The sequence below is a fragment of the Pezoporus flaviventris genome, unplaced genomic scaffold (genome assembly GCF_033815535.1).
Source record: "Pezoporus flaviventris isolate CSIRO_AGI_PZ_B2104156 unplaced genomic scaffold, CSIRO_AGI_Pfla_v1 ptg000083l, whole genome shotgun sequence".
NCBI classification, from domain to species: Eukaryota; Metazoa; Chordata; class Aves; order Psittaciformes; family Psittacidae; genus Pezoporus; species Pezoporus flaviventris.
In genome coordinates this window covers 9024969-9143218 of record NW_026892631.1, presented here as the reverse complement: position 1 = coordinate 9143218, position 118250 = coordinate 9024969, and the positions used below count along the sequence as shown (strand labels likewise).

Here is a 118250-nt window from a genome sequence, read left to right as displayed (position 1 = left end):
CACTGCTGTGGGATGGATAGACTGAAGAGCCGAGGTACCTCACTTCTTACTGCTGTGGAGGACTTGGGGTCAGTTGTTGCTATCTGCTGGTCCCTGGTGTATGAAACTGGGCTCCAGCACTTCCCATCATGAGTAACGTGCTGTGTAGTTATCTAGGAGAAGGGGCTCTACTCGTGTCGCATGAGTGGCTGAAGCAACGGGAGCAAGAAGAGGGGATGGCACTTCAGCAACGTGGTGGTTGAGGGTCACTTTAGGTATGGTGCAGGCGTTCAGCTTTGAAGAGAGCTGTAGGAGGAGGTGGGCTCTTTTCCTCTTGTTGATTGCATTTGGCTTTTAGATAAGGCTCTCACTGGGTCTGTCCTACCTGCTGTACTAGGATGTGTGGGACTGCATCCTTGCTGGTGAGGCCATTGCCTTTGTTCGGAGATAACTCACTAGTTCTGTGCTCCTGACCTGACCCCATGTCCCCAGCTGGGCCCCACGTAGGCTGCTCTGCAGGTGTTCCTGGAAATCAGATGTCTGCTTTGTCTGTTCAGAAAGCACAGCAGCGCTTCACAAAGTCTTGTTGGCTTCCAAGAAGTCTCACTGAATTTCAGAGTGGTTGAGATTGGAAGGGGCCTCTGGAGCCACCCGATTCCTTGCCCAAGTAGGGTCACCTAGAGCTCCTTGCATATCCCTGTGACTTCTGAATATCCCAAGGATGGAGCTTCTCCACAGCCTCACAGTGAAAAAGCATTTCCTGGTGTTCAAATGTACCCTCCTGTGTCTCAGTTTGTGCCCTTTGCCTCTTGTCCTGACACTGGGCACACTGAGAAGTGCTTCTTTACACCCTCTGTGTCCTCAGAGCCCTCCAACGTCTGTCTGGACAAGACCATGATCCTGGCTGGACCCACTTTGAGCTGGCGGTTGGACTAGAGCCCTCCAGAGACCCTTCCAACCCTTCATTTTCCTCTGATGCTATAGGAGAGCATAAGGACTGTACCTTAAGGTACAGAGACCAATTGGGAGACCAAGGTACGGCTCACCCCACAGCTGCAGCGCCGAGTGAAAGAACACAATTGTGGGCAATTTTTGCCCAGGTTCCTCTCTAGTCAGAGCGTGCTTCTTTTGATAAGGAGTCTTTAACTTTGATTACTGCAAACACTCCAGTCAAAGGCACTCAGCAGGTAGCTATGGCAACCCCTGAGATAAGTGGTCTAAAATACACCAGGTAAAATAATGAGGGGATAATAATACGGGTTTAGTTCAAATAAACTATTAAGTGTGACTAATGGTTTTACATTAAAAAAATATTCATACACCGTATTTCTGGGCTATAAATTAGTCATGGTTCGAGGCCCATTGTTCATCCCACTGCTGCAGGTGGTCTCCAAAGAATACTGTTACTATTAATGCCTCCTGCATTTTGTTAACCCAGCACTCGGCAGGAGAAAAGAAGAAGTCTTGTAGCTCCACAAAATGAAACTGTTAAAGGGAGAAGAGAGGGAAAATTACCCAAGCAGAGAGAGCTGTAGCCCCTCACAGAGGCCGACCTAACTAAATGAATGTGACTCAGTACTTCCCTCCCCAGACTGTCTGTTTTTGGACCCAAATCAAACCTAGTCATTAGCAGGCAGGTGATAAGTGCTGTGCATACTCAGCAAGAGACAGTCGTTACCTAAGGAAAGCTTATGAGGACGTAAATAGTCTAATGTATTTTCTTAAGTTGTGGCAAGGAGTAGGACAGATGGAATTCTCTTTTGGGGTTCTGAGGAGCTGGTCTTCTGCTATTGCTTCTCCAGCAGGATGCTATCCCACTAGCAAGAACTGAAGCTTGCTGGAGCTACTCTTCTGTTCCATAGGAGATCATAGAATCAACCGGGTTGGAAAAGACCTTCAAGATCATCAGGTCCAGCCATTCCCAGCACTACCAAGGCCACCACTAACTCGTGTCACTGAGGGCCTCATCTACACGGTTTGTGAACGCTTCCAGGGACGGTGATTCCAGCATTGCCCTGGGCAGCCTGTTCTAATGCCTGACTGCCCTTTGGGGAAGGAATTGTTCCCAGTATCCAGCCTAAACCTCCCCTGGTGCAGCTTGAGGCCGTTTTCTCTTTGTCCCATCCCTTGTTCCTTGGGAGCAGAGCCCAGCCCCCTCCTGGCTCCATCCTCCTTTGAGCAGCTGTAGAGAACAACATCTTGATTTTCAGAATATAAAACAGGAGACCATATTCCCTCTTAACCTCCTTGTCTCCATATTGGTTTCCAGTCTTCATCCAGTCCTGAGCACAGCCAGTCCCTTCTCATCTTTCCTTTTGGTTGTGGTCACACAGAAGCAAATAGAGCTATCCTAACATCAGGAAAGAATTCATCCTTCAGACCTGGCAACCACCCCAAGGATTCTGGATCATATATCCTGCAGCAGTACTTACAGCTTATTTAGTTGGTTCACCTTGAAGCATCTAATACATAAAAGATTATTAAGTCATTTTTGTCCAAAGTACTGCCATTATGAAGTGGGCATAGTAAACAAAAATGGTCCATATCCCTTCTTTTGTTATCCACTGTCATTTCTAGGTAGTTACAGTAAACCCTGAAGATCACAAGCAAAGCAGCTTTATTAAGTTATCTTTTCTTACCACCAACGAAAAATGACATTTGGTTGTATTTTTGATCAATGGAGAGGATCATGTGAGGAAAAACACAGTCCATAGGGTTGCTTTTCAAAATGGACTTTGTAATTGACTTTTATATTTTAGACTCTTTCTGACCAATACAAGTTCTTCCTCCAGGAGCTTTAGGTATCTCTGCTTGGTTTTGTCAGGTGTTGCCTCTGGAAGAAGTAAGCTTTGTATCACAGCAACAGCATCTGAAATAGTGCAGTGTGCAGGGTTTAATCAGCCCTTACCCAGGGTAAGATTGTTCAGGTAGGGAAGGCAGGAGAAGGAGCAGAAGGTGGAAGCTCTTTGTCCTCCTCAAGCAGTGGGTCAGGGCAGATAGGGGCAGGTACGCTTCCAGCCCTCTGCATGACCCAGCAGTGTTTCTCCCCCCTGTTCATATTGTTCCCTACTGTCATTTTGAGATGAGCAAAGTAGGGTGCTTTCTTAGGCCTGGGGTGAACTGGGAGTCGGTGTTCTGCATCTTTCTGTTAATGTGGCCTTCAGCCTACCTTTGCTCACCGAGTGTCACCCCTCTGGGCTTGGCACACACGGCCTGGATGTCAGGATGATCCAGCCCCTGGGGTCCTTGGTGGTTACTGCCTTCTTTTCCCCTTTTTTTTCTTGTGATTTCCCTTTGCTGCCTCCATGCTGCCCCTTGGACTGCAGTGAGGCTTTCTCCGTCTCTCCTTTCACAAGCTGGGACTCTACAGCTCAGCGAGTGGGCAGCGTGCCCTAAGTCATCTGTTGTACTTAAAACCTATCCTAATTCAAGCGAAAGCTCCCTATGTCCCAGCTCGCTTTAAGAAAGGGCGAGGGAATGCTTTGTTCAAGTCAAAGACCCAGAAGAGGCCACTTCTCAATCCTTCTGCAAGACGCCAATGAATAGGCTGCCTCAGAAAATGCATTCGGGGCTCCAGGAGTAAGCGCTTGAATTCTGGGCTGGAGACACACATAAGAATGAGACTGATTCTCTGCTTCCAGTGCAAATTCCTTCGTAATTGAGCTGCTATTAGCAACTCCGGGGCGGTGCACTGTGTGCTGTTATGGACCAATAATAGACGTCGAGGATGATTGGAGGCAATCAGCCTTCAGCCTAGAGTTTTACAACGCCCCAGATGTGTGAAATGTTAGGCCACTGAAGTCTTCCCTTCTCAGACTTATAAATACTCCATGCTCCAGAAAGCAAGCCAGCTGCTCGCTGATGGGGAACAGGCAAAAGACCTGTGGTCATGGTGTTGTGTATGGCCTGGACCACTGAACCAGAAGGGTCGTCCTGATTGCTCAGGTCCATAGAGTCCTGCTGGGGTTAGTTGTACCAATTTGAGTGGTAGTGAATGGTACCAGTTAAATGGGGCATGGTAGATGTGGCAATGGTCTGGCAGCAGCAAGGAGGTTTTGTGTGTCCAAGCTGTGTCATTTCTGCTCAAGCAGGGCATGGGCTGTTACAGAGGTGATGCTTGTGGCCAGTCTGGGCCCCCATGTAAAGGCATTTTCCAAACTAAGTTTGAGGGCTGGGTACCACTGAGCCTTGTTGTGCAGGAGTTTGCTTGATTTCAAGGCAGGGGCTTGTAACTAGATGAACTCTAAGATCCCTTAAAACCTGAACCCTTATGTGATTTTATGATCCTCCAAAAGCCCAAATGTGTTCCATTGTCTAGCAGGCATTGTGCCTTTTGACTTTGAACCCATCTAGCAAACGGGAGACATGATGGATGCTAATATAAAAACGATTCAGCTGATGGAGGGAGCAGAATGGGGATGCATTTGATGTTTCTCAAGTAAGAAATCACTAGGGGAAGAGGGAGCAAACTGTGCTTGAAAATAGATGCTAAGGTGTTTAAAGCCAGAGGAGAAACTCAAATCAAGGCATTCTCCATTTTGGAAGTGAAATGAAGACAAATATCTAGTACTTTAATAAAGAGGAGTCTATTAGCCATAGCCTCTGCTTACCAAGGACAGTCAGTTGTGCTGTAGCAGTGCGAGATGGATAACTTTGCAGTCTCTACCTGAATTGGTGTTGCAGTGTTGTTAGCCCTAAGAAACTCCTTCCCTGGCAGTGCTCTGCTTCATCCAGGAAGGGGCTGGCATCTCTGTTGCTTTACGCTTTCTTTTGTACTCCTATCTGAAACCAGGTTTCAAGTGAGACTGTGGGGATATTGAAACGTGCAGGGGTTCAATTCATGCCTAGGAGCTACGTGAGACCATGAAGGAAGATGTGCTGTGAAACCCCTTCTCGGCTCAGTGCTGGGGTTTTCTTGTCACATTTAGAAGTGTAGGGATTTCTGTGTGGAAAAATAGCTGCTAATATAGAGCCATTAATGCTAATAAGAGTCTGGTTAATTAAGAAGGCTCCCAAATCCGATCTTAGGCACTGTAGGATGGCTGTGACTGGGAGTTGTAAAGTAAAAGCTTTGAGAGTGTTGCTGTTTTTCTCCCCCTGTAGGAAGGGAGATTCTGATTTGTTTGGAAGAGGGATCTGGTTGGAAGGCACCAAAGAGTGTCTTCAACTGAAGAACAGGAAAGGAGGAAAATGAAATGTGCTCGTGTCTTTAAGACATAAATCAAAGCACAAATCTGAGCCCGTTATGGATCTGCAATAAATGTGGTGATAAATCAGAGGCAGCTGATAATGTAAGAGTAATGCATGTTTGCAGTACAATCACCACATTATATTAAAAGGTAAGTGTCCATTTACAAAGCAATGACGAAGCAGTTCTGGATGCCTTGAAGTTCACCTTGTAAAACTGCTGGGTGAAAGGAAAAGATCCCTGTGTTGGATCCAAAGGGAATGCCAGAGACACTGGAATACGTGGAAGAAGGCAAACTGCCTTTGCTTGCCCAGCAAGGCTGGCCAGAGGAATGGGCAATTGGAGCTGATCTCCCAGACTTGCAGTTCCAAATCTGTCTTCAAAATGAGGGATCCTACCAAGCAAGAAGGACAATGGTTTGCTTGCAGTGCTGCCAGACTGAAACTGGGCTTAAAAGTGCTGCAAACCCCTCATAAAGCACTTGGTAAATATAAACATCAGTTGTGACTGGGATGAGATGAAATGAAAGCAGTAACTAACAGCCAGGATTAACAACCACAGATCTTGTGTGGCTCTATAAACCCTGGCTAGGCAGTGAAGCAAGGAACGGGGCTGTGTAATTACAGCCATCAAAGTGCAAGTGTTCTCGCCACATCAGAGCAGAAGAGCCAAATGAATACTGCAGAGCTTGGGAAGCTGTGAATTCATCTCAGTTCTGTAAATTTCCATCCTATGAACTGTATCCTTAGCTGGTATCCTTGCTTCCATAGCTTAGATCCAGGGTGCGCAGTGGAGTTCGGGGCACTTGCATCCAAGACAATGATTGCTGCCAAGATGAAAGCAGGAGTAACGGCATTATTCATGGATGTTAAGGCTGGTTGGGGTCATTATGAACCAGTATGCTGTCCTTCTATAATAATTCAAGCCTTGAAGCCTCACCCAGCAATTTCTTTAGCTAGTCCATGGCTGCTGATGCAGTTAGGATGTGCATCCTATAGCCAGCTGGCTGTAGACCTCTGGTGATGGGGATTCTACCACATCCTGAGTGACTGATTTCCCTCCCTGTTAGGTATGTTCAGCTTTCAGTGTTGAACTGTATTTTGCTTCTTTTAGAAACGGAAGGATTCATACTTCTCCATAGCTTCTATAACCCACACTGAATTAATTTAATACCGGCAGGAGCTTTGGAATACATTTTTCTTTATAAGGCATCTTCCAGAGCTCCAATAGGCACTTTTTTTCCACTCTTTTGGAGCATTCTTTCCTCTTTAACCTTCATCTGGAAAAATAGATACCGGATCTGTTACAGTCCAAAAGCACGGCTTTGTTCTTATCCGGTATTCCCTGTGGCTGGACAAGAAACGTGATGTTTCTGTAGTAGGAATGATTGTTATTTTTCGTTCTTAAATTTGAATATATTTCTTCTTTAGTAAAAAATTCATCGAGGGCAGCCAGAGATTTTGCTCAAGACTGTAATTCTGTGGAGACAGAAGCATTTTTGATGAGCTCTTTGCTCTCCTCTGTCTCCCTTCTGTTTCTGTCATGGTTTGCATGAGAAAAATGAAGTATCTGGGTTTTGCCTGTCTTGATCCATTCGTTTTGCTGTCTGTGTTTTAGGTGTGCTGGTGTATTACCAATCAGAGTACATAGCCCATTAGCAACCTTGACAACACTAAGTAATGACCTTGGGTTTTTCTGGAGCAGATGGAGATTGAATTGCTGCATGTGATCAGAGCACTAGTTATTCCTGCCTCATTCCTTTATGTTCTGGGACCTCACTTGGTGGTTAACAGCACCTAAGAGAGATGTTCTGATGAAATAGAAGTCTCACATCTGGATTTTATTCTCCCTTGTCTTCTCTGGTCACCAGGAGTGTTTGGCCTTGTATTGGGTGTCATATTATGGCCTGATGATGGGCACAGAGTTGGTGTAGGACCAGAGAGCATCTCCAGTGTCATTGTATCCACTTCATGTTGAGCTCCATGTTATGTTCATCAGTCACCTTGGAAGGCTATTCCAGAACACCTTGCTCTTAAGGTTATTCAGAAGCAAGTGGTTCAATAATTGAAACGTGGATGAAGCCATCTCTTTGTGGCAAGCCTGATCTCCTCTGCCTTCTTTTCTTAGGTGTTCAAGATCTACTACAAATCAGTTTCTGCAGGGAAGCTTTGCCTTAGCTTCACTCGGAAAAATTTCCTTGTTGAAGGAAAGAAACTCTGTAAATAACCCTCCAGCTCGGGCACCCTGGACAAGTGCCTTATGGCATTTTTCCCTTAGAATTTCATTTGCTCTGCTGGTTTAAAGTGCAGCATTCACACAGAGCTCGGGAGCCTCTGTGCTGTCCTTCATCCCTGCCTTTGCCATGATCAAACGAGCCCTTACGGTGCACAACGAGACTCCTCTGCATTGTTAATAACAGTTCAGACCTACAGAGCTCCTGCTTGTTTCTGGCAGGGGACATCGCTCTGCAATGGCTCAGGAGCAATTGTAACCCTGTGTGCTTGTAGGCGAGCATCAGATTTATACGTACTGCAGGTCTGCACACCTCAAAACCACCACCAAAGGCAGAAATGCGTTTTTCAGGTGGTGTTAATGTGGCTGTTGCAGGGGAAAAAGTCTGCAGTGCAGTCGCTTGGAGCTGTACCTGATGTTCAGACTGTTAGAGACACTTCATTAGCGCTCTGCTGCCTTCAGCTTCTATGAGCAGCCCATGAATCACTTTCAAACTGTAAATTTGGGCTGACTCTCAGGCTGGGTGACTGACAAATGTCCGAGGAACGTTTGTGGGGTGTCTTCACAAGCGCTCGTGCTCAATCTCAGTACGTGAAGGATGCAGGCTTTTTGATGTGTGCATTTATTCATGTTTGTAAATGCGATCTGCTTGCAAGAGAAGTGTACGTTAAAAGGCTATAGGAATCCAGAGGTATTTATCATGTTTTCAGGCTGTTTCTCTTTGAGATGTTGGAAAAGCCATCCCAGCCTGCAGGAGAGTCTGCTGTTACTGCCTATTAAGTATACTAAAGCATGCAGTGGTTGAAGATTTCCATGCGTGATAGATTTCACAGGCATTGTTAGGGATGAATTAAGTACAGAAGAATAATTTTCCTCTTGTTTTTCACCTTTTAAAATGCAATGTTTCCTTCCAACATGGCCCTACAGATTTTTTTCTAATGTGAATATTGTTGGCTAGATTTAAAACTAAGCAGGAAATGAGTGAAACAGAATCATAGAATCATAGAATAGTTAGGGTTGGAAAAGACCTTAAGATCATCTAGTTCTAACCCCCCTGCCGTGGGCAGGGACAGAATTTCCACTGTAAGCACTGTGATGAGTTTTTAATCAGAATTCTGGAAGTAGGGGACAACATGGAGTTCCAGTGTTGTGAGCAGTACCTTTTGGGTTTCTGAGGGAAGAGCTGTGCCATGGGTTTTGGCAATGCAAGGGCTCGGTGTCTGCTGGAAAACATGGCCTGCATAAGTAATGCTGGCTGCAGTGTAGGGGCTGGAGGAGGAGATGAGGCAAAGCTATGGATGGGCAAACAGGCATCTGATGAGGAAGGGACAGGGAAGGAAGCTTCCTGAAGAGCCTTAGCCCTGGTTGTGCTGTTAAAAAACCTGCCTTAACGTGGGCATGTTGGTCTTGGTAGTGAGGTTCCTCTTCTCTTTCACCTCTTCCATTGTCCAGCCCTATGACAGGGAGGTTTATTCTCAAATACCTGAAGAAGCAACCCCTTGTCTATGTAATGCTCCTTTTTCCTTTCACTTGTGCTGGTGTTATTTCAGCCTCCTTTGGGCTGCTCCAAGTCATTTTGGTTGCTGGGGCCGGTTTGCAGCAGCAGTTGCTTGTGCTGCCGGAGAGCTCGTTCAGCTTTACTGCATGTGTATTGCATCTGTTGAATTCAAAAGGAAAACTGTAATGTTACTGCCATAGGGAGAGCAGCTGGAATGACACAGAGCCCGTGACTTTGGTGAGAGGAGCTCCAGCCATGCATGGGTGATGCTCTTAAAAATCACCCTGTTCTTTCAAATGTGCTGACAACCAGCTTCCCTACCCATAAAGTGCCCCACTTCTGTAAAGAGGAGCAGAGGTGATAATTTCCCTTATGTCATCTTCACTGGCAGAGCAAAGGTCCAGGAGCAGAGTGTTGTGTCCATGAAGTCTACCCAGTGGAGTAGAAGATCCACCTCACATGGGGACCCCAAAGGCTTATTCTCTGCAGCAGCTGGGAATGGAGAAGGCTGTTCCCTAGGTAGAGCCATGCATGTGGGAAGAGGGATGTCTCCTCACAGCTGAGGTTTCATCTAGCAGAAAGGGGCCACGACATCCCGAACAAGCAAAGCAGGCAGGCTCTGTGTTGGCAGATGACCCAAGCAGGCGCCATCCTGCCTGCCTTGCAGTTTGTTCTGCTACGTTCAGCAAGAGGGTCCTGTTTCACTCTCCTCAAGGCCTTGAGTCAGGGAAAACCCTTCCAGAAGGGCGCAGAGGCATGAAGAGTGTGTCAGAGAAGTGAGGCTGAAAAGCTGGGCAGCAGAATGGAGTGCCATAAGGGGCACTTAACAACTGGCAGAGTCTACGCTTCTGATGCTGTTGTGTGCTCTGCAGTTTCCTACCTGTGTTTTTAGCCAGGAACTGCATCTCTCTCCTAGTGAAGTTGCTGTTTTCCTTCTCTTTCCTTACCGTATTTCTTCTTTTATCCTAGTCCATTTTCTTTTCCTTCGAAAAGCAACAAAAGCAAAGAAACAACCAAATCTTCAAGGCAATTCAGCGTGGCAGGCTCAAGGTAGCGCGGCTAAACTCACCTTGGCAAGCTCCACTCGGTTAAAGAACACATTTGGCAGCTTCTTGCTGCTTTTCTTAAGGAAAGTCTGCCCTTTTTGGTTTGTTAAGCACCTAAAATGCTGGCTGAGATTACAGCGCTGTCTTTTAATGATCCCAATAGAGGCTGATGCTACTTTTTTGAGGCTTTTACTGCCTGTCCTGTAATTGGTAGCAGACGATTGACGTGCAAGTGTCTCATTTGGGGAAAATTGCAAATTTGCATGGTTACGATGCTGCACATTACAGAGAGGTTATTCCCAGCCCTGCTGAGGCTTGAATACCACCGAGACACTGCAAGGGTGCAGACCAGCCCTACCTGCAGTGAGGGCTCATACAGGAGAGGCTGGGTCTGGTCTGCAGACTCCATACGGTCACAGGGCTGTGGGTGGACAGGGCCTTTGCTCACCATCTTGGCTGCACGTCAGGAGGAAAGAGGAGTCCTTGAAGCTGAAGGGCAGTGCTCCGAAGAAATAAGGATGCATAGGGTGAGGGCCCGCCACGAAGCTCTCAGCAGCTCAAGCTGGTTGAGCCACTTTGCTAATGCACTCCTCTCCCTTTTCCCCAGCCCCAAGGTAGTTTAGGTAACGTTTTTCCTCACTGTCTTTGACTTTTCCGTGCTTTCTTGATCTCCTGGTACACCAGGACTGGTCTCCTCATCACAGCATGAAGTCACATGTGGTCTGTTGGCGGGCAAGGATTGTGTCTCTTTGCCAAATCCTCATGCTGGGAGGTCACATTCAGTCCTTTGGCCATTGAAACCCCTGTTTTGGGGTACAATCCCTGTTTCATGTGTTTCTTCTTGCTAGGCACATGACTTTGCTTATGCAAGCTGACTCTGGGTAAGTGATTCCTGCTCCCTCAGGGACCAAGATGTCTTGGTACGGCTGCCTCATCCTTACCACTCTCTATTGAGCTGCTGGCATTCGCATCACTTTCCAACTTCATCTGCATCAACCTCAAAGCCATGCAGAAAGCAGCAAACCATTCTGGGCACAGACCTGCTCCTCATGCCACCCCACTAGAGCTATTCCTGTTTCATGCTGGTTTCTGCTGGTTGCTGCTGGATGTCTGTCAGGTAGGCAGTTCTTAACCTGTTTAGTTCTTGCTTTATTGATGCTACATGGTGCACATCCTTTAAAACCTAATGCTATTTGATACTAAGTCAAAAGCCCTCTGAAGATTTAAGCCTATTACCTCTGGACAGTTCCCTTTATCAACCAGATTTGTAATCTCATCACAGAGGGAAATCAGGTTTGTTTGACAAGCCCTATTTTCCATAAACCCTGGTGGATTTGCCTTGTTGCATTCCCTTCTTTACTTCTTCAGAGAATGGGTCCTATATGGAGATTTCCACAACACTGTCTTGAACTGATGCTATGTATCCCTTTCACTCTGCTTGTGTTTTTGCAGCGTAGGCAAGACATTACTGCCCATGGAGGCTGTGGTGCTGGGAAGATGGGAGAAGTAGTTTCTCAGAAACCAGGCTGTAGCTGTGCCTTAGATCAGGGGAACAAGGGATCCCATGGGAAGCAGTTTGAAGGGCAAAGTAGCTTAGGTAGGAGAAGTGATAGGTCCTGAGGGACAGCACCGTCTAGGTGCAAGAATAGCCATCCTGATATTAAGGACCCACAGGACACCTCCCAGGGGAAGCACGAGCTGACCTGTTTCATGCTCACTAAAAAGTGGACAGGAACCAAACTGAAACCAGTTGCTTTGTGAGAAGTGCAAATGCAGAGATGTGCTTTTAAAGCACTGAGCACCCCGGGGCTTTGGGCTTGGCTGGGGATGAAGGGTGGTTACTGCAGTTTAGGCAATGATGTGACTACTGATAATAGTATGTATATACTGCAGTATAGACTATAATGTGACTACTCTTCAGTTTATCACTGTCCTTAGTCTCCTGGGGCTGGTGAACCAGAAAGGCCTAGACTTTCATAGGAACCACGGTGTTAAATACAGCTTCTTGACACCTTCACCTTTTTCACCTGCCAAGCCCAACACATTAGCAGTGACACTGGGAAGCCAGCCTTAAGGAGTCCTCCTTCTAAGAGCTGTCAATAAAGATTACCTTCTGTAATCTGCTCCCTGCCTGCCTGCTGGGTGATAGAGACAGCGCAGGGACAGTCACAGAGTGTTCAAAAGTAATACCCCATCAGTGCAGACTGGCCGCCTGCCTGACACCAGGCAGCTTTGGTAAGCATTACAGGGAGGCTTGGTGAGCTTACATACCCCTCTGTTACTGGGCAGATGTCTTTAAACTTACTTGTGACCATGTCTCTCTTTCCCAGCTTCCCTTGGAAATCCCTTGTTAACCTGACCTATTCCAATGTCCTATTTTGTCCACTTTGTGATGTTCTCCTTTGGATTACTCCCCAAGCTACGTAAAACAGGGCTGAGCAGGGAGGTTGCCTTCCTGCTGTACTGGCAGTGCTTAAAGAGATGAAGTGGGCTGATGAGCCTGAATGAGGCAGCTCAGATGCTGATGCTAGGCACTGGGGCTTCAGTGGAGCAGCCTCTCATCCCCCTTATTGTCCCTGACTGCAGCTTCCTGCGAGCAGATGTAGTGCCTGCAGGGCAGGTAGGTATGGTCATCTTTCAAACAGGGGAGGGGAAAAGATGCTACGGGGGAAATACACTCAGGAGGCTGACCAGGGATGGCCATCTCCCATGGAAGAATGTTATACTCTGAGGGTTTTGTGTTGGTTTTGCCTTTCCTTTTTTTTTTATTTTTTATAAAAGTAGGTAATTTCCCCCCCATTTTATTTAACAGAATGGTCTTGTGTGCTATAACGCTTTCTCATGGCCGGTGGCCTGCCCGAATTTCCAGATACACAGTTTAGGGAAGGAGAAACGCTCACGGTAGAGGAGACACCAGAGGGCAACATCGTGCAGCAGTGCTGTGCAGGAGATGGGCTGGTTTCACGCTGGAGTCAAACGCTTCTGCTCTTCAGCTTCGCACCCAGCTTGATCCGGTGGGCTGGCTCATTCCTGAGCACTGAGGTCCTTTCTAAACCCTTTTGAGAGGCCCAGTGACCCTACAGAGGTGGAGACACATTAAACAGAGAGGGTCTGTCTTGTACAAGCGCTCTCAGCCGTGCCACGTTGGGGGGATGAGAGGAGTTTTTCTCCTGAATCCCGTGTGCTTTTCCTGGGCTCCAGCATACCCCAGGGTTTAGCAAGTTTCTTCCTTGTTTGCTATGAGCCAACTCCTGAGAAGTCTTGTCAAGAACCAGATGTTGAGCTTGAGCATCTTCATTTGTCATGGCTCAAGCTGCTGCGAGAGCGTTGCAGCACCGGAGATGAGCTGAGGCTGGCAGTCCACCCGCCCCACTCATGCAGGGTCACCTAGAGCAGGTAGCTCAGGGCTATGTTGAGCTGGGTTTTGAATATCTCCAAGGATGGAGGCATGGGATGGATGGATGACAGCCTCGCTGGGCAAACTCTTCTAGTGTTTGATCACGCTCACAGTAAAAAAAGCCTTATGTTTAGACATAGGCCTTGGTGAGGAGTGATGGGCGGCTTATCCTGCATCAGTCAGAGGCAACCGGATGGGGTGCGATGGAGGTCAGTACAGCATCCTCCCTCCCCACTGTGACTTATTCAGCAAAGAGGAAAGGAAGGACCATAATGGTCCCTCCTTGCATTTCTACCTATGTCGAGCAACAGCCCCAGCTGTTGTCTAGGTCGCAGTGAACACAAAGAGGTGGTTCTTCATGAACCATGTAGTTAAACTCCTTGCTGCTGGACGAGGTAGAACTTACATGGTGTACAATGACAGCTTTTCCGGTTAAAAAAATCCTTCCACACCTGGGAATTGTGAACCCCATTCTCCCACCTGATTTGGGAGAGCTGCCCACCTCTCACTGCTCAACAGCCTGGAGCAACAGCTCTTTTTTCTCCTCCAAGCTCGGCAGCTCATACAACTGAAAACAGAAAGCGGGCTCATATTAAAACGTGAACATTTTAATTCATGCATCTAATTGATATTATGCTGTAATTAAATTATATTCCCATGGTGCGTATAGCATCAGGTTTGTAGTAATACAAATAATTAGTAATTAACTCTAATCAGATCAGTTAGCAAATGGCAGATTCCAGATGAATAAGCTGGCCAACAGCGTGTGTGGTGAGGAAAGCCAAGGAAAGAAGAATCAAAACTCGTTTGTGGTGATGGATAAGGGGAAATAACTGGCAACCGATTTGCAAGAGAACGCAATCTTAAAAGATCCTCAAGGCAATGATTGTCACCCTGGGGCTCAGCTCTTGGAAGATGCTCCATTTAGACCTGTTGCACTCTGCCCTGAGTCCCTCCCATGCCTCCTACCATGCTTTGGTGCTGAAGTAAATCAAGGGCCTGTGCAGCATCATGGACAGACTGCCTTCAGCCATAGGAACCTTCCTAAGCTGGCTCCCAGCTAACAATGCCTTGACGATGACCACTGATGGTGGCACCTCAGGGCCTTCCTCAGCCTGCCAGGAGCAATTTGAGAATGGGCTCCTAACCAGTTGCTCCCACTAATCTCCAGGTAATTGCAGTGCTGCAGAGCTGCAGAAATAGGTGGAATAGGGAAGCCCAAGCATATCTGGTGGGAAGAACAGTCTGAAAATGCACCTGGGCATGGGACTCAGTGAGGACTGAGCGCTAGCACAGGTCTTGGGAGACCACAGTAAGCATCTTGATGGTGCTGCAGATGCACAGAGCCTAACTTGAGCACACTGCAGTATGCCTCCAGCCAGGAAAGAATCACAGCCTTCCAACACATAGCTCACAGCTTTAATCTCTTGCTCTGAACTGTCCTCTGGAGGCGCTGGTTTCTGCTAGCTACTGCAGGTGAAAGCAGAGGCTAACCCTCCTGGGCTGAACCTTGTTGTCAGAAATCCCTTTCCCTGAACGAGTCTATCAGGAAGGAGTTTGATGTTCTGCTGCAGAACGTCCAAGAGTTACAGGCATGATCTTCGTCTCAGCTCTAAGGGTGCTGAACTAGCTCCTGAGCAACACGGAGTCTTAGCAAATAGTTGTAAGTGATGGAGTTTAGAGTCTGGTGGGATCGCAAAAGCAGGAAGAATGCTGCTGCCTGTTGACCTAGCAGAGCAGATCAGTTGAAGGTGTCATGTCTAACCTTCAGAAGGAGATTGATGTCAGGACTGGATAGAAGCCAGGGCTGCACAGAGGGAGCGTGTGTCTTGGTGTCTGTAGTGTCTCTTCTGAGAGCACCAGTGTGGAGCTGCTTTGCTGTGTTTTGCCATGAGGCTCCAGCTCTACCCGGCACCAGCCCCACCAGCCAGCACTGAAGTCTTGTTTCTGAGCTTCTGTTTTCGCTCCAGATGTGTGGGAGCATCCTCTGGGAGGGGAGACCATGGGATGAGGAGAGTACATGAGGAGACCTGTGTAACAGTCTGCTGGAGCATCTTACCCTTCAGCTCCAGGGTCATGATCTTCGCTGCAGAAGAGGAGGAGTATGTACTTCCAAGGATTCATTACTCAGTGCAGAGGGCTTAGGAGAGCTGTTCTTCATAGGACCAGGGGGAATTTCTCTATAGACCAATGACGTATAAAAATCTGGGCATAGACTTCCTATGTGAAAGGCAATATTGCAATCTAAACGTCTCTTCCTGCATTGAAATACAGCAAAATATCGCAGTCTGGCAGTCCCCTCAAATAACAGTTCGAAGAAAGGATTTGTAACAATTTCAGTCTGGATCTGTCAAACCGAGTTCCAGTTACAAGAGAATTCAAGTTGTGCTCTTGCCAGCCCGGCTGCAGTTTGATCAGCATCAAATATTTAAGAGACATATAATTTCAAAAGAGAGCAGTCTCCCTCGGAAAGGTCAGTGGGAAATATTCTGCCGTTGGGAAAGGGTTTTGCTTTTTTACTTTCTCAATTGCAGCACGCCCTTGAAGCCAACATCTTCCTGCAGCCAAGCTCTCCTTTTGATTAAATGGCATTTTTCTGATGGAAAACGTTCTAAGCACACATAAAATGATTAGAAAATGTAACCGGCTCTAATTGCTGCTGTGTGCCAAGAGTGAGCCAAAAGGTCCCTTTCTTGGATGGAGGCAGGAAAAGGGAGGGTTTTTTCTTTGATGAGTCAAGAAGTCACTGGCTGCTTGACAGTTATTGGTGAATGTTCAAAGCAAGGCTCCAGAAATGGGCAGATGAACTAATTAATCACATGAAATAATAGAGGAAGGTGAGGACAGGTCATGGCGGGTGGAGTCATCTCAGCTCCTTTCCAAAATCCTATGAAAAGATGATGAAGAAATGGGAGGAAGAGGTATATTTGTGTGTAGCATTTAAGGTGGGAGCAATGGTCTATGGGCCCATATAACATGGCAGGTAGGCAGTGGTTTACCGAGGTGTTTGCCAACCCTCCAGTATGGGAAGTAGCCTGGCAATGATGTATATATGTGCATTGTTCTACCCGAACATGTAAAAGTGCATTAAGCAGTTTGCTGAACCATGTTCATGTCTGTCTCCTTTCCTGGTTAGAGAGGATCTCCACAGCTTTGATGTGATGAGGGCAGCTGGCATAATGAGAGTTTGCAGTGCCTCAGTCTGCTGCCAGGCTCAATGCAGTCATTGTTCCCAAAGCTCATAACTTTCAGATAGGACTTTTCCCTGCAGCTTCTACTTGTGGACTCTTCCCAGAAGTGCCACTGTTTGGTGTTCATCTTAAAGGTTCTTTTCCTCTTGCATGCAAGCAAGCATCTGGCCTTCATGAGATGCTTTGGGCTACTCATTTAATGGCTCAGTTTTGTGGGTTGCTCTTGGCAGTGCAGCAGTTGTACCCATGCTCTTCCTGGTCTCCAAGATGGTTTGCTTCCTTGATGAGGCTGTTATTCTGTTACAGCTCTTAAGTTGTTCTTAAGTAACTGAAGCAATTTAGTGATAATACAAGCTGTTGATTCATGAACCTGGTTTTGAAAGAAAAATCTATATTATTTCACCTATATCTTGGCTCATTTGAGCATTCATTTATTCTTGTGATCAGTCTTGCCTCTTGAGTATGGCTCAGATGAGTAGAAAACAACAAATACGCCAGGACTAGGTAGGTGTTCTTAAAATATAATGGATTAACTAATTCTACATCAGAATTAAGACATTGGGCCCCAGTACTAAATGTGAGTCAATCACAGTCCCTTGGGTGCTCAAATTGGCCTTCAGTCTGGGGGGAATTCAAAGAGAAGAGCTGCAAATTCTTATAGGTGGTCAGACCACATGCTGTTTTTGCTTGGCTTTACACAAAGAAAATGTTATTTCTGAGGATCATGCAGCAGGTCTGTGAGAGATAAGAAGTTGGGGGAGCAGGCAATACATTGGAGGGCAGAGATGCCTCTCGAAGGGCCCTGGACAGGCTGCAGAAATGGATTGCTATGGACATTGCAAAGGTCATTCACTGAAAACAAATGTGGTATCCTGCCTCTGGGACATAATGACCCAGTCTTGGGAAGTGTGTGAGGGAATTAACTAGGAATCAGTAGGTGCCCCTGCAGCACAGTAGGCTAATGGGCTGTATCAGCAGAGTGCAGAGTGAGTAGAGTGATTAGGGTGATTATAGCGCTTATAGTCCTTTCTTCTTGGGACTGATGAGATCTCACCCAGTTTGGGACTCCCCAGCATAAGAGGCAGAGGAAGGAACTAGAGTTAAGTCCAGTGGAAGATACTGAGCTGGCTGGGGGCTGAAGCAGAGGGCACCGAGCAAGAGGCCAGAGTGAAGACCTTCAGAAGTCCCTGCAAACCTTATGTATTCTATGGTCCTACATGCAGACCACCGTCCCTAATTCCTAGCGATTGCAGATCTCTAAAGAGGATGGTTTCAAAGGTTGGTAGATGACTGAGATGAACTGCCAGTCCCTGGAGGGCAGTATAGAATCTATTAAGGCTTATCGTAGAAGAAATCCATGGCCAATTCGGGTGAAGACCTGCTGTCCTAGGGGCTGGGTCCCTTCTTCTGCAAAACAGTGGGCAGCGTGCTGCTAAGGATGTGGCAGTACCGCTTCCATACACAACCATCAGCTTGCCTCCACCCAATGCTAACAAAAGACGCATTGACAAAGGTGACAGGGATTAAAACCCTGGCAAACAGCTGACTCCAAAGCAGAGAGCAGGGAAGCAGCAAAGCGTAGCTCTCGTGATCTGTTACCCATTTCATACATCATTATTGATCACTATTGTTCTGTTTGTTTTGTGTTGAAATCCACAGCAGCATTCTCCTTAATGGAGAACAAGTCAGTTGATTCCTCTTAGTCTTTCTGTACTGTATTTCACATATTCATGTATGTGTATATACGCACACAGACACCTGTATATGTATGCATATGTATTTATGCACGTTTCTGTACGTATATGGCACTAAAAAATGACATGATTCTGAAAGAGAGGGAACACCTCTGAGTTTTCTGGAAGGACAAATTGAATTCGAGAGGTATGGGAATACTTAACCTTGTGTTGGGAAGGGAAAGCTGCTGTAACCCACCTGGTGCATCACTTCTGATGCTTCACCTTTGCACAAGCACAGCCTGCTACTGGTCAGGCAAGCCAGTAGAGAGGGGGAGTTTTGACCCCAGCAAGATAGTGTGATGGTAGATTGGATGGGGTAAATTACAGATTCTCTCCTGTTTCCCACCTCATAAAGTCAGTCTCCCACAACTCTTTGCCACCCCCCTGCTTCCTTCCCCAGACAGCCACTGCCCTGAAATGGCTACAGCAGTCTGCATAAGTACACTTGGACATGTCCAAGGAAGGAAATGTGATGGCATGAAGTGGAGTAGCTCCTACCTTCTGACCATTGTAGGCAAGCAGGGTCACCAGAGCTGCCTCATGATCAGCAAACCGAAGACATATGATGTCCTCACCGTATCACCATAGACTGCAACACTGTTGGCACCTCCTGCTTTCATTCCTTTGACACAGCAGTGATCCTTGTGTCTGTAACACTGACTCCTGCCCATGATGTCTGAAGTAAAACCCAATGTTCTGTGCTGCACAAGGGAAGTGGAACCATGGGCTGCAGTGACCAGGCTGCCTGAGGAACCACCCCACAGCATCTTTTGTGCTGGCCTGATACAGAAAGCAGAGGATGCTTTTAGGCTGCTTAGGATGCTTTTCAAGGCCTGGATTAGTTTAGCTGGGAAAAGTGGCACTGTTCTTGTTGTCCATCATCTCTGCCCCTTGTTTTGGATTTGAAGTTGTCTGAGCCCAGGACTAGGCTATTTGGACCGCATCTGGCCCTGAGGAAACCTGGAATGTAACAAGGTCTCCTAGGTGCAGCCCTTCTGCTAATGTTCATCTTCTGTTGCTAACAGCCAAGTGTAGTGAGCTCTGAGACTGATGAAACCTGTTCTCCTGCAGACCCTGTGCGTATTATGGGCTGTCGTGCACGCTGACCGAAGCTCCACTGCTGGCTGGGGCTTTCAGCAGCCTAAGTGTGTGTTTTCTGATGTCTACTGCCCAGTGTCCTCGCTCTTTGTGCCCTTCCTCTGGGCACAGCGATTGGGTACAACTCTGCTGTTGCACTGCTCCTTACTGTGAGGTTTACAGGCACTTAGTTGTATTAAATATGTCCACTCCCTCTGCCAAGTTCCATCAAAAGTGGTTACTGAATGAACAAGTCCCTCGGGTTAGAAACACCCTCCAGCCATCACTGTACGCAGTGATGCAGGAGGAAATGAAGAGGAGATTATAAAGGAGTTGATGGTTGTTGGCTGCCTGTGGAGCTCCCCACATGGCATTCCCCAAGTCTTGGAGGGAGGGTGCATGGCAGCCAGCCCAGAGAAAGGGGTTGCACTGCCACGGGCAGGCAGGCTGGTGTCTGCCCGCATCTCTTCCAGCCTTGGGTTACAGTGATGCTCCCAAGCAGCCTCGCTATGCCCTCTCCCTGCCTCAGCAGGGAGCTCATGCAAGCTAGCCAGATGGTGGGTGTTGTGTGGAGCATGGGAGACATTCATTTCAGGCTGAGAGAGATAAAAAATGCTCAAGGCTAGGAAGATTCCCAAATGAAGGCACTGAGAATCAGTGGAGGTATCAGAGGGTTATGAAATCCCGTCAGATAGCAGATGTAATGTGTAATTAGTCTCTAACCCAGCACATTATTTGCTGAGCATCTCTCTGTTCTCCCGAGCTCTGAGGCGTTCACAAAGAGGGTTTTTTCTTTCCCCATCAGTGAGTCTCCAGAACTCCTCATGTATCTTTTGAGGTTAATCCACAATGGCATCCTACATCCCATGATTAAGCTGGAGCCTTCCGACCCTGGACTTCACAGTTCGGTATTTCTCCTCATAGTAGATCTTAGCTCTCACTACAGTTTGTCATTGGTAAAGATACCAGTGCCGCTTCTTTGACATTTCCTGATTGAGGAGTCTCAGGTCTCCTGGGTGAGACCTGTTTAGAAAGTCTCACTTCAGGAAGGGAGGGAAGTAATGAGGCAGCTGTAGCCTTTGAGAGACTGACTGACTTTTGGACTTGATGATCTTAAAGGTCTTTTCCAACCTAGTTTATTCTCTCTATTCTCTCTGTGAAGCCGGTAAACTAAACAGGATCGCCCTGTGTGCAAACACAGGAGGGCAGAGCACTCTGCTACCCCAAAAGTGATGCTCGTTAAAAATAAAGTATCCTTTAGGCATGGAGAGAGCATACAAGCAGCAATGGCTTCTGAATAACAGGTAGGTTTAAGGGGTAAGTTCAAGCTGGAATGACAGGTACACCAACTCAGTTTCAAAAAGCTGCTTGAAAAAGGAAAGCACCCAAAGGCATTTTCTTGGTGTCCATCTGTAGAGAAGGAAGCTTTCAAGGGTCTATCTTTAACTGTCAGTACTTCCTCCTGACTTCTTCTAATTCACTGTTCACAGTAGATGTAGTATCCCTGTCTCTCCTCCCTGGTTACACATCCCTTTCTTTCCCAAAGGAGGAGTTACAGAGAAGAACCATCAGCAACAAGCAGCCAACAATGAATAATGGGTGTTTTAGCTCAATAATTTCTTACAGCATTTCATAACCACTCTTGAACGGTATGGCTTTAAACAGCAGGACTAATTGCTATAGCAATTTATGGAGATCTCTCTATCTGACTGTGATTTCCTAGTTCATACAGGTACGTACACCATGGCATTACTCAGAAATGTCAATGTCATCCGGGTAAGGCAGATGTCAGATTTGCCTGAACACATGGCACATTTATTCTAGGAATCATAGAATCCCAGACTGGTTTGGGTTGGAAGGGACCTTAAAGCTCATCCAGTTCCAACCCCTGCCACGGGCAGGGACACCTTCCACTAGAGCAGGTTGCTCCAAGCCCCTGTGTCCAACCTGGCCTTGAACACTGCTAGGGATGGGGCAGCCACAGCTTCTCTGGGCACCCTGTGCCAGGATCTCAGCACCCTCACAGGGAAGAACTCCTGCCTGATGTCACATCTCAGTCTCCCTAGATGACTAGCAGTAAGTACATTGCTAGTCTCCAGGCTTAGTCTGAAGCCAAACATATCAATGCAAAAGTACTGCCAGTGACTGCAACAGGTCTTTGGGTCCAGGTACAGTATGGGATGCTCCATACGGATACTTCTCCGTGTAGCTGAACTTGGGGTACTGAGGTAAGTTTCATTCAAGCCTAATGCTTCACATCCATCCAAAGAAAAGTGTCACACGGAGCATCAGCAGCTGTGTACCATGTATTTTAATAAACTGTATAACTAGCAGAAAAATAGTTTTGGATGTGTGTGTCCTCCTCCCCCCTTAAAATTAAAAGAAAAAAGTCAAATCAAACCCAAAATGATGCCAACCCCAAAACAGGAGAAAAATCCTGCCCCAGAGCAAAGCTGACACACAATACAGAGTTGGAAAATAAAGGTCTTTGAGACATTCTTGGGTAAAGAAATGTTTGTAAAACACAAGGCAGTGAACCATAAAATGCTTATTGTTTTGATCAGCTTCTGTCTCTGTATATATGTATATGGAGATACACATACATTTATGCTGATACACCCTTGGTGGGATGAAATAGTACATCTGTAAGGCAAAAAAGAAATAAATAAAAGGTTGATTGTGGGGAAGAACATAATGGTGTCATTTCAGTCAGTGGAGTAAGGACAGTGCTCGGTTTCCTTACAGCGTACCACTGCGCCGCTTATCGAGGGACAACCTTGTCTCTCCATGGCTATGCTGTGTCCCTGGTCCACGGACGAGCTGTGAGCTTGTGATCTGAGTGGTCTCCTTCCCTGCTCCGCGTGCGAGCAGGACCCCAGAAATGTATGAAGCGTTCCTTCCCCTGGTTAATTCCCATGCTTTACCGTAATTTATTAGTATTTCAGTTTGCATTTCCCCCCTGCCCACCCACCCCCCCTCCCAGGTTTCTTGCACTGCTACGCAGGTCTCCATGGTAAGACAGAGCAACCCAGGTGAGCAATATGCCACAGGAATGTGCCGTTATCACGATAGGACCGGATGGAGGAATTCGTTTTACAATGGATCTCATGCTACTTCGACTTCACCCTCAGTCTGCGGAGCCAAGTCATGCAGCAACCTCAGCTGCTCTGCACTGGGTGGGCCTGTGGGTCACATCTTAATCCAAAAACAAGGAAAGGAAAGAAAAGAATACTTTTTTTTTATTTCCTTTTCTCCTTCCATGGAAACCTACCCACACAGGAAGAGTAGGCAATGCCATTCTACGCTGAGGTCTCTGCTTCACTCTTAGGCAAGTAAGTCCTGCGTTCAAAACAAAAGAGAACATATTCTTCTTCCTGTTGTTACACTGCCGGCCACCGTCCAGGCTTTCCCAGCTCTCAGTGCAGTGCTTAACAAGCAAACTAAGCACAAGCTCATGCTGGCTGCAAAGTTCAGGTCCCCAAAAAGGTATTGAGAGAACAGCTCAGTTTGCCAGCTGCTTGTAAACACCGTATTGCAAAGAAGGAAAAGGCAAACACCCCTCTCCACACCTCCCCCAACTTCCTTTTCCTTTTTCCTTTTTTTTCTTTCTTTTCCTTTTCTTTCTCTCTTTCCTTCTGTTTTCTCTTGTATGGGGGGGGGGGTCATGAAGAGAAGCAAGACTTGTGCATCACAGACTGCGGAACTATCCCCCCAGCCAGCTTCCCACCCTACAATAATGCACAAGCCCACGTTATCCTGTACCTGCCCCCAGAAGGTGTTTGTCTCTTCATCTTTGTGGAAAGTCATGCAGTCTGATCTGCTGGGGGGGTTCTGCAGTGCAGGTGCCGGGTGGCTGGTTCTCCCCCTTTCCTGAGGCTCATAAATGATTGTTTTTGGACAAATAGGCAATAAGAGCCACGGCCACCCCAACGTAGATGCCAGTTCCGATTGTGATGGACAGGACAGCCAGGAAGAGCGCTCGCCGGGAGCTGGAGCTTGCATGGTGGAAGTCCCCCTTGGCTACTGCTTTGTTTGTCTGCAAGATACACAACAACAACAAGGCAACGTATTTACTTGTTTCCCCTGGAAATGAAGATGTGATGCTCATTTCTTGGCTGAAACGTGGTCCTGGGATATGACAGTGAACTGGTTGGAGATCAGGGACTTGTTTAGTTGAATGAGCTAGGAAACCAGAGCTAGTAGACACTCTTTTAGCCTTAATTCAGATGAACACTTACTCATACAAGCAGGGCAGTTCCCTTGATTATCAGAGGGTTGACACACAAGCTTAGAAAAGAGGAGTTTCCATTTTGATGGTGTTTTTTGAAGTGGCTTTTGCATCTCTTGCCAGTAGCTCAGAAGACAAATCCAAAGCTCTGGCAATCATATCACAACTTCTATGTAGCTTTGAGTACCCAAGCAGGTGCCTTGAATTCAATCTGATCAGCTGGAGTTCCCAATGTAGTTTGTCAGGCTTTTTGGCTTGAGCACAACAAACCTCATAGAGTTACTGTATCTGTTAGTACAGCTGTCAATGAACACAGAAAGAGTCACTTCCTCACTGATGGATGTCTCCTGTGATGATCCCACAGTCACACGGACATCAACAGGATGGCCCCTGCACAAAACTACATCTGGAGTTTGAGAAGTATTCAAATACTGGTTCTTCTAACACATCCCGCCTTATGCCTCCAAGACAAAAGCAACCCCCCTGATCAAAACAGGAAAAGGCAAGCTAAAATTGGACAAGACTGATCCACCCATTGCCAAGACCACTTAATGCCATTTCAGGGGGTCTCAGCCTCGCAATATGATGAAAGGAGGATGTCCTTTTTATAGACAAGGGTATGATATCAGCGGGATCACTCAGCAGGCAGTAACAGATCTGTCACTTACCAGAAATGTCTTGTAGAAGCATATGAGCCCTGTAAGTTCTGAGACAGTCCTTGTTCCCTTGCAACAATGAGTGAGGAATTCATAATGCTTTAATTGTATTTCCCAACAAATGCTCAATGTCCTGGGACGTTTTCTGCTTCACTGTCACCTATTGCTCTATTTATGTCTTTTATTTTGCTATCTTGCTACTTAGAGCAATTTACAGCAGCCAAATGACAAGCTTTCCCGCTGAAAAAAAGGCTTCTGGCCTTCCTATCAATGACTTTATTAGGAGAACCGTCTCTTCTCATTCATCAACCTCATTTTTTAAGCATAATGCCTTATAAATGTTTCAGGCAGAAACCATGTCAAGCAATATGTATTGAGAGAGAGACTAGGCTGCAGGCAGGGGGAAAATGATCATGTCAAAACAGCAACATCTAAACACCTCCCAGGTGTTTATACACCTACTGCCGTGTCCTCTAGTTTAGCTGGGTACTCACTTTGCAAAGGATGACCGGTTAGTGACCATGGATTTCATGAGCTTCTTGTCTGGGACCTCCAAATACTCAAAAAAGAGCCCTTCCCACAAAAACCCCAGGAGCTTTAGGCATCATGGATGTACTTGTTAGGGTGGCTTAAGAGTTATGCCAAGGAAAACAAAGAAAGCTTTATAATGACTTGGTCATTCAGCTCTCCAAGCATCTGCTAGCCATTGCAGCATCAAGAACAGGCTTGAGCAGAGAGGCTGCTATACACTGAAGTTAGGCTGGATTTGTCAGATGAAGGTAAATGCACATGAAGCTATTTGGGCTTTTGGATAGAGTGTGGTAAACAGTTTCACACCTCAAAATGGAGGGAAAGTTTGAAAATGTTGGAGCATTTCAATTTGACATTTCTGAAATGTCACGTTACGCGATGAAAAATTGGGCAACATTTTGGGTTGACCTCTTGGAAATGAAACTTTGTGCCGTTTCAAAACAGCATTTTTTCACTGAAAAACAGATGGAAACTCAAAGGGAAAAGGAACCATTAACCAAAATGTCAAATAATCTGAAAAGTTGGCAGTATGCCTTGATTGGATTCAATAAAAGAGGTCAGATCTTCCCAAAATGACGAGTGACCCAAAGGGATTCAGAAGGCTGATTTGTCAAGCACTAATAGACCATTTTTTTCTATAGTATCTTCAACCTAGTGACGTACCTGCTCACAGAGAACAGCTTTTATTCTTGATGAGCTCTCTGATGACATTTGTGAAAGGATTAGACCTATAGTGAGTATCTTCTGCTGGCGGAACAGGCCCAGGCTTTCACTGAAGTCCTAGTTTCCAGCAAAGTACCTAATCTGAATGTGGGGCTTTTCCCTTTAACCCGATGCATGTTTTGTCACATTTGGCAAAATCAAATCTCTCCTACATCCAATTCTGGATGTAGAGTGCATTGGTACGGGCACATGAGAAGGACAATCTTATATTCCTCCTTTATTCCTTTCAGAAAGGTTTCCATTGTGATGGAGAAATCATCCACGCAGAAGCCCCCTCCATCAGTGTCAGACTCGTCTGGAAGGACTTGCTTATCACTAAGAAAATGCTTTGTTGCTATCCCCTAATTAGCAAAACCTTCCCCTTCCTGCCCAGAGTCGCTGTATGCAAATTGCAGCATTTCTGCAGGTTTAAGCTAAACAGATCTGGAAAACAGTTGCTACACAAAATGCAACCGAGGCCAGTTTTAATAGGTTAACATCTGGCAACGAATAAGCGCTTTTTTTCTTGCCTTGTTTGGGCTTTTTTAAACAGGGATCAGGTCTTTGGTACCCCTGTGCACGTTGAAGAAATCCCTCGGTTTTGGCAACCCCCATGACAAGGGGTTGGAACTGGATGATCTTTAAGGTCCCTTCCAACCCAAACCAAATCATTCTGTGATTCTATTATCCAGCCCATTCGATGCCTGACACAGAGAAGTGACATTCTGGGGCTTCCATGCCAGGAATACCTGTGCTGTAGCAAAACCCCATGTGGGATATGAGAACAAGAAATGTCTTGTGTGCTCATCTGGCATCCGTATCGAGCCTGGAAATGGATTTCTGGGAGTTCCTCTTCACAGGCTCAGCTCTGGGATCACTAAAGCAGTACTGGCTTTTTATTACTTCTTTGCCCTGATGAGCAAAGCTGAATCCTATGTGGTATTAACTAGTCCATCATGATTGATGCAGCTGGGACTGGTGGAAGAATGAAGGTCCAAATGCCTTCCTAACAAAGGACTTGATTCACTACAGCCTCTTCAAGCTAAGCGCCTTAAATTAACTATTAAGGAATACAAACAGCTATTCTAACAGCCTTAAAAGTGGCTGCAGAAGTAAGCACTTTTCCTAATCAAAATGATGTTATCTCTGGAGTTTTACAGTACTTCCATTCATTCGCTGCTTCCTTTCTCTGGCAAGACTGTGGCTGGCAGCCAGATGATTGATGAACCAATTTAATACAGTCTTTGGGCAGCAGCAGGACCAACAGGTTTGATAAACAGATCAGGGGACAAGTGCAAGACATGGGATGAATTATGAGTGGGGGTTAATTCATCGGATAGCACCAGACAAGTTCCCCCCCTGCACAGCCAGAAGATGAGACACTTCTTGCAGAGTGCTTGGCTCCCAAACCCCCTGCCCCTTGGTTTTCCCTTGGTCTGTGTCCTCTGGATGCCCAGATATGACTTTCTGATCAATTTGCTAGATACTGGCACAGGTTGTGATTAACCTGGGTACTCCAAAGGTAAAAACAGGGGCTTGAGAAAATACCAGCCCTCAATCAATCCTCTCTTTAGAGACTTTGGAAGTCAGCCAGGAAAGTGAGGAGGGGCAGGGGAAGGAGGAGTAAGGAGGTCTGGAAGGTTTGTCTTGCTTTGTATAACTAACAAAACGAATGTCTTCTTGTTTAGAAACACTTTCAAGGTACTTCCCTGGAGTTTCCACTTGAGCTTCTGCAAAACATATTCATCATGTCCCTGGGCTGCATGTTTTATGGGCTGAGAGAAGATGAATACTGCACCTCCATAACTGCAAGGCCAAAAAATGCTGCTGCATCCCACAGTGACTCATATATCACACTCACAAAATACTTTCTGGTACACTGTATCTGGAAACAAGAAACACATTGATCACAATTATTAATCCTGCCTCATCGCCCTGAAGTGGGAGAGCAGAGTGGCTCCACGTAGGAGGAGAATGGGGTATCCTGACCCCTTTGGTGAGGTGACGGGAGGACTTCTTTTCATTTCATGGTGAAGGAATGGCCGGCAAGGAGCAGGGATGCACAGGCTCCACGAAGACACTGGCTGGACCGTGGGTCTTAATTCTACAAGTGGCATGCAGAAATTGCCACAGAATGAGGAGTAACTCGTACAGAAAACACTTCTGGTCCCGTATCCTCTCCTGTCTTCTACTCAAAAGCGCTGGCAACTGCTTTTAATTTGCCTGGCTTGTGCTGATCTCAAATTTCTGGGCAGTATCTTCCACTTTCAGGTTCACATCACTTCATTTTCACTGACGGTGAGAAAAAGACTCCAGAGACTTTGCTAAAGATACAGATGGGAAAGGGTGAAGTCAGGATCTGCCTCTGGACCATGAATGACAGCAAAGAGTCCGCAGTGGAAAACATGGGGCTGGCAGACACCCAGCACAGGGGTTGGGATATAGCAGGAGAGCTTCAGGAAAGAACCAGGGGACTAGGAAGCCTCATCAAACATGTCGACAGACTGAACTGGTGAATTAAATAGACAACAAATGGTTCTTTGCTGTGTCAGGCATTTGCAAATCACATTATGCCCATAGTATAACAGAAGCTTCAGCCTGTGGCAACTGGCCTTTCAGATACCAAAGAGCTCCTCTAGAGGTTTCCATCATTTCTGCTGGAAAGTTGGTCCTGGAAATGGACATGAGTCTCAAGCAGACATTCTCTGCCTGGAACTTGCTGTGGAAACAGTGGGGAGCAGGCATCACAGTGAAGTGCAGGCACTTCAAAACAAACACAAACCTCTTAGGCTCAATGCTGGACCTAATCTCTACTGCTTACGCTTCTTTTCCTCTTCAAAGGAAGGCATCCCACCCAGCCTAACCTAGCCTTCAGACTGCAGTGTCCAAAATCAATTGCTGGATCACCTTCAGGAAATTCCCATCCACACTCTAGTGGTGATAGGTAGATGCTAGATAACTTGCTCAGGATTGATGTCTTTCAGTAAGGTGTCAGTCCCATCCTGAGCATTTAGAAGATAGAAAGCACAAGAGCTTAACCATACCCTGCTCTCTGATTATATGGTAACACTGAGATCTAGTTGGGATGGCTGATAAGGACAGTGAGGCAGTAAATGCTTAGCCCATGTGGAACTTCCTCTGGGGCAATGCTGAGATCTGTGAGTACTTGGGAAGGAGTGAGAAAAGGATGATCCAGGGATGTCACCAGGGTTTCATTAACACATGGAGAGGGGATAAACTGGCATACGCAGCTGCTGCTGCTTTGCTCGAGGCTTCTGCCAGATGTCCTAAGTGCTCTGCTGCATCTCAGAGTGACAAAACAAAATCCAGTGTGAAAACCTCCCCCTCAAGGCTTCCTTTCAACAATGGATCCTCATTCTAGTAAACAGGCTTGTGGCCAGAGCATAGCACTGTGCAATGTGAGTGCATCGCAGCGGATGCTGCTTCCATCATCAGCCCCTCTGACCTGCCTCAGCCCCTTCTTTACCATGACTGGTAAGTAAAGGCAGAGAAACAACAACAGGCTCATCACAGTGGAGGTAGGAACAGCTACCAGTGTGAAGGCAATGAGAAGGGACAGGCTGGTGACCACCCTGTGTCTGGAGTAGCCTCTTGCTTTGCACTGGAAGTCCATGTATAGTCTAACCAGACCTTTCTCCACCCAGCCCTCCACGTGGTATTTCCTTCTCTGTGAGCATCACCACTTCGCCCTGCAGCAGCACATGAACTTCCAGCCTTGACAAAACCCTGCCAAGCTCCTGGGTAGGAGGCAGGTGAAGACAAGTGGCCTGACTAACAGAATCCCTACTGCCACCAAATCAAACGATGCTGCGTTGGTGGGAGGGGATATAGCGGGGACAACATTTATCCCTGGAAACCTATGAAAGGCTCAGGGGAAGAAAGTGTGAGTGGGGAGAAGAGGAAGTAAACAGAGACCAGCATGAGTTTGCCTCTTCCGCATTATCAACTCTCATAACATCTGGGCTTCAGCCGCTGCATCATTTTGGTGTCAATGTTTTCTGCTGGAATTTGAAATCCAATGGAGGCGAAGACGTGACTCAGCCCCAGGCTGGTGCTGCCTGCGGCGTCTGATTGTGCATTCAAGCGCAGATAAAACTATAAATGTCCGAGTGAGATTTCGACACTTGGAAAAACAAGAGCATAATAATGAGAACAGCAGGCATAAAAGGCCTGAATGAGCAAAATGTTTTTAGACAAGCTCCACAGCAACAGCAGTTTGTTTGATTGCACTTGAGAGGATGAGACCTCAGCCCGCGGTACGACGGCAGCTCTGTTTTCCGGGCATATACAAGAATTTAGGATGTTTATGGTAGAGAAGATAATTTCCTCCCCCCTTCCTCTTTGCTTCTAGTCCTCAGCAGATGTTGCCACTTTGTGATGGAAGAGGAGAAAACTTGAGACAGGTGGCATGTGATGAAGCCCGTTCTACACACACTGACTTACATATGCCCCGACACACTTGTGCATGGGTTCATGTCCTCACACATACGTATGACCCAAAGGAGAAATTCTATTAGAGTCTGTATTTCTGAGTTCACCACTGACATTTTACCCATGAACATGTCATGGATATTATTTGGGAACAACATCATGGAAGTATTACAGAAGTCTATGCTTACTCTGCTCTTCAAATCCTCTTCCTATCTGCTTATGCCACCGCTGGACACAGGTTATTGGGTTGGAATATTCATCTAGTCCTAGGATGACTCAGCATTGCTGGTTCATAATGCAGGGTGATGTGCTCAGTTAATCCATTATGCTAATACGCCATTCCTGTATTTATTTAACAAAGGACTGTGGATTTTGCTAACATTATTTAGTGTAAGAACTAAAGTCACCACATTCTGGGCAACCCCCCCCCCCCCGTTTATTCCCAATTGAAGTACACAAAAAGCACTGTGAAATCCTTCAGCTTTCTGCTAATGTTTCTGTTCCCATTCTTATCAGAAAATTCTGAGCTGGTAACAAGTACGGGAATAAGACAGAGGGCTTTTGCCTTTCTGATAGACCACTTCTTTCAAACCAGAATCTACTCATTTGCTTTCCATGTATCTTCTTTCCTCCGTTTTTTAAGATGTCACCACTGCTTTTACAATAGGTCCTATATTTACATGGCAAAAAGATATGGACCAAAGTCCCATGAAAAAACACGACTGAGACATTCCAGAAGATAGAAACTCAGCAGGAAGGTTTTAAAAGCTCTAGAGGACAACAAGAAGGAGATCTTATACTTTTTAAACAACTCAAACTGAATCCAAGATGGACTGAGCATGGGAAGTGACGTTTCTTTCAGACCAAGGGCAAAATAGAGTGTAAAAAACTATGCTGAACGCAAATCTGTGCTACCAGATTATTTTTAAATAATGGAGGTTAATTTAAGGAGTTTATAGAGACAGTTTTGAAATATTTCATGTTGCTTTCGAGCTTCTCTTTGTGTTTCGGTTTGGTTTTTATCTCTATATAGGCAATAACTCCACCTTTCAGATTAAAAACTTTGCTCCAAATGAAGAAGGGATTAGTTTTGTTCTGCTTGGAAAGGTATTGATTTGGGGTTTCAGATGGTTTTTGAAAGCCTCCTGAGAGAAGAAATGTCTCAAAACAACCTTTTTTTCTGAAACCATGCTATATATGTATTTATATATGTATCTATGTATCTGCACACACAGCCTTGACAAACCAGCTAAAGGTTGGTGCATAAATCCTCATCTGGCTCCAGTATTGCTCATTATGCATTCAATTTTTAATCGCTTTTCAATAATTGACATGGTGCCTCCTCAGAAATACGACCCCTTCTGAGGAAGGCTCCTCTTGTTGGGGTTGGGATGGCCCCAAGCCAACAAACTCCTGTGGAGCAGTCACCTTCCTGAGAAGGGATGGTCTATGGGGCATTTTGTGCCTGCTGCTGGGTGGTACCTTAGAAAGCACCTAGACTAAAAGGGAGAGATCGAGGAAATTATTCCTGGCTAGGCTGCTTGTACTGTTGGGGAGAGCTGGAAGCTGCATTAAACGGTGCGATCACCGCAGTACGAAGATGATGTTCCCCATCCTCCTTGCTTAGCCCCAGAACCGTGCTTGGATGGGGAAAGAATGAAAAAAGAGAACAAAAAACTGTGCTGTGAGACAGGCATCCTACCCAGACACCCACCAGCATCTACTCATGCCAGGATACACCTCTGCACAGGCTGAAGAAACCAGAGGCATGCTCATCTCTTGATTCAGCTCCGTTCTCCGTAGAGGAGGACTCAACAAGATCTCATTTTTCACTATGGGGAAAGTTCATCAGCTGACCTGGAACAATTGATATGTATTTGTCACCGTTGCTGTTGGCATGGAGATGGAAGGTCTAACCTTGTATTAAGCTGTCAACACCCTGAAATGACTGCTCTGTCTTTCCTATGACTCAGCGTCTGCAAGACAAGAACTCCATGTTCTCCAGCAATAACACATCACATCACCGTGCTGTCATGCCAGCAGATGCTAGCCCCTAATCTCTCATGTACAAAAGTCCTCCCTCCTACCACTGCAGTACTCCCAGGCTCCTGTGATTCAGTGGTGCGGGGCTTGATGTGTGGGGATTCCATCCCAGGGCTTTATCTCAGCCTTGCTCTTGCCCTGTAGACTTCTTACCCTTGGATCTCATGTTACTCGTTTCTGCTCCCCTTATTGCCCCTCTGCTCCTGGTTCACCCTCTCTTTCTTCTACCCAAAACCAGCAACCCTGCTTTTGTGTTATGCGGATGTTATCTCCACACCAGCACGAACAGAGCTCTCTGCAGAGCTGGGCTGTGGGTGTATAGAAGACATCCAGGCAGCAGCACTACCTTGCCAGGGGTGGGCAGCTGGAAGGAGCCCAGCAGCAGCCAGAGTGAGCTGGAAAGGCTTTGCTCATCCTCCTGCTGCCCAGTGAACAGGGTACAGAGTTGGTGATGGATCAGGGTAGCTCTCCAGGAAAGCTGTTGCTGAGGAGTAAGTCACCTGCCTGAGCACTAAACAAAGCCTCTCCCAGTCCAGTCTGTCTGCTGGCATCATAGAAAGACCAGAGAGACCTTGTACCTGCAGTGCCTTAAGCAGCACAGTGAGGGACCCCGCCAGTTCTTGCAGCACAGAGCTGTTGGTTTCACCTTCACAATAGCAAGAACATCCTTCTAATGTGCCTTCATGGTGCCCGAGTCAGCTCTTACTCTTGCCCTCAGGAAGAAACTAAATTGGCTTGAGATGTGTATCCTCGAGGATTGCCTAGCTTTGCTACTCTTTCTTCCTCCAGCATCCTACTAATGCTTGCAGTAACTACCTTATAATATTGTCTTGCTGCAGGTTTGCTCCCCAAATCGCCTATTGCCATACTAAGAGAAAGGAGCAGGATGGAGTAGAGCTGCAGCAGTTCTTACACTGGCATCTTGGGACCATTTTATTTTTGATTCATGGGAGCCCCAGTCAGAATATTTGCTGCTTTGATGATAACTGGTGGAAGGAAGAGGCCATCCCAAAGGACTCTTCTCCCTTTAACAAACTGCTCCACAGGGGTAGGGCTCTTCCTCACTGGAAACCCATTAGCAAACAAACATAAGTCCTCATTGTCCAACAGGGAGGGCAGAGATTGCTAATAAGAATCCTTCTTAGTGGCTCTGAGGGGTCATTAACAACCTGGCCAAGTTTTTTTACTCTCAAATTATTCCAAAGCGTACAAATGAGAGCATGACGGTTGCTTCTTTTCTTTTCCTCTCCTTTATTCTGTTGCATATATATAACAAACATCTTGCTCCCCGTGATTTAATTGGCCTTGCTGTGTCTGCTGAAAGCAGTGAGAGACGGAAATCAAAGCTCCTCTCTCCAGCCAGTTGGCTTGTCTAGCAGCAGGAGGGTCAAACCTGAACAGTGGCTGCTGCAGAGGCCAGGTCCCTGTCAGCAGGAGGGAGGAGTGTCCCCCCCTGTCTGCACATCCTGCGGGAGGTGGGGAAGGCACAAACACATTCACGGTAGGAAGATGCAACCTGTATGGCACACTCTTTTCTATGAAGAGGGATAAAAGCCTCTGTAGGATGCGCTGGTTGAGCAGAGGACTCCCTCTGTGAAATGCAAACCTCAGGAGTCAGAGCAGGGTCCCTTTGATCTCAAAGGAATTTTTCTTCTTGCTCTCCAGTCCCTTCCCTTTAAATACTGTGAGCAGAGTGTGCTATCCTGGACATAGGATCACAGACTCATAGAATGGTTTGGGTTGGAAGGGACCTCAAAGCTCATCCAGCTCCAATCCCCTGCCACGGGCAGGGACACCTTCCACTAGACCAGGTTGCTCCAAGCCCCTGTGTCCAACCTGGCCTTGAACACTGCCAGGGATGGGGCAGCCACAGCTTCTCTGGGCACCCTGTGCCAGGGCCTCAGCACCCTCACAGGGAAGAATCCTGCATCTGGCAGGATGGCAGCTGCTATGGAGAAAATCACTTTCACATATAAGTCCCTTTAATTTGGCCATCTTGCGTCCAGGACTAGTCCATCACAGTGAGAATGCTATAAACCTGTCCTGCATCACGGGCTGAGCTAATGGGCTCACCTCAGCCTAAGGCAGCCTAGGAGGAACCAGCATGCCCTGGGACCTGACACCTCATGGACCTCTTTATCTTGAATTGGTTGTGCCAGGGTTTTCCCAAGAGCTCAGCCAGCTGGGGTCAGAGAGAAGGGGCAGGCGATGCCAAACTGTTGTTAAAACCTGCCCTGGGTAAGAGCAGAGGAGTGACAGAGATCTGGTCTGTGCCTGGGGACCAAGTCCTCGGACTTGGCAAGGGCAGAGGAGGAGTAGCAGTCCCACCTGAGTTATGCAACAACGGTTTTACACCAAATGATGTAGGAGAAAACGGACCACGTCCAGAGGTGGTAGCAAGTGAGCAGGGTGGAAGTCCAGATGTGGAGATACAAACCCTGTGGATGCTTAAACATCTTCCACCATGTGACGGTGGAGCTATAAAAGGAGGGTCATGCCAGTGAAGCACGAAGCCTGCCCTGGTCTGGTATCTCTGTTGCATTTGTCCATCAGAAGTTTTCAGCAGGAAGTAATTTGTGTGGGGAGGGATTTGATAATGAATTATTCCAGAGCTTGCCTGCTCTCTTCCCCCTTTTCTCTCTTTCAACCTTCTACCCCACTGGGCTAATACGTGCCTCATGACTGAAATGTACCATGAAAATATCCCACTAAAATATTCATGAACAACTGTTTTCATTATTTGCTCAGGGCTAAATGAGTCTATGGTAGCTATGCAGCCAGAGGTCTAAGGCAGCCGTCTGCTTTGGTGACCAGCACTCCCCCCTCCCGCCTCCTTCTGTTCCCCGTGTGTCTCTCTCTTGCTTTGTCTAAGCTGTAAGCCCTTGAGGACAGGCTTATGCCTCTCTCTTATCGTTTCCAAGGTGTTAGCTTTGATCTGTAGAGCACCTAGCACAATAGGGATCCTTGTCCTGGACAAGCGCTGGTGGCAGTAAAGCATACACAGACATTAGCACACATACACATCCTCGTGACACTATGTCAATTGTCCACACTTTTCTCCTCCACTAGAAAACAGCACGAGGCCAAGCAAATGTGGTTTCCCTGCACAGTGGAGCTGGATACAGGAGCACAGCGTTGTGCTTTGAGGCACATCTTTGCTGAGGAAGGGAACCTGGTCTCTCTCCCAGCAGACCTCCCCACTCGAGTTCTGCGGTACCTTTAACTCAACGTAGCTATTGGAGCTGCCGAGCTATCCATGGGAGGCCATGAACAACATTTATGTTGTTTCTTCTCCTGGGAGGGCAATATGCTCTCCTGGTGGGAAAGGCAGACCTGGAGGTTCACTTCAGTGGAGTGCAAAGGACTGGAGGAAGCGCTTTCCATGCTCCTGGAAGTGCAGACAGGAAGCTTAGCTCCAGCCAGGGCCATGGGTGTAGTGATGGGCATGACCGATCAAGGTTCCTACAGTAATGTCTTCTGCTGGCAGCAAAGGTACATCACAAAGCTGTTCACTGGGTGATGAGTGCAGCTTTCACTCCACATGTGTACCAAAGCAGGGCAGCTGCTTTCTGGCCCATCTAGGTGGGCACTTCTCTGACTGTCACCACTGTGTGAACTGAGAACCAACTGAGAAACAGGCAGTGACACGGCTCCACAGAAAGAAAAACACCAGTACTACAAACAAAAGAAGCGGTGTCACAGCCTAGAATGAGTCCCCTTTCAAATGAGCCCTTCACTAGGGAGAAGGAATAGATGTATTATTTGCAAGGATGTGGCTTGGGGCAAGGCACCAGGTCACGACAGCAATCTCAAGCATGTTTCAGTTGCCATTGCTGCTGTTGCAGCAATTGGGCTGAGTCACTTCAGTGCTCTTTAAAAACCATCTTACCTTTAACTTCACGTGATAGAGAACTAAGGTTCAGGCCCTTGTCCACTGTAGGGAAAGTAATGAAAGGATGTCTATAGCAATTTGAGGTTACCTTACCCTCTCCTTTCAGATTCCCAGTGCTTTTGAAGATCCTTAAATTATTTCCATGGCCTTTCCAAAACATTGGAGTGCTAGTGCCAGGGCACATCTTCCAGCTTCACACTGGAGAATCATGGTTTAATCTGGCTGGAGTGGCAGAGGAGAGCTGGCTGAGCTCACATAGGAAATGGTAAGCTTCTTGAAGCTGTTTGTGTGTGAATTCCTACAGTCCAGGATTATATGTGGATGAGAATGCCTTTGGTCTTCAGCAGTAATGCTAATTTCTTCCTTCTTCAGTTCAGCTGCTCCTTTCTAACACTGGATTTCCTATTTCAGCAACTGCAAAGGCAGACTGATTCAATTACAAGAGTAATTCAAGAGTAGTGCTCAATTTTCCCCTTTTACTGAAGAAGTGCTTTCCTTTTATAGTAGCAAGGGCAATGCAAAGCTTATCCATAATTGAGCCTTGGTGAAAAGGCTATTCCAACAGGGTATCAACCTCTTCATGTCAAAAGGACATTCACCTAAAGAACAGCATCTCTCACGCCCAACTTCTTTCTTCACTTCCATTAACATTGTACTGTGATTTACTGTTGTGTTCACAATTGCCAATGAAAACACTGAAGTTTTCAATGTTTCCAAAGAACAGAGATGACTGGGGGAATATGGGGAGCTGGCTGGGATGCGAGGTACCTAACGTGTTTGCATGAACACCTCCTACTGAGTCCCAGGGAGCCCTTTTCCTGTGCTGTACAGGCAGATGAGATGCAATGTGCTTGTGGCATTGCCAAGGATGAGAAGCAACGTGGAGTGATGCCTATTGCAAAGCGTAGAAGCCGAAATACATCTCAGGAGCCTATGTGCCATGAGGTCCTGTTAGCACTTACTTAGAAAACAAATACATATTTAAAAGGGAATGTAACAGCTACAGAAAATTGCCAAACCATTCTATGATTGCTGAAACAATTGAAATCGAAGCAAACAAAGGTGTGAGGGCATGTGCAAACCCAAAAGAGGTAGGTGACAGTAGGGACCTTTGTGGCTCAGGGTCCCCTCCAGTGGCTTCCCTGTCCCTCTTGCACTAGGCACTCTGCAAACCAGAATGATTCTCCTTCCTTGGAGCACTTCCTATCAATAGCCATCAGCTTAATTATGCTACAAGGAAGCCAGAAAGGAGTTCACTCCCGAACTTCCAAGGGCAGGAGCTATTTGGAAGAAAGCCCTGGGGTTATCCAGATCTGATGCAAAGCTTGGTTTCTTTGGGATGCAAATGCAGGAGACCAGTAGCACACCCAGTGGCAGGTGGAAGGTGAACCAGGCTTAGTGAGACAATTACAGCTAATTTTCAAGCGATGTGCACTGAAATGTGCCATGAATAAAACATCCATGCTCACATCCCTCATCAGTGCAAGTCTGTGTGCTTATAATGTCATTTCAGTTAAACAGGGAAAACTTCTATAAGAAAAGCAGCTCCCCTCTCAGTGCTGCCATCCTAAAGCTGAGTGGCAAAACCCCATTTTCCCCATGTTGATGGATGGGGATAGACTCAGAAAAAGCATTTTCACTATAGTTTATTGAAACATATTGAACTGCCAGTATATGGCCTCTAATACCAGGTATTTAAATACACGTGGTGGTTTAATCCCAGTCAACAGCTCAGCTGAATATTTGCAAAATGACTGTTAACTGCCCACTGGGCAGCAGAAGGATGCTACAAGAGCACAGGTGAGCAAGCAGGAAAGCTCTTGGAAGGGTTCCCGGGGTCTAAGGACACATATTCAATGCTCCTGCTATTAAAAATAATGCTAAATTACCTCAGTAATGCCATCGTTTTTGGTGCCATGGGATTGCTGAGGAATATAAAGTGGCATTTTTGGAAGATGCATGCCTCCTCCTCTCTCAGCAAGTCAGGCTTTCCATCAGCTTCTGAGAGCAAGGCTCAAAAGTCATGCTTCACCAGCACAGCCTGCCCATGGGGAGCAAGCCTGAGGATCCAGGACATTTGTCTGTAAACCAGAATCATGCGGAAGTCCTCCAAGAAAATTCAGGGATGCATAGGCTAGGAATCAAGGCTGACATCCTGACGCAGGAAATCAGAGTATCTTCTTTATTGCCAGGAGTTCTACTTCTGAAATCAGATGGATGAGTTAACGTGGCGGGTGGGTGGCGGTTACTGCATTGGATGATGGGCTTGAACCTGCGTCTGTGTATATTTTATAGTGCCCAGAGAAGCTGTGGCTGCCCCATCCCCAGCAGTGTTCAAGGCCAGGTTGGACAGGGCTTGGAGCAACCTGCTCCAGTGGAAGGTGTCCCTGCCCTTGGCAGGGGGTTGGAATCCAGTCTGGGATTCTATGATAATACATGATGTAAATAAAGTCACCGCAAATCAGATGCCATCCTCAAAAGAGTTCAAAATCCCTTGGATCAAGTTACGAGTGAGGACCATCCTTGTTTTTAGGGAAGAAATTACAGCTTTCCTGCCCCTGTCAGCTGATCTCTATGGAGCGGAGGAGGCATTCGTGTTTTGCAAATGGGCCCGGGCTATTTGCATGGAGCTGCTGCAGCTCCTCTCGCTGTTGTTAAGCTTCCTTTGAAACTTTCCGAATCGGTTTTTTTACACCCGCCCACCAGGAGAATGACACACTCCCAACAGCAACACGCTCCTGCTGGGAACACACACAGGGAGCAGCCGCATCTGAGACACCAGCTCTTCCCCACACCTTCCCCTTCCTGCAAGGACACCAGCGAGCATCGTCAGGGCTCTTGCCTCAAAGGGCAGCATCTATCCTCTGCATCGGTCACAGCAGAGTGCAGTGAACACAGGGAGGGGAAGGCAAGATCTCAGGTCACACAGCATAAGCAAGAATAGCCTTGGGTCCTTTAGTCCCAGCCTTAAATTGTGCCTGATGTCTGAGCATAAATGAGTGGAAATTGCCCGAGGAAGCTGTGGCTGCCCCATCCCTGGCAGTGTTCAAGGCCAGGCTGGATGGGGCTTGAAGCAAGCTGGTCTAGTGGAAGGTGTCCCTGCCTGTGGCAGGGAGTTGGAAATTGATGAGCTTTATGGTCCCTTCCAACCCAGACCAGTCTGTGAGTCTATGATCTGAATCCTTGGAAATCTCATCTCTAATGCTGCCAGGTTTGGAGGAGAGACTGCTCTTCGAGACACAAAAATGCTGGAGATCAGAGCTTACTCCATCAGCAGCACTGCTCTGCCTCAGCAAGCCTGAGCCAGGAAAAAATAAGAGCTTGTTTAACAGGAAAGAAGAGACACAACAAGTGAGGCAAGGCTCCCCTACACCTGGTCTCCAGCAGAGGGAAACAACTGATGCCCTGGGAAGCACAAAAAGGCAAGACAAGGACATCATGCTATTTTGCCTAACCCCCCCCTCTAGTCTTCAAGGCAGGTTGCCATGGAACAGGAGTGATGCAAAGATCTCAGATCCCTTTGTTGCTTTGTTCAGTTCTTTTTGCTGTGAAGATCTCAGCAGAGCCATCAGCCTGGCTCATGTAGTCACTATAAATAAACATAGCTGCCTACTGTAATATCAAGCAATGTTCCAGATAGGGGTGCTGCCAGAGCAGCTGCTTGCTGCCTGATCTGGGTGAAGAGGACGTGCACGTCGAGAGGGGGATGTGCAGAATGCAGGATTCGCAGAAGAGGGGGATGAAAATCGCTGTGGCTGCTTGTGGAGCACTCACTGAAAGTGCTCCTCTTGGAAGCAGGGAAGTTGCAATGGAGGAAATAGCTGTCAGCCCCAAGAGCCCAGAAATACCGACCCCTGAGGGGGAATTTGTCATAGCCCTTTCTTCAACAGTAAACTTGCAAGGCAGAAGCGTAGATTTACAGAAGCAAACAGCAGGGCCTGGCTGGGAGTTTTCTCTCTCTCCATGTGTTTTAAGTCTGTTTGCCTGTAGATGGAATTTGACAGCACGTTGACTGCTCTCCGTGAAGGTTTTCCTGGGGATGTGTAAAATAGCACTGAGGAAAGGAAGACACTTCAGTTCCAATGCTCTGCTGCAGTGCTGCTCCAGGGCAACTGCACTTTGCCTGCCCATTGTCTCTCCTTTACCTGAGGACCAGCGTCCTCACTGGGACTGCATCTCCACCATGATGCACCATGGACAGGAAGCACCAGGGTGCTCCTGCAGGGAGTCCTACCAACACTCAATAGCACGAATATAAAGGAGAACAAGTCTGTGTGGAAACACAGACTTTTAACTGCAAACGTGGGTTTTCTTTTGTTTTGCTGTGCCTAGCGCATTCTCACCGAAGCAGGGTGTTTTTTTTTTGTCATTAAACTCTTATTTTGTAGGGAGCTAAAAAAAGAAAGCAAACACTTCTTTTGGACTAGCTAGCAAAACCGCTTTAGATGGCCATAAATATATCGGCACAGCTTGCTGGTGTGAATCGATAACTGTTCTTAGTCATTCACTATGGGTTTACTGAATATTAAGAAACCCACATAACAGTTTTCCTCCTGCTAGAGGAAACTACCTTTTATTTTCAGGATCTAGGGGGTTAATACAATAAAGCACCAAATGAGTAAATGTTACTCCAAAAATACACAGTCTTGAACTCAGCAATCCTGCAAAAGCAGCTAGCTCACCATCCAGGAAAGCCACTGAAATAGTACAGTATGTACTGTTTCTAGATGATGCCAGAAAAAGCAAATGTAAGCAAGTTACAATCGTAACAGAGCTCTCCTGTCAGTTTGGTGAGATTACCTTCACCAAGCAAGGGACACAAAACCTGGAGGAGGAAGTGAGTATCATGCAAAGATGAACACCAAACCCAAAAGCGAGGTCTGACAGTGTAATGGCACAAAAGCAACTCACAGATACCAAGAAGAATTCAGAAGGAGCCAGCCTGGAGTCTTGCTCTGTTTCGTGACTCAGAAACAGAGCATAGAAGTTGAAAACTAAACCTTAAGAGTCTTCAATACACTTTGTAATGGGAAATGGAGAACTGTTGCCTCTTAAGGCAGGGTGTCCAGATTGAGTTTTAAGCATCAGACCCATGAAACTTCATGAGACTTCATGAAAAGCATCCAAAGTTCAAAACTGGAATTTTATCCAAAGGCAGATTTTTGAAGTCTGGAAAATGCTCTCAGGATGAGAAATGACTTTTTTTTTGCTCCAGGGGATGGAAAAACTAATGGTGGAAGGAAACTGATACCAGGTCTTCCCTGCAACCTCTACCCTGCTCCTTGAAGAAATGAGCTGCTTTTCAGTCCCATCTACCTTGAAAGCGTGCTGGCATTATGCTTTCAAACAAAGGTGAGTGACAATCTTGACAGGAGAGCAAGTAGTCACCTGCTCCAAGACTGGGAAATAGGCTAATACGGGAAAGGCACCAGCTATCAAGTAGCCAGTAAACTAGTTCCAGACTGAGATTGCTGCTGTGTAACATTAAACACTACTGTGACTGACACTGATTACAGAGCGGAGAGCAGAGGCATGTTAATAAGTCAGTTCCAGTGTATATCCAGCTGGCATAAGAGAGGATTTTAGCAAAACCAATTATAAGCTTGTAGAAATCTTAAGCTCTGCTTATAAAAGCCATCCCTGACCATTCATCTGCACTGGTCTCTGCTGAGGTCAAGTGGTAGTGCATTTCCCTTCTTTAATCTCTAGAAAGCTTTTCCTAAACCTGAACCCAGACCATCTTCACTGCAACGTAGGACTGAGGGCTTTAGCCATCCTGGAGTGGATGTGGAGAAGAGTTAATTCCCTCCTTGTTTGCACTTGCCTTTCACATACTTGAAGTGCTCCTGCATTTCTCCCTGTTCAACTCTTCTACAGGCTTTTCCTCTGCTCTGCTCTACAGCAGCAAGGAGTCCTAGCTGGTATTCAGGCACTGATAGCACTGGCACACACTGAAAACATAGGCAAGAGCAAGAAGGAAGGGCTGGCACAGGCAGGGATAATAATATGTATTATGCTGAATTTTATGTCAGGACCAGAAGGCTCTTTATTACATGATTTTATTCTTTACAGCTCCCAACACAGCAGCAAATGCATATAGTAGACTGTAAACCTCTGCAATGTAATCTATGTAAATCACAAATATAAAGCTATGTAATGTTCCCTTGTGGTGATCCAACATCAGCATCATCAGCACCAACAAAGCCAAGGGGGACCCATTAATGCTTTCACTGGCGTGCCTTTGTTATCAGAGATAAAAGAAAGGATTCCTCCCTTGCTTGGGTTGCACCCCCAACACAAGTGGCCGCTGCTGGCTAGGGCACCAGTAGATCATTTTGTCACAGAGATGCTGGCGTGAAAGCTGACCCACAGGACTGTATGAATACAGCCCTGAAAGTCATCCCAGATAATTCCTCTTTCTCCTGCTGGAGGTATCTGGGAGCTGGAGGCTGAACTAAACCCTGGAGAGTGGGAATCCCAAATGCGTGAGTGGGAGCCCCAGATGCTTGCATAATGGCCAGCCAGCTGTGGCTGCCCCATCCCTGGCAGTGTTCAAGGCCAGGTTGGATGGGGCTTGGAGCAACCTGGTCTAGTGAAAGGTGTCCCTGCCTGTGGCAGGGGGATGGAACTGGATGAGCTTTAAGGCCCCTTCCAACCCAAACCAGTCTGGGATTCTATGACAGGGATCTTCTGAGGATGTGGCATAGTTAGTGGAAGGGACCTGGGGTATCCCTGGTGTCATGGTTTAAGCCCAGCTGGTAACTCAGTACCACGCAGCCGTTCACTCACTCTCCTTTTCTCTCCTGGTTCCCAGAGGCATGGGGAGGAGAATCGAAAGAATGCAACTCCCACGGGTTGAGATAAGAACAGCCCGGTAACTAAGGTATAACACAAACCACTGCTGCTACCACCAATAATAATAATGATAAGGGAAATAACAAGGGAAGACAATATAACCGCTCTCCACCCGCCAACCGATACCCAGCCCGACCGTGATCTCACCCTTCCAGGTAACTGCCCCCAGTTTATATAGTGGGCATGAGGTGCTGTGGTATGGAATACCTCTTTGGTCAGCTTGGGTCAGGTGTCCTGTCTCTGCTTCCTCCCAGCTTCCCCTCCTCCCTGGCAGAGCACAAGGCTCAGAAAGTCCTTGGTCAGAGTAAACATTACTGAGCAGCAACTAAAAACATCGGTGTTATCAGCGCTGTTCCTAGGCTGAAAGTCAAAAACACAGCAAGGCACCAGCTACTGAGAAGGAGAAAAATGACTGCCACTGCTGAACCCAGGGCATCTGGACACATCCATTCTCTGTATAAGGAGACTTACTCAAGAAATTTTAGAATGTGAACAAAGGAAGTGCCAAGACAAGTGTTACCTTTGTCTTGAGGGAAAAAGAACCCATGACAAAATGGGTTTAATGATCCCAGAGGACTTGCCTTTATTCCTAGGTGGGGTTTTGCACAAGAAGTGAGTTCCCTGCTCCTAATCTGTACACAAACTGCCCAGTGCTGCTGTGTCAAAGCCACCATAGAGCAGCAGCTGGTGGAGTTCAACACTGCACAACTGGCTTCCCCTCTGAGGTTTTGAAGGGACCCTAAACTGGCATTCAGCCCATTTCTTGCCCATTTTCTCACCTGCGGCTTGAAAGGAGGTGAGGAAGAGGCAAAACAGAGGTACATTCACCACTGCATGGGAATGCTTGCAATCCAGGACACGGGTGGCATGCTTCTGATGTTTGTGCCGCTTGCAGCTCCTGCAGGGAAGCTGCCCACATAGAGCTCTTTGCCTCTGAGGAACCAGATTCACTTGCTGTGAAAGATGCTGCTTGGAGATGTTTCACTAGAGGAAAACTGGCTTCTGAACCAATCAGGAGCCCTGGCTGCTGAAATGATCAGTGGCACATAATTTCCTGTTAAGAGGCATTTGCCTCCTGAGGGCCATGTTAATGGAGTCTGACTGGGTGTTGATTTGGTTATCCTTTGCTACTAGGTATACAGATAGCATCTTGCTCAGGCAGGCAGGCTGCATGCTAATGATCCTTCCTCAACAGGGGCTCAGAGGCACCGAGCTCTCAGAGATCCTTGCCACAGAATGTGAATCAGAGCAGTCAGGGCATCCCTGCAGGGGTGGCTCAGCGGGAGGGTGGCTTCCAAAGTCACTCCTGCTACAGGGGGAAGGCTTAGCCCATGTCCACATGCTGCTGAGGCCACTGCAAAAGGAATTCTGGAAGCTTCTGGAAGCTGAGGAGTGAACTCATCAAGTGTCCCAAGAGCAGGATAGATGCACATTATAGAATCATAGAACCATAGAACCAACAAGGTTGGAAAAGCTCTTCAAGATCATTCAGTCCAACCGTTCCCCAGCACTGCCAAGGCCACCACTAAACTATGTCACTGGGAGCCTTGTCTACATGGTTTGTGAACACTTCCACCACTGCTCTGGGCAGCCTGTTCCAATGCCTGACTGCCCTTTGGGGAAGAAATTGTTCCTAATACCCAGTCTAAACCTCCCCTGGTGCAGTTTGAGGCTGTTTCCCCTTGTCCTATCACTTGTTCCTTGCGAGCAGAGACCAGCCACCTCCTGGCTCCATCCATCTTTCGGACGGTTGTAGAGATGTTACAGATCTTCACATGTTATCCTGTGGATGACCATTTCCAGTGAATCCTCATGATGTTAGAGAACACATTTGGCCAGAAAACAAGCAAGTTGAAAAGGCAACTGCCCAAATGGATGTGCTGGCATTTGCTGATGCAAAGCTGTATTGACAGCTCCTGTAAAAATGCTCTCAGGACAGCAGCCAGAGGATCTAGGCTTGCACTCAGTAGTGACAGCAGGTATGTCAGAGCAGCAGTAATGAGTGAATAAGGAGGAGACGGAGTATGGCTGGTTTGTGTGTGATTTCAGCTCTTAACTGCTGAATAAACATCCCACCTACCTGTACTGCTCTTGGGAGCCCCAGATGTGAGCTGGTACCCTGTAGCCCTGAAGGATGGGCTCTACCCCAGGGAAAGGCACTGATTTGACATGCCTTTGTCAGGGGATGTCAGGGTCCAGGTATGCCAGGTCCTGTACAAAGGTGTGGTTACAGACCCTTTCTCCTCTGATTTCAAGGCCTGCCTCTCATACTCTGGATTCCCAGCAGACTGCTTTTCTTTCTAGCAGCCATATTTTTGGCTGTTCAGCCCAAGGTGTTTCCAGTCACAGATGCTCCCCATCAGGCGTTCTCTAGGGCAATACTGCTCCCAGTGACTTCAACCACTGGTGCATGAAAACCAGCAGCTCTGCAAAGTAATCCACTAAATCTAAAAGGAAGTCACCCAAAGTGACACATGTCAAAGCAGCTGTGGGAAGTGATGTGAGCAACAGGAAAGCGGGGTTATTGGTAGGGGTGGAAACATGCTCCTTCCCTATGGAAAACTTTCAGCCCTACTTGACAGTGCATGGCGCTGCTTTCATTCACGTTGACTTCATGATCCCTGCTCTCAGACCCAGCTGATAAACACAGATGTCTAAAGAATATCTCAGTACTCTCCATTCTCTAAGAGAACATTGTGTCTGCCTCTAACATGGTTTTCTTGTTTACCGTTCTAAATAACAACCCAGTGGTTGCAGACTGATGGGCAAGATGAGCTTAAAGGTCTTTGCCGTGCCTAGCGTCTATGATCTTGTGAGTCATTTCAGTCAGAAAAAGAGGAGGCAAAACATTTGAATGGAGCTAAAAAGACATGACATCATGACTCTGATTCCCTTCTTTGGAATTAGCAATAAACTGAATTATTCTCAGCCACTTACCATTAACAAAAAATCTTTAACTTGCTTCCTCCAAAATATATTTCCCTTCCCTCCTAAATTAATTCAAGAGAGAAAAGCAAGAGGCTTTCTCTTGTATATACTCAAAGCACAGCAGTTTGCTCTTTGAGCAAGTGATAGAATTTGAGGCATCACAAACGAATCAGCAACGTCTCAGCTGTATGCACAGGCAAACACCAACAAAAATACTTAACAGCAGCTTCTAGCAGCACTTTTTGTTCTGGCTGCTTAGTTGAACATCCTGTCCTGCTGGTCTGGCTAAAAGGCCCTGGTGAGATCCTCTTGGCATGGCTGTTGATGCCTTTGAAAGTACTGCACTTGCTGGTTCATTTCATTTTAAGGTGAGAAGTCAGGATTTTTCTCAGTGGACTGCATGGCACAGTGAAAATCACAGCAACACATAACATCACATGTAGTGGTATTCACCTGCAAAGGGGCCTGAGCTGGTTCAAGGACTCCCTATCATTCCCAAGCAGTACACGGGGTTTGAGACAAGACACAGCAGCAGATGATGGCAGCCAGCTCTGAGCTTCAGTTACATCTATAAAGGCTTGCTTAATAGTACAGGGATACTGAAGTATAATTCATGCTCTCTTGAAAGACCACCCCTTCCCTTCAAACCCCTTCAAATCCCATCTCTGTTCAGCAGAAGAAACACCAGGCAAGGTATCTAGCTGCCACCACTTACAGTACCACCATTGCCTTCAATCTCCCTGTTCTCTCCTTGTTAATGACACAGTCACACAGTGAAAAAGCAGTCGTTCCCATCAACGCATGCAGTGGTACAGAGCTGCATCCCTGCAGGAGCAGGGAAAGCATGCATCCTCCTGACTGCTACAGTAAGTAGGTATCCAGACTGGACGCCTAAGAGGGCATGCAGCTCACATGTTGGCCAGAGATTACAAACAGTGGCATTTCTATCTTTTACCCTTGATCCTCAGCATAGCAATTGCTAGGAAAAATGATCTTTGCTTTGCCAACAGATGCAAGCACATATGGTGAAGACTCCAGGTTGGTGAGGTACAGGCTGGTAGATTAAAAGAGGAGCTGAACATACTGAAGGGTGATTTAATGCCGACAGTAGTGTCACTGCTCTGTGCTCATACTGGAGATAGCAGATGATGCACATTCTGCCAAAGAGATTTCACAGAGGTTCTGATTTTCCTTTGCACAGAGCTATGACAGCAATCTCTCAGCTTAATTAGCTATTGCCGAAATATGTCACACTTGGTAGGAGGTAAATGATTTTGGCCTTATCAAATAATTTGCGAACATGCTGTTTCCTTTGTGGTCACAAAAACATCACTGCCGCAAATCCACGAGGGAGCTGCTCTGGATTGGGGCGGCGGGGGAATTTTGTGATAAGAGCAGGGCTCTGTAACAAAGCAGCAAATGCAAGGAAACGGGAATCTCTGCTCTAGGTTTCACTGTGGCATTGCTTACCGTGAGATTGTTCAGGTTTGGCTGGCTTCCCAAAATGAGCGGAAGCAGCTATTTCCCCCGAATCACTTGAGGCAAATAGCAAGTCAATGTAATCTTCACACATAGCCTGTTTCAGAGGTGAAACAGAAGCTCCAACTGGAGCTGCAAGTCTGAGCTGCAGTAGTTCAGATTCCAACTGCTTTGACCCTTTTCCTCCTAGAGACACCTTGAATTTATAGGTATGATGGCAAACCATGGCATCTTTTACATCTAATATGACTGATGGATACGCCTACGTAAGGGCTGCAGGGTAAGGCCACCAAATTAGGAGGCAGAAATGCAGCAGTGTGAGCTCCTTCATAGATGAAGTAAGGAGGCAGGCAGCAAGGTCCGAAATGGGAGCATAAAGAAACAGTTGGGAGGCCAACCTAAGGACAGCCTTCAGTGTGAACAAGAAGTACTCCATAGCTCCCTGTAAGCCTGTCAGCATCAGCAAGCTTGGCCTGTGTAGAGGACATGGCTGTTCTCTTCCTCCCCACTGTTTGCCCCCTTGGCTCTTTGAGGAGCTAGTTTGGACTTTTGGTCGTTGCACTCCCACAAAGGGCCCTTTTGAAGGCATGGATTGCCTTTGCTGTGCGGAAACCTTCCTGAATCCATACCAAACACCACATCAGCGACCACATCTTTCCTCCCTGTTTTCTAGGGTGCCCTCTCTGACGTGCCAAGTGATCAGAGAACACAAATCTCATCTTCCGTGTGTTTGCTTTTGACTCTTTTTGCCTATGAAGTAGCTAATGAATACAAGGGTGCTTCTTCAATACTGGTGAACAACCCAGCAGCTTAGATCCCACTGGGTTTCAATGCAACCTGCATCGTTCTGCTTCTCTGGGGTTTAAAGATAAGCAGCAAGGTCTGTGGCATCAATGGATGTGCTGGTCTCAGCACTGCAAAAGGCACAGTTCCATCAACGTGCCCTGCAATGTGTGCTCCTCACAGGGCTGCTCCCCTGAGAAAAACGTCTTTTTGTGTGCAACAATCCCAAAAGTCAGATTTATTTCCCCTCTGGCAAAGCTGCGCTCTGCTGTCCCCATTTCAGCTCTCACAGCACTGTAATTCATATGGCTCCCACCCACCGCCCCAGCAGCATTCCCGATGGCACAGGAGGAAAGTGAGCTCAACCTGCAGACTGGCAGTGGTGTAACTGCACCCAGCAGGACACTGTTTTCTCTTTCAAGGCAATTGAAGCAGAGCATGCCAATATTTTTGTGCTTCCTGCAGGACAGATTACTCCCTTCTACACATTCTCTGGTATCAGGGAAGATCTTTTCTAGTGTAAGAACATTGATACTAAGTTTGCATTACAGGGATGGGCTGCCTGAAGTACGCTGCTTTAATTAAAACAGTATAACTTCTGCTTGCAATTAATCCCTAATGGGTTTTGAAGATTGGATCGTTCATTTATCCTGGGCCCCAGTAAATGGGAAATTTCCAATTCGAGGAGTGTGGACCCAAGGGGCAGAGAGAGCAATGCTAAACCCTTCAGATCCTGATTGCAGGGATAACAAAGCAGGGAACAGTGATGCTGTGCAGTGCCCGGAGGGTCTTTACCATGGTCCCCTTCCAAACCCACCCTTAAAACCTTCCCAATGCTCATAACCTTTCCAAGATGCCTTTCTGCTCCTGAGACCCCAGCTTGCCCAGTGAAGGGAAGCCACTGTTATGCCCCATATAAACCCAGTTTGTATGGGTGAGTTGGTCTCATGTTGACACAGGCATACAGGAGCCGTGAATCAAGACATTCATCCCATGTCACAGCGAAAAGCTGCTCCTTGAGCTTACCTTGAATTCTGCTTAAATGACACTTCATTCTTCCCTGTTCTCAGTATTTCTTCTAAGTAACAAATGCACAGAGAACACAAACCTCCATTTGCAGCTCATGAGCAAAAAACTGGGTAAAGAATGTTTCCAGTTCCCCAGGTTGAACCCAACACCCTGAAATACTTAAAGATTTCTTGCTGTTAATAAAGAAATGAAGGGGAACTAATGCTGTTCATTCCTTTTCCAGGCAGAGTGCATATATGGGCTAGAAACCTCTATGATGATCTGGTTTCTAATCAGCAGATATATAAAGTGAATATTATGGTGTTGTTTTTATTATACAACACAGAAGTTATTAGAAATGAGGGAGAGGCTCATGAGGCATCGCTTCTATGACACAGAATCAGAATACTTGATGGTTTGAAAGAAGGTAGATGGGGGAGAAATGCTAAAGTGTTGGCAGAGCAAAGTGAGATACAGTAAGAATAAAAGCCTCTGTCCATGGGATTTAAATACTCATTTTCATTGTGGGGATACCAAAAATCCTGGGAAACAAGCAATTTGTGCTCACAACTACTTAGGAATAGCCACTGAAAGTCACAGGACAAGGTGGTCTTCACCTATTTAGCAAAGGAAAGCTCTCAAAAGTGAGACATCCTGAAGACACATCAGGAAAGGCTCAGGTGAGTGCAGCTTAAGCTGAGCCAACCTCTCACAGGTACGGTTCAAACTGAGACTGGGTGGATGCACCAAAGCTTCAGCAAAGACAATCCGGACGGTCCTTGGACTAATGCTGTGGCAAGGTCCCATGAGGTCACTGAAGTTCTTGTTTTACAATAGCTTCTGTGTAAGTGAGGGCTCCTAATTAATTGTTTAATTAGTTGTAGTCAGTAGAAACCTGCTTAGAACCACACCATCTGTGTGACAAGGTCAAGGAATGAGGACACATTCAGCACAATTACTGAGCGTCCTGTCTTGAATGGAATCCAGAAATCCCAGGCTGGGATAATTACTATTTAAATTAGTTCAAAGGCCCACATGTCTCTGGATACCAAATCCCATTTCCTGCATTATCACACCTGGGAGGATTTGGAACTTACTCTGCCTGCCATTATCAGCCCAAGAACCACCTTCACCTTTTGTAGCATGTCCTTGCTATAGCGAAGGGAAGTGCTGGGAGCAGCTACTAGGCTCTGAACCATGGACAGGGAGTTCTCTATCAACTTTTGGTCCCTGTTGTGAAGGGAGCACCTTTCACATCAAAAAAATCCCAGTACAAATCCCTGCCAGAGGAAGCTTCCTGATCAGACCTGGGAAGAAAGGATTTGGTCTTTCCTGCTCTGACCATCCCATTTCTACACCTCTTTCTAGAGACAATAGCCATAAAAGAGAGGTCCTTCCTGGTGATACACCTCATCATGGTGGGGCAGACACTAACATCTTTGGGACTGCTGTCTGGGAGTTCTAGGTAATAGCTGGTTTGAACAGCATCCTTTCTCCTGGACTTCATGATGGAGAAGCACTCACGCCAAGGAAGGCAGGATGAGGAATGGGGTCAAGCAGGGCTTGCCAATTCCATCTCTTCTGCCTGATGCTGTGACCCCTCTTCTTTCATCTCTGGCTTTGCCCATACCCGTGGAGGAAGCTGAGTCCCTGTGCGGACGTGCATGGACTTGCATTCACCCAAGCAACCCTGATTCCTTCGCACTTCTTGGAAATAAGACAAGAAACGACAAAATGTGGGTATGTCACTGACGACTTCTTGCTCATCATGCCCCATAATGAGTGTATCTTAATACTAAACTGGCACTGGGGATAGTCGCAATGTGAAAAAACTGGTGTTTCCCCCCCCAAGCACATGAAATACTACATTGGTTTTATTACCAACAATACATCATGTCTCTTGATGGGTGCATTTTAATGTCCTGCCTACCTCTGTGGATACAGCTGGAGGCAAAGCATCAGCAAATGCTGCTGTTTAGATTAGGAAACAGTGTTTCGGAACAATGCAGTAATATTAGATAATTAATTAACCTTTCACTTCTTAAAGAAAGATTTCAGCATTTAAGGCTGGAAACAGGGTTCTGCAGAGACTGGTGAGAGGTAGAGTCAAGACTGTTACAGATCTTGGCCAGAGCTATCAAAAGAGAGCACTGATGTATCTGTGTGCCCCTACAGCCCCAAACAGTGGCTGCCTCAGGGAAGCTGCTCCTCCTGGGCTCAATATTTTGCCCATGGTCATGGGAAGAAAGTGCAATCTCTCCATCTACTTTAATGGGACAGAATTATTTCTCATTGGCCTTGCTGGCTCCAAAGCTTTTTGGCTGGCACAGAGCTTAACTTAACAGAGGCCCCGTGGACACTGCCACTAGCAACAGAAGCTTGTCTTTCATGATGCTACCTTCCAGGGTCCCGTGGTAAGACTGCTTTGTCTGTTTTAGTGCTCACTTGAAGAAATGGTTACAGTCAGTGGGGAAGTCTGTAGGCTCACTGCTGGGACAGCCATTTGCCCTGGAGGAAAACCTCAGTGCATGACCACTGGAGAGGTGCATGCTCCTCAGGCACAAGAGCTGAAAGCAGGGAGTGTCCTCCCGTCCTATCTCAGATATTTTATGAGCTTATACAACAGCTGGGTCCCCTTACAAGGTTCCAGTACCTTCCGCTACCTAAAGGGGACAACAAGAAAGATGGAAAGGGCTTTTGACAAGGGTCTGAAAGGACAGGACAAGGGGAATGGCTTTAACCTGACAGAGGGGAGACTGAGATGAGACATTAGGAAGAAATTCTTCCCTGTGAGGGTGCTGAGGCCCTGGCACAGGGTGCCCAGAGAAGCTGTGGCTGCCCCATCCCTGGCAGTGCTCAAGGCCAGGTTGGACACAGGGGCTTGGAGCAACCTGGTCCAGTGGAAGGTGTCCCTGTCTGTGCCAGGGGTTGGGACTGGGTGAGCTTTAAGGTTCCTCCCAACTCAAAACACTTTGTGATTTTATGATTGTATTGTTCTGCCTTGCAGTGGGTCCTTGCTGAGGATCTTTGGATACAATGGATAATCCCATGTTTATTCTAGGCTGAAAAGCAGTCATTACCAGTGAACATACAGTGCCCAGTTTTAGACACAAACCACACAGATGCAGGTAGGTCTCAGTCCCTTCCTTTTCAGCTGATTCTTGTCATTCATCCCAAAATGAATACATGAAACCTTTTACTCTTTCCTCCTGCTGGGAAGTCAGACAATTCAATGAGGAGTTACAGTTGTCCCGCAGGCACTTTTGCATGCCTACATCACTATACTCAAGTCTTCACTTCAAAGCGTTTTCTGCAGCCCATTTGAAAGAGATATGTAGATTATAATCAGAAATGATCAGTTCAGTTTGCTGTGCATCCAAACCAAGTAGTAATTCAGCATCCCTCGCCAGAACAGCTGCTGAGAGATAGCAAGCTGTATATTCAAGATTACAATATAGCCCTGGGCCTCTGGTACATGATGTTAATCTCTTGGAGGAAGAAAAAAATACCCTAGTCTTCTGCAGACTGATGAAAGGTTAACCTTCAGCCTTTGCTGTTGAAAACATCCATTCACTTACTACTGCATACATTAAACTTCACATGTGGTTGCCTCCTTTTGCTTGCTTTAGTTTTGTAAGGGTGCGTGCTACCGTGCCAGATGAAAGGAAGCTCTATTTATGAACAGCACCCAAAGAACACTCCAGATGTACACTCTGTTCTCCTTGCCACAGGAGAATTCAAGGGAGATCATTTACCACCTTGGATGTGAAGAGCGTCGTAATGCCACCAGGCTCCTGAGGCAGCATCTAAAGCTTTTTGGCTTTTCTCACAACTGAAGCAGACCCTGGGATGGCCAGAATGGGGGAACCATGTTCCATTCCCTTACCTGCAATGGGTCGCTGACTTTCTCATGCCTCTTTCAGCAGGGTGACCTACTAGGGAGCTTCAAAATCGTGTCCCCTGCTTCTGCCTCTGGGCTGGGATCATCATCACTGGGTGATTTTGTGAGTACTACGGACACACCAAGCTTATGGCAGGCGTGCGTGCAACCTGTTGAAGTGGTATTATTCTGCACTGAAACAATCCTTGCTGTCTCATGAGCCTGTGAAATAGTGAGCCAATAGATGAGCAACAAAAAGTAACAGCAGGGCGAAAAGAGGATGCCAGGAAGGAATAATGTTTTGTACACTTGGAGAATGACTGTATCGATACGTGTCTGGGCTCTGGCTGGCTCAGCCTGAATGTCAGGCACAGAACAGTTCATGCGCAAAGCTATCGTGCAGGATGTTCTTGCTAATAAAAGCGACCCCTTACCTCCTCAAACATTTTGAGTTGGTCTCTTTTCTGTCCCAAAATTTCCTGATAATTAAACACCTGCATAATGAATTTAACTCTCCAGGGAATGTTATTTGCCAGCTACCTTTCCAATTATTTAAAATTAGCTTAAGGGCTAAAGCAATCAGGCCATTCATTAATCTAATCCCTATTTGTAGCTGTAGTTCGTGATTTGGAAATGTGACCATGAGATCAAAAGGACAAAGAGGAATGAAGAGAAATCTGTGCAAGACACTTATAATGATCCCTGGCTCAAGACCTCACCTACACAATACTGAAATTAGCAGCTGCTGAAACCCAGCTCACTGCACATGGACATTGTCTTGTGTGCACAAAGACCTCTCTTCTCAGGAGACATCTGCCCTGAAGGGAAAATTGGTGTTAGCAAAGTTCACTCACACTCAAACCAGTGGCTGGGAGCCAGCTCCCACCTGGAAAGCAGAGAATTAGAGGTGCTGGCAGTTATTAAACCCCACTTCATAGAGTCAGTCACAGACTGGTTTGGGTTGGAACGGCCCTTAAAGCTCATCCAGTTCCAACCCACTGCCACGGGCAGGGACACCTTCCACTAGAGCAGGTTGCCCCAAGCCCCTGTGTCCTTGAACACTGCCAGGGATGGGGCAGCCACAGCTTCTCTGGGCACCCTGTGCCAGGGCCTCAGCACCCTCACAGGGAAGAATTTCTTCCTAATATCTCATCTCAGTCTCCCCTCTGTCAGGTCAAAGCCATTCCCCTTTGTCCTGTCACTACCACTTCAGATTTAGTGTCACCATCAGCATCTGAAGCAGACCCTGGGGAATTAAAGGGCCACAAGACATCCTCTGCCACTTCATCCAGGACTCGGATTTCCCTTCCCTCTGAAAGGAGCATAAGTTGCAAACCCTGAATGTACTGAACCATGTGATGAGCTTTTTGCAAAGCCAAGAGATGTCACCCAAAGGTCCCTAACCAGAGGCCACAGACATCCATTTCAGAGCTGCTCTTCCAAGAACAAGAAACCCAGCACTCTCACACAGCAACATATGTTCCCGGCTATCTCAGCAGGTAGTTTCTCTCCTTGTCACGGTTGAGAACAGCAGCCACGTTATTTTATGCTGGCACAGGCTGTAATGTTCAGTATTCACTATCATCCTCTTCCTGGCCAATTTGCTATCTCTGCAATGCCCTATGGGCTCTCTGGCCTGGGGCATTATCCTCTGAGCATTTGCCTTTCACTCTGTACCTTCACAGAGACACTTGGTGTCACTTGGTGCCAGCCCCCCACAAAGTTGTCCTGCTTAGGACAGGGGCTATCATACCAATTCATTTACTCCCCATAGCTGTAACCACCGCCCTCATGAACATGCCCACGTGTGAGCCACAGTGGCAGAGAAAGCCCCTTGCAGCGTTCATGCAATACTACATTTAATCCTTCTTAACAGGGGAGCCTCAAACCTGCCTTTCTTTGCACAAGACCTACCTGGAGGAGTAAGCTGGTCCTACCCTTCCCACGCTGTGCTCATACCACGCTGTGCTCCTAAATTAACTGTGGCCATCACAGCCTCTCTCCCACTCTCAGTCTCTCCATCCAGCACTGCATATTTCCCTCTCTTGATGCCCTCCTTGGGAAGTGTGAGTGACCCTCAGTCTCACTGCTGAGCTTAGCTACTGGAGCGATCCACGATGCACTGATGTGTGTGTGCATATATATATGTGTCTAGATAGTTAGATAGATAGATAGATAGACATTCTCACTAGTGGACCTCCATCCTGCTTAGACAGAGAGGAGCATGATGGGGCTGCTGGTACCATCTGCATTTGTTGAGTGCTCCGAGTGTCTTTCTGTGGTTTGCATGGCCAGCCATGTACCCATGTAAATACATGGTGCATATGTGTGCTTTGTGTGTGTGCCTGCAGGGAATGTAGCTGCAGCCTTGCTGCTGGTTGGACCTGCAGGCGTGGAGCAGCAGCAGCTTCATCCCGCCTTGGGCTGCTGTATTTTCCTATAACAGCCTCTACTTCTATGTCTAATGAACATGCATGGTCAGGGTAGCACCAGTTGTGTCTAGGATGCCTGGGCCACGTGTAGGTGGCCCCTGCCACAGTCTTTGAGTGGACAAAGCAGACAAGGGATAAAAGCCATCAGCTGGAAGTGAACAGCACAGGCAAAACCCATCCAACTGAGGCTCGAGTATAGATGCAAGTCGAAGTACAAGAAATGTCTGTCTGAAGTGCCATATGTAAGTATAAGACAGCTGTCTTGTGGCAGCTAAAATTATGGTGTCATTCGATGATCCTGAAGTGCTTCTCCTTGCAAGCACTGTGTTTCAGCAGGAGCGCACACATATGCACTCATACAGAGACAGTTTGCAAGCAGAACTGTATGAGCAGTTTGCAAGCAATGTTCACCCCACGTTTCCTCATTGAAAACCTTGTTCTCAATGGTTTCAATCTCTTGCTAAACTTCAGGCCTGCAATCTAACATGCTAGACACAGCTATTCCTGTGTTTGCAAACGTGGCTGGAAGAACTCAGCTCTTTCTTAAGGTGATCACTCAGGAAAAGTACCAGAGCATACAGCTCGTCCCCGTGAAAAGCTAAGTCCTGTGACACGAGGGTCTGAGAGCCATATAGGCACCTAGGGGCAAAGTCATGTCAGTGTGGACTGGCTCAGTATTGCTTATGGGACCTGGCCTTTTGTGTGAGCCCCTGGCTTAGCTCCCTCCTCAGTAAGACAGATTGGCAAAGCCAGATCTTCCAACACAAATGAGTGGAGGGAGAGCGATTCCCATCAGCTGAAGAGCTGGCATGTTGAGAAATCACATAATTCTATGAGTCGGAAGAGTCTTTAAAGATCATCTAGTTCCAACCCCCTTGCTATAATAAACACTAACTACAGAATCTACGTTCACCAGCTATTAGGACTGAAGCAGGTTCAGAACAGCCCGAAAGTCATGGTGTCTGCCATCTACCTTACAACTACATGAGGGACGCAGCCTGGTGAGTGGTGGCCCTTGCAGGGCTGGGGTTCTCATGCAAGGGCAGTGGCCATACTGTCACCCCTTGGCCACCACAGCAAGACACTAGCACAGAGCTCTGCTGGGAGGATTTCTGCCACAAAAGTCCTTAGCAGCTCCATATGAGCAGGAGCTCATTCTGACTTATTTTGACTCATTCCTGACCCAAAAGGATTTAATTGTCTGGAGGTTTTATTCATCACTTTTACAGCTCAAGGGCTGCAAAGCTTCGTCAGAAGGGTGCCTGCATGTGCCTGCACTCACAAGCACACACAAAGCTGAAGAACTCAGAGATCTGCTTTTCAAGGGATCAGTATAGCCAGCTCAAAGCTCTGCATGACTGGCAGCAGAGACAGGGCTGGGTAGCCCCTGAACATCTCCAGTACCCTACATCCAAGCTGTGTGACCCAAAGTGACAGCCCAGCTTCAACTCAGGGATTATGTGATTGGCATCCTGGTCCAAGACATCAAAAAAAGAAAAGGACTTTTTCATGTTATACTTAAGGAGGTTAAAGCTCATCTTCTTTTGACAGCAGGCTCTTTTGTACAAGCGCTACTTAATCCAACAAAGGATGCGGTGCTGAAAAATCAACAACCTCTCTGGAAAATGCAAAAGCCCACTGTCTGTTTTGCTAGCATCACTTCAGCAATGCAAGTGTACGCTCCCTGCAAGTGTACAGTTCAGCCTTTTACTGCACTTAAAACAAGTAAAGAAAAATACTCCAGGCTTTTGGGTTTGCCTGTGCCTTTTCATCTTGGGTACAAAGGGATGCAGCGTCACCGGTACAAGCAAAGGCTCATGGCTGTGGGTGTCAACTTCTTTATAAGCTATGATACTCTGTTTCCTGATGGAGAAAAGTGGGGCAGAGAGGAAAAACAAAACAAGGTGGGCTGGTAAAGCATGGAAAGGTCTTAGCAGTGCCAGCAGGCAGTCTGGTTGAGTGTGGCACATCACACTGCCATCCATGGTTTTCCCTATTGAGATGGGGACTATGAGACACATTCCTAATGAATAATAGAAAGCACTTGGCTGTTATTTCCCTGTCCTTTTCAGTAGTGGCTAGATGTCAAAATCTGATGAAGAAATGCAAAGAAAGAGAAACACACTCATGTATGCGGAGCACATAATCTCTGGTCTCTGATAAAGGTTAAGCTCATCCTGTCTCCTCCCTCACAGCGAGGGGACAAACATTATTTCTCTCTTCTCCCCAGTGACCACTGACACATGTCAAAATACAGCTTTTTCAAAGCTCTCTCTGAAAACTGTAGAGAAAGGCTCCAAATGTTCCATAAGTTATCATGAAGAAACACAGGCTCCTCCTCTGCCTGGTCATCTATGCCTCACATCAGGATGGAAACCAAAGAAAATCCTCGTACCACTTTCTTTAAAACCAATCCAAGCAATGGCATTTGGAGTTGTGCCTACTCCAGCAACCCAGGGGATGTGGCAATAATTACAGAGCTATGCATCCTTCAATCACGGTATGAGGGAGGTAATTGTGGTATGGAGTAAGTGCAGCAGACTGGGAAGTGCTTGCTCTCGTGTTCTTGGACTCTGATTTGCCCCTGGCAAATCTCACATGCAGCTGGGGAGGAAAGTGGGTTTGGAGGCTATCTGAGCACCTACCTATGCTGAGAAGTGTCCACTGGGATTTTTCAGGTGTATTCCTATGCCAGCCAGACACAACTCCATGGAGATTGCACGGAATGATAGAATCCCAGGCTGGTTTGGGTTGGAAGGGACCTTAAAGCTCACCCAGTTCCAATCCCCTGCAACGGGCAGGGACACCTTCCACTAGACCAGGTTGCTCCAAGCCCTGTGTCCAACCTGGCCTTGAGCACTGCCAGGGGTGGGGCAGCCACAGCTTCTCTGGGCACCCTGTGCCAGGGCCTCAGCACCCTCACAGGGAAGAATTTCTTCCTAATGCTTCACGTAAATCTCCCCTCTGTCAGGTTAACAAAGTTAAAGAAATGAAACTTGGGATCAGAAACTCAAGAGACGATGCCCTGCTTGTGAAAATTGGATATCCCAATGGAGAGGAACTGGTTTTGCTTTCACAGAGTGCATTTCTGAACCCACTGCTCCTCCCTGCTTGCTCAGCTGATGCACATCTTCATTTCCACCATGCACGCAGACTCTGCCCAGCTGCATCTTAGCATCCTAGAATCAGCTGGGTTGGAAAAGACCTTTACAATCACCAAGTCCAGCCCTTCCCCCAGCATTGCCAAGTCCACCACTAACCCATGTCACTGAGGGCTGTAGAATTTGGTGTCATTTTTTTCCCACTGGGAAATGTCAATTTGTTGGGGTTTTGCAGAAGAGCCAGTTTCAGTGAAGGCTTGTGGATTCTCAGGGTTGTGATGGAAATGCTGGAGGGGAGGCAGGCAGGGAAGGACAGACTGATGTGCCCATGGTGGACTGGGATGAGCAGGGACTTGACCACCTTTCTGCAAAAGATTTGGGAAATGATTTCTCAGCTCATTCAGCTGTTGTGGACAGAGCTAAGAGGAAAGACCGGAGCAAAGGAGAACTCAGGGGTGGTAGCACTATCATCATCATCATCATCCCCCTCTAAAAGGGGAAAGGTGAAAAGATTTCTACAGCCAACCCAAAGCAGTAATCAGAAATCAAAATTCCTCAGAAACAATCCTTCCTCCTGGCTGGATTTAGCCACAGCCTGTCCTGATGCATCCAAGGGGTTAACTAACAAAGGTTAATTTATTATCTCTCAACCTAGTAAGAGCAAAGCACTTTGCTGACTGCTCCTAGCTTTAGGCAGCCACATTCAGTTCTCCACCAGGCCCTTGTAACCCTGATGATTCTGTGATCATGCTAAAACAAACACAACCCAAGTTTCCATTTTCCAGTGCCTATATCCTCCAGCACAATACCATTATCTTTCCCTGCCTACACATGGCCTTTTCCACCTTCCCTATGCTTCTGTTTCGTGGATTCACGCTGGCCCCTGGAATCAGTTCACAGTTAATGTGGATGCCCTGTCCTCCATACACAGGTTCTCAGCACGATTACTTTCTCAGCCACACTGCTGTGAGGTACTTAATTACATTGTTCATTTTGCATTTATTGGACTGTGCCGTGCTTCCCCTGCATTACTTAAAGAGACCCCCAGGCTTCCTGAAGGAAAGCTACCACAGGACACGAAGGAGCACGCTGTTCTCTCCAGCACAGGGCAAACGCACTGCTAAAAGTGTATTCTAATAGTGTATTCTAACAGTGACAGCTCTCAGCCCTTCCTTGGCTACAGCACTGCTGAAAACCCCTGCCTAGTCCACGTGTGTGAGGAGACACGGCCATGATGGTTTACTTTCCACTGTCATCGTCATCAGACAAATCCCTTGACCAAAGCTTGAGGAATCAACAGCACTCAAACAAGGAAACCTGTTATATTCCACTGGACAAACTTTAGTTGTCTCAGAAGTGTCCACGTTCAATGCAGACACTTCATTGAAAACAAGAAAGAGTGGTGCTGTGCCTTTGATACTGGAGACTAGTATTCTTCATATCTGAAGTGCTGGCTCTTGTCTGACAAAGAGCCAACGCTAGTAGATGTTTGGAGGAGACAGGTTAGAAAGACAGGAGAAAGGGTGAACGATTTCAGTGCTGTGGAGTACAGACTGTAGTTGGCAATAGACATTTCAATCACCAGGAGATAGAAATATAAGTGAATGCTCCCTTGCAGTCACTGATGGGACTTCCAGTGTGACTCCTTTTCTGTCACATTACATTAACTGCCATGCTGGGAAACTCAATAATTACTCTGCAGGCACTTCTGAAGACACACTTGTCAGAACAAATGATGGGGCAAGACTTGATGGCTAGTTAGGCACTGGCTGGAAACCTGCAAGCCCATCTCATGAAGGAACCAAACCAAACCACTGTCACTTCTCTGGGAAAAATATTCCCATATTAAACTTGGACAAGAAGAACAGGCTGAGCCATTTTACAGGGGGAAAGGAAATGGTTCCTGGAAAGTAAATTAGCTTCTGCAGAACAGAAATTACATTTCTGCTCCTGGAAGGATATTACCTGGTTTGCTTTTCCAGATGAGAAGTTCGGGAGCCGATAGATCAGTTTCCCCAATAGGAAATCCGAGTGTTTGAGACAGCAAAGGTGTTTTCCACTCAAAAGTCATGTCCACAGAAAATCCATAGCTAGAGACCATACAACCTGACATGGAACCTGCCCATCATCAGCTAAACCCTAAAATATTTTGTAGATTCCTCCCTCAGCAAAGTATCTCACAAGACAACCACCATTATCAGAGAGACATACCAATGTGAGGAACACACTACCCTCTTTAAATACCTCCCACTGCCCCAGAGAAAGGATGCCTTGGCCCACATTTGGGGTCTGGTGAGTTTCCCTTGCTGGTGCTCAGTGACGGCTACTCTGTGGATACGAAACTCTGAGTTACCAGGAGATGTTTGAACATTACCTCATGAGACAGATAAAAAGCAGCAATCCCCAATGGCCAGAAGCAGCAGAGCATGGAGAACACAGTGAGGCCGAGATGGTCTCTTGGTGGCATCATCAGGAAATTGTCTTCACTTTCGGTGTCACTTGAGTAATCGCTCTGGAATAGCAAGGGGAAGAGAAATAGAAAGGTGCTGGTTAATGGCATCATGATCACTCCTCTGCCATGGACCAAGGCTGTGAACATCTCCCTGGTCATACCAGGCAATTCCTCAACATCAACAGGCCTCACCAACTGTGTCACAGCCTCCATCACTACTAAATGAACTTGATGTGTTCTCTCTCTTAAAACACAATGCCGAATCCTGAGCTTACTGGATAGATCTTCCCTATCCAGAAACCTTTCTGACTTTGGGAACCTTTTGACCATTTGGCTGCATCATTGGCTGTCTTCACTTTGTTCCTGATTCTGGAAGAGCTGCACCTTAACACAAGGAAGCTCTGGATTCCCCATCCCTGGCAGTGTTCAAGGCCAGGTTGGATGGGGCTTGGAGCAACCTGCTCTAGTGGAAGGTGTCCTTGCCTGTGGCAGGGGGTTGGAACTGGATGAGCTTCAAGGTCCCTTCCAACCCAAACCAGTCTGGGATTCTATGACACCAGAGGAGCTGGACGTTAGAGGGTCCTCTGAGAAATCAGAATTACTTCCACCACTTACAGTCAGTTTGGGTTAGATGACCAATCACCAGTATGGTCCTTTCGTGTTTAACAGTCTCTGCATGGATTTACATGGAACTTTTCACAATTACATCCCGATATCACTAACCTGTCTGAAAGCTTTTCACTCTAGCAGAAGTTAGGGAATAGCATAGCTAATGGACTTGTAAGGTTTTAGTGGCGAGCAAGACGAAACAGGCAAACCTTTTCTTTATTTAATGTCACGTCACATGAGTTTAAGCAATCTGAAATACCGAACTATTAGGTTTTACTTTTTAGTGGTGTACCTCCAATGCACCCCCCAATCAAACAACAAGCAATCAAAAGAGAACCTGTGTAACCATTCAAAAGAATACCCAGCAAAGAGCATCCCTTTCCTGGCCAAGATACTCTGTTCATTGCTAGAGCAAAGATCCCTCAGTTACTCTGCTAATGTTACTCCAGGCTTTTTACTGAGCTGTTAAAAACACAGGCTAGTTCTCCTCTTTGAACAGAGCTCCTCTAACCTGTCAATCAGACAATGCCACTATCTCCATGATGCTAGAAACCTCTGAAGAAGAAACAAGGCAAAATGCATCCGGATGCAGCTGCAGTCAGGTGAGTGACAAGAGACAGGAGCAGTGTCATGGGGTGGTAAGAAACTGCAGCAGCAGCTGAGGGTCCCTTCAGGATGTGGAGGGATTCACCCCTTTTCAGACATGACGTCTGGCTCCAGCAGCTTCCACTGCAATTGCACAACACACAATATCTATAGAAGGCAGCTCTTTTCCACTGCAAGTCAGGCTCTGACTTGGAGACACATCTTTGTGCTGCAACGGGAAGGATGTAACCTCAGGTGGGTGCACAGTCCTCCCCCTGGCCAGGTGAGCTGTGCTCTCTGTGGCCCATGCAATGTGCTGCTGTGAGAACACCTTCCTGTGCCCACGGCCCTGCAGCAGGCATGACATCTCTCTAAATTACTGAGCACGCAGCAGGGATTTCCTGTTTCCAATGGATCCTTTGTAGCAAAGCTGTTATTGCAACCACAACCCTCCTCATCCTCCCTTGATTACTGCTACGCATCCCTCAGCAACACAACTGGAGCTCAGCTGAGAAGACAGCACAGGATAAAGCAATCTCTGCCTCAGTTTACCCACAAGCCTTTTCATGTCTGTGACAAGGAAGAGGTGACCTCAGGAGTGCAGGCATGACTGGAGTTGAGGGTCCCCTCTGCAGAGCATAAACTCTTGCAGAAAGCACACAGCACCCTGCCCAGACAGATGCTGATTACAGTGAATGACAAAGAAATCAAGCAGCCCTTTCCTTTCCCTCCCTCTTTCCCTTTCATTTTCCCTTTCCCATCAGGTCCCATCCCTCCTATTCTCCCAGGTAATGTGGGAAAAGGACCTGCAGACAATGGCCTGTCTCTGCAGAGGACTGGGTGGTGCCACCAGAAGTTTCAGGCTTTCACTGCATGACCCAGGTGGAACAGCCCCACACAAGACCTTTGACTGTGTTGTTTTTTACATGGTGCACATCTCTGCACACCTAAAATGCATTAGACACAGGTGGTGTGGGCAGGACATGAACTGCATTTCTGCAGGAACTGTCGATGTGACAAAGGATGAAGAGGAGAAGTGATCTTCCCTGCTCCCAGAGGGCATGGGATTTTGCAGCAGCTGGAATTTGGGTGCTAGACAAATCAACAGGAAATCTTGACCTCTGTATTCAAGGGGGCTGCTTCTGATGCTTCCCAAATGACCTGACCAAGAAGTCAGCCTTGAACATGACCAGAAACGTGGCCACCCTGGAGAGTGGTAGAACGAAGCTCAAACATCGACGGATTTTAGTCCACTGGCTCCTCCAGCTGATAGCAACGCTTCCTCAGCGAGTGCAGAATAGGGGAGAGAGAGAAGAGGGTATTTAATATGGGATATTGAATCACGTAGACACCCCATTCCAGAAAGACCCATGGCTTGGGAGCAAGAATGACCTGTCAGAGAGCAAGGCCTTCTGTACACAGTGCTGAATGTGGGGTGTGCGCTTTGGGCTGTATTTCACAAGAAGGACCACTGGAGCAGAGTGTTCAGTGAAGAGCAAGTTGAAAACAAGCCCCCTCTGCGATGCACCACAGGAGGAACAAATGTGATCCATGGAGAGGAAAGGTACCTCCTGAGTCCAGGTCTGGTACCACCGTTTCCCATGTTGGAGAAATCGGGAATCAGAAGGCAAGTACATGCATCATGCCACAGAGAAGTCTTCTATCCAGAAGAAAGAAGAGAAGCCGACCTCACTTGTAAGATAAATTTAAGATGCAATTTCACTACAGTCTGTAAGTGCCTGCATGAGTAGATAATTTCTGATCAGAGACAGCTCTTTCATTTGGCAGAAAAGCAGCAGAAACCCCAGCGGCTGAAAGCAGAAGAGATGAAGAGCAGGCACAAGGTGCAGATTTCTAATAGAGATGGTGATGAACACTTTTCTGCAGTTGTAATGGATTTTCTATTACATGAAGCCCTTTCTTAAATCGAGGCTAGCAATCCCTAAAAGCTACGTGCTTTACCTCAACCCAGACATGATGAGTGCACAGAGGCTCTGCAAACAGCCTCCTGTGGGCTGCCTGTGACATACCAGAGGCTGGATTTGGTGGTCACATTGTCCCTTACAGTATTAAAACGCCAAGCACGCTGGAGAAGTCAGACAACACGGTCTGCTATGAACCACCGCTGCCAGTAACCTTTGATAGATATTCAGGAAACTGCCCTCTTGGTATTACTCCCTTTTTCCTCCAAAGCAACCAATTCAGCAACATGCACACACTGCACACAAAACTAATTTCTGGTCAGGCCCTGTGGGATCTGCTTCAAATCCAGATGGTCCAGCAGTCTGATTGGGACAGACCAGCGCATGATACGACTGTAAGATAATATGTGCTCTGTTTCCCTCCACTGAACGCCTGCTGCAGTAATGCAGTTAAACATGATAACCCTGTTGTGACCAGCACTCTGCATCCCTTTACTCTTACTGCAAGCAGTGTGAGTTCACTGAAATGCAGCAGACATTGAAGGCAGCAAGCTGGGTCGGAGGTCTCCCACCAAGGGCTGCTCTTTATCACCGCTCTGCCTCAGCACACTTACTGAGTACGTGTGCAGCATCTGGCTGATGCTTATTGAAGAGGTGATGTCTCTAAAACCTGTTGCTATACAGAATCCCAGACTGGTTTGGGTTGGAAGGGACCTTAAAGCTCATCCAGTTCCAGCCCTCGCCAAAGGCAGGGACACCTTCCACTAGAGCAGCTTGCTCCAAGCCCTTTCCAACCTGGCCTTGAACACTGTCAGGGATGGGGCAGCCACAGCTTCTCTGGGCACCCTGTGCCAGGGCCTCAGCACCCTCACAGGGAAGAATTTCTTCCTAATGTCTCATCTCAATCTCCCCTCTGTCAGGTTAAAGCCATTCCCCCTTGTCCTGTCCCTAAATGCCCTTGCAAAAAGTCCCTCTCCATTCTTTGTCCTGGTGACGTATTATTTATTTATTCTATTTTCCCTATTTGTTTATTTCTTTTTTACTATTTTGAGTTTTGCAGTTGCTCCCTTTCAGTTGCAAAGGTCTTTAAATGATGCATTATCCACTAACCCTGACCTGGTCCAGCACCTCCTGTTTCCCCAACTCCCAGCCTGAATTGTCCTGTCAGTTGAGCAGCCAGCCTTGCAGAATGGGCTCACAGAGGTCTCTTCTTGCTTGGAAAGCTTTCCATATATAACCTTGCAAAACCAAAATGTACCAGGGGCAAAAAAAAACCTGGATACAGCTATCCAAGCACGTTCTTCCTCCTGTTTCCATATGAACATCTGCCTTGGGATGTTTTCCTGACACCCACAGCCGGTCTCCCTATAGCTCATGGACTGCACTGCGTAGCATCAGTCTGAAAGCTCAGGGAAGTGCTGATGGGAAAGGGAATCACTCTGGGCACCGGCTGCTATTAACAGGATTCATAGGAGGGAACTTGGAGACTGCTGAAGGTGACTTCCCAGCCATTGCTCCCTTCACCTAGGGCTGGTTAATAAAGGTTAATATCCCTTGGCAGGACTAAGTATCTCCAGACTCCAGTGGCTTCTCCTTTAAGGGAGAAAAATAAATCAAGCACAAATGAAGTGTAATCACTCTCATAACCTCTTAATAATGTATCTGTGCAGAAATCCAGGGACATAAAGTGTGTGTGTCCTATGGGGTCAGACCAATGGCCCATTGAGCCCCATGCTCTGCCTCTGACAGCAGCAGCAAGACATGACATAAACCTGGCCATTTTGCAGTCCATACCTTGCACTTCCTCAGCACCCACCACTGCTGCCTAAGAGGTATCCTGTGTTCTGCTGAGCATGTCCCATGGGAGAAAAGAAACTAAACCTATATTCCCAGATCCACAACACATCCCTAGGTGTGCCCTGGCACAGGGTGCCCAGAGAAGCTGTGGCTGCCCCATCCCTGGCAGTGTTCAAGGCCAGGTTGGACGGGGCTCGGAGCAAGCTGCTCTAGTGGAAGGTGTCCCTGCCCGTAGCAGGGGGCTGGAACTGGATGAGCTTAAAGGTCCCTTCCAACCCAAGCCATCCTATGATGATTCCATGATTTACTGCACCGTTTTCTTCAGTTCCTAATGTGCAGAATGAAGAAGATACTGTTTTCTCATCTGCGGTGACCAGCGAATTCACTAGTGTAAGGTGTAAGATCCTGAAGGGAAATGGCTATACAAGAAAGTACCTAAAGCACTCAAGACCCACACTAGCCTGCCTCTTTGCCCGTGCTGCAGAGCTCTCTGGAAAGGGAACCCCACCATGCTCAGGTCCCCAAGGGAATGTCTAAACATGTTTTCTGGATACCTACTCCCAGGGGTTGCTGAAGCTACAGGAGCTTGGGTCTTATCAGCACGATGCAGGACAATCCAAGCCTGTGCAAACTGGAAACATTAGGAGAAAGCAGGTACGTCGTGGGGCTCAACATGCATAAACACCTCCAGGGCTGCCTCTTCATGTTGCGGAAGACATATGACCAGGAGGTGCTTGGGAACACTGAGAAGAGGGGTTAGATGGAAGAGGACATGGCTTAGGAGCCACCTTCTCTCTTTGCATTTTCACGCTCATGTCCCAGGGATGAGTTTCACAGCAGCATCCAGCAGTTTGTATGGGAATAAAGGAAGGCAGGTTTAATTTGAAAGCACTACGTTTCCTTTCTTCTTTCCCTCCCCAGAACATTCTATTTATTTCATTTTCAGAAACTGTTTCAGACATACATCGCCGGGAAAAGAAACAAAAAAGGTTTTAAGAGAGTGCTCAGATGTATTCTTTTATGCTCACATATGAATAATTCAATTTGCTGCCATCAATAGCTTGGGTTTCTCTAAATAAGCCATCTATCTAGGGGCTAGGAGGGAAACTAGCAGGAGCGTAATATGACAAATGATGTTTCTGGATAAAAGATGGCACTGCATTTACACATGAACTCTAACAGGAAGGTATTGCAGCTGGTAACTCATGTACTATTTCATTGTTACCACATTTGACAAGTTGTCTGCCCATTAGTTTTGGTGTAAAGAACTCATAAGATATTTATAAACGTTCCAGAGATACCTACATAGGAAATCATTTGATTTCAGGGCTGGGCACCAAAGAGAGAAGTTTAAAGCTTTGACAGAAAGCACAGCCTTCTGTGCCCAGGCCTCATAATTGCTGGAGCAAAGTGGGGCTGTTAATGCTAATGAGAGATGTGTCTGAAACCTTTCTCCCTCCAGACAATTACGATTTGCTCAGGCAGAATAACATCGCACCAGGACCTGAGGAGCACTGCTATTAAAAACCAAATTAAACATGAACAAGTTGCAGCGATGTGCAGGGCCCCTGCTTCGGATCACAGAATCCCAGACTGGTTTTGGGTTGGAAGGGAACTGAAAGCTCATCCAGTTCCAAACCCCGCCACACACAGGGACACCTTCCACTAGACCAGGGTGCTCCAAGCCCCTGTGTCCAACCTGGCCTTGAACACTGCCAGGGATGGGGCAGCCACAGCTTCTCTGGGCACCCTGTGCCAGGGCCTCAGCACCCTCACAGGGAAGAATTTCTTCTTAATGTCTCATCTCAATCTCCCCTCTGTCAGGTTAAAGCCATTCCCCCTTGTCCTGTCCCTACAGGCCCTTGTCAAAAGCCTCTCTCCAGCTTTCTTGTTGTCCCCTACAGTACCACTTTGAAGAGACACCCAGAGCAAGCACCCTACATTGCAAAGGCGCCTAAAAATCCCACCAAGAAAAGCAAAAAGGTTTTTAATACAAACTAGATTTTTCCTTTGTCCTGCTTACTTTTCCAGTCCTTTTTAGCCTGTTCTCCAACACCTGGCTAAAGAAGGTCTTGCTGGGTTTGGATTGACAAGAGGGAGACGTATTTTTTTGCTGCCTAAATGTGGGGCTGGATGTGTCAATAACTCCATTAGGCAATTCCTGCTGCAGTCACTTGCATCACTACCGCATGAGAGGAACTAGGGCAAAAAGGCAGCAGCTAGGGATTTTGTTTTGATTAAAGAAACGAGGCTTCCCACAGCCAATTTTGAAGTGCTGTAGAAGGGTGTGATTTGAGCAAACACCCTTCACATGCCTCCGAGAGGAACTTTTTGTCTCCCTGCAGAGGCACTGAATGCTGTATTACTGGCACACGCTGGGAAAAACACCTCTCTTTTCCTGCCTTATGAATACAGGGGGGAAAAGAGAATAAAGGAGAAGTGAGGCTCTTGTTGGGTTGCCCCTGTGCTGATCACAGGCGAGACACTGGTATTACGGGAGGTGAAAATGGAAGTTTTAGGACTTGTTATATCTCAATGGAGAAAACCCCAGCAGAAGAGAAACACCAGCAAATAGTTGAAGCTATGGCTCTGCTCCATGCAGTCAAATGGTCTCTGCTAGGTCCTAGCCTCTGTAACCAACACTGGGTGAAGCAGCATGATGCACACCTTCCATTCCCACATACACGAATCTGTGCCGTACTTGAGCAGCCGGTTTCTACCAAACCCAAACAGATTTCTTTGGAAGTAAAAACAATGCATCATTTAAGAAAGCATAAAGTTGGTTTCCATAGTCTGCCCCATTTGGAGAACAAAATGCGTCTGGCTTTACTGTAAGCAATCAATGATGCATAGGAGCCTAAAAGAAAACATTGCATTTGGGATCTAATGAAGTGTTTCACTCCATCAGCAAATAAAATCTTTTATTTCAGAGATATGGGATTCATTGCGGTTTGAAACCCAAAGACTTCTGATTTTGTGTTCATTCCCAGACAGAAATGTTTCATATTTGATCCATTATGCAAAACAATCTGCTTATGCCTAGCTCAAGGCAGGAGAAAGTAAGAGACTATTAAGTTGGAATGCTAAGACAAGCTCTATGTATGCGGATGGATGCTGCCAGGCCCAACCTTACACAGCATTTAAGCACACGGGTCACCTTCAGTTTCTGATCAGCCCATTCAGAGACAGGAGGGAAATGCTGGTCTCCCAGTGGGACACTAGTGGGAATTTTGCCATTAGTATCCACGAAGTTGGGATGTACCCAACAAGCAAAGACGAGTGACAGCTGACTGTCCTGTCTGGAGAAGACGGTGATACAGCCGATCCCATGCAGACCAGCTCTTAGAAGCTGCACACCTAACCCCAAACATGTCCTCCTCCCTCCCCAGCCTTCCCCACGTATCCCAAAGGACATCTGACCTCTAGCTCCTGGAAGTCCTCCTCTTCCTCCACATCATAGGAAAGCGTGTGAATCTTGATGTCATCTGCTGAGAGGTCGATGAACTTGCTGTCCGTGTACTCCAGGCTGTCTTTGGTGGGAGAGCGGTCCTCGATGAAGGTAGTCTCACAGCACTCTGAGCTGATGCTCTCGCCCCACGAGCGCAGCACGTTCTCTGAGTAGAGGATGATGTTGGGCCGGTAGTGAGATTCCACTGTCTGCTGCAGCATGTTGGGGTCCAGGAGCTGCTGCACAGGGTCATTCCTGCCGTTCTCCAGGCAGCCCGAAGAGGAAAGACTGCCCGCTCGGTGGGTCTGGTACTGCGGGGTCGGGTACACAGAGACCAGCCCGTCTCGGCTCTCTGCCACCAAGTTCCTTGTATTAATTAATCCATTCCTTTTCCCGGCTTCGGTGATCTTATTGTGCATTAGCACACTGTTCTGCTCCACCACGCCGTCCATACTGGGAGGTGTCCGAGGGAGTAGGACGAGTGGCCTTTGTTTTCTTGTACCTTAGAGACAGGTCACACTGGGGCAGTGGCTCCCATTTTCCTGGGGAAGAAAGGAAACGGATATCAAGGTGAGGACAAAAGCAATGAATCAAGGCACCCAAATCAGTTTGTCTTCTGTACCACTTCAAGAGGTAATGAGTGGAGACTCAATATCAGCCTTCCAGCATCTGAAGGGGGCCTACAAGGATGTCAGAGGGGGAATCCTCAGGGACTGTCGTGGTAGGACAAAGGGGAATGGCTTTAACCTGACAGAGGGAGATGGAGATGGAGATGAGACATTAGGCAGAAATTCTTCCCTGTGAGGGTGCTGAGGCTCTGGCACAGGGTGCCCAGAGAAGCTGTGGCTGCCCCATCCCTGGCAGTGTTCAAGGCTGGGTTGGATGGGGCTCAGTTCCTCCTGAGCTGGCTTGAAAAATGTTCAAGGCTCCCATGGGACACCAAGCATCCACCCCACTTGAAGCCAGAGAGATTTGGCATGGTCCTGGAATGCCTCAGGAGATAGAAGGGAGCCTGTGCTGTTGCTCAGTCCTGCCACAGATCTAAGCATCCATTTGGCTGGTGGTTACCTGCCATGCATTTAAAGCAGCCTTGTAAACCAATCTTGCAGGTTCTGAGTGACACTTTTCCCTTGGGATGGAGGAAAAAAAAACCATCCAAACTGAGGCAAGGAAAAGACAGGGACCATCCTTGCCGCACAGAGCTCCTCCAGCAATAGGGCAATGCATTGCTGAAGACATCCTCTCCGGAGTCCCGCATAGCAGTGCAGCTTGCATGCCTTGGGGAAGGTCAGCACAGAGAGATGCGGATGGCAGCAAGCAATCAAGGAAAACTGTTTAACCCTACAGTTGTTCCTGGCTGTAGTTACCAGAATCTGACCCAATGTTCTTGGCTCTGCAAGTGTATTGCTTAATGATAAAGAGCGGGTGAGACTTTCATGCCGCTTCATTGTAACATCTTAACAGGAGAAAAGAAAAGGAAATAAAATAAGGTGGCATTGATTTTTCCTTTCCAGGTGAAATTCCCAAGTGCCTGCCCATTAAGTTTAAATCAATAGCACCTTGATTGCCAGTGCATTCTGATGCATAGCTCTAACAAGGTCAATTGCTGTCTAGGGAAACAGAGAAACTGTTGAGGTACCCAGAGATCCTTCATCAATATAAAGGCAGGATTAAGAGCATTGTCAGCCACAAATGAAATTTCACGTCCTCAGGGATAAAAGAGAACCTCCCCTGGGATTTTCTCTTCTCAGTCACTGGCTGAAGGGATTTAAATCAGATTTCCAAGGCCTTTGTAACCAGCTGCTACCTTGGTGCTGGTGGGAGAATAAGACTCAAAGGCTGGAGTTCATTTCACCCACTGCAGACACCCAAAGTGCTTCTTGGGGGAAAGTAATTGCAAGGTGAACAGGACTGGTGGGCTCAGTTTCTCTCTGGAGCAACCATACCCATGTGATATACAGGGTGGGGGCTCTCAGCTTAGTACCAACCTTCAGATGAGTGAAGCCAGGTGAAATGAGTCCCCTGTGTTCAGATGGAGGACAACGGAACGTGGCCATGAGTGATGTTCAGGGGCCAAAGGCAGCACGTGCTTATGCAGTGGCTCAGAGCCTGTATCCTGCCTTCAGGGACTCCCTGGAGGTGGATTCAGCCACCATCCTTTCAGCAAGGGCTCTCACTGACCTGACCCAGGCCAGGTTCACAGGCCTGCATTAAGATTGCCCAAGTTTCCAGGTCAAACTGCAGCCCAAAGGATGGAGCAGGTAACCTCCCATAGACCACCTGGGGGAACTGGAGGATGCCTTCCCTGCAGGGAGCCAACACTCAAAGCCAAAAGAGACACTCTCATTACCTAGGACAGCAGTGAGGTTTCAGAATGATGCTGACAGGAAAACAAAACTCATCAGAGACCTTTAAATAAGAGATCTGTTCAGTCTGCTCCGAGATGCAGGGTTAATTTAACGGGTTTGAGCCAGGTTTCATTTGTCCTTGCACAGTTTGGGTTTTTCCCCCATAAACCACTCACTAGTACCCAGGCTGACCAGAAATAATTCTGCATTTCAGACTCGAGGCTGGAACCAGAAAGGAAAACCAAATTCAAGCTACTGACAAATATATCAAAGTTCACTCTAATTTCTGCCTTGGGATTAGACATTTATACCCAGGTCTCTGGCATTAAAAGTGAAGCCATTAGTTACTATAACCTTCATTCTTTCTGATTTCTTGCATTTCTTTTCCCCCTCTCTTTCTTATTTCAATAAGAAGTTGCAACCAGTGCCAAGATACTCAGTCTGCAATGCTGTGCTTTATTAAGCTATCACTTGTGCTACAGCAGAGCCCAGCCACAGTAGCTGCAGTGAGAGCTACGCTCTGCTGGGTGCTCTGCAGCCTCCTGCTATGATGACAGGGGCTGACAAACTAATTAAGCAAAGGGTGTGAGGCAGGTAAATGCAAGCTGGAGAGAGGGCAAGGAGTGAAGAGCTGAACACTCTGCCCCAGCCCGACAAGGAGCAGAAGCCAGCTTTGCTACTGCCTTCCACCCCCAAACACCTTTGCTCTCCTGTGACGTGGCAGGATGCTGTGGTCCTTCTGCCTCCATGGGGCTCCCCCCTTTACACAGCTGTAGCACAGCCTCAGAGTGCTTCAGCCTCTTGCAAACCCCTGCCAGGTACCAGAAGTCCTGTATGAACAAGCAATTCAGTTACCTCTGAAATACCAGGCTACAGCTGAAACACCCCAGCCCTTCCCTCATGACAGACCAGGACATTCATCCAGACAGACCAAACATCATCAGGTTTATTGGATACGATGGCAAGCTATGGTGAGGCTGAAGGCAGGGTCCCCATCCACTACCAAGGCTTACGGCCATACCCACTGCCTTGCCCTGCAGTTCTTGCAGAGCATCAGCCAGGAGAAAGGGCTCAAAGAGCTCATGTATCTCTGCATGGGACCCTGGATATCAGCAGAAATCCTCTCCCCATGAAGACAGTCAAGCATTGGAAAAGGTTGCCCAGGAAGGCTGTGCAGTCTCCATCCCTGGAGGTTTTTAAGACCCAACTGGATAAAGCTCTGAGCAACCTGGTATGACCTCATAGTTAACCCTGTTTTAACCATGAGACTGGACTAGAAACTGTGTGAGGTTCCTTCAGCTTGAGTTACGATCCTATGATCCAACTCCCTCTGCTTCAAAGTGATCCCCACTGTCTTCTGTGCTCCCAACAAGACGTTTGCTGCTCCCACATCCTTCTGCCAACCCCTCAGCGACTCAAAACCTAACAACACCAGCATGGCCAGAAGGAACAACAACCACTTTTTGCAGGGCTGTGCCATGAGCAGGAACTGGAGCAGCCTCACAAATCCCAGATCCACTAGGGTTGGTGCTGGTTCCCTCACAGAAAGCAGAAAGGAGAAAGCCTCTTGAAGAGCAGACAAGCCAAATGGTGAGAGCTGCAGCCTGATGAAGGGTTGGAGGATGCAGGTTTCCTGGTGCAAGCTTTCAGTTATAAGGGATAATACAATTAACTTCATCATGGTTTAAGGTATTCCAAATACCTGGAAATTGCAACAACACATATGGACCTTTTAATTGAGAGAAGCCTTCACGCAATGCATAGGTTTGGAGAGCTGATTACAAAGTGAAATATTTAAGGAAAGGAGGGGGGGGAAATCCCTTTCCCACTTGTATTTTTCTTCTTTGTTTTAGCTGGGCTTATTAAAGTGGTTTTGGTTTAAGAGAACGTTGCTATTTCAGCAGCTGAAATTCCTTTTGACCTATTAAGTAAACTACAGGGAGTTTTGTAAGGCAATGCAACTAGCTCACACTGGGAGAATTAGGAATGCATGCATTAGTGATAGCTAAATGTTTACTTGCTAAGAGTGGAAGCAAGAAGACCTCCATGCTATTTTAGCATTACCAACATGCAGCAAATCCACTGTGAGATACGGACCTGTCCTGCCCTGAAAGGAGGCACTCAAGAGTGCAGTGAAGTGGCCAAGGTCACATCAGACACAGTAGCGGAGATGGAAACAAAATCCAGGTCCCCTGATTGCCTGTCCAGAGGTGTATTTAAATGTGGAAACAATTACCATATGCATATTAGTTCTGTCTGAATAATTGATTGCTTGATTCAGTAGCTGAACCAAAGAAGGGGGGAGGAGAAAGGAGGAATTACCTTGTGTTGACTTAAAACATTATCCCTGCAACAAAATATTTCCTTTTGAGCAGATGGAAGCGTCTCGCCTGAGCCAAAATTAAATGTGAGTTTCATATATTTATTTTTAATTGAACAAACTGGGGTTTAGTTCAATTTTCCTCCAGTTGCCTCCAAGGAAAACCTGGCGCGTTCTGGCTTTTCTAGCAGTCCTCCTTCCCGACTCTTCCGAGAGCCTCAACTCTTGGTTGAGTTCAGTCCAAATTCACCACTTGTATCGTCCGATGATAAAACTGTGCTTTCCAGGTCACAAATAACTGCCCTGACTAACAACACATGACTGTCATGTAAATAGCCCTAACTGCATCTCCACATCAGCAGTGCCTTTTGAGCCTAACACACTCTCTCCTGCCTTCTCCTTCTCTCCTGGCTGCAGATATAGACCTTCCACTCTGAGCCTGGCTATCCAGTAGCACACGCAGCACAGGATGCCATCACACCAGCTTGTATCTGTGGTTCAGCACTGTGGTTCAGAGGGTCCCCAATACCACTGAACAGGACCATTTGAGAACCCCAAATGTATTCAGCCTCATCATACCCCTCTGAGCCCCACCTCCATTGCAGACTGGGGAGATGGAGTTACGAGCAGTGATTCTTGCTTCATAAAGACCTATCTTTCCTAACAGAAGGCTAAGCTGACCTTCATTCTCCCTTCATCCATCCCAGAAAGCTGTTCCGTAAAACTCTCTTGATTATGTCCAGCACATTAAAACTAACCTTCGGGAGATAATAAAGAGAGAGACACATAATGAAGTAGCTCAGGTCACTACCTTCTGCAGCATGGTCAGGCTGAAGGCTCTTTTGTCAGCTTGAGGAGCAGTAAATTGTGCTGCCTTTCACTTTTGAAGCAAGCAAATACAGCTGTGCTCTGGGGTGTATAATTGCATCCTTAATTGCTGAGTGTCTTCATGAGAAAAACTTCTTCCTAAGTGAGCTCCTCAGTCTTCTTGGTCCCTATGCCGCAGAGTCTGGATTAGTTGCTGAGGGTCAATCTAGATTTAAGGATCTGGGAAAGACTAAGCTACCACCAAACCCCTCTGCCTAGTTTTAGTATTGCAACAGAATATTTCCAGCTCAGAAGAAGCTACCTGATGCTCTGCCCTGTAGGAGTCTGCAGCAAGCCAAAGTCCCTCCTGTACACAGCAGAGCAACTAAATGAACCCCGAGATGCTCACCCACGAATATCAACATTACAGCATCACCCGGGCCTCTTGGTCTGCCTGCACCAACTCCAGCACTTCCCTTTGACACAAAATCCCTGTTTAACTGTGTCTTTAGCCAGGCTGGCCCACAGACAGCGGCACCCAGATGTGGCTCAAGGGCTAAACTCACTCAGGTCTCATTCCTGATGGGCAGCCAAGCACCCGCACAGCCCAGTTCTTGCATACACCCAGCTCATCTGGCTCTACTCGCACTCCCACGTTGCATGCGAAAAGCAAAGCAGGACAACGCGCCAGCCTCACACTTGTGCTGCCTGTAACACACCAATACTACGCTCTAGGCTGGGATTTGAGGTGTTCCCGAAGCAGGAGTGGTAAATAAAGAGAGGACAGAACAGGAGCACAGCCTGGTGGTGAAGGCTCGGTGCAGAATGAAGGTTCCCATTACCTCCTGCCCTGAGCAAAGCACCCCAGGGCTGTCAGTCACTTTGCTAAAAGAAGGCTTCTGTAATAGTGTGAAATTGCCAGTGCCAGTTTATCAGGGCGAGGATGATTTGATTAAGCAGCCACTGCTGGGGCAATAAAATCGGCCTTGCTTCATCAGGCTCCAGAAGAATTGCAGAGCCAGGAATACGCTGTGGGACACAAGCTTTACAGGGTGATTCAGATGTAGCCAGACTGGTAGCTGGAGGCATCCAGGGTAGGCAGGGAAACACTGAAATGTAGCGTCAGTGGGTGTAGATTGACCTTTACGGACCTTTTTTAATCCCATACTCATCCCTCCCTGCAGAAGTCAGAGCTGAAATGAATAATGGGGCTCATTAGACTTGGGGCATTACCAGAGCCTGAAGAAAAATCCCATAACCTCCTCCCTCTGAGAGGAGAACAACCATGGGACCAAGAAGATTTCTATATGGGAGGCATGGGCATCTGGCTGGCTGCAGATCAGCTCCCCATTGCCTCCACGCTCTTGCAAGCCATGTGCAGTGGGGAGAAGGGATATGGTTTTGTTGCAGTGAGCACACGAATAGGAGCTGGAAGGCTTTAATTATGCCATGATTGTCTTCCAAGCAAATTATCCATTCACAAGCTCTGTTTCAGAGCTCTTCGTTCTCCCTGGGGATTTTTAAGGGGTCCAAGCTCTCAACTCAAGCACATAAACCCCATTAAAGCGCTGCTTGAATGATGCCAACTTGATGTGAACCGTCAGTTCATTCATCCCGTGCCTCATTGAACTAAAGCCTTAAAGCTTAAGAACAGAAATGCTTCACAGCATGGATTTGGATGGATGGTTAAGAGAGAACTTCACACATTCAGGTTGTATATAGACGCATACACACGAATACACATCTAGAAGAATGCTAGGTATAAACTGTGCTAACAGCGTGCTAATGACTCACACCTGGCATGTTCTGCACCTCTGTTTTGAAATTCAGTTTTTGCTGGTGCAAGGAAAATAACCAGAGTTTTCCACTCTCTCCATGTGATGACACCAAACTCGAAGCACAACATCTTTCGATTCTTAGGTGCGGTAAGTTGCACCACTCTACCCAAATCCTCAGAGTCACACCTGATGAGGAGCATTTTGCTGTCATCTCTTTGCTCAAAGTAGTTTCCAACTTTTACTAGGGAAAGAGCATTGAGAAACCTTTGATTTGATAATCAGGGGATGTGCCTTCAGACACCAGCAGATGCTCACACACACACAGGCACTATTCACATTTGTCAAAGCAAAGCCACTGAACATGCAGAGTAATTTCCTCCTGTTTAAACCTCTGCAGTTCTTTCCCACTTTTTCCCAATGGCCCTGTACAAACAATAACCTGCAAGGAGTCGAATCCCCAAAGCGAAGAAAACATTCGGAAGTCCCAGTGTGTTGTCTGCAATCTTAATAACCACATAGGCAGTATTAAAAACTCTCCTGAGCAGAAGGATTTGTAGCTGTCTGCGGATAGGAATTCACAGTAAAGACCAAAACCTCTTATCCAACTATGTTGCACCATCGCTCCAACACTATCCTCAGAATCCAAAGTACTTTGAATTCACAAAGCAGCCTTCCTCAAGCTAAATGCATAGTGGTGGTGGCCATCTACACCAGTACTGCATTGCATCTGCATTTGTACAACGAAGAGCGTCCCTGTGCCTGTGAGACTGATTCCAGCACCAGTGGTGGGAGACATCTGCTCTGCCACTTAATAAAACGGGACTTCATTTAATTCCTACAAATGCATTTCTCCTATGTACAGCCTGGCGTGACCTGTAGTTACCAGGATGCCAACAAAGTGTCACCTTGGCCAGTAAAATCAAAAGTGGCTTATTCTTTGGGGTAAGATAATTGGAAACTAATCTGGAGAGCATCTAAATGCAGCTACTTTGAAGATGATAGCTCATTAACTATAATTAAGAGCAAGTCATTTAAATACATGAATGTAGAAAAGTGCATTCTCTGCTCTGACTGCAATAATCCCCCTGAAAGTACCAGCTAACTGGGTTTAAGAATATCAAAGCATCTTTTAATTGTTGTTAATGCCCTGTTTAGGAGGGATTAATGCCTAATTATTTGTGATTTGAATATTTAAGCTCCCTGGAAAGTTTAGGGTGTTTTTTTTCTTTGGCTTCATTCTCTCTCATTACACACTGAGGCTGCAGCCTCTTGGCTCCAGCTGTTTTGAAGACACAGCTCAACAGATTGCTCTCCAGAGGAACTCCTGCCACTGCTGCTCTTATGGGGGGACAAAACCTACCACGACCACCACCACTCCAGCACAGACCATTGCACCTCTCCTCAGCACACTCTGGACCAGCAAGAGCTGCCAGTCCTCCTCCAGGAAGCTTTGCACTCCTGCAGTGCCGGTTCCAGAAAGGTCTCAATGCACTTGCCAGCCTCTTCCGACTGAATCATAGAATCAACCAGGTTGGAAAAGACCCTCAAGCTCATCCAGTCCAACCAATGCACTTGCCAGCCTCTTCCGACTGAATCATAGAATCAACCAGGTTGGAAAAGACCCTCAAGCTCATCCAGTCCAACCATGACCCAGCACTGCCAACGCCACCACTAACCCACGGCACTGAGGACCTCTTCTACACCGTCTGTGAACACTTCCAGGGATGGTGACTCCACCACTGCCCTGGGCAGCCTGTTCCAATGCCTGACTGCCCTTTGGGGAAGAAATTGTTCCTCATCTCCTGTCTAAACTTCCCCTGGTGCAGCTTGAGGCTGTTTCCCCTTGTCTTATCCCTTGTTCCCTGGGAGCAGAGCCCAGCCACCTCCTGGCTCTATCCTCCTTTCAGGTAGTTGTAGAGAGAGATTAGGTCCCCCCTGAGCCTTCTCTTCTCCAGACTAAAGGTTATTCTTGATCTTCTGAAGGGTTCTCCTTGATCCCTTATGGGATGCTTTAGGAGGATGGGGCAGCCATGGGGGACCTATCCAAGGTCACCCCTCTCAGCACCTGAGTAGCAGAGACCACTCCTGCCTCTTCACCTGAACCATCGCTCTCTCTAACTTGGCTGTCACTGCCAGCAAACTAAAGGATGGGAAGAAAAATAAATTCAACGCGGCGCCTCTTGAGCAGGGACAGGGCAGCGCAGCCCCTCTTCCCCTTCCCAGCCCAGGGTCTACCCTGCACAGGCAGGGTACAGGGTACTGGCAGGGAAAGATGCTCTGCCCCCATGATCTGGAGGGGTTCCTCCTGGCCAAGGGAAGGGAAAAGGAGCACCCCACGCGCACCTTCCCTTCCAGCGCTCCCAATACAAACCTTGCCCCTGGAAAAGCCGGATCCCTCCTTCACTGACACCCCCCTCCCCAACCCCGGGCAAGACCGGGCGTGTACGGCACCGAAACAGCACCGCGGCGGGTGTCCCCCCGGCTGGGGCAGGATCCCTGCGGCCCCGGGGTGGCTCCAAACCCCCGCGGCTGCCCACCGGGAACCCCGGTCCGGAGGATGGGGATGGAGAGGGTTGGTGCATCGCTCCCCAGAGGGAATGGGGTGGAATGAGAGGGAATGGAATGGGATGGGAAAAGGGGGTGTCGCTCACCTGCAAGGTGACCCGCAGCGCGGTGCTCCCTCGCTCCCTCCCTCCCATCCGCCGGGGGCTGCAGGAGGGGCTGCCGGGGGGGACCGGCTCAGCGCCCGGCCGGGGACAGCGGCACCATCCCGACAGGCGGGAACCGGGACCGGAGGCTGGAGACCGGGGACCGGGCAGGGCTAGCGGGCGGCGGGGCTGCACCGCCGGGCTGCACTGTGCGCTTAACTCCCGGGGAGGAGGAGGAAGGGGAGGAGGAAAGGAGGAGAACCAGCCCTGCGTGGCAGCGCGGCCAACTTTCCTCCTGCAGCAGGAGCAGCATCACATCCCTCGCTGCTTATCCCCCCCCTCCCCCGGCAAAATCTCCTCCTCCTCCTCCCCGGCCCTTCCTCCCAGCCGGGGTGTCTCCGCTCAGCGCCCACTCCGGGGGTATCGGCTGCCCCCCACTCCTTGCTCTGCCAACGAGGCTCCCGCAGTCACGCAGGCACCTATGTGCTGGCAGCTGCCTGTGCTGCTGGGGGATGCACCAGCTCCCCGAGGCGATGGGGAGCTCCAGCAGGTCTGAGGAACTTTGCGTGTTTAATTTCTCAAGTGAGAGCGTGCCAGGCTGTGTGCTGCAGCACTGGGGAGGGGAGGAAGGGGGGTGTTCCCTTGTCTTCCTAACCTGTGCGTAATGCGGGTGAGCTTGGCTCGTTCATCCCCCTTCCCATCCCCAACAGTCCTGCTAGCCAAGTCATTGCCTAAAAGCTTCTCTGACACTTCTTTCTAGATGCTTCAACATCTACGGCTCAAAATGCTGCTGGAATATTACATGCCTGGTTTAGAGCACTGCTTGCCTTGGCCACTGCAGGTAGAGAGACACGAGGCCTTTTTATAGAATCCCAGACTGGTTTGGGTTGGAAGGAATCTTAGAGCTCATCCAGTTCCAACCCCCTGCCATGGCCAGGGACACCTTCCACTAGACCAGGTTGCTCCAAGCCCCTGTGTCCAACCTGGCCTTGAACACTGCCAGGGATGGGGCAGCCCCAGCCTCTCTGGGCACCCTGTGCCAGCGCCTCAGCACCCTCACAGGGAAGAATTTCTGCCCCATGTCTCATCTCAATCTGCCCCTCTTGTTGCCTTTGCCTCTCTCCCCGAGTTAAGACTGATTTCTCTCCCTGCATATTGCTGGTTGTTATCCATAATCCCAAAATAACCCCTGCCAAACCTGTGCTGAAGGAGAATGTTCAAGATTTAAACCACACATGAACTAACTTGAACCTGTCTTGGGGATTTTCTGCTCTTTCCCCTGTTTCCCAACATTTTAGTTCTCTCCCGAACTCCAACTTCCAGCCTATCCGAGTGGTGCTCAGAAAAGATTTTTCTCTCCATCTAAATATCTGGTTCATTTTTGCTCCAGTCTTCAGGCAGGGTTTGTGTCTTAGAGAAAACAGTCTCTTTCTTAGTGTAATAGGCACTGGGAGAGAATAAATACATAATCAGCTGAAAAAATAACCCCGAATTATGATCACCCTGATTCTCCAAAGTGCTTTTCACCTCTCCTTCCTTGGGAATAGAAGCCTGTAAACCACAGTCATTATGCTTTTACCGAGTAACACTTTGAGGAAAAAGGCTGGCTTTCTGTTCTGCTTGTAAAGGAACACAACTGTAGGGGGGGCAGCTTCAACCAGATGACTTTGAGCTGCCACAGTGCAGCTACTTACGGCCAAGCACCGGCGATACCAGCTGGCTTGGATGGATGGTAGATTCCTGGCAAAATAGCTTTAGTGACCACAAGTATTTGTGGGACAGGAGGAAATGGGGCAACATTTCCAAAAGGATCTGTTAGATTATTTGTTGTTTTTGTTTTCTTGCAATTAGAAGCAAACAACAGCAAAAACACAGCAGGGAGGAGATTTCTGGGGCATCAATCAAATTTTCTGGCTTCCAGGCAGCCACATCCTGTGATCCTGTTTGTTTTCTTCTGACTCTTCCCAAACAAAGTGTTTTCTGTGCTGTTACCAAGGGGAGGCTCAGTGACATCAGGAAAATACTGATTTTCTCTAATGCCATTTCTCCACCTTTTCCATTCTTGCACCAAACTAGATCATGTTCTTCATTCAGACCATGAAGACCACTGGCCTTTGTGTCCATGAGGAAACCAGGCCTCATTTGGTTGAGTTCTGCAGCAGAACCAAGACCATCCCAGTGGAACAATCCCAACCCAACACCTGCAGCGGCTGTCACTGTTGCTCCAGACCTTCACCCTGCTGCAGTCCTACAGTCTTCACCCTTTTTAGCTGCCAACCTCTTCTCTTGCTGAAAACATCCCAAAAAGGACCTTACCGGTGCACTTCCCTAAGCCTGGCATAAATTGGCTTATTCCTGATGCTGGGAGCTAACGACTACCCCTGATTTGATTGTCCACCTTGTACCCTGCTGATTTTTGGAGAGAGATTTCTAAAAGACCAATAGAATGGGACTTGTGGCAAGGTGAATTGCAGCAGATTAGTTTGTGATTTGGGGTTTCTCCAGCAGCGTCACCGAGAGTTCTATTCAACACCATGTAAACATGCACAGTGTATCCTCAATGCGTTGTGCCAACACATTTCACAGCTTCCTGGGTGGGAAGGAACTGGGGAGATTCATGCTATGTGTTTAGCAATGGTCGCTAGCCATTGCTAGACACAATCTTTAGAATCTTAGGTGGCATGGTTTAGTGTGAGGTCCCCCTGACCATGGCAGGAGGGTTGGAACTGGATGATCTCAAGGTCCTTTCCAACCCTGACTATTCTATGATTCTAATCTTTCCAATTCTAAAGGCGATTTTCATACCTCTGGGGTGATGCAGATGTACCTCACTAGGAAAGGTTCTGTGACAGAGAGAAACATGAAGAAGTGTTGGGAAGGGGCAAGGCAGGGGAGGAGGAGAAGTCTACCTCCCTTGGGCCTGATGGCTGCTGGAGGCTCACTTGAGCTGCTTGCTATTCTAAGTTTATGCCAGCAACCTGCTAGGACAAAGTACATAGCAATCAGGGACCTCTTCTTGCTTTATGAACTGGGATATGAGCAGTTGCTCCCCAGGGCTTCCAAACAGGGCTTGGTTGTGGCCTGAGCTCCAGAGAAGCTGCTGTTCAAAGATCTGGTGAATAACGAGAACAAGATTAATCCTTGCAAAGAGGAAGAGTGGAAGGGAAGGCTGCTTAGAGCATAGGAAGAGATAGGAGGGATGAAGGGCAGCCTAAGGTTGGCTTGGGAGTCTCCATGGGTCCTGCTATCTGTGAGGGGCTAGAGATCTGGGAGTCATCAAGGCAGGATGTAAAGAGGAAATGCCGGCTGGAAACAGAAATTACCAGAGATGTACAAACAACTGTTCCTGTAACTCTGGGTTTGGCAGAAGTTAAGGAAAGGGTGAGCCTTTGCAGGTATATAATGTTATATCTCCAGGGAAAAGCATTTCACAGCTGGCTGTTCTGACTGGGGCTGTTACAATGACTTGCACTGACCAAGCATTTGACCACTGGCCTCAGTGTAACTTCCCTAAGTCACAGCACCTGGCTGGAGAGTCACACAGACCCCATTGACTGCCTGCTTTTTGCTCCTCTGGATGCTCTGCAGGACCATTAGCTGTGAGAGCTCTTGGAGACAGAGCTGCTCTGAAAGCCTCCTGGCCAAAACCTCCTGGGAGGCACCACAATGCGGAAGCAGGAAAAAGTCCCTGTCTGAAAACCACATGTGAAACGCTGCAGGAAGAGAGGATGAGCTTTGCGGTAGCTATGAGGATTTGGGGAGCATCCTTTGCTGGTACATCTGCTGATGGACTAAAACACTCACGGGAGCTGGTGGGAGCAAATCTAGGCTGTGGTCCTCAGCTGTGCAAACAAAGTCTGAGGGTCTCAGTGGAGTATATGCTCTTCCAGTTTCCAGGGCACCCTGAACAGGAAAACGGAAAGACAGCGACCTGCAAGTGCATCCCTGGGCTCTAGGAAGAGCAGCAGCACCACCTATCACCAGAGAAGGAAGAAGGAGAGAGGATGGACCAAGTGCTGCTCCTTCTCACTGCTCCCAGCACAAGATCAAAGCCCAGACCTTTTAGATTACCAAAGAAGTTTCCTTCTTCCAGCAGAAGAACCTGGGTTACACCTTTCCCTGCAAGCTTTCTGCTAAAGGCTCCTGCCGGCTCTGGGAATGGCTCCTTGTTTATGCAGCATCCTTCACTGCAGAGGAAACAAAACGCCACTTAATACCTCTAAAGCAACAGCTGGGTGGTTGACTGTCCCCTGCGGTCCTCTTTAGTCAGCCAAAAATCCTGGCACCATAGGTACCCGTGTGGCCTGAGCCACGTTTCGCTTGATGATAATTCAGAGCGATGGTACAGAGCAAGCGGGAAGTAGCCCAAAATCTGTAACCTCTTCCTGCCAAAGGCAAGAAGAATCTTTCCATTTAATTGGATTAGACCCTGAAGGCATAGCCAGGAGTGCTTTTAGCTTTCTGGGAAAGAAAAAAGGATTAGCCGAGATGGCTGAGCTGAACTTTGTGTTGATTTGCTTGCTGGTAGCTCTTTATATTCTATATATTTCATAATAATGAAAATGCTTGACTTAACCATTTTTATGTCTTATTCTGTATTCATGGCAGATTGAAAATATATATATATTCCTTTTTTTTTTTTTGGCTGGGTGAACCATGTAGCTTAGCTCAAAATAAAGTGTTTAATTGCTTTGGACTCTTCTTTACTCTTATAAACTGGTTATGGATGCTTACATGCAAAAGCAAGAATCTATATGCAGTCACTGCCCCTCTGCCTAACCTGCACCAAGAAAGCATGGCTGTGAGATATCCTCTGCTAGGAGGATGAAGTAAACAGGGTGTAGGACTTTACAGCTGGTACTAGATTAATTTGGAAGGACCTGCTAGCAAAAGTGAGACAGGACCATCTTTTTTCCATACACAGGTCCTCATCCCAGTCTCTGGAAGGGGTTGTCTGTACCTCCTTTGCTCTAGATGAGTTACATGAACTGAGATCAAGTGACCCAGTTTTTCATGTGTCCAGGAGCTGAGAGACTCAGAAGTTCAGGAGAAAAAAAAAATCACATTGCTCTTATTTTGCCATCTGTGCCTCGTCTCCCTGCATGCAGCTCTCAGGTTTGAACTTCCTGGGATGCTTCCAGAAAGCCTTACAGCAAGGGCTGGCACCGATGCTTCCCTATTCATAAGGCAGCTCCTTGACCAGTATGGACAGCTCCAAGGGAGAGGGAGCTGTATCATTTCTGTGCTGCCTTGCATTGCTGGCCTTCTGAGGTAGCCAGGAAAGGCATAGGTTAGTGCTAATTGAGATGTGGCCATCTGTCAGACAGGAAACATGCCAAGGCTACCTTGTGATTATTTTATAAGGGAAGGAACCAGTCATTGGTGGCAATATTTAGGTGCTACAGACCTTGAACAGACTCAGACAATCTGAGATGATAAAGGTTCCCTTTGGATACGTTAGGGATCTCCTGAGCTGTTTCACTTTAAGTGCCTTTCATCCATTGTGAAACTGCAGCAGAACTGCTTTAAGTCAAATGCTTCTTTGCAGCCGAGTGCCATGAAAATTGAACTGTTATCTGTGTTAGAGTATTTCTCAGGCTCCCAGTATGTAGGGACATGTATATAAACATGGTAAGAGAAAGTCCTTTCCCCAAAGATCTGATACTTAACTAGCCAGGACAGGAAAAGTGGGGAGTAGAGGAAAGCATCTAGTCCCACTGAAGGCCTCGGACATAGATTTGGGCATGTTGATGCCTGACTAGGCAGACATTAAGTTAAATTAAACAAATTGCAGGTTGTCACATTGGGCTGATTCAGCCCCTTAAAAAGAGATGAATCCCTCTGTCATATGATGTCAACGGACTTGGCACGAGGCATCTGGAAGAGCTGTACCTCTTTGGAGCAGTGGCTGGAGGATGCCCCAGTGTTTAGGGAGCTGGTTAAGCCCTATGAGTTTGATTTCCACTTTGGCAACTATGATTTAAGGAGAGTGCCAGGCTCTTTTCTTGCTGCCTGCAGCCTACATAGCCTGGGTGAAGCCTCAAAGCTTAGAAGCCTCAAGAGCATCTGTGCATGAAGGACACGATGGTTTCCAAATCCTCCATCATTGTAAAGATTTAAACTAGTTGGTGCCTGTACTGGAACATCAGGAGAGTGCTCTGCGGCTGGCAAGAAACTAATGAAAAAGCCTTTTCCTTTCTGCACTAACAGACCATGAAAATAAAGAGAAGTTCAGATTCCCAACTCCAGTCTCCTGCTGCAGCTCCCGTGGCAAGGATGCAGTCCCACTGCTCCTCAGGATGTCTGCCAAGAGCTTGAAGAGGATGTGTCCTGTAAAGACATGTAGGCAGATGACAGGACCTGGTCTCAGGCTTGGCTACCTGGGCAGACCACAGGCAAGGAGAGAATATGCTGTACATAAGGAATAATGGAATGAGAAGCTGATGGAAGTTATGGATAGCTCCATGAGAAACAATTGCCTTTCACATGCAGGGAAAAAGAAGCTGATGTGAAAAGTTGTGGAAGGGCAAACTGGAGGGGACAGACCAAAATGATAGGACATTATGGTTAGTAAGTAATGTAGGTGAGGACTGATAGCTTGAATACTGCTTAATGAATGGTCCCACAAGCATTTCACTAGATTCACTAAAAGATTTAATCTGTCTGGCTGATAAATACCTAGTTGCCAGGAATGCTCATTGGATTAACTGATGCCACCTTAGAATGCAGAGGGGAACATAAATTTATCTTTCTTATTAATTTCTATGTGCTTACCTGCCTTTTATATATGATACAGGGCTCTTCTCCCCTGGAGTAGCTGTCAAAGGGAGAGGAAGGGTTTTTCACAAAGAAAATGTTCTAACAAATATCCGAGGGATGCTCTGGCAATTCCCTGCTTGCCCTGGGCAGTGCAGGAAGCCTTGGAGGTACTAGTTCATATGCTGTGTTCAGAGTGCTGTAGCCGTGTCCGTGTGGGTAGCGATGTGTACAGGGAAGCTCTTCAGGAAGTCAAAGACCCCCAGCATTCCAGAGGAAAAAAAGGCAACTTTTTATCTCTTATCCTTTCTGTCCATGGGAAGAGGTCTGGATCCCAAACTGCTTTCCCTTTTTGTCTTGCTTATCCAGTGACTCCAGAATCAGATCTCCTTTTTCCCCCACAACAGGGAGGGGATCCCCTATAGCTTATAGTTCTCTGCTGTCTTTTTGTATATTCTTACAGCAAGAAGAGTTTTGAGATCTCTTCTCACAAAAGAGATCTGCAGTGGAAAAGGAAGACATTTTCCATGTAAAGACAATATTAAAGGAAGTTAGGCCCTTGGTGTTCAAGGAAGATCTGCCTGCCAGAATCGGTGGAGGGTTGTGCTTCCAAATTAATTATATGCTTCTGTCCTTAGCATCTGGGCATAGAATCAAAAGTGATGAGCCAACAAAGCAGCACTGAGATGCTCCAGTGAACAGTCACCATCAATAATGAGAAATACTAGGAGAAGTACTCTTTGAAATTCAAATCACAAGGAGCATCATTTAAAAGGGAACTCAGGAGAAGCAGAAATACCATGCACCACACATTAATTGTCATGCATGTGACAAAATCCTCTGTATTGCTGTTACTTAGCAGCATTAAATGTATTCCCATATTATTAATGCCATACCTGTGATAAAGTAATTAAACTGGCAGCCCATTTCTTCTGAACTAGAGGCCAAGCCTTCAGCTGGAGTAAATCAGAACAGCTCCACTGCGGAGACTTGGATTTGCAACAGGTTGGGGAGCTGAGCCATTGCTTCTAAATAGAAGAGCTGAAAACCAAGTCAAAACCATCACCACTATATGTTGTTTCTTCTGCCCAGAGTAAGGGTAAACGAGGATTAGGTCCCTACTGAGCTGGAACCACTCCCAAAGCACACTGCAAGCAATCTGGAACCTCCTCCCAGCAGATTCAACAAATTAAATTGGGAAGATTAACTGTTTAATAACATGCTAGTGATTTCTTCCAAATGGGCACACTTAGTCGTGGCTGTATCCTATTTCTTTCATAACCAGACTCATCAGGAATACTCACACATCCGTTTTGCCAGAAACGTTGTATTATGTCTGCAGGAGAAGAGCTGATGGAGAGTTCATCACCCTGCCCTCCCCTTTCAAGCTCTTTAGCCACAGCTGACTTCTGTCCACCTTTCATGCCCCATCCCTGGCAGTGTTCAAGGCCAGGCTGGGCAGAGATTGAAGCAACCTGCTCTAGTGGAAGGTGCCCCTGCCCATGGCAGGGGGTTGGAACTGGATGAGCTTTAGGGCCCCTTCCAACCCAGACCAGTCTGGGATTCTATGATTCAAGCCTGGCTCCTGATGTGCTCACACTTCTGCAAAAGCAGGAGGACTCCACAGCACCTTTCACATCATTTTTCCAAATGGCAAGTCTGGCCCCTGGACAGGAGAAGCCTTCAGGTGCATGGCTGCAATGATAGCATGGCCCTTTCAGACTGTGGGTGTCCTGATGCCAGACCTGTCATTATTCTCTTAATCTTTTGCTCCTTCATGTAATTCTAAATTCTAATTCTAAAATTTTGCCCTGGATTTGCCTTACATGCATCCACTTCAAAATAGCAGCTTCTTCTCACATTCATGGGGTTAATCGATTGAACATACTAAGCATACATAACACAGTACTTTTGACCTCCAAATGTCTGCCTTTTTGGTGCTAGATCACTGACAATCCTTTTCTTTTCCTTTCTTCTCCCATTGACAGGATACCAATACATTATACCAGTTTTTCTGGGTGCGCTGTAAATTTTTCTTTGCTCAGTTAGTGTAGATTCTTTCCTACAAAAGAACTTGTCTCTATTAAACACCTCTTGCCTGCAAGCAGTTAGTCTACCAGCTTTGTCCACCTCTTCTAATCTACCTGTTCTATAAATTACTGGAATCACTGAGACAATACAACTCTTCTTTCTTGCATTTCTCTAAGAAAGTATAGCAGGGAGGCAGAGAGAGTTTAAACTTTGGGATTTATGGCAGTCATTGCTTCATAAATAATGGATCATAATCATATAGAAACACTTACTTTTTGGGGGGGGGGTTTAGTCCAAAAAGTCTCCTTCACTCCAGGGATGTGCAGAGCTGGGTCCCATAGGGAAAATTTCTACAGCAGATTATGCTGGGCATACAACATGCAGAAACCAGCACAGTCTCCTCAAGATGATTGACAGAGCAGAGTTACTGAAGCTAAATAGTCTGTACAACCCAGCTCTAACATCAGCGCTGGTCAGTGGAAACTCCCTGGGATGTGGTAGTGCCATCACTTCCAGCTCTTATAATTTCCAGCTACAACACACCTGCAGTAAATCAAGTCATTGGCACTTCCATGTCAAACAGCTTCACCTGGGGTGGGTTAGCATGGCTGATGAGATTAGGCTGGTTTTCTTCAGGCAACACCCTATGGCCCACAGCCCTGTCTAACACTACTTTTGAAAAGCATAAAACATAAGGCTTTACATTTATGCAGAAACCCAATGTATTCTCGTTGTTCCCTATGCCAGAAGACTTGGATGCACACTGCAGAGGCTGTGGTTTCAGGTGGTTTATTTAGGGTTTATGTCTTGTCCACTTTTGTTTTCTGTCTGAACACCTCCTCTCCCATGACTATCATGACTTGATGTCTTTTTGGAGGCACCTAGGAGTTTCGGTGGGGTCATTCTCTGGGACACGCTGAAAACCAAACTGGCTCCTTTTCAGGCCCAGTGAGAAAGGTGGGATGAGAAGGCATTCAAACATCTTGCAAAACATCCTGAGGAAATCCTTGTCTTTCATCCCTGTGAACATCTGAAGCTTCAAGGAAAATGCTCACTGAAAAGGCAAATGTAAAGAGTGCCGAGGCGTTCACACTTCGATGAGCGTGTGCCTTTGGTGTGTTAGAGAGGGTCTTTCTCCTCCCACTGCTGCTTTGCTGCTGGAGAATGTCACGCATTGGCTTCTTCAAACACAGGCTTTTTCAAGTGTCTCAAGTACCAGCTGGAGTGTGCTCTGAGAATCACTTGCAGCGCTCCTTGCTGGCAAGGACACAATCCTTCCCTCATTGAGGGCAGTGGTAGAGCAGGGTCATGGATTTCTTTCATTCCCTTGGCCGTGGGGGATCTGCAGTTTGCTCTGCAATGATCCCTGAGGGTACTTTTGTTCCAGATGTGCTCATCAAAGAAGACAAGTTGTTGGCTGCCCGATACAGACAAGGCAGAGGGAGGTACCCACAAGGCCTCTGCCCCTGGTTAGAACATCTCTTTGGGGTGGTGCTTTTGGTGTGCCTCAGAGATCTGAAAGCAGGGATGGATGCATATAAGTGTGCATCACCCAGAAACTGAGGCTGCTTTCTGATCAATACTTTGTACTGCTCAAGTCTCACTGTCTGGTTTGGTATCTGGGTTAAGTACAGCTGTGCTGGTTTATACCTGGCAAATACTATTAGGAACTTCTGTGTTGTGTCTCCAGCCTAACCCAGTTGGTCCTCTGTCTTGGATTGACATCGGGAGGATAACATCTGATGGATCTTCATGTGTGATGCCCAGCTGCAATGCATGTTCTAGATACCTTTCACAGGGAGCTTAGCCATGGCAATCATTCAGAGCCTCTCTGGCAGATATTTGCCCAGGAAACATTGCTTGAGGCTAATATAAGCATTTTGCCAAATGGAACCTCAGTACATTCTGCCTGATTTTTTCTTGTACACCAACTTTTGAACCTTGGTCTGAGCTCAAGAAGGAGACCAAGGGAGATGAAGCTGTGATCACAAAGCATGTGTGTGTGTATTCCAGGTGCTGTGCCAGCTTGACACAGAAATCAATTCATTGGCATCTTTTATGAGATCGTACTGACACTGATGATTCTTGGGCTGCTTGATACCTGTTCAAAAACCCAGGCCACAACCATAGGGTCTGCCTAAGTGGAAGATGCACTCTGCCCATGTTCCTGTTGCGATAATGAACCCAAAGCGAATTGCTCTTCCCATCTTGCTCTTGTATTCATGTGAAGGTCCTGCAGCACATGCAGGAGGTTATTTATGCTGCTGCCTTGTGCATTGCCTCTTTGACCATGGAATAGAAAGCAAGTTTCCTGTCTGTGAAGGCAGCATGTAAAGGGCAACTGAGTCCCTGGTGTCTCTCTGCCAATAGCTGTAGGACATACAGCACATGTGGCTGATCAACAGGAGTGAAACTGGATTGTTCTGGGTGGTGTTCACGAGTCAGCAGCAGCTGAATTCTGGCCAGGAGAAGCTGGACACTGCCGTCCTGGGAGCAGACATGGCTGCGGCTGGAGGACAGCCACTGCAGCCCGAGAGCAGGGATCTCACAGCATCCCCCTTCCACCCTGCTGGTGTCTCGCCAGATCCCTTGCCTCTCCAAAGCAGCACACAGGCTGTGACTGCTGCTGATTCAACAGCGTAGGCTTGTAGCTCCGCTGAAGCAGTCACCCTCCGTTGTTCAACAAAACTGCAGACTTCTCAGTTCCCCCACTCATGTTCTTTCTCATGTCCCTTATGAATATGATGGGTAACACAGGTCAGTGAGAAGAAGGGGAGACATCTTCAGTAACCTTGCACTGTGGAAACAGACCCTTACTCCCTGCCTTGAGCTGGTTGTGAATCTGTAACATGCTTGATCCATTCTTTCTTGCTGGGTTACATCTTTGTAGTGGGACCTTGCCTACTACATTCTTTAAGAAGCATAGACAGGGTAAGACTGACAGATAGCCAGAGTCCTCCCAAGAACATGAATAGATCTGACGACATTGCTTGGAATAGTGACTGTGATTAAGAGAAGAGTGGCAGAAGCATCTCTCGAGTAAGTAGTTTGCGAAACAGCAAAGAAATTCAATGTCAACTGTAAAGAAATGGTAACATGGGAAAGTAATCCATGCAGTATGTGCTACTAGCACTCGTGGTGTCCATCATTTCTTACAATCCCAAGTGCCCCATGGAACAGGTTCTCCAAAAGGCAAAGAGAAGCCCAGGGTCAGGCAGCATTATGTCTTCTATCAACCCCCTTTTTTTTTATATGGGGTCTTCTTACACACTTCATGAACAGTGGTAAATGAAATATCCCATCTTAGCATGGCTTGTATTTTCATTAAGTTACTTGTGATCTGACAGCTCCTCCTTTGTTTCTGGTCCTTATTTCTTTCAGAGCATCCAGAGTGCATCAGCTTTGTCAGTATGGCCTGCTCCCGTATCTCACACTCTGCCAATCATATAAAGAATCTCACATTCACAGCCTGTTTCTTGTGGTACCAATAAAAACCCTCTCCATCCTTCCTTTGATAAATTATTCATGGTTTTCCACCTTCTTCTCAATTAAAGAGAAAGGAACGGACAAATTCTCCTTATGACATTCTCTTTTTACCAACAGCTCTTCACTGTGTACCTCATTTGTTGTCTTTCTAATGTATCCCTGCAGCGGGATTATGCTCCTTCACCAAAGTTTTGGCCTGTCAGTTTTCTACTGTTTATACAGTTCTTAAATGTTCCTGTCATATCTTAACCCTGCTGGCTTTTCTCTTCATCTTTCCCAGCAATATGTAACCTGCTCTCACTTGAGGACGTGGTCATTAGCATACACAGCACGGCTGCTGCTGCTGTTATTCTCATTATTACCATAATGGCTGGGGCTAGAAGAGAGAAGCGGCTTTAGGCACCGTACAAACGCAGACCTGGCACAAAGAAAAAGCTGCAGCATTGTTCAAAACAAGTCTGAAACCATTCCTGTGTGTGAGTATCCTACCTTCCCTTTAAAAATACTCATTTTTACCCATCAGAAAGCTGCTACCAAATGCCATGTGTTCAGCCCTCAAGTTTTTTTACCAGGGTTGACTGCATTAGCTCTTCATCACCACCTCACTCTGCAGCCAGTTTTAGCGACCACATTCCAGCTACAGCAGGTGAATCCCCACGAGACTTCGCTTGCCAGAGGTTTCCTATGTGCTTTGGGGAATCCAGCCATGTATTAAGTACTGCAATAACAACATACAGGTTCCCAGCTTTTGGAGAAAGCCAGCCTTCATTGCATAATTGTACAGTCCCCCTTGTCCACCCCTTGTGCAAACAGCTAGCTCTGCTAGGCTGGCTTTTGTTTTAACACCATTTTGGTCTTGAGATCAGATCTTCGCCTTGGAAAGGCATTTATTCCCAGCCAGCCACAATAAATCAGGAAGCTGAAGTCATGCACTTGCTCTGCTTGATCCACTGTCAGCAGAGGGACATCGCACCAAACCCCAGTGAGACGGATATAGTTTGCGTTTTGACATCTTGCCAGCACTCATCTGCACAGGAGATCAAAGGCAGTGCCTGAGACACAGAAGCAGCTTGTTAACAATTGGGCTGTGCTCATTAATACTGATTGATTACACTGTTTTCTTCTTAATTCATCCGGAGATTGTCTCTATTGAGCCATCCTATAGAAGCCTGGATGGGCCTCTGTGGCATAGAGGAGCGTGCTTTTGAGCCTTAAATGATCATATAACTTTGGGCTGGCACCTAGGGCAGATGTGAAAGCAGCATCAACAGGGCTACAGTGTAAGCAATAAAACATGAAATATGAATGGAGTATGATTTCTAAGCTCAAGGGTTAGAGGGTAGAAGTGCAGGAGAGGGCTCCCTTGCTCTTAGGGAGACAGGCACCAGACCAGGATCTTCTGGTCCTTCTGTCAGCAGGAGATTGATAACTTCATGCCTCCCACATCTTGGCCTCATCCCCGCCTCTGCAACACATCACCCACCTACAGAGCAGGCCAAGGAAGTCTTCAGAGTGTAGAAGCAGGAGAAGAAAAGACAGCTGCAGCCAGCCCAGGAGGGATGCGGGATACCATCGCATCCTAACAGGAGGGCTGAAGAGCTGTATGGGCAGCACACAGCAGTCTCATGCTGAGTTTAGATTGGATATTAGGAAAAATGTCTTCACCAGAAGGGTTGTCAGGCACTGGAACAGGCTGCCCAGGGAAGTGGGGGAGTCATCATCCTTGGAGGTATTTAAAAGATGTGTAGATGTGGCACTTAGGGACATGGCTTACTGGTGGAGTTGGTAGTGTTAGGTTTACAGTTGGACTTGATGATCTTACAGGTTTTTTCCACCCTAAATGATTCTATGACAGTGGATATTCAGGAAGGTCCCCAGCCTATTCTGTCAACTGCTAAGTCTTCTGGGAGGTTACTGCAGTAGTGCTCTTTGGGTTTGTTGTCTTGCATTACAATATTTGACTGATGGAAGAAAGGGAAGGACACCATGGTGAGGAACTTTAGGATGCGGAGTTTTCAAAACCTGGGCTCTGTCCCCGGCTGGGGAGGTGTTATCTGGTCAAGACACTGTTTTTCACATCTTTAAAATGTGATAATTCTCCTGGCTGGTAGTCGAAGTCTTAATTGATTAATAGATGGAAGACGCTGTTTTAACACAATGTTATCATCCGTGGAAAAGAAAGAGCTGCTAAAAATAGTGTAGTACATTTTGACAGAGCTTTTGTTATTTTCTTTTAATGTTCAATTTCTTTGAGTCTTGTCTTCTTCCTTCTTAGGAAATCCTAATTAACATTTTCATTTTCATTTCATTACCGGGTCTAGGTTTTGGTACTCTGTAGGCAGCCACTTATCATTCAGTCCCCAGATGAGATGAAGGCTTCTTGGTGTGAGGAGCAATACAGATGCAGAGGGAACCCTGCTCGCAATACCCTGGATGAAAGCAGTATAGGGGAACTGACCCACCTCTGCAGTCAGACCAAGTACAGGTAAATAGGAGTCCAGTTTCCTATCCCCTATCACAATGCATATGGTGGAGAAGAGACACAAATGTAGATGCAGACACACTCTCACTTGGGACCTGGCATAGAAACAGCTAAAAGATGCCAGCTGAAACCTATCTATCTGTACTGTAGCTAGAACAAGGGCTGTCTAGGAAATGAACAACCAACTGTAGGGGGTCAACAGAAAACATCATGCTCTGTATCTTGCCTCCAACAGTGCCAGCATTTGGTATTCATGGGAGAGTATGAAGGGGGCAAATATAGAGCTGCACTTCCCCGGTACATTAATTTCATATAAAACTTTTCTAAAGATCTATGTATAAATGTTGCAGTGGGAGAGGAGGTGTTTGGGCTGGAGGAGGAGATGGAGGGGGAACAGGAAAATAAGGGAGGTGAGGAAGATGAATAACAGAAGCAAGAACAGGAGGAGCAGGAGGAACACCGCCACCTTCTGCCATCCTGATTTCCATGTACTTTCTCCCCAGACAGGCTGCTGGTAGGGGCCCTATCTAGCACCTTGCTAACACTGCTTATGTCACTAACAGGCTTGATTGAAGATAATGGGCTTGAGATTTAGGAGGCTGAACATGTGGCCTGGCTCCCCTCCTCTAAGGCGGGGAGGCAAGTCCAGATATCAGTTAAGTCTAAATGAATAAGGCTTGAACAGAGACTCAAGCGCTGTACATCAGCATCAGCGCTTTCCCTGTCATGGGTTTGACGTATTCCCAAGCAGCAGCGTGAAGGAGGAAAAGAGAATTTAGCAGGACAGACAGGGACTACATGGTGCCACTTACCCTTTGGGCATGGCCTCCACTTAATTACAGTGAGGACACAGCCCTAGGGACAACCAGGAGCATAAAGATGGTCAGACTCAGCAGGCAGTCAGAGACCACCTCTCCCAGATTTGTTATAGCAAGTGCCTCCTACTTCGAATGTTGGTAATGAGAGCTATTTCACTTGTATGAATGACCTGAATGTCTTTATCAGCCAGACAACACCACGAAAGCCTTAACAATACCACTAATAATTATACGTGGGCTGAGTTATATGGGAGCCTCCCACCTCGCGTGCTCTCTGCCGAAGGAACTGTGTGAAGAGGCTTTGTCTACATATGAATTAAGCATGGTGTGAATCTCTGTGGCTGAGCTTTATTCTGCACCTGGTAGCACACACTAGCTGCATATGGAAAGGCTAAAAACTTCCCTCCCTCCCCTTCAAACTCCTGCAAACCCTCATGGTGATGGTAGGAGAGAATATTAATGCGGCTGTTACCTGGTATTTCTGACACATCTGAGGACTTGTATTGCAGTACAGAACTTGATGGATGGATGGATGGATGGACGGACAAGTGAAAACAAGCAGAAAATCTTTAATTCACATGTTTTCTCATGATTTGAAGCAGGGTTCTCGTTTTTCTTGCTTTGCTCTCTGCTAGACATTAGTAATAATAGTGAATTCCTTCTGAAAATGAAACCTGCTTTGGTATTTCCGAAAGCTCCCTCTGTTCTTGGTTTCTGGAGGCAACAACAACTATGACAGAAGCAAATGAAACTCCACAGACCTATAGATGTCTCTTGTGACCTGAGCTTTAAGCCTAAAAGCCCTTTGGATTGGATATATATGGTTTTGTCTTACCCTCAAACTGGCTTCTGCAGGAACAACAGAAGATGAAATGGTTGTCCAAGCCCGGGTGCATCTTATAGTGATGATATAGATTAGTTTCTAGCACTCAGATGACTCTAATAACCTCTAAAGTTCAGTGCAGTTTATATGAACCAGATAGTGTGTTTCCTCGACCCTAACTTTGCTAAAGCCCTCAGCTCTTCCAGAGCACGCATCCAGTGACAGGGTGGAGAGCAAGCTCTGCAATAGCAGTGTCAGTTTTTGAAGAGCAGCACTCGTTCTGCTGCTTTTCCCTTTTTCTGCTCATGTGCTCTATTTGTTGCTTATCTGGGTTTTGCTTTCTTTCCTAAGTGCTTTCTATTACCGTAGCTGAGGATTTCCTTTGGGGAGTATGCTGCATCTGATGATCACTGTATGTGCTATGAATGCTGACAGCCAGCTTTCTGGGGTTGTTGGTTTATACTATTTCATGTATAATCAGTTTCCCAGGTTTGATAGAGAAATGGTAGCTCTGGTTGCAAAGCTTGTGAGGTGTCTGAGTTCATGGATAAATGGGTGCATTAAGCATGCTCATTGTAGGGGATTGAAGTAGATGACCTTTGAAGGTCCCTTCCAACCCAAACTATTCTGTGGCCTTTTGCATTTGCAGCAATAACTATGTGTACTGAAGACCACATTACTTTCCCTCTAGGCTTGCCCTACATGTGGATTCCCAGGTCCATAGCCAGATACTCTTCGAGCTGCTACCCTCAAAAGAGAGCCTAGCTTTCCAAACCTGGAGCATGGGCTAATGTCTGGAGTATGGTTTTTCCTCTTGATCCTCAGGGCTGGTCTTAACCCCCGTGGCAATTTTGCTTTGACTTTGATATGTGCAGGATCAAACCCAGAAGCAAGATGAAGCAGAAAACCTCCGTTGTTTAGACTGTCTTTTGCGCACTAGAACCTTCTAGCCTACCTGCCTCTCAATAGCCTGGGTGTTTTAAAAGAAGGATGAACTGAAGCAGAACTGAGTGAACTGAAGGGAAGTGAAAGTGGGTTTTACCAGCCTCTGGCAGGGGAAACAACAGGCTCTGCATATTTATTGATTACAGTGTGCTCTACATCCTAGGAGGGGGTATTCAGAGCTAATGGTGGGTGTATTTGTTATGTCTGGTTCAGAAATCAGAACGAATAAATGATAAGCAGTGGAATGCAATTGGACTGCTAACAAGTTGTTTTGTCTTGCTTTCATCTGAGCGAAGGAGGGAGGGAGGGAGGGAGCCGAGCTGAGCTGTGAGCTCTGCACAGGTACAGAGGGACTGAGGAGCACACTAGACCTTGCCACCAGACCTGTTAGCAGGTCACCCAGCAGCTGGATGAATAGATGTCCTTGAAAATCATGCATATAGCCTTGATCCATCAGAGAGCCTTGATACCCTCAGTGGGCTGGCCTAAGGAGGATGCAGAGCTGATGGCCCCCAAGCATGTCAAACTGTGGTGGCCTTACATCGTGCTCAGTTACCTTTGCTCAATGCAAGTTGTATATCGAAGTGAATAGGAGTGCAACAAAAGGGAAGGGAGACCCTTGCCTATTAGGATTTACCTAAGCTATCCCAACTTGGCTCTCCTGAGTCCACCGTTTCCTTTTAGACATATTTGTCTGTTCATACTCAGGGTGCTTCTGAAGCCATCCTCAAGGCAGTGCTTGTCTCCTTGGTAGGCAGTCTGCTCCTATGGGTTTGGGTGGAACCTGAAGGCAAGTATTCAGTGCCTAGATGATATCCCACATGGCACACAACCATGTCCTGCTGGTGACTCCTCTTGCCAAGGTCCACTGCAGCCTTTCCAGTACTTCTTGGGAGGCACCCACCTTGCTAGGAGGAAAGCACAGTGGCTTGGCCACTGCCCAAGCCTGGGTGAGTGAACACCTGCAAAGTCCTTCGTCATAGAATCACAGAATAGTTAGGGTTGGAAAGGACCTTAAGATCATCCAGCTCCAATCCCCCTGCCATGGGCAGGGACACCTCACACCAAACCACGTCACCCAAGGCTCTGTCCAACCTGGCCTTGAACACCACCAGGGATGGAGCATTCACAGCTTTCCTGGGCAACCCATTCCAGTGCCTCACCACCCTAACAGTAAAGAACTTCTTCCTTATTTCCAATGAAGAGTTCGTCATGGTGTCAGTGATGACTTCGCACTGATCTTTGGCCTCAGGAAGCTGCGTATGTTTACCCTTACCTTCTTTCTTTCCTCCAGAGGGGGTGCCTCTGGCATGTCTCATCCTGCCCCAACACAGGACCAAGACTGGTTATACATTTTCCTGACTTCATGTTGCATCTGGACTTCCTTCAGCATTGTTATTTGTCAGTGTAATAAATAAGTGAAGCTCTGGACCCATGGAAAGCATTGGTAATTATTTTGACTAGGTTCTGTTTGTTTTATTTTGGCACATTTTCCCCAGGAAAAGACATTGTAAATCATCTGTCAATACAGGAAAGCTGGAAAGGAGTCCAGACTTTATAATTTGTGCTAGTTTGCCTAACATGAAGGAAAACAAACCTTCCATTTGGATCAGGCACAACGTCTGCTCTTTCATTCTGCTGTGGAAGGATTTGCTTGGGGAATACAAAATATTCACACCTACTGCTTGTGATAAATTTAATCCTCTCCCCAGCAGCAACATTAGGAACCTAATTTGGATTTACAACAAAGCCAATTCTTTTGCTGCAGCAGCGTACACAGCTCCTCATACGAATAAGAACCAGGCCCCAGCGTGTCCCCATAGATAGCAGAGGACTCTTGTGAGAACTGAAAATCTCATTCACTTCCATCTTCATGTTCTCATCAAGTCTGAAGTTGGAAGGAAGACCCCCAAAACACTTCAAGCTCAAAGCAGTGACTGGGAAGGTGAGGTTTCTAGAGGTTTCTAGAGTCCTAAGACTCTTTCAGGGCATAGTAGGCAGTTACTATTCTCCACGTCTGGTAGACTGCAAGAAAGTGGTCCTGTTGTATCAGGGGTTATTTAAGCCAGGCATAGGGCATATTTGATACATTAGGTATAGAGTATATTCATCAAAAGAGGGGGTCCCAGGGCACTTCAGTGGAGCCAGCAGGGCAAACTTCTTTAAGGATGATAGGGGTAGATTAGATTCCCTCAGAGCAGGGGGAAGGATTAGGCCATTTTTGGGGGTCTCCCAGAGCCTGACATTTCCATTTTCCTGAGATTGTTTCTTAGATAGCTACTGTAGCATCCTTCCTCATCTCAACAAACCTTTCTTCCCCCAAACCTGAGCTGATATCCTTCACCTCTGCAGGTCCCAGAGGTCTCCAGGCACAACCTGGACTCTACAAGGGCTGGGCTTCTGTCCCTCCACTCATCTTGCAGGGCCTTTGGGACCTTCAGTCCAGTCACCGTGGATCCTATCTCTTTTCCTCTCCTTAATACAAGAAAGGCTCTCACCTCCAGGGAATGGGCACCATCACTCAGGAGACAGGCCCAGGACTGCCTGATGCAGATGCCTGAGTTGGGAACAGTCTTGCTTTAGGCTAGGACCCAGGCCAGAATATCCCATCCCATAAAGATATCCTGTGTGATGGTTTTGGTATGCAACAGTAGGATGATATGTAATTGTGAGACTGCAAATATCTTAAGAACACCAGGTTTTGTTCCCAGTTACAAAAACCTAATTCGGAGGTGCTCCAAACACATTGGACATATTCTGTCTTCAGCCAGGATCCGGCCCCACACCCAGCTGCCTTGGATCCCTGAGATTTTGCAGCTTCCAGGAGAAAATAACTTTGTGCAATGTGCAGTAACATCTCCACGTGATGTACCACCTGCTTTCCAAACATCTGGAACCCACACGCTTGAAAACCCACCTGTGACCAAAAGCAGCATGGAAAACCTTGGCCATGTGTATGGACTGACCACAGAGTACAACCAGGACACCATCTGAGCCGATGGTTTCAATCACTGCAGATCGACCTTCGCAGCTCTCAAACCAGACACAAGCACATCCACAAGCCTCCTGGGTAGGAGAAATACAGCGCGTGTTGACCTCCAGGCTGGAGCTTACAACTGGTTGTTGCTGCTGCGTGCAACAAGCCCCTCAGCTAGAGAGGGATTAACTACCTGTTAGTCTGAGCTCAAGGAGTCATACGACGACCACGGATTTAATGTCTTTTTGGCATTGCGTTTCTAGCTTGTTTGGCTGCAGGCAACTGTTTGACACCAAAGCCCTAAGGAAAATGAGAATAAACCAGAATCTGTTGTCTTTCAAGCTCCCGCTTTTAAGCTAATTCAGTTTTGGAGAGCTGACTTCTAGGTTTTCTTCTGAGGGTAGGAACTTCATTAAGGTGTCTTTGGCTTGTTTGTCAGCCAGGGTCCATCAGTAGAGCTCCCTCCAAGGTAGAGCAATGAAAGGCAACACTAAAGGAAAGCCTGACTCCAAGCCTCAAAGCATCCCGGAATCCACCTTTCTCACTGAGGAGAAAGGGATTTCATGCAGTGAGCCAGAGAGACCCAGATAAGGCACTACAAGGTCAGCATGGGCTTTGGGCTAAATCGTAGACCCACAGATGAAGGCAGACCAATGTGCTTGTGAGCCGTTATGGATTTACCTGCCATCAGCACCAGGGTTTTTCACCCAGAGACTTTCTCTCTCATTCTCTTTTGCTCCATACAGGATATTTTCTGCTTTGTCTTTGTACTGTTTTTGCCAGTAACTCTCAAAGTGAGTCACTGAGCAAGCTGGAGACAGGCCAAGGCCAGGGATGGGAATGCTGTTTTCCCTGCTGTGGCAGATCCCTTAGGCTGTGCCGCTGGTGGGCAAGCACTGCTCTTGGCTCTTGCACAAGGCCATATGGTGGGAAGTAGGTGGGAACAACCTTCCCCATCCAAAGAGAAGTCCTCTTCTGTTGTGAGCACTCAGGGGATGATTCTCGTACATGCTGCAGTTTTCCTCCTCTCCGAGACAAGCCAGTGGAACAGGTTTTGGCTGCAGGAATGGGATGGGATGGGATTGGATGGGATGGGATGGGATGCTCTAGATGGGAGAAAACCAGTTCTCCCATTAGAAGTTCAGTTTGAAAAGTCCCTGGGACAAAAGAGGCAGGCAGATGCCTGGAGGCTCAGGACTACATGGCCACCAGTTTCTACTGGTTTAGCCACATCAGTCTTGCAGAAAAGCAGATATAATAAACTCCCTGACCTCCAGAGCAAAAGGGAGCTGCTGCACTTTGCAGCAGAGACTGGGTTTAGTCCTGCCAGGAGACAGCAGCGGGCTGCATCTCCATCACCCTACTTACGGCCGGTCATCTGCAGCAGGGCGTAAGGGATAAGGCAAGGCAAGCGCAATCCACCTGTCTGCATTGGAAGCATTTTATGCTCATTGTGCTCCAAGTCGCTGTGTGAGGCAGGGCAGGATTGAGCCCTGAGCCCTGCGATGCTGTGCTGGGAGTAGCTGGGCTCTGAGGAGGTGCTGGAGGCAAGATTTGTCAGGAGGGGTAATGTTTTTTTATGGGAGCAATTCACAGAGGTGGATAGAAGGGACAAGCTTTAGTGCTCCTGGATCCTTCTTCATGCCTGAAATAGGAGAGGCAAGAGACAAGGCAGGGAACTGAAATTCATAACTCTGGACACTAAACATCACGGGCTCGATAGAGATATTGGTTTTATGGCACTTTATAATTCTTATCCCCTCCTCTCACTAACAGCTTCTTGTTCCACCAGCAATAAATTACCTGCTGCTCTCATCTTCTCTCTCCCTCCCTCTTTCCCAGAGGACTGAATGGCTTTTTTACCTCTCCTCATACTAAAAAGTCCCCACACACACATTCCAGGTACCAAATACCTTTTGTCACCTAAGGTGTCACCAAGTTAATGAATCAAATTAAACCCTGGGCAGTTGTTCTCAGTTTGGAGTTAGCGCTGCAGCTCACACATCTATCCCAGACCTGAAGACACGTTTGTGTGCCTGAAAAGCAGCTTGTTTCACACTGAATACACTGACTGCTTTAATAAAAGGCATTATGCTTAAACTGATTTGGCGCAGCCAAATGAAGCCTGTGTGGTTCCTGCAGCTCAGGTGAATTGGCAGGTGTATTGGGAACGTTTTCTGGTGTACAGAGCTGTTGTACGATGTTTAGGCTGTGGACTTCCAGTAAAGGAGATTTCTCCAACCCTTGGATGGCCGTGGGTTAGTCCTGCACTGCCAATGGCACACGCACAGGGGCTTGTTTCCAAACTTGGGAGCTTTGCACCACCAATTCTAACACCTACCTGCTTATCGCTTATGGGGCTTAGTCACTGGGCACAGGCAAATGAACTGCAGAGCATCCCTTGGCTCTTTCCACTGATGAGCCTGGGAATGGCAGAGGGAGGCTCAGGGCTGAGCCAGCCCCCAGCCTGTCTGGAAGGATCTCTCTTTGTTAAGCATCTAGAGTTTAAACAGTGGGAATCTGGGTCTCACAGTTACTGAAAATAGAGCTGGCTACATAGGCAAGTGAATGTGAGGGGATTGTTGGAGCCTTTTGCATCGATGAAACAGCAACAGTGATGTTTTCCAGTCTCCAGCCCCAGCCAGTAACAGCCCCTAGCAGCCATCCCAGGATGCTGCTCCTTGTGAGGATACACCATTCAAAAGATACGGCAGCAAAGCACGACCTGGCACTTGAGAATGTGATCCAATGCAGCATACACACACACACACGTATATATATATATATATATATATATATATATATATATGTATATATATATGAACACATCTCCGGAGCTTCACAAGAGCTTGATGGGCTGTGGGGGCTCAGTGACCACTGCGGTGGGTGCCTGGCTCCCTGGGTGGCTCTGGCAATCAGTCAACTCTGAACCAAGACTAGATGAGGCAAGGACCCTGAGTCCCTCAGCCTTTGACTCCATGCAGTCCCTCAGGGGGGAGAAGAGCAGATAGAAATCAATCATGTTAAACAGTGAAAAAGAATACTCTGGGGGCCAAGAGAGGCTGGGCAGCCGTACAACCAGCGCTACATCTCATGGTGGGCAGCAAGCAGCATGTTTCCAGGTTACATCCATGACTGTGCTTTCCACGAGAGCCACAGCCGTGTGATAGCTTCAGCCAAAAGAGCCCTTGTAACACCTGCACTGCCAAATGTGGTAAACGTAAGCTGAGGGGGAAGTTTAAGACAGCATTTTTGTGGCATGATTTCTGCATCACATTGAAACAGCGGAGGTGAATGCTCTGTAAGACCTCTGGAGGAGTAACACGTCATGGTTTCAAGCAGTGCCACCAAGTCAATCCATCTCCCTTCCTCAGGTCAAGGGAAGGGAATTCTACCCCTCTACTCCATTCTGGTGAGACCTCCCCCCCTGCAGTCCTGTGTCCAGCAGTGGGACAACAACACAAGAGGGACAGGGAGCTACGGAGATTTGCTCTCCCGGCATGGTCCCAGGGGCACTGAAGTGTGTAAGGACCTGGCAATGCTCTTTCATGCCAGCCAGTGCCAAAAGCAAAAGCCACGACGATGTGTTGCTCTCCATGACAACTCCCTGCTCTCTCTCTGCTCTCCGTGACAACAGGCTGCTCTTCTGGAGCCAGTCCCTAAAAGCATGGAATTATGCACACGCAGGGATATAACCGAGCTCCAGGCCAGAAAGGAGTGCAGGACTTTAAGTCACTTTTCTTTCTTCTTGGAGAAAATTCTGATTGTGAGAAATAACTGAGCCCTGGGCAGCATCAAGCAGCTGCTTCAAGGCAAATTCAAACGCAGTTTCAGGAGAATAGAAACGACTCCAGAACAGTTCAGCTTGTGTAAGATTCACAGTGAATCAAAGCTCTGGCAGCAGACAGCTGCGGCAGCTATTGATCACTGTTTTGAGAGAAAAAATTGGAAGTCAAGGTTTTATTGACTGGCCGTTTGTCATGTGAAATGTGTTTTAGAGAAAGCAGAGGAGACGCACGTAGCCTTAATGCTTATGTGTGGGAAACAGATGCCTGGTGCTCTGATGAACCCCGGACCTGCAGGCAGGATGACTGGCAGCACGGCCACTTGTGCCAGCAGCTGGGCCGAGCACTTCCATCCACACCCCTGGAATTCAGCATCTGGATTCCTCTGCACTATCTCCCCACTCTGATCATTTCCTGAAGCAGTTGCTGGTTTTTCCCCGTTACACTGCATTAGTGCTTCTGAAGAGCGCTGATTTGGTTTCCTCACAAGCTCCCCCTTGTCCAGGCTCCCCAGCCCATGCGTGCTGCGCTCCTCTGAGACGTTCCCTGCTGCTCCCTTTGCAGAGGGGAAAAGAAGGTGCAGCAGAGGACCTGCAACCATGGCAGAGAGAACAGAGGCACAGGACGTGTTTCCAAGTAGCAGTGTGTCGGTTATTAACCAAACATCACCAATTTTAGCTGAAACGTTATCAGTATTCAAACTTAAACCCATCTTTTACTCCCCCCTGCCTTCTTCCAGACCCCCAGTTAGTACATCCCCACTAAAACATGAACAAACGAGCATGAGCAGCATGAAAAACAATGAGGTGAATATGGAAAAGCAACGCTTCTACTTTCATTTACTATGAATATGCCACTGAGACCTGGGAACAAACCACTTCAGCCCCTGCAACAATAGGCATGCCATGGATACAGACAAAAAGTGAATGACTCCCATGTCATGAAGGGGCACCTGGCAGTATACAGAAGCCCTACCCCAACAGAAGGGAATACATGGATATTCAAAGCCATTTGCCAAAGTAGTGAAGAAAAGAGAAGCAATACATCCCTTTGACTTGGAATTCCCACTTCTGCTCAGCTGGGAATAGAGGCATAATTAATCAAAGTGTTTAAATAAGTTTCTCTTTGCCTTCATCAGAGCTGTGCAAATAAATCTGTTTTTCAGTTCAGTAGCTGAACCAAAATAATAGTATTTGTAGATATATTTTTAAGTTGTGTGAAATGAAAGTTCAGGCTTCCTCAGACATTTTCAGTGAGCAGAAATATTTGATTTAACTGAAATGAGATGGTGACTCTTCACTTTAATTGCTCTTTATTTATTTTAAACCCATGGAGCTAAATTTGGCCTTAAAAGGTTGTTTTGAAGGGAAATGTCAAAACAGATCTCTTAAAAGACGTGTTCAAATTAACAGTTCTGCCTGTCCTATTTCTTTCCCCATTTTTTGGCTTAATCTTTTCACCAAATTCATATTTAATGTCACCCTGGCAGCCAAATGCGCTTGTCTAAAACAACTGCCACCCAGCTGTGCCATCCCTGAAACACTTCTACAAAGGCATTCCAGAGCTGTTTACAAGAAGCTGGGCAGAGCAAAGGGTAAGAGGGATGGCAAGAAAAATGATCAAGGAATCATAGAATCCCAGACTGGTCTGGGTTGGAAAGGAACCTTAAAGCTCATCCAGTTCCAACCCCCTGCCACACGCAGGGACACCTTCCACTAGACCAGGTTGCTCCAAGCCCCTGTGTCCAACCTGGCCTTGAACACTGCCAGGGATGGGGCAGCCACAGCTTCTCTGGGCACCCTGTGCCAGGGCTTCAGCACCCTCACAGGGAAGAATTTCTTCCTAATGTCTCATCTCAGTTCCTGTTGTGTTGTTGCCCCCAGAGCTGGGCACAGGACTGCAGGAGGGGTCTCACCAGAGCACAGTAGAGGGGGAGAATCCCCTCCCTCCAGCTGCTGGTCATACCCTGGGGATGCAGCCCAGGACACAGCTGGTTTCTGTTCTGCCAAGTGCACACTGCCGGGTCATGCTGGCATTAACCTCTCTCCTTGTCCCCAGAGCTCAGCTGCAGTCCAGGAGGTGCATGCATCTCTCTAGGGACTTCAGTACTCTGGCTTGGAGTGGAGCCTGCAGGACAGTGCAGCTACAGTTTGGGACTGATGAGTCCCAGCAGACTCATAGCTTTCAGGTGCCACAATGGCCATCCTGTGCTGAGGATCTGTGACTCAAAGTCACAGCCACCTCAGAGCCTTGTGTTCATCCTACATGATCAGCATCATCCTCAGCCCTCTCCATCTCTTCAGTCTGGACCGCTGGCACAGTGGAGAGCAGGCTCCAGTGTTCACAGCATACTTCTTTCACAATGATTTTTAGCATCTGCTGGAAGTGGTTTGTAAGCACAGACATGTTTCTTGCTCATCTCACTGCTTCCTTGCCAGGGCCTGGCAGAGAACTGAGGCATCCTGACCCTCTGTCCTTCCCCGTCTTTTCCTATTATGCATCAGCATGCTGAACTGAGGTCTCACGGTCTTCACAAGCCAGCTTTTCCGTAACACAAGAGATTGTGTCCTGGCTCACAGGTCATGCTGCCCATGGGGACCTCTGTTACTTTTGGATTGCTGCTTAGCTGAAGAAATGCTGCGTGGTAAAGAGCGGATTCAGGGATGGAAGGAGAGGGGTTTAATGCTTTCTGTCAGACACAGAAATCTCTACAGGCCAGGAGGGTTTTTCATTCCTTTAAAGCTGTTTCCTTGATGTCTGTTTAAGATGTTTTATTGAGACAGCATAGGTACTTCTTTTCTAAGGGCAAAAATCTGTATGGCATTTTGGGCTTAGACCACTGACAAAAGCAATGCCCCCCAGGAGCTGTGATTTCCTCCTACTGTCCCATCCTCTTCTCTCTTATGTATCTGCTCCCTCTTAAATTAACTGTAATGAAAAACATTTGATGAGACAAAATCCACATTATTTTGGTCTAAGCCTGTGGGGTCTGTGGTGACCACTGGAAACTTCCATTTGATTTCATGCCTCTTCCTTTATTCCTGCTGGGGAATATCCTGCTCCGCTACAAGTGCCCATACGTATAACAGCTTCTCCTTCGGGAGGGAGAATGAGGAACCATGCACAGTGGAAGCACACGGTGCTTTCTGGGGTATGTCTGAGACAGTGACTCAGAAGGTCTTGATCCAAGAGCCATCGCAGCTTCCTTTTTTAGACCCTGCAGTTTGTTGCAGAGCTTTGGACAGGTTTTAGTGCCAGCATATACTCTGCTTATGGCTTCAGCTCGTTCATGGGTGCCTCCAAATAAGCACAGAGCTCTCCTAAGCTTCCCTGCGTACTCGTGACCCCAAGAATAAGAAGTCAGCCTCCGACTACTGAGATTCATTTAACCAGTTATGAATTTCAGAATAAATACCCAGAAAAGCTGAGGTCTTCCATGCATCTTCTGCACTTGTGGCATCCAAGGAACCTCCTTTTCATGCTCGATCGCCCGCCCAAAGGCTGGAAACGCATTATTTGCTTAACAAAAGTTGAATTATTTCTGTCATATCTTGACTCTAGGGAGTGGGTCTTTATGAGAGAGCCTTACAATCAGATGAGTTTATTACATGCCAGTGATGCAGTGAAATCCAATTAATTTGTTTGCTGTGCTTCCCAGAATGAGCAATAGACATGCCATGAATGTGAACGATGCCATCACTCCGGTACTGTGTCAGTAATGTAATCTGGTGGATGTTTTGGAGTCTCACTGTCCCTCCTGGCACCCTCCTGGATCCCCTGAGGCTCCAGGCAAGACAGGAGTACGCTACAGGAACACACTTTCCCTGGTACGGTGTTACAGACCCCTGTTTTAGCTTTGCAACCACCCCAGACCCTGCTGGGAACAATGGGATAGGAAGTCCCTGTGGAAGGAGTCCTCGGCTGGCCTGTTACCTTCCCAATTCCCACGGACACAGGAGCCAAATGGGACAACTGCAAGGTGTCAGTTGTTTCCCCACACAAAACATGTTCTCCAAAGATGCTGCACAAATGCACTGGACTAAAACCCACCAGTTTGAGGGGGAGAGCAACAGCGGGGGTGGTTTTGTTTGGTTTTTTTATAGGCAACCTGTGGAGTCTGTCTTCTTGTCTTGTAGGAGCTGAGCCTTCACAAGTCCCGTTTTCGAGCTTTCCTCTTCAGCCACAGAAGGGTGGAAGTTTATTTCTGGTGTAAGAAAGCTGCACTGCCATGGCAGGTCTTAGGAGATTGACAACAAAGCAGCATCTCTTTGAAATTCAGATAATGTACCTGCTGTGCTTTCCAGATTCAGCTCTGCAGGCTCCATAGCAGCACAAAGTCTTTGAGAGTGTATAAGAACTCTCTGAGATCTCTTGTCCCAAAAGATGCAGAGGGTGAGAGTTCGGGAGCTAGGGACAGTGCAGGGCTCAGAGGTCCTGGAGTTTTGTACCTCAGCTATAAAGTTCTTTGCAGAAGAACTCAAATCTCAAAACTGAAACTGGGGGAAAACTACGTTTGCTCTAAGACAAACCCTGAAATATGGAAAGAGAGATGGGATAGAAAAGATTGCATCCACAGCCACCTCCCACTTGGCCCCAAGCTCCCTGGCAGTGGGAGACAGCCCACCCCAGCTTGTACCTCAGCAGTGTCAGCTCAGTGTCAGACCTTTTCAGCCTGACATAGTTGCACTCATTATTGGTAGGTAACATCATAGGATTTTTCAGGCTGGCAGAAATGTCATGGGAATGAGAGCAGAGAGCCTTACAGGTGGATACCTGTCAGGTCATGCACGAGTGGGCACGGATAGCCCGATTCTGCCTTAATTTTCTAATTGGAAAAGAAGTGACAAGGGAAGCTCCAAGGAGTCAGATTCAACGGCTAGTAGGATGTGAGCCTCTTCCAACATGTGCTTGATTGGTGAAGCTCAGGGAGCAGGGGGTTGCAAAACCATGTGCTTGCGTGGTTTCAAGGGAGACTGGGCAGGTGGATGGAAGATTGATCCTTTCAGGGCAAGTAAACATGCAGAAACCAGTCTGGGCCAGGAGCCTTTCATAAGGGAACCTCAATAAAACTATAACAGTTTGGAATATAATGAAAGGAAATCTTTGAGTGCTGTTTAACGATATAGGGCTCACCAGCCGGGAGATGGGAAAAGCAGCAGTAAAATGTGTGGTTCCTTGAAGAGATCCCAAAGCTGGCTGCAGACAAGCCTTTTGTGGCTGCTAGACCATAGCAAACATTTAACTGTAAAATGTACTGGGAATGTAACAGAGTGGTGGGAGAAAGGACTGAACTGCGGTGATTTGATGTGTCCAAGAAATTAACTTGCTGTAGACACTGCAGCTGACTGCTCCAGGAAAGCTGCCAGAAAGTAATGAAAGCAAATAGGGATTCTGTAAAAAAACGGCAAATTCTCTGTTATCTGAGAGAGGAAATGCAGTCAGTTTAGAAGAGAATGACAGATCTTTTTCTATCTAACTTCTAAGAGCCCTGAAGCGTTTATAGAAGGAGGATTCTGTTGTGTGCAAGCAGCGCTGCTGGTAGATATATAAGAACTTTCACATGGAGTAGAGAGAACTTTTAGAGTAGATTAAAGACAAAAGGTAAGAAAAAAAAAGAAGTACCTTTCTGACACTGTTTCTGGAACAGATTTTAACACCATCATCACAGAAAAAGCACCCCAACAAACATCCTGTGCTTTAATCACATTACAAGAAACGGTATTAGCTGTGTAGAGTAAATAGACAACAACGGGGATTGCCTGGGCTGCTGGAGTTAGAAGTTTAGGCAATGTTTCATTGCTTGCCAACAGAGAGTAAACTATCAGTAGCGACAATCTAAAGAGCAGCATGGATGATTACATTTGCTTTAATTAGTTTCAAGGAATCTTGATTGAAATTAAAACCCCAAGTGCTGAGAACAAGCTGTTGTGCTAGCTTGGGGAGCAGGATGGGTTTGATAGTGCTTTAAAACCGACGGGGCAAGGAGCCCCTGCCAGCTGAGCGGGTTTGACAGCCCAGTTCAAACCCAAGGCAGGATTCCTGTAAGCTGTCATCCAAGCAGCATCTGTCAGCCTGAACCTTGGGTGTTACTTAAAGAGGGAAAACTGCTATAAACTTGTTGATGCCAAGATACATCTGAAGGTCTTTGTTTCACTAAACACAGCCAAGCACTGGCATCGGTTCTCCAGAAGAGCACAAGCATCAGCTTCCTGCCTAAAGTTCTTGATTTGGAAGTAATACTTACTTCAAAAGAAGCTAAATCAGTTATTGATGAGGTGGAGGAATTATCACTGTATCGGGAGGAAACACTTGCTTGGGAAATAAAATTAACACAGAACAAGTCCAGAATGATGCTGGACATTCTCACAAAGCAAACAGCATCCTTAAAGGAAATCAATTGAAGCAGATGACATGGGAACTGAAGGCAAACTGACTCAATTAGAGATGTGAAATCAGGGCTTGACATGCTAAAAGCACTGACCACACAGGCATGGAGAGCAGCGGTAATGAGATGAGGCACCTCGAATGGGGCAGCCACAGAGAACAGGGTGGGAAATGTGCATGAGGTCTGGTGGTGGTGGCATTTGGGAATATACGCTCGTGTATGAGCACTGCTGGTGATGGTACACGAGGAAGAGACCAGAAGAGACAAGAAGAGACCAGAAGTTCCTCCGGCATGGAGAGAGCAAAGGCAAAGCTGAGAGCGCTGCAAAGCTGAGCTGGTTTTTGTCATTGAAACTGGATAACTTGGTTGGAAAAAGGAACTTGGCACACCGTTTTCTCAGTGAAATAAAAGCTAAAGATTTTCACAAAGCACTGGAAAAAGGTATTCATGGTCTTTAATCACGGTATTCACTAGCCAACAGGAGCAGTTATAGGAAATAAAAGATATTCTTGATCTTAAAGATGCTACTGGAATGCAAATCCCTTGGCAAAGAACGGAGATAAATCCAGTGTCAAGTAAATAAAATGGTGATGTCTTGAATGTGCTCCTATCAATCCAGCCACATAAAGAGCTGCACCATTAGCTCTGATATTACTGAGGAGTGCTGAACACCACTGTAGCAGTCCCTTATCAGGATGGTGATATCTCAGTTCATTTAACAATGGGATGTGTACTTTTCATTATGCTGCTGTGGCAAAAGTGGAAGTGCTCATTTAACTTCCCCGCAAATCAGATACTCCTTCTGAATAAATATGCCCTTCACAACTTTACCAGATCATTATATTATAAGGGGATGAGCTGTCCTGGCAAATTCGCAACAGATTAAATTTGAAATGAAAGTGGATATTCAAGAGATAAAACCTTTACAAGAGAAATCATTGTGGAAGGCAAGGCACAGTGGTTGGAGGGTCACAGGCTACACCAGCAGGCAGGAGGGCGATCTGTGAGCAGCAGGGGGGATCTGCACGTCTTAGAACCATGAGCATTGTCAGACAGACAAAGGAGGTGGCCTGGCAGGCACGCAGCAAGGCCCAGAGATGATGGAAATGCAGAACAGATCTCCCATCTGCAGCTGCTTTTTAGCTAAATAAACAGCAGTCAATCCTGAGCTAAACGCTGACACCTTGATATTACAGCCTTCCTGTACAGAGGAATTAACTGCACTTGATAAACTCCATAGAGCGAATTGTCTAAGGAAGAAGCAGTAGTCTCTATCTAGGCACAGCACTGGGGGAGAATGGAGAGGCAGGCATGCCCATGGGTTTGGGGCAATGCAGATGGTAACAGTTGAGGTTTCTACCCTTAAAGGAGATGGAGCTGCTGCCAGCATGGAGCCATGGCCCAAGCAGTACTGCTTCAATATAACCCGAGATGTTTATAGCTGGATTACTTTATTAGGTCTGAGAAGGTGCCCTGCAGAAACCTGGAAGTACCAGTGAAGAGTGGGGAAAGCAGCTCTGTGGGAGAACCCTTCGTCCTTTTGCAAAGAAACCATCAAGATCCAGTGGATAATTCGGCTGTCTCCAAGAACTCCTCAGGCTGGCGCTTCCCCGGGACAACAGGGCCATGCCATGGGATGACTGTCAATTGGGAATGGCTATACTGGATTTCAGAAAACCGGGTCAGAACTCAGGAGAGACTGCATCTCAAAAGCTGGTTATATTTTTGCAATGCTATCAGACGGCTTTTGGCAAGCTCGTGACCTCCAGGTAGAGTCACAAATCAGAATGAACTGGGTTTTTCCTCCCCTTTTCATTTATCATTAACGCGCATCTTATGCTGAGAGTGCAAGCCTGCATCTGCACCAAGCAAAAAGTACAAGCAGCATAGTAACTGATAACTGGTGGAGAATCTAACCCTTGCGAGTGTTCTCGACATCAAAGTGCTCTTTCTCAGGTAGCTGGGGTTTCTCGCTTTGAATAGCCTATAATTGGCAGAATGACATGATTAATTTTGTTTAGTGGAATCCGTTGTGCTTTGTAGGCATTGCAGTGTGGGAGCAGGTGCCTTCGAGTCTGCAGAGGTTGATGCCACAGTGCACTGCAATTAACTGATGGCTTTAAAAGCTAATTACCTAAGAAAATGGCAATGGAGGTGGAAGAGATGGAAGTGTGAGTTACTTTGAATACCTCTTATCATAAAACAGAGCTAATTGCACTTGATCAAGGCTGCTTTTAAAATCACTGTGTAATTGCTCTTGGGTTTGAAAACAGGCAGCAAAGAGTTTGGGAGAGTAGCTATGGGCCTTGGTTCTTCAGACAGGTGGGCATCGAAATTCATTTCTTAACAGGGGTCATCCATATATGAAAAATACCCTATTATTAAATTATTTAAGAAGAAAATTTGTTCCACAGAGGCTTAAACCATTTCGTGTCTTTTTGCTTGGTTGAGATGCCCACTCAAATGCAATTTAATTTAATAAAAGAAATCTAAATAAATAAAAAGAAAATTAATTTAATAATTATTTAATAAAATGAAAAAATGGTGCCTTGTCTCAGGCTACTTAGAAATGCATCAGGTAAGAGCTACATGAAGAGATGGGAGGTGAAATCCTGCAACACCAGATGAGTCCCTGCATGGATTTCTAGGGAAATGGGGCTCTTGAGCTCTGCTTTTTTGCAGCACTGCCTTGTCAGTGTGTTGTCCAAGCTGGCTCCTGGGTGTCTGTGTTCAGCCCCAGGCAAGGCAAGCACAGCTGTGCCACCCTGGTCTGTGCATCCCAACACAGCATTATGAGAAGGTTCCAGGGAAACCTTAGAGCAGCTTCCAGTGCCTAAAGGAGCCAACAAAAAAGCTGGAGAGGGGCTTTTGACAAGGGCCTGTAGGGACAGGACAAGGGGGAATGGCTTTAACCTGACAGAGGGGAGATTGAGATGAGACATTAGGAAGAAATTCTTCCCTGTGAGGGTGCTGAGGCCCTGGCACAGGGTGCCCAGAGAAGCTGTGGCTGCCCCATCCCTGGCAGTGTTCAAGGTCAGGTTGGACACAGGGGCTTGGAGCAACCTGGTCCAGTGGAAGTTGTCCCTGCCCGTGGCAGGGGGTTGGAACTGGATGAGCTTTAAGGTCCCTTCCAACCCAAACCAGTCTGGGATTCTATGATCAAAGAAGAGAATATCTTCTGCTGGCTGAATCCCACTCAAGGATACAGGGGAACCCCTCCTGCACATCTTGTTTCTATGGAAACTAATGTACTTCTTGGAGGGTGGAGGGGAGGGAAGGAACACGGGGAAGCAAAATAATAACTAGAATAAGCAGCTGACAAAGTAGTATAACTGCACACCTTCTGTTTTCATTTGGCTTTGAAGATTTTCTCACTGAGGGCTGCCTCACCAGTGACTGTATGGCAGTGTCCCTAAATCTCTTTGCCTAGTATGATGGCGGACTCGGGAGGTACCTGATAGAGACCATGTAGTGCTAAGCATCCTCGCTCCAGTGACTTCAGGAGCACCAACTTGGAGCCTGTCATTTCTGACATGCCCGTAAGAATGAATGTAATTAACCTGTTACGGAGTCTGCTACCAGGTGCAGCATCACATTTCCAGAGCTACCCGCACCTTTAGGCATTGAGAAAACCTCTGCAAGCTTGTTCATTGATAAGTTCTGAATAATGGGGCTTGCACATCTAATGCCCCATTTCAGAAATGCTGCAGCCTCTCCCAGATAAATCAAGCAGGGGATGAACAAAAAAAACCCTCACAGCCTTCCCATCTCCTAGTTAAATGCACACTGCAGCACATCGTGCTTTGCCTACGGCTCCTTGTGATGAAATAAAGCAATCAAATGCTATGTGTAGTAATGATAGCTGTTTCCAGAACTGTCAGGGCTCTGCAGTGTCCAGGCCAAACACCCCCAAAACCCTCTATTCAGCTACTTTTTTTCCCATATGCTGCACAGATTTATTACCTTTATTGACTTTCCAAATGTTTACTCTTGGAACATTCATCTGTCAACGCTGCTCGCTGCATCTGCAATCAATCCCCGTGGTTTCTGTGCCGTGGACAGCAATACGAAAGCCTTATTTTAAAGATCACTTAAACCCTGCATTAGTCACTGTTGCCAAGTAAGGGAAGGTGGAATAATCTACCCAGAGTGCAGGCTCAAAATCGTGTCAGAGAACCTGATTAGTGTAAGTTGTTGTCGCAGCCCTTCGGGTTTCCTGGGTAGACAAGCTCCTAGACACCTTGGTATGGACATGGTAAATTGCTGAGACAAAGGACAGATGAAACTTGACTTTCCACAGAGTCTCCAACGAGGCTTGAAACTCTTCTGAAGAGGGAAACTGAGGCTCAATTTGCTGAGCACTTCCCAACTCATCTGATCCCATCAGCAGTTTATCCTATGGGAAGTTTTCCAGCCTCTTGGCAAATTTCCTCCAGCCTTAAGACCAAAGAAAAGCAGGCTTTTAGCTGGGGGAAGGCAGACTGCCTTGTCTCTGTGAATGCCTTTGGAAACAAAGCGGTGTAAGCGTGCATCCAGCTGTACGGCAGACTGACCTGGATGTAAGGGCCAGCAGCCACCGTCTTTCCAACGAGTTCACACACTGTAAAACCACCCGTTGACAAATGTGTTCTGGTTTCCCTGTGACTGCATTTGAGCGAAGGCTGCTTGTTTTGTAAAGACTCTGGGCTATTTTTGTTTTTCACTTGACTTCAGCCAGCAATCTCATGCATTTATACATCTCATTTCCCAAACGCCTCAGCAGCTCACAACCTCCCACAAATCTCCTCCCAGACATCCTTTCAAGGGGTGGCTCTGTCAGCGACCTCAACTTACAGATGGCCCAGATTCAGGCCATGAAACTCCCATCAGTGTGACAGGTATCGTGCTTCCTCCTGGCTCTTTCCAGGCCACAACAAGTGCTCAGTCCCAGGTAATAAGAAGCAAGGGCTTGGGTGGATTTTAGGTCTTGTAGTCCCCTCACGTCCAGCTGCTGCAGGCTGCCAGGTGACCTTCCAGCGTGCTGGACCATGCACAAGGGCTTTGTGGCAGAGCAAGGAGCTGGGCTGATACCCAGTGATGGATGGAAGATGGATGGAAGATGGCCATCTGCTTTCTGTTTCAACAGCAAGATGAAACCCAGGCACTGATAGACCAACCCTCTGCATCATGAGCATCACCTTCCCTGCTAACATGGGAAAAGCTGACTTCCTGCTCTGCCCAGACAGAGGCATATCATACTTTGATTCTGCTGCTCTTTAGGGTTGTAGATTAAAGTTACTTCTTGGGGACTAAACCCACTCAGGTGAAGGAATATCTCCAGTCTGTCCATGCCCTACCTCATGGTCCACATTCATCCATTTTCCATCAGTACCCCCACCCTCTGCTTTTGTGACACACTGATGATAGCAGATTCCATTGACCAAGCGCTAGCTTTGAGGTTAGAATGTCTTAGCCTATCCACCTACCCATCCTCCTGCTCACTTATCCCCTTGTGCTGTTGAGCAGGAACTGTTATAATGCATATGTCGCACATATAAGGGTCCTCAACCACAGCCATCCCAGCAGGTGACTGGAAAATAGCATCATTTAAAAAGCAGTGACATTACCAAGCAACACTTCCCTCCCCATTGCCTCGCTTGCCAAAGGATTTGACACTCTGGCTCTTCAGCTGGACCCTGCTTGGTTATTTCTGGAGCGAGATGCTGTTCAAGCCCCTTGTGAACACCCAGCATCCTTGGGCTGCTTCCTTCTCTAAGGAAGATTAGCAGAGAACCGCACTCACAGCAATGGCATTCCAAGAAGAGGTGGGTGCCAAAGCAGTAAAAATAGCTTTGGAAGAGCTCTTTCTGCCCACTCCACTCCACCCAAGCTCTAGCTCGTTTTCCACCTTCAGCTTTGCTTCCTTCTTTACGTAGGCCAAGAAAAAGTGACTTTATCTGACGCCAAGCTTCTTTTGGGAGAGGAAAGTTCTGTCTTTTTTTTGGAAAAAGAAAGTTCCTGTGTTGGCACTGTTTCCTATGGAGCCGTGGACTTCTCAGACCAACCACCTCACCTGAGCACCATAGAAGAAGGGCCCAGAACTGGCTGCTCAAGCCCCAGGCTGAGCCTTGTCCCTGATGCCATCAGACATCAAACAGAGACTGACACTGCTGCTTCCTTCTGCCTTGCCTGCTGAGCCAGGCCCTTGCACACAGCCAGGCAGATCTACACATAACTCTAGGAGACCTTCTTACAGAAGACTCGTCTAAACTATCACCTATTCAGTCACTGGAGAATAAAAGCTGAAGCAGAATAGCCCCAAATTTACAAAAACTAGAAAGTTAATCCTCTCCCCTCTACTTTCCCCATCAAAAGACATGAAATGAGATGTCAGGAGACACTACTAATGCCAAGGATGCAATAGGAGACAAGCCCACATTAGCTGCTTTTCATGGCTAAGGAGAAGGCGCTGAGCTGCAGCAGTGAAAATTTAGAGAGCATCTTTTTGGGAAGGCTGGAAATCCACAACTCCCAGCCTTAGAGCTGTCACTACCTTGTAGAAGTCAGGAAATAATTCCTGTTTGGACAGATTGCCATTTCCTAGGGGGTCTTACACCTTCCCAGTAGCAAAAACGTTACAAGCAGTTATTCAATCCTGTCCAGCAATTCTGCTTTCATTAGCATTTCATTCTCTACCCTGGTTTCCAACTGCAGTCCCAGATGTCCTGGGGACTCATACTGCCTAATCGTCTGGCATTATGTTAAAGTTCCTATTTGGTCAAACAGGTACATTATGCAAAAACCAAAGATCATTTATGCTTCCAATGCTAATACTCTTGCTGGTACTAATGCTTTGAGCAGTACCAGTCTCTTTGTCCCTCCTCAGTGGGTTATTCTGAGAGGTATAATAGGCCCTCCTGGCCAGGACAAATACATTTTTCTTCAGCTGCCATTCACAGAATGCTTTCTCAAGAACAGTTATTTGGCCTGAACAAATGAATCTTTGCTTTAAATCTCACGGGATATGTTTTCATGCATACTTTATATTGCAGTGTAATTAATGCTATTAGTGTTAATGGGACTCATACCTTACAATCCCTGTGTACCCTGCTGCCGCTGTCCCACTGTGTGCCTCACTGAAATAGGTATTAGAGTGAAGCAAAGATCAGAAAAAGAAAAACGGATCCCAGAAGATGAGAGATCAAAGGCATTAAATGTGAGGGATACACCTGCACAGGGAAACTCCACTCAGACAGAGGCCTCCCTTGGGGTGATCTTGCTGCAGCCCCAAGGATCTATTCCCAAATGTGGCTGTGCCTGTCAGAGAAAGCATGCTTCTGGAAGATGTGAGCATGGAGATGGTGAGATGGACAGCCCTTAACACAGCTCTGTACCCCGAGTCCATCTCCTTAATTTTCACTGTGCAATATCCCTCACCTTGATGCCCTGGCATCATGGCATGAACCTACCATCTCTTGTTGGACTGACCCTCAGCCATGCAATATAACAGCAGCACATCATGACAGCAGGACTAGTGCTAGTAGCTAATGCCTTTGCCACAGCCCTGAAAAGGAAAACTGTTCATGCTGCGAGCTATAGAATCATAGAGCCACAGACCAGTTTGGGTTGGAAAGGACCTTAAAGCTCATCCAGTTCCAACCCCCTGACATGGGCAGGGACACCTTCCCCTAGACCAGGTTGCAGAAAGAGTGCAGGGCAGCATCAGGAGGTGGCCTGATGTCCCTGTGCATCCAGCAGGACACGAGGCAGAACTCATCCTGCCTGGGAGCAACCGGAGACACGAGTTCCTCTGTCCAGACACAATTCATACGATGTCTGCATCTCTGCATCTCACTCTTGTCACCCAACTCTAAAACATCCTAATAGGAGCCAGCTGCAGAGAACGTGAGACTGAAGGTAAGAAAAAATTCACTAACTTATGTACAGACTTATGCTTAACTGAACACAGAAGTTGTCCCTGATGAATTAACAGCCATTCAGCTTAGTGGCTGAATGACACACAAAATAATTAAGCTCACCTTGGATTTATTTTGCTCCATCTCCAGTGGACAGTTTCACTTGGTTTTGGGCTTACTTAACAGCTTCTCAACCAGCTTATTTATGCTCTGTTCTTTCCTCCCACACAGACAATTCCAAGCTACAAATGCAAGGTGGAAACAATCAGCATTTGATACGGTTTAAGTGATACCGGTAAACGTAAATGTTTTCACAACTTAAAAGGTTTCCTCACATCTTTCTGCGAAAGTCAATTTAGAAATAGATTTTTTTTTCTCCCAATATCCTTGGGTTTTTTTGTGGTTTGTTTTGTGCAAACATGGTTTAATAAGAAAGAAAGAGCCCCTCCGCCAGCTCACTTGCTTCTAACTCAGTGGGTGTGCTTTGCATTGTGAGCGTCGGGAATGTCACAACAAGTTTGTTCATTTGAGACTTCTTAAAATAAACAGACAGAGAAGGCTGAGAACCGTAAGTAGGCATTTGCATGAAAAAAAAAACCACCCTGTTAAATACTGAGAAAAATTAGCTTGCTTAGCAAAAGGACATGCCTCATAAAGCCAGTACTGGATTTTTCCAGGAGGAAATATATTGGTATGTGAATAGGAACCCACGTGGGAAAAACTTGTTTATTTATATGAACGCAGGAGAAAATGGTTTCTTGATTAAAATCTCCCCATTTACATATTCAAATATTCACTAATCTAACATTTTACCTTCAGAAAAGCCTTACCAAAGCAGC

At 47.0% G+C, this 118250-nt stretch overlaps 1 protein-coding gene across 2 annotated transcripts; it reads right to left on the bottom strand.

Moving 5' to 3' along the window:
- Positions 1 to 22317: 22317 nt before the first annotated feature.
- SYNDIG1 (synapse differentiation inducing 1) lies at positions 22318 to 79367 on the bottom strand. 2 transcript variants are annotated; one of them, XR_009747171.1, is made up of 5 exons: positions 79032 to 79367; positions 69100 to 69669; positions 60689 to 60826; positions 23107 to 23380; positions 22318 to 22539 (listed from the first exon to the last, which is right to left on the bottom strand). XR_009747171.1 is itself a non-coding variant. In XM_061475175.1 (4 exons), the coding sequence occupies exons 2-4, from the start codon at positions 69577 to 69579 to the stop codon at positions 23222 to 23224; spliced, it is 777 nt and encodes a 258-aa protein (XP_061331159.1). In that variant the 5' UTR covers positions 69580 to 69669; positions 79032 to 79367; the 3' UTR covers positions 22566 to 23221. The 2 variants fall into 2 exon arrangements, 1 of the variants encoding a protein (XP_061331159.1); XM_061475175.1 differs by lacking the exon at positions 22318 to 22539 and having other exon boundaries at positions 22566 to 23380.
- Between the last annotated feature and the right edge of the window lie 38883 nt (positions 79368 to 118250).

Coding starts and splice junctions, on each gene's coding strand:
- SYNDIG1 (XM_061475175.1), bottom strand. CDS start 69,579: ATGGACGGCGTGGTGGAGCAGAACAGTGTGCTAATGCACAATAAGATC. Junction 60,827..69,099: donor AGGACTTCCAGGAGCTAGAG/GTCAGATGTCCT, acceptor TTGCTATTCCAG/AGCGATTACTCAAGTGACAC. Junction 23,381..60,688: donor CTTTTTATCTGTCTCATGAG/GTAATGTTCAAA, acceptor TGTATCTTGCAG/ACAAACAAAGCAGTAGCCAA.